Source organism: Danio rerio, chromosome 23 (assembly GCF_049306965.1).
Source record: "Danio rerio strain Tuebingen ecotype United States chromosome 23, GRCz12tu, whole genome shotgun sequence".
Taxonomy (NCBI): Eukaryota; Metazoa; Chordata; class Actinopteri; order Cypriniformes; family Danionidae; genus Danio; species Danio rerio.
This window is the reverse complement of record NC_133198.1, coordinates 21,332,912-21,459,642: the sequence shown is the minus strand read 5'-3', so window position 1 is coordinate 21,459,642 and position 126,731 is coordinate 21,332,912. Positions and strand designations below refer to the sequence as shown.

At 38.4% G+C, this 126,731-nt stretch overlaps 1 protein-coding gene and 1 long non-coding RNA gene across 5 annotated transcripts; one reads left to right on the top strand and one right to left on the bottom strand.

Moving 5' to 3' along the window:
* Positions 1-8,455: 8,455 nt before the first annotated feature.
* Positions 8,456-65,666, bottom strand: avpr2ab (arginine vasopressin receptor 2a, duplicate b). Of its 4 annotated transcripts, none has more exons than XM_001922007.8 (6): positions 65,317-65,666; positions 30,336-30,722; positions 24,959-25,204; positions 24,726-24,872; positions 19,964-20,612; positions 8,456-14,591 (listed from the first exon to the last, which is right to left on the bottom strand). In XM_001922007.8, the coding sequence occupies exons 2-6, from the start codon at positions 30,717-30,719 to the stop codon at positions 14,389-14,391; spliced, it is 1,629 nt and encodes a 542-aa protein (XP_001922042.4). In that variant the 5' UTR covers positions 30,720-30,722; positions 65,317-65,666; the 3' UTR covers positions 8,456-14,388. The 4 variants fall into 4 exon arrangements, with proteins under 4 accessions (XP_001922042.4, XP_068072988.1, XP_073794890.1 ...); XM_068216887.2 differs by having other exon boundaries at positions 20,067-20,612; XM_073938789.1 differs by having other exon boundaries at positions 13,842-14,591; positions 24,735-24,872.
* Positions 65,251-109,915, top strand: LOC141380480 (uncharacterized). The gene is made up of 3 exons (XR_012398454.1): positions 65,251-65,341; positions 80,106-80,191; positions 107,617-109,915. It is a non-coding gene; the product is annotated as an uncharacterized lncRNA (long non-coding RNA).
* The last annotated feature ends 16,816 nt before the right edge of the window (positions 109,916-126,731 follow it).

Genomic DNA, 126,731 nt, shown 5'->3' with positions numbered 1-126,731 from the left:
GCTTTCATGATCCCATTTTACATCACATAATTCGTTTAACATCAATGCATCATTGCCACGCTATCCACATTTCCGCCGGAGTTTCATGTAATTTTGGGCGTTTTATTCTTAGTTTGTCGACTTTAACTGTAGTTTGGCACTTACACTCTTTCATTCAGGAACATTTTATGCACATTTTATGAACATTTAATTCCACTCGTGACATACAATATATATGATGCGAGGGACTGCTGGAAGAGTGTTTTTTTAATAGAATTTTTGATACTGCACGCCATATGGGGAAAAAAAAAACCCTCTGCATTTCTTGGTAGATGCAGAGACTCGGTAGGTGCAGAGAATATTGTCAAACGGACGTGTGTGAATAGACAAAATGTGGCAAAAATCCTACAAGATGATAATAGTTTGATTAAGGTGTTTACATTCGGAGAGCAGCCAATACAGCTGGGGACTCATGTACGAAGACTTGAGTTGAAATCCTACTAAAAAATTGCTTGCGCGCAAAGCTGTAAATGTGCGTACGCAGAAAAAATGTAGATGTATGAAACACTGCGTACTACAAATCACACGCATATTCTCTTTGTACATCCGAATGAACATGAAACTGATCGCAACATGCATGAGCACAAAACCCCTCCCTGCCTCCTCCCCTGTATGAATATGCTAATGACTCTACTTTGGCAAAACCCAATGAAAAAGCAATGGCAAAAGCAAGCCAAAAGAGAAACTGAACAGAATGTGAATTGGAGGTGCTGCTTTCGGAGGTAGACCAGAGAAAAACAGTGCCAAGTTGCAAGTTTGTCCTCCGGAATTAACAACAAAAGGTGGGAGAGTTTAGCTGATGCTGTTAACACAGTTGGGTCTGAACATCGCACTGAGTAGATTAAAAAAGAAATAGTGTGATATAAAGCTGTAAAATTTTATCGCGTCTTTAACAGCTTGAGGGGCGTAGCTTGTAAAATGCATAGCAACATGTTTTGACACTTTCGAGCATGAACTCGGTTCGATTCCAGCGTCTGATGAACTCATTCTTTTTTTTTTCTTATTAAGTAGTAATCATTATTAAGTCTCTGCATCTTATTTTATTTGCACATTTATTGAATGGAAATGTTTCTGGTTCATGTATGCAAATTCATCTTCAGATGGTGCCTTTATAGCAATGTGTGTGCAGAAGATTGCTCTGATTACATTGGGCAAACCAGCGACTGCTGCAAATTGGGCTTTAATGTTTGGCTGGTCAACTGCATGGTATGGAAACCTTATATACCTGCTAGACATGCGGATGATCCCGTCTCATACAGCTGCCATTGCACGGCTCAGACACATTGAATTGCAATTTAACACAACGGTCTCTAGGAGTCGCCAATGGAAATAAAACAAACACCCACAAGAAATGCACGTACGCCAGGCATGAAGTTGGCGTGGAACAATGCACATTCTCACGTTCATTTCATCATTAGTAAATCCAAACGTGAGCATGAAACCTGGCGTACGCAAAGATTTTGTGTGTATGCAGCGTTAACACATGAGGCCCCAGATCTTTCAGTCCATAATATTGTAGTGATATTACTGTAAACATAGTAACTAAATCATTTTGACCAAGGTATGTCTTTAAAAACTGAACGAGTACTGCTGATGATACTAACTAAATTTGCCATCTGAATAAACATAAATAAAGCACATTGATCACTTACTTACCAAATCTGTAGAGCCAGGACAATCAACACTAACTGAAAACCAAGTTTTTTTTTAAAGGAGACAACTGGCAAATCCGGATTTCCCCATTTCCATTGTAAAAAAGCTCTCGGGTAAACAAATGTTGCTTACAAACATATTTTTGTTTCGTGTTGTCAGACCACTGTAATCCACATGCGAGCTGTGCTCTCATTGCGGGAAAATAGAAACAAAATCTTTGTTGCTGCACATTTGTAAGCACAAAACTGGCGACCCATGTTTCCAAACTATTTCTCTTTTTCCACTTGTTTTAACTACGGGTGTAACATAACGTGGCGTCTCTCTGCCACCTGAACACTGTAATGGGTAAAAACAGTCTTCGAAGATGTCATACATAATAATGAAGTTGCATCTTGTTCACAATAGTGCGCTGATTGGCTTGAACCAAGTTTTCTTGTGAATTAAGGGTGAAAGCTCAAAGACATCACGTTGTACCCGCTAGCACAGACATCCAGTAAACACGCTGAAATTTACACAAGGATTTCATGGCCGTAACGTTGCTTTAAAATTTCTTTTCAAACTGGAAAAACAAATTTGCTCAAAATAACTAAAAAATAACCAATTTTCACTTTTTTGTGAATTATTTGTGTCCTAATAGTGTTTTTTGCAATGTGGGACATTTATATGACTATCAACATCTCAAAAAAAAATAGTTTTGGTGTATTGTGACCCTTTAAAATGCTCTGTTTAAGGATCACAATGGAGCTAATTAATAATACAGATTTTAACAAATTTTCATTTGTCAGCGTGGAGTTAAAACAAAACTCTTCTATAAATCAAGTGTTTTTATATTTGTAAAAAAAATCCATTTATTCAGCAAGGATGCATCAAATTGATCAAAAGTGACAACAAATACATTTCTAATGCTACAATAGATTTTTTTTTTACTTCAAAATTAAATTAAATGTGGTTCTATTAAGCTTAATAGTTTTCTAAAAAATATCCATAATTAAATTATACCATTACTAATGTTGCTTGAGCAGCAAATCATTATGTTACAATGATTTCCCAAGAACCATTTGACACTAAAGACTGAAGTAATGAAATTCAGCTTTTTCATAATTCATTAAGTTCTGTTTAAAATAATCGATGACAGCCCGTCAATTTAATCTGCATTTTTTTTATTTAAGAGTTGAGGATTAAGCCATTGACAGGAGACTAATGTAGCTATAAATGCAGTTATTATTGTCAATATGAGAGAGAGAGAGAGAGAGAGAGAGAGAGAGAGAGATTATGAAATTAATTAGCTGCAGTTAGCACATATTTTTATCCAAAAGAGGAAATATTGTGGAAATACTGTGATTTTTCATCATTTTTTCCCACATTTACTTGCTTGGCCAGTGTTATTGTTTGTTTATATTGTTTCTTCTGCCATTATAGGATGTAAAGTTCATAGAATTAAGTCTTTTGTTGATGAACTGTGGTCAAGAAGACCTGTCAGGCACTATTCGAGCTGTGTGTTTATCTGAAAATAATTGGGCACTGTAGAATTTCTATCAGCCATTCAGAATCAAGCTTTCCACAGCAGCATAGTATAAAAGCTGACATTCCATTCCAAACATATCCATTTCTCTGGGCACTCTTAGTATCCCATGTGACCCTTTAAGAGTTGACCGCGTATGCTTGAACAACCAGTTAACAGGATTTAGCCTGCATGTAAGAATGTGGTGTCACATTACAGTTAATCTTTTCTTTCTAAATACGCTCTGATGGCAATGATCACATCAGTTTGTGATTGCAACAGATTTCATCCACGGTAAACGCATACTTTTATTCCAGTAAGCTAAGTCGGAATTAAACTGGTAAACGCAGATGTTTCCTCTTATACAGTCATCCTGAAAAGTTTGAGTTTCTGATCTGTGATGCAGAGGCAGAATACAACCGTCATGTAGTTGGCTTGATTTAAAGATGACAGGACGGTTTGCTCTCTTTTTATGCATAAAGGAAAGAGACAGGTACATACGGCTACCTTTTCTGACCCCAGACACGCCACGTGTCTGCCTGTCATCTCTTGTGAGACACAACGTGCCAGACAGACTGAAAGCAAATACACAAGCAGACAGACATATGCAAGCCCATAGCTAGTGCATTTTATAAGTCCATTCATAAACATAGAACTGCTCACATGCCGCAGAGTATCCGGTAGGCTAGAAGGAACGATAGAGGCTGACACGACAACCAGACTTAAACTGTCTAAAGATGATTGTTATTGCGTTTTTAAAATGTCTTTATTTGGGAAGAACATAAAATATTAGAATAAAACTAAAAATAAGCCATAATGTGCAGCAAGAGGCAAAGCCCAAAAGCTTATATAAAGCATCTACATAAATAATAGTAATAATTATAATAAAAACTAAACACAATTGCTGTACAACAAATGCTAAATTAAGCATGACAAACAGACTTATACTGTCTAGAATCAATTGTTATAGCAACTTTCTCAAGCCAAAAAATCTGATCTAATATTTTAATCAGTTTACTTCTTTTTCTCTGATACATTCTTAAACACAAATTTGTGCCTACATCTTTCATCACCAAACCAAGAACAGACCTTCACTGTAAAAAAATGCAGGGTTCCACATTATTCATTCATGTTGTCCCAACACATATTGATTAAGTTAACTATGTAAATATGAGTGGATTGAACATAAAGCGATTAAGTTTTCCCAAAGAAAATTCAATAATTGTGTTGTTTAAACTCATTTTAAATGAGTAGATTGAAGAAGCAGCACATTTGTTTTCCTGAGTGTTGAAACAGGATGCTCTGTTTCTGCAAGCTATATTTTTGATAACATATCTTGTGGTTTAATAACTTGTTGCAACAACTAAAATGCATGTTAAAACATGCATTTTAGTAAAACCCAACAGTCAACTTTATCAGGTGCAGAGTGTAGTTAAGTCAAAATTGACTGAAAATAAATTCTACTCATTTAAAAAGAATATTGAACTCAGTGTTGAAGGTAATGATATGACTTCAACTTAAATGGAGTAAGTTCACAGTAACTCAAATGGTTTGTTGTACTCAGTTGGTTTGAGTTCTCTTCATTTATTAGAGTTTTACTGTGCTCAAATTGCCTCTTTTCCTCAGATGGATTAAGTACACACTCACAGTAATCATTGGGATTAGTTTTTGAACTTAAATGGTCTGTTGCAATCGGTTTCCTCAAATGATTTGCGTTACCTTAACTTTTTGGGTTTTACAGTGTGCTTACACTGAAAAAATAAATGCTGGGTTTTTACAACATGAAGGAATTAAGTTAACTTATTAGGTTTTACAAAGTTTGGTGGATTGAACATAAAACAATTAATAATTAATAACCTTTATTTAACCAGGGAAGTCAACTGAGAACCAGTTCTTATTTACAATGATACCTGGCCAAGTGGCAACATAAAAACGCAGATATGAAGCAGCAGGAACAATTCAATAAAGGATACTGTTGACAGTGATGAGTAATGAATGGCACACCAGTAACAAAACTAATTGCTGCATAGTAAATAATATCTAGTTTGTGAAAGAGTTTTTGAAGCTGATCTGTATATCAAATCCCTCTATTCCAAAATTGGTAATACTGTTAATTTGACCAAATGCTGCTTTATAGAGTGCAAAAAAAAAAAAAAAGATTAGTTTTTTTTTTTTTTTTTTTTTTTAAAGAAAGCCATTACAGGCTTTAATTAAGTTATCCATTAAATGAATCTTAAGCATTGTGTTGTTTCAGCTTATTTTAATTAAGTAGTTTGAACAACGTCATTTTTTTGAGTGTATACGTTGAAAAGTGCTAAAAATATGTTAGAAACATGCTAATTCATGTTAACAACATGCTCATTAGTACTGAATCATTAAAAACACAAGCAATATTTTCATTAGTGCTAGCATTGTTAAAAAGGTGCTAGTAGTATGTTCAACAGTACACAATAAATGTTGGTGTAAATTATTAATAATTATTAGTAATTTACACACATTTAAATTGCGTTAGATCAACTTATTTATTTGAATTGCACATTTTTGTAACTTATTTTATACATATAAAGCATGAGGAAAATGAATTATTAACCCAATTATATCTAATAATGTTCTTTTGAATTATCTTATGAAAAGATCTTACTCTTGTGAAGCCAAAGTTCAGTCCTTTAATTTTGACAACCATACATTTCTGCAGTTCTGCTTTAACTGCTTTATTAATACCTCCAGAACTAGCTTTAGCACAGTTATGGCTCACTGAGTGAAGCAATAAACAATATTGTTGTTAATAATAAAGCTGCCAACACCCAAAGCATGAGCTCCATTCTGCAAGGTGGAAACCTCCAAACTCAAAACATTACATGAAACTGTTCAGAATCTTTAAACTAAGTGAAGACTTTATTCTAACTAAGTCTTTCTCTTAAATAAAAAATAAAGTTACCTTCATTGTCAATATTTCCCACTTAATTCATGAATTAGCAATTTGTAAACATCAGCGTTAACCAAATGCTAAAATACATTATAAACAAGAAGGCGATATATTAAATCATTTACTTTGAAATCTGTGCATCATTATAAAAATTTAAGCACAGAATGCTGTGTAAAATCACACAATCTGCGTTGTTTTTTCCTTTGATAATTCATTCGTTCAAGTAAAATAACTGTAAAGGAGAACATCTCAAGAATTTTAAGAATGAAATGCCCATGAAGAATATAACCATTCTTAATTTTTAGCACTCCAGGGCGACTAGACACATTCAATTTTCCAGCCATGACTTTGTTTCACATGACTATAAGCGGCGACACAACGGCCAAATTCTACTTATCCATCACAATCAGCAAAACCAAAAAACAGATTTCTGAAAAGGGCTTCAGAAAACATGAAAGAAAGAAAGAAAACGCCAGTTTCCATCATCAGAACTGTAATCAAGATGTTCCAATCAAAGGGAGATAATGCTGACTTTAAGAATAATTTGAGTGGCGAAACAACAGTGTACAGCATTTATTTATTTATTTAATTTATTTTTTTAGTTCTGAAGCAGCTAATCAGGGTCCAGCTAAATAAAGTTGAAGCTAAACTCTGCAGGACAGTGGCACTTTAGGACAGAGTACCCCTGTTATAAGCACTACACATTGCGCATTGCAAAAATGAGCTGGGTCTGGAAGTCAGAAAGCCTGAAAAAATATCAAACAGCACCTACATCATCACAACTTGAAGGCTTTCAAAGAAAATAAAATCTTTGCTCTCGGTCAAAACCAAGCTCCAACATATTCAATTGCCAGCTGCTACTGGAACTTCAAACAGGAGTGGATTTTGTGGTCAGAAAAAACTGAAAAAAGAGCCTTTTACCACACATAGGATGGGTTAAAAGATATAAACAAGGCTAAAACGTCCATGATAAAATATATCGCTCTGCTTGACTTCTAATGTTGTAAGCCTATTTTTCTTCCAGAGGTCTTGGACATCTTGTTTAGATATATGGCATCAGACACAAGGATTTTATCAGATTCCAGCAAAACCTGACTGCATCTGCTGGAGATCTTCTAACGGGCCATGGCTGAATATTCCAGAATCAAAATGATCCAAAACAAGCAAAAACAAACAAAATTATGGGTCATTGGGTACAAAACTAAAGATTTGAATTTCCAGTTCCCTGACCTGAACCCCGTAGAGGTCTGAAACTCGATTCCTGGAGGGCCACAACCACAGCTCTGCACAGTTTTGCTCTGACCCTAATCAAACACAGCTGATCCAACTAATGAAGCCTACTAGAGACTATTAAGCAGGTGTGAGTTGGAGGTGGTTGGAACTTTACTATGCAGAGCTGCGGCCCCTACAGGAATTGAGTTTGAGACCACAGCTGTAGAATATTAGTAAGCGAATTGAGGAGGAGAGGATCTCCTTTAAAAATCTGCAGAGACTGTGAATAAGGATCAGACAATACAGGAAAAGACTCAGAGCCAATGATTATGCCACTGTGCATTGGTGAGAAATATACAGTGGAGATCAAAATTAGAGAATTCTACAATTTTCTATACAAACTCTTTAGACGGCATCCAAACTTTACGGTTTTCAGACTTTGCAAGATGGTGAGCCATTCTGAAAAGACCGAATCTCTCTGACAAAGAAATTCAGATGAAATCCCATTCAGCCATATAGCAACAGAAGTTGATGTCCATATCTGCATGACCATTCCGTATCAGCATGTGGTTTCAAAAATATGACCTTTTATGTATAATATTATCTTTATGTTGTCATTAACTCATTTAAGTTCTCCAAAAGGTGGCACGGTGGCTCAGTGGCTAGCATTGTCGCCTCACATCAAGAATGTTGCTGGTTCCAAGTCCTGACTGGGCCAGAAGGCATTTTCTGTGAGGAGTTTGCATGTTCTCCCTGTGTTCGTGTGGGTTTTCTCCAGGTCCTCCGGTTTCCCCCACAGTCTAAAGACATGCTGTTAAGGTGAGTTGAATAAACTAAATTGGCCATATGTATGGGTGTGAGTAAATGAGTGTGTATGGGCGCTTAGTAAAAAAATGTAAGTGTTCCATTTGGGATGATACTACATACATATACTATGCAGTTGTGTTGAGTGTCTTAGTGCATAAGTATGTGGTACTGAATATAGTAGTGGATAAGAACATAGTGTGCCATTTGGGACGCAGCTACGGTTTGGGGGATGATTTGTTTGGAGTTATTTTGTAATACACTGTTCTGAGTCAATGTTAAACTTTTGAAGATAAATAAGCACACAAAACATCACAATGTAAATTAATATAAAAACAATTTATTATACACTGCCAGTCATATTTTCTATACTGTGCATCCTGTATATCAAATATGTGATTTCATGATTATTCTTCATTATGCACTGGGGATAACAAAGAAGTCACTAGCAGTTGGTTCTCTTTAAAATTTTCACTAGCAGTTAGTTCTCATCAAATTAAACCAGTATTTATTCACTATCTAATGCTTAGTAGTTTTGGCTATCAAGGTCAATGACACCGAGTAAATATCTGATTTCCTAATCAAAACTAATTGTTCATGGGCATTATATGGTATACTACTTCTGCTCTAGAGATAAATCAATAATGCATTTCTATTTTTAATAATTTTTCATCAGAATTACTATAAAGTACCAGCCTGATCTCACAAGGATACGTAACTATTTTATGTTTTGTCAGGCTAATTCATACAAGTTCAGTCATAGGAAAATGCACTATTTTTAAAAGGAGGTGTGGCACAAAACCCACCCCTAAACCCAACTGACACTGGGAGATGAGCAAATCATACTAATACTAAATCATACATACTACCAAACAAATGAGATTGTACAAATTTATATGAATTACCCACTAAATAAAAAAGCTACAAATTGCCATGTGATAATTTTAAATGTACCTAAAAGGGATTTTCTCTCTTAATTCTTAAGCTGTGTGAACTGAAAGTTTTTAAAGAGCAAATGTTGGACTTGAAGCATCAATTTATACTTAAATTGTGCATTTTTAGTAATATTTTGCATGTGTGGGATTAGCAAGCACAAATGTGAGTGTGAACACACCTCCTAAACTACCACAGACACCACTGAATTTCTCTAATTGCACTAACCAAGTACCTCTGGAATCTGTGCATTACAAACATACATGTATAGTATATGTGTATAATACTTTTATAAGGCGCTTCAATTGCAGTGTATTAGCTAATTTTTTCCTAATCCTTCAACACGTCTTTATTATATTTATGTTTATTATATTTTCTGTACAAATAAGTTACTCTGAAGCATTTAAATGGTCCCCTGATTGAGAAAATGAGAAAAACGTACATTAGTTTGAGCACAAAATAGCAAAAATCAGAGGTAGCGCTAAAAGTGTGGCAAACATGTGAGTGAAACTGAAATAGGTGGGATTAGTGTGTACACTACCTGACAAGTCTTGCCGCCTATCCAAGTTTTTTGGAACAACAGTTAATAACTTGACTTCTAGTTGATCATTTGGTATGAGAAGTGGCTTATATTAAGGGAGAGGTCTCTAGATTACACTTATTTTAACTAAATAAAATATGATCATGATTTGATTTTTATTTATTTATTTAGGACAGTAAGGTCTGGCTTTGCTGAGACAACACTTATCACTTAACAGAAATAATGTAAAGTATAGAATATAAAGTCATAGTGCAGTGAAAAAAATAATAATTTTGTGTTTGACTCCCATGAGCTTGGAGGACTGCATCCATACATCTCTGCAATGACTCAAGTAACTTATTAATAAAGTCATCTGGAATGACAAAGAAAGTGTTCCTGCAGGACTCCCAGAGTTCATCAAGATTCCTTGGACTCATCTTCAATGCCTCCTCCTTCATCTTACCCCAGACATGCTCAATATTGTTCATTTCTGGTGATTGGGCTGGCCAATCCTGGAGCACCTTGACCTTCTTTGCTTTCAGGAACTTTGATGTGGAGGCTGAAGTATAAGAAGGAGCGCTATCCTGCTGAAGAATTTGCCCTCTTCTGTGGTTTGTAATGTAATGGGCAGCACAAATGTTTTGACACCTCAGGCTGTTGATGTTTCATTCACTCTGCAGATCTCTCACACCCGCATCCTGAATGTAACCCCAAACCATAATTTTTCCTTCACCAAACTTGACTGATTTCTGTAAGAATTTTGGGTCCATGCAGGTTCCAGTATGTCTTCTGCAGTATTTGTGATGATTAATCAGAAAAATCGACCTTTTGCCACTTTTCCTAATGATCAACTAGAAGTCAAGTATTTATTTGTTGTTTTTCACAACTGGGACAGACGACAAGACCTTTGTCGGGTAGTGCACATATATCATGTAAAGATTTGTAGCAGTTGCTTTTGAAATGTTGCAGTAAAAAAGCAATTTTTCAAACAAAGCATACAAAAATAAAAAGATATTTCTTTCAATGAGTTTTTACAAGGATTTTTTAGGATTGCGACAAACAATATTAGGAGTGTAACGGTACACAAAAAATGGTTCCTGATCTTAAGACTCAACAATTGATATCGATCTGTAAAAAAGTATATAAATCTAAAAGTTTCAAATTGCAGATGCACTTAAGCACCCAAAATAAACAGTCTCAAATACCAACAGGATTTCACCCCCTATTTTAATATCGCCGTTATCATTCCTAGACATGCCCCTTACTATCGATTGGCTGCAAGTGTGTTTTGGCACTTGGCCTGACACTGACTGTGGTCAAAAAGGCTTTTCAAGTTGCTTAATGCACCTTTAAGTACTGCTCATGCTTTGGATAAAACAGCGTTTGTTTAGTGCTTATGCGTACCAAACTGTACCAAAGATTTCCAGTACAAATATGTTTACCGTTACACCCTTAATATGCGAATAGTGGTTTGTACTGAAATCCATTACACATGAATAGCTTCTATAGTTCTACTTGGATACATTAAACCACTAAATATAAGCAACACAGACAATGACGTTTCATTCTGCTCAGCTTTTGTGTCCCACTGTATTGCCTTCCACTTCTAGTCATTTCATACTCAAGTACTGTAGACCAAATCCAGTGACAGTGCCTTCTGAACACTTTACATTTGATTATATATGGTTTGAACAGGATTCAGAAAGTCACTAAGCTGCCACTCCATCTGATTCTTCAGGTCACAGGCTGATATTTCTGTAACATTATTGCTGGTGGTGAATAAGTTCCTCTAAATATCTTGAATTTGCAGCATCTTGTCGCTGGTCGTCTGTGTTTGTCCAGAGCAGAGCCTGATAACCTATTGTTCATCCTGCATACATTGTTCACAAGCCTTTTTTTTCTCCTCTCACAATCGCATTTTACACGCTTTAAAGTCTGATATAATTCCGTGACAGTAATCAATGAAAACATTCAGTTGAGACATGAAAGAACGATGGAGAACAATGCGAACCTCTGATCCTTTGCTTCCTAAGCCTTCCCTGTCCTCTTCCTCTTTATTCATCACACAGTCTGTTTTCATGTGACTTAATGGACAGCTATTTGTAAAATGCACAGAGCGTTACTTGTGATTTTGGTAACACTTTACAATACGCTGGCACCATGATGCATTAATCAATGCAGATAATCATGAGTTAAAGGGATGGTTCACCCAAAACTGAAATGTCTGTCATCATTTACTTATCTTTTGACTTATTCCAAACCTGTTTAACCTTCTTTCTTCTGTGGAACACAAAAGGAGGTATCTCGAAGAAGGCAGGAAACCTTTAACCATAGTATTTGTTTTTCCAACTATGAAAGTCAATGGTTACAGGTTTTACATTTACATTTAGTCTCATTTAGCAGACAATTTTGTCCAAAGTGACTTATCATATAGGAGGCATTTAGCGATTCAACAAGAGGTAATACACACAAGAAGGGCTAGTTATGCAAAGAAACTTGTTTGTGCTTAAACAATTTAGTGCTAGAGTTTCTTTTTTGAGAGAGAAAGTAATCCCAGCAAGCTTTTTTTTTTTGTTTTTAAAAGATCTAAATAGACACCTAGTCGTCTTGGCTAAAACAAGGCTAAATTAGGGTTGTCAGTGACAATCTAATAGACATCTAATAAACTAGACTAGTCATCAAATAAACAGAAATGAATGACTACACATATAAAGTCTGTCTAATCTGTCTATTTGATGACTACTCTAGTTTTGGACTATTCTTAGATGTCTATTAGATTTTCACTGACAGCCCAAGTTTAGCCTTGTTTTAGCCAAGCTGTCTACATTTAAATGTCTATTAGGCCCCGTTTACACTCAGGTCTTGATGCCCAATTCTGATTTGTTGCCTATATCTGATTTTTTTTGCCTGTCCATTTACACATTCTTTAAAATGTGACCCAAATCCAATTCATGTGTTTATACTTGCCATACAATTTACAAATTGTATGCATGCTTAAAGGCAGAATCCCATCTGCGCCACACTAGCCACGATGGAAGAAATTGTCTTGCTTTTAGCTCTTAAACGTTAAAATGATTTTGAGGCAGAGGTTGAGGGAAAGGGCTGACATCCCACTTTGCGCCTATGGTTTATATATGGTGTCCTCCACCATTCAGAGGAATTTGTGAGTACTAGAGAGACCTCAGGACTGGTGGGAGCAAATTGTGGCGACTGATCACTTTCCTCTTCCATGTTTTCTCTGTTGTTGTTGTTTACCGCGTAGGCCTCAATAAATTTGATCGGCCTGTTTACATAATAGTCGCATTGTCACATATGCGATTTATGAAGGAGGCCTGAAACCGATCTCTGAATATCCGAATGCATACATTGTTTTGTGTTTACACAGTTATAGAACAGATCCCATCTGTGTCACATCTAGGCCAAATCGGAATTGGGTCACATTTACCTGGTAGTGTAAATGCGGCTTTAGACGTCTATTAAACATAAAATTTTTGCTGGGATTCTACAGGTGGTTTGTGAAGTCCACTCACCTGTGCGAAGCACACTTCATAAATGCACAATGTTTGTGCTGGTTAATGTGTTAGTTAGATGAATGAGTTGGTTTTACACAGGTGGTTTGTTAAGCCCACTCACTTGTGCGAGACAAACCGAAATTTATAGCATTTTGGGGTTGGTGTAAGGTGAGAAGAAGGGCATTGTTTTTTTTCACAGGGATTCAGGTGCTTTTAGAACATATGGATTTCAAGTTGTTTGAAGGTTTTCAGCTTTCTTTTAGTGTTCAGCAGAAAAGAGAAACCCATAAAGGTTTATAACTAGGGTCGCACAATATTGGAAAAATTTGACATTGCAATATTTTTTTTTCTCTGTGATATAAATACAATTTCAGCAGATGACTTAAAAAGCTCTATTTAGAAAAGATTTCATTACTTTAGATTGATTGGGATGATTTTTTTTAGGGAAGTGAAATATAAATCTATTTTTATGTCATCTATTATATATACCTACTAAACAAACTACAATCATAAAAAATAAACACATTTGAGCAAATATATAAGCAAATTCAACAGTGGTCTAGTTTTCTGGGAAGAAACCTGTGGTTTTTTGGTCATCTATAATTCCAACTCAACTTTGCATATCTTGCGATGTGACTGAATATATATATATATATATATATATATATATATATATATATATATATATATATATATATATATATATATATATATATATATATATATATATATATATAACTCTTGAAGAACTAAACCATTTATTATTAATGATTTCTGCATGGACAACAACAGAACATTCCATATGATTCAAAGATTGATTAATCTACACATATGGACTCTATAATACAATAATTAGCCTAGCATTTATTTAGTGCAAGCACATTGTAAGGTGTTACCGTGATTTAGTCTTCTTCGACAGATCAGTATCTGCTGATCAGATTGTATAAACGGCATGTTCCTGAATTTAGTCCTGTGACCAATAGCCTTCAATGTAGGACATATAAAAATACAGTCCTGTAGCAAACAGTCGTTTCACCACACTTTACAGAGTGGGTGCTTGTCCATGAAGTTTCCAAGCTTCCTAATGTTGTCCAATGTATCAATTTATAATTAGAAAAGCTACTCCTAACCTCAAATGCACCCTTTAGATTATTGTATTTGTGTCACCAAAATTGGCCCAGAGGACAACTTTGAGAGTCATTTGGGACAAGGTCTAGTTTATCACTTCAGCGGTGTGTTTGTGGTGTGCTCTTATGTGTGTGTGTTTGTTGTAGAGTCAGACCAGGGGTCAATATATGGAGTCCTTGGTGTTGGTTGATGTGTGCGTTGCGGTGGAGTCGTCCGGCAGGGACCCTCGGCGTGGGGATCTTCTATGGCAGCGCAGCAGGGCGAGCAGTTCACGGGACACGCTGCTGGAGAAGGCTGTGTAGATCCACGGGTTAGTGCATGAGTTTAGACTGGCTAGTAGCATCAGAATAGTGAAAACAGCCCCTGTGTGAGAGATGAAAGCAGATGTAAAGCCAGAGAAGAGTTTTCATATTTATTACTGCACTGGCAGCTCTGATAAAATTGTAATATGCACTTGGAAGTATATAAATGAGATTTACCCTATTTGATTGGTTAGAAAAGTAGTAGTATTAACTCCTCTTACACAAATTGTAGTCACTAATGTACAGTCAGGGTTATTAGCCCCCTTGTTTATTTTTCCAATTTCTGTTAAACGGAGAGAAGCTTTTTTTTCAGCACATTTCTAAACATAATAGATTTAATAACTCATTTATAATCACTGATTTATTTTATCTTTGCCATGACGACAGTAAATAATATTTTACTATATATTTTACAAGACACTTCTATGCAGCTTAATGTGACATTTAAATAATAATAATAATTCCTTACATTTATATACAAAAACGACAGCAGCCATTATATACGACAGCAGCCATTTTGCGGCAGGCCGCACACCACACCAGCTGATTGGTGGAGAGGAGATAAAGATGAAGCCAATTGGAATGTGGGGATGGTTAGGAAGCCATGATGGACAGAGGCCAGTGGGCAGATTTGGCCAGGATGCCGGGGTTAAACCGCTACTCTTTTTCGAAGGACATCCTGGGATTTTTAACAACCACAGAGAGTCGGGACCTCAGTTTAATGTCTCATCCGAAAGACGGCTTAACTAGGTTAATTAGGTTAACTAGGCAGAATAGGGTAATTAGGCAAGTTATTGTTTATTGATGGTTTGTTCTGTAGACTATCAAAAATATATAGCTTAAAGGGGCTAATAATTTTTTTTAAAACTGCTTTTGTTCTAGCCAAAATAAAACAAATAAGACTTTCTCCAGAAGAAACAATATTATCAGAAATACTGTGAAAATTTCCTTGCTCTGTTGAACATCATTTGGGAAATATTTAAAAAAAATAAAATAAATGAAAAGAGGGCTAATAGTTCTGACTTCAACTGTACATTTAGCAAAAAACAAAACAAAAAACTCCCATAAACAGTATAAATTAGCAGTATAACAGTATAATTCATGCATATAGTACATTGAAAGTGCAGTAGGTGATCTGCCTAAATGCTATCCCTTAGCATAATATCTTTGAAACAAGGTCCCACCCCTGCCATCCAAAGCCGCGCCTCCTAAAATCACGAATGCGCACATTAGATTAGACAGCCCACTAGATCATGTCATTCACCAGTTAGTAAACTTTATAATATTACAATTCCAAATGAATAATGTATTATATCTAGCAAATTTTCAGTTGTGTAGGAAGCAAAACTTCCTAATGTGCAATATTTCATGCATGCAAGGATTGTTGATCTTGCTCTTTCATGGGCTTTATCCCAAAGCGACTACTGTATGCTTAGAGCTTGGCCAGCGGGGTATAATAATTAATTATACTTTTTACTAAGCCATACTTGCATGCTATTTCAGACTGAATATTCAAAGTAACATGGTAAAAAAAACAGGTGACGCATCACGGGTTGTCATTGTTGAAAATGAACCAATGTGAATATAAAAGCAACTTTAGCTCAGTAAAGCAGGCTAGGTGGTAGAGCGCTATTTTCTGATGTTTTGTTGTTAAACTAAATCAAAATCTGCTTTATGGATGCTGTTAAAGGTCCCTTATGAAACTAAAAATAATCACATCAATCTTTCATCTGAAGATTTCAGTGGCTGAACAACACTTCTGTGCGTATAACCCATCCGTAAAACAACACAATCTACATCAGATTTACATGACTAAAATAGTTTAAAACAAAGCATTACCTGTCTAAAAGAAATACTTCAGCCATGCTGTCATCCTTCCTCCAGCATGCAAAATTAACTCCAATATTGATCCAAGATTTTAAAATTTTGATTGAGCATTTGTTTTTACCGCTCTCTCTCTCTCTCTCCCATGGCGGATCAGTCTGCATGAACATATGCACAGATGTACAAATCTGCATTTGCTGACAGACAGTTTGGGTTACTTATCAGAATGATGGGAATTGTCTACCTGACAATATTTAATTGAATGAACATTTTTTAGTTTTATGCCTTAACCAGAATATAAAAATACATGTAAATACATTAATACTATTGGAATGTGAAGAGACTTTCAACCAGCACAACAAAAAATGTTTTAATAACCTACTGCACCTTTAACTATTCAAAAGTTTGGGGTCAGAAAGTTTTTTATTTTACCATAATTTGTTTATTCAACAAACAAAAAATCAAAATCAAACAAAGTTTTGATTTTGAAGTCGGTTTAAACTTTCTATTCATCAAAGAATACACCAAATATTAAACAGCTGTTCTCTGTTTTTAACTGTCTTCAGTATTGATTATAATAAGCCATGTTTCTTCAGCATATTAGAAGGATTTTTTAAGATTTTCGTTTTTTGTCATAACAGGAATAAATTACTGTCACAGTTGTGTTCAATTTCACAGGCTCTTAGTTTCTATAACCTTGTTTTGTTCTCATCTGTTTCCATAGTAGCTTATTATGTTCCGTACCTGTGTCTGATTTAGTTATTTGCTGTATTTATTGTTATTTGTGTAATTTGGTTTGTCTTTCTCCTTGTGCCAGAGTGTTTTGAAAAACAACAACACTGACAAACATTTTAATATGGTAATATTATTAATATTCTTTGATATGAATTTAGGGGTGACACAGTGGCTCAGTGGTTAGCACTGTCGCCTCACAGCAAGAAAGTCGCTGGTTCAAGCTCCGGCTGGGTCAGTTGGCATTTCTGTGTGGAGTTAGCATGTTCTCCTTGTGTTCTTGTGGGTTTCCCCCATAAGTCCAAAGACATGCAGTATAGGTGAATTGAATAAACTAAATTGGATGTTTCCCAGTACTGTGTTGCAGCTGGAAGGGCATTCACTGTGTAAAACATATGCTGGATAAATTGGTGGTTCATTCCACTGTGGTGACCCCTGATGAATAAAGGGACTAAGCTGAAGGAAAATGAATGAATGAATGACTTTTACTATACCTTTCAAATGGAGCAGAACCTCTTTCAAAGTTACTGATCCCAAACTTTTGAATCTCCCACCACTTTATGTATGTTTACTTGAACTTCTTTGCAAATTAGGTGCACCATGCTAGTTTGGCTTCAGAACTGCTTTAATTTTGAGAAAAAAAGACCAATAGCATAAACATTGCACTTTCACCATCAGAGCTGCTGCTCACTCAGTATTTTCAGAATATCATATTTCATATAACTTTTTCAAAAAACGTCTTATTTTATTCAGTTTAGATCCCTAAAACTATTTACTAGATTAAAGTGTACAATACAGCTGCATGGCTAAGCTTGTGGAGATGTTTCAAAGTGATTTGGTTACCAGGTGGCCGGTCAAACTGTGCAGAAAGTCCCGCCTAATACAGAGGTGTAAATACCAATGAGATTACCAACCGACACTCATGAGAGTGAGCAGGTGTTTGTCTGTTCATGTGTTAAAGGAAAAGAGGGCAGGGGACAGTTAAATAACGAAGTGAAGAAAACAGATTGATTATTTCTGCTCCTGGAACCCTCCTCTCTCACACACTGTAGTTTAAGCCAAGCTTTAAAGCACCTGCCCGCAATTTCCAAGCAGACCCGAGGACCATGATGAACTGATTTATGTGTCTTTGATTGTACTTGGAACAAATCTCTGCAGGAAGGTAGATTTCCAAGAACAGGCACCTCAGTTATTGAGATGTTCCTGGAGAATGTGTTGCTTGTTTGGTTATTTAACACAATCCTGCTGATGGCAAAGCTGAGTTTCAGACAAATTTCAGTGGTACATGTTCAGAAATCAATCTAATGTTCTGATTGGATGATTATTCTGAATTACTCTACTTGAATTTGAATAGTAGAATACATATTTAAACTATGCAATGAAATCCGACAAAAGAATAATTAAATACTTCTTTTCTTAAAATTGTCCTAACATTTTTTGTACTTACTTTACCTAATGTGCATGGAAAAAAAAGTGTCACCACAAGCTAGAGGTCTGCATTCCGACCAGATTTCTTGTAGCGTGGAAATAAATTTTCGATAAAGCGTGGGAGCGGTCGGTAACTGGTGTATTTTGAATGGGAGCACTCCCGACTCCCGAGCGAGCGAGCACGCATATGTATGTGTGGGAATGAGAGAGCATGATGCTGCGTTTAGCTTGTTTGTTGCTGTCTGTGTGTGTGTGTGTGTGTGTGTGTGTGTGTGTGTGTGTGTGTATTTATGTGTGTATGTGTGTGTATGTATGTGTGTGAATGGGAGAGAGATCTTGGTGCAGTTTGTGTGTGTTTGTGTGTGAATGAGAGAGAGTGTGATGCTGTCTGTGTCACTTGCTTGGTGCTGTGTGTCTGTGTGTGTGTGTGTGTGTGTGTGTTTATACAGACAGCTTGTTATAGGCTGTCCGGACTCTGTATAGCCGGCGCGGCGGGTAGAAAATCGGGCGGGGCGGGAAGCTGAACAACTAATTCAAAATTTTGTCCCGCACAGATCCTACCACAAGCTTTGTGATTTCATAAGTGCTTTATCTACATTATATTATATTTGGTTTGCTGATTTATATATTTTTTTGAGAGAAACTGAGATTGTAAAGAAATTTTGTATTTGAGAACTCCACCAATTATTGCTTCATTTTTAAAAAAGTGTATGGTTATTTAAACATAGGCTCATTTTGAAAACGTAGCCCTATATACGTTTCTGGAGATCGCAAATCATGTAGCTAGAAGTACGTATGGCTGCACTTCATTTTTAAAACAAACGCTACAGGGCGGTATGACCATTCCTTTTCGCAATTAGCAGCTGACTGCTAACCTCAGTATGGACTGCTTTCTCGCTGTTACCAGTTTGTCTAGTTAGCTCGCCATGTACGTTGGTGGACTTGAGATGCAGGGAGGAGTTGACCACAATGCTTGAGTATGGTGAGGAACTGTTCAATAAAGCGGGTAAGACAAAAACTAAAGCTAAAAAATAAAAAATAAAAACAAGTAAATAATGGTTAGAATGTGGTAAAATCACACGAGGGTTGTTCTTTTTCGGGATTGCTTTTTAAAATTGCCAGTTGGGTTTTGGGAAGTGCATGGGCGGGTCAATCTGTGCCTTTTGAAAACACTATTGGTTGGGTTTAGGGAACAATAAGGGTGGGTCAGTCAATCAGTCAGTCAGTCAACAGCAGGTGCGAATGGCACTCGTTAGAGAGCCTCTGGTGGATTTGGGAAAACAAAAACCGCAAATAAATGTGGCTCCTGAGACATATTTGATGGTCTCCAGAAATGTATATAGAGGTACATTTTCAAAATGAGCCTGGGTTTGTATTTAGCACCCACAAAGCCCTATTTTGTGACTGTACAGAACATGTATATTCATTTGTTATATCTGTGAATCTGACCTTGGATTGGTGGGTTGGGGTCCCAGGCGGCCCATAACTGAACAATAAAGAAAGGAGACCAGCAGATGGTGTAGACCAGCACAATGACAAGAGTCATCCTCACCGTCTTAGACATGGCTTTCGTCACACCCGGGACAGGCGGCGGGTGCGAATACTCGGTCGGAAGTGGAAAAGCATCTGGAAGCACATCTGGCCATAGTTCAGAAGCTCCAGAGCTCTCCGTGTGTCCAGCCAATGCACACACGCTATTGGCTGATAATGACTGAGAATGGGTGGGGTCTGAGAGATTGTTGGGGCTGTTTTGCAGGTGATTTGGGATGGAAGGGTCTGAAGAGGGGCATGGCCCAAAGCAGGGTTCACACATAGAGCTCCTACAGGGTAAAGTCTGCGAGTATTCGTCATATAGGTTTGAGGAGAACTCTTCCTGTCCAGCATGATGTGAGCGGCTGCAGTGAGCTTGACTGAGACTGATTTCGCCTTGCTGACTGTGTCTGCTCTGTCTGCTTCTCTCGTTTTTCTTTCTCGTCCTTCCCCTGCCACCCTCCCTCCGGGGAAAGTGAAAGAAGACTGAGTTCTTCTTAAATTCTGCTGTTACCACCCGTTCTGACTTCAAGTAAATGTTGTCATGGATTTCTCTGAAGATGCGAACCTGAGATCACAAAGAAAACCATCAGATTATTTACAATTATACAATAGAACTGAGCAGAGAACAGTCATTGGATTTATATGAAAACAACTGTGATGTAGAATTAAATTTAATGAAATTGCAAAGTTTTTTGATCATAGTTTTACATTTAATTCAGTAAATTGTGCCTAATCAATGTTCTAAAATGTTTTATATCAATGGTGGGGTTGGAACCCCACAGGGATAATGAGGGGGGAGGGAGGGGAGGGGGGAGGTGATTTCCAAAAATGTAACTCATTTTATTAAACTATAAGAATGACCATATTTAAATATTCTATCCATAACCCACAGATAAAAAAAAATATTTAATAGTTTTATATAAAAAAAAAACATGCAAATAAAAAGCCATCAGCCTTTTGATTTTCTTGCGACCCCTGGGGTGATAATTATGTTATATTAAAGAGGCAGCACATTCATTTTATGGTCCCGAGTAAAATTTTCTGACAACTTTACGACATTTATGAACATTAAAAATAAATACAATCCGCAACTGAACATGGAGGATGATCTCCGAGTGGCGTTCGTCAAAACTAAATGATGAATAGACTTGGGTATGTTGGTATGTGTGTGCAATTGTGTGCAAGGTTTTTATATTTTAACCACCTTAGAAAACATTTGGGGTCGCAATTCACTGGCATTGTAATTTTGAGGGTCGCGGCAAGGACGTAGGTTTGCACTTGACATTGGTGGGTTCAGGTGGTTTGAAAGACCAAAAGTTGGATTATTATTATTATTATGTTAGAACATTTATTATTATTGACATGGCCAAATTCTGACTTCGGAAAGTTGATTGTACTGGCCAGTTTGTTATTTGCCTGTAGGGTTCGGTTTTTAATATAAAACAAGTTAACGGATTTCTAAAAATGAAAATTAATGATAGATGATAATAAATTTGTATTTTAAAAAGAAGTCTTGCTCTTAAATTTTCATTATTTATAAAACTGTAATATGAAACAGTGTAAATGCACATGTGCCTGATTTAAATGTTAAAATAATGTTTACTAACTGATAAAGAAAGAGTTAATAAAGTTTATTTTAGCCATAGTGCAAATAGTTTCAACTGAAAATGGACATGCGACTCTGAGAGATAAGGAGAACTGGCAGGGATCATATACTTTTACATGTAGCTGTTTATTTTGCAATTAGTTTTCAGGGCATATTACTCCCAAACTTTATCAGTTTGTTATAACGAGAGACTTTGTATTAAAGCGGGGGGAAAACACAAGCATTAACAGCATTATCATGATGGACTCATCCAGTGCTGAACTTGAGTTTATGTGACACACTTTGTTGAAAAAAGCTTCTAATGTCATTTTTTTTGCTGCCGCCATTCTCACTTGTGTGTGTCACACACCTTATTCTTGAACTGCAAATTCCCCTGCGCAGTTTTGGCGCTCACTGCTTGTATCTGAGCACAGCTACAGCCTCTAATGTGTCAGCAGCCAATCACAATGTTCATATGTGTTTGCAGGGTCTTTGAAGATATCATAATGTCAAATTTAAGACCTTTTAAGACCTTTTTAAGACCATTAAGTATTAAATTTAAGACCTATATTTAAGACCTATATCGCAATATCAAAAAGAGGCGAGAGAAAATGTAAAAGCACAAAATTAGGGGTAAAATAAAGTTATTTAAATTGAACAGTACTAAAGTCAGGTTAAATGCACCATTGAACTACAGCAAAAACAAACATCTTAATGCAGATTTATACTTTCACCTGGCACCGCATCGCACAACTCACGCAACGGTTTAAGGCTTTTATACTTGACACGTTCACCATTGAGATATTTTTTTTAAATGACAGGGGGCGGTCCAAAAAAACAGAAAGTAAAATCAGACGAATAAAAAGATAATCATTATCATTGAAGATGTTTTTGGGGGCCTCTTTTTTGTTTTAACAAACTTATCTCTCAGAGTTTTTCCAAAGTTTTACAAAAACTTTCCTCCTTTCCCATGGCTGTTGCAATTTCTAGCCAATAATTATTGGTCATTCTGGCAAGCAGAAATGTAACTGTGATAGAAAATAGGTAAAAACTTGATTAGGTATTATAGCTTACTGTACTATTCACTCTTCAAATAAATCCCACTATCAATCCCATTTTATCACTAAAATAAAGTGAACTAGTGTCTGCTGTACAGTGTTTTGTAAAGTACAGTAAAGTACTTCAATTACTCTGTTGTGGTAATACTATAGTTGCTATGGTAACACAACAAGTGTATTAAAAACAAACTACCCAGTGCTTTAGTTTTTTTTTTTTACAATATAGGGTATATTTTTCTACAATTCACCACAATTCACCAAAGCACGAAAGGAGTCAGACGGAGCGAGAGCAGATCATTCGCACGTGAGCAGCCAGTGTTTTGAGAGCTCGCAAGCAGTTTTGTCCATGAACAAAGGAAACCGGCGCGCGAACAGAGATTCGCTCTCTCGTATTACAGCGCTCCCGACTTATAAAACTGCACTTGCGACATTTGTCAGTGAAATAACGGCATACTCTGCCAGCCGAAATCATGTCACGCGCACTCAAAGCGAACTTCCGCAAACACAGCGATGATGTCACATTCGCCGCATGCACTGAGTTTAATATCAGAAAGCTAATTGGCTATTGCAAGTTGACTTTTTTGTAGTTGTAATAAAGCAAATTACAATTGGACTAGTGAAATAAAGAACTACAACACCCCAAAAACCTAGCAACAACAACAAAAAGAATTTAAATGAGCATTAGATGTAGCGTTACATGGACATCGCAAAAATAAGACCTGTGCAAAAATATTTAAGACCTAGAACAGCCAATTTAAGATTTTTTAAAGCCATAAATTAAGATTTTTTAATTTAAGACTTTTTAATACTTTTTAAGACCCCGCGGGGACCCTGGTTTGGGGGCAGTGCGACTTGAAGAGAAAAAATGATTTAACCCTTTTTGCATATCAACTTGACTTTTCTAGGTTAATGCTGACAGCGCGTTTTTTTAAAGTGAATTAAATTATTGGTGGGGACATTTCAATAGTTGATGGATATCAGTGAGGCCGCGCCCTCTCCATCCATGCTAAATCTACACCCCTGGGTCGCAGGCTGAAATGTTTGGGAACCCCTGTTCTATATAAAAATACTTTCACTATTTACCATTTATTTGACTTGCATTAGGGAGCAAAAGCTTGTTGTATGGCAACAGTCATTTAGGTAGAACTTGTCAGTGACATTTTAAATGTAAGGCTTAGCAAAATAAAATAAATTAGCATGTATATTTATGCATTTAGAAAAGTATCCAAAAATAACTTGCATTACATTTACTAGTTCAAGAAAATTGGGGTTTAAACTATAGACTATTAAAAAATACGGACGTGAGGAAAGAGGTGGGGCATGAGCGGAGCTACGGATGCCCTTAATTATGCAGACTTAATATAACTCAAAATAAATGAGATGGATGAATTATAAAAAATTCACCCCCTCACAGTTTTCATGAAGGGTAATATAAGCTTTATGCACCAAAACCATATTTTGTACCAGACTGTAAACATGTTTTTATCAGCAGTCAAATTGGCCAATTTAGCATTGCAGTCAGTGAGCATCTGTAATTCCTGGAGCCAGCCCCCAAAGGCCAGTTGATGAACTGCAGTTTCAGTTACTTCCGTATTAGATCAAGAGGGAGAGCAGGATGATGCCGCTTGGTTTAAATCCATAACAGCGCCATACAGTTTATCTAAATGAATGCCAAAAGGAAAGCCAAAGATGTCTACCTTATTAGCTAAACCTGTTTGAAATTCCTCTGGTATTACAGTGAATTTCTTTGAATTGCCATTAAGTTAATCTCTCTTCCTGTCATTCAAATTCAACATCCAGCTCATGAATGGAAAAGGAGGCAATTTCAGAATTTTCTGAACAGTTTAATTTCTGGATTTCACCCAAGCCCGCTGCAGTTATTAAATCTGTGAAGTCTGCAGTACATTTAATTCTCACTAAACTTTCCAACTCTTTGACATTTGCATAAAAGACACCATGTTCTTATTCGAAATTGAGCATTGTTAGAAAAGAAAAATGCAAAAGAGTAAGCATGAAAGAGAATAAATGGAGATACCTGACAGACCGTAATGATTAGGGCCGGCAATACAAACACAGCCACAGTCATCCAGGTGACATATGCTTTCAGACCCCACGGCTCCGCAAAGTGGCCCCAGCATTCAAACACCCCGGGGGAAACTTCTGACTGCGAGAAGATAAACACCTGCTTGCAGACGGGAAGAGAGTTATGAGCTTGAAAGAACAAATATTCGTGAACAACTGAAACAAATGATGATCTTATTTCCTCGCCTGTGGTAAACTGAGCACAAATGCCAGGCCCCATGCAACCATGATAGGGGTGTTCCAGCGAGAGGTTGCGCCCCCACGATATGCCTGTAGGGGACAACAGATGGCGTAGTGCCGATCCACAGTCATGGCTACAATCATGTAGGAGGATGCAAACATCCCGACAATCTGCAAATATTTCACAGAGCGACACAGAGCATCGGGACCATGGAAGCGCTCGGTGATGTCCCACACCAGCTGCGGCAGCACCTGGAAACAAAACATATAGTTCAAGGACAGATGTCTAGTTCAATCAGCTATAGATTGCACAGGGGTATAGATTCTTTAAATGCAATTAACATTTCAATTGTTTGGGTCAATGCTTGCTGTATGCTAGTCCGAAGGATAACCTGTCTAGATCTGCCTTGAGACTTAAGTAATCTCAGCAGCACGTTTTCCATGATCACAACTGAATGCAGTGCTACTTTCCCATTGTTTTTCTATATAAACAGGGGCCATGTTTCTTTCCAGCATCTTGTGCATGACAGTAGGGCGGCACAATATATTATTTTAGCATCATACAGGAATCAGTGAGTGAAATTCAATACCCTTTAAGACCTTTTTTAACACTCTTTCCAAACATTTTAAGACCTTCTAACCACTTTTCAAGCAAAAACACTGGCGAGATTTTAACTTACAGTACATTTACTGATTATTAATGTAAGAAACTAAAACAAAACTAAAACATGATTCATATACTAAATGAAAATCTATCAAATCTAGCTAATTCAGCAGGTTGGCGCCTATAGAGTAGGCATGGGACGATAACTGTTTTCAAGGTATACCATGGTTTGAAAAGTCAAGGTTTTAAAACCGACACATTTTTTCTGTAAAACCGTTCATGTGGTATGTGTAAAATCTTTTTTTACATTTCTTTTTAGTTTTTTAGTACAGTATCTCTAGCAGATAAAAATATCCAAAGATGCCGTGTTAAATGGTAAAGAAATCTGTGTTTTTGAAACAAATGAAGACAGCAGAAGTCAGATTCATTTGAATAACTTAGCCTGACATGTTTACTGCTCCAAAATTTAATTCATATTGTTTTAGTTTTTTTACCCAGACATTTAAAAAATATGTATTTTAGTAATCACAATACCATGATATTTTTATCAAAGGTTATCTTATACCGGCCCATGCCTACTTTAGAGCTGCTGAAATCATGGGATTGCCTTACTGCAGTAAACAAAGCAGCAGGATGTCAAATCTAGTAGGATTTTATTGATTTCATAAACTAGACAGCATCCTGATATTCGCAGATTTAATTCAAGCAAACTTTAGCATACAAACATACCTTGCATAATCAAAATGATATAAAATGTAATACGTTGCAAAATAGCATTTAAGACCTTTTAGCACTTTTTAAGGGCCTTAAATTTCTCTGCATTGATTTATCAACTTATACTTTTTAAGAAAGTCCACCCCGTGCATTCTCTGAGCATTGATATCGCAATGTGTGTGTCCACAATGGCCACATCACAGGACACGTAATATTGAGTTGGGATTATAGTTGATCAATAATTGAGAATACATGAGATTTGTGGAGTCATTGCAAAGTTTGGCATAGAATGTTTATCAACAGTGTTTTTTGAGTGCATGAATGAACATTTAAAATCACTCATTAGCTATGTTACCATCCAAAGATGCGAATTAACTTTATGCGCATAACTGGAATATCGCATGTAAGACATGCAAAAAAAAAGCAGCATTTCCATCCAAGTAGTCAAAGAAAACAAAATCGTCACTTCCTGATTAACTGGCGCTAAATATCAACATGCATGAATCTTTTCTTTATTAAATAAAAGACTTGCGCCTCAGAAGACACGCAATGAACACATGGTGGCTTTTGAAGGCATGAGAAGAGGAGCACAGATGCTCTTGACAATTTTGGAGGTAATTAATAATATAACAACACTAATAGCGAAATGGTTACGGAATTTTAGAAAGACCAAAACAGCATTTCAGATGTTTTACAATGTGCTCAGCCTGCTGGTTTGTCCATTCACACATTTTTACCATCACATAATCTCTTATAATAAAATAAAAAACTTTTGTTCCATAAAAGGGTTTCCATCGTAGTTTATGCGCATCTTTTCTTATTAAATAAAACGTTTTTCCTACTTACTTGTGTGCATATATGTTTTGTCATGTCAATGCAAAGGGAGCCATTGTTTTTTACAGAGTTAGCTTAGCAAAGCAGCATCCTGTGCAGCAACAATGTGTGGCCAGAGGCTGTCTAAACGCTGCTATTTCCACAGAACTTCTTCTGTTTCTGTGTTTGAGCTTTTTTTAAAAAAAATTAAACAAAGAGAGAAGTTCTTATAGTTTAATTTTAGTTATGTTCCAGAGGGATATAAAGAAAAAGATATGTAGCTAACATATGACAAAAATTTGACAGCTTCCAGAATCAATCTCAGTTCAGTGCTGGACTCAGCTAAAAACTCCTCATAAAAGGAGCAGCTCTAACCGTAACAGCAGAAGCTGTGGATTGTGAGCAACAACCTGTAGGTATTTTTATTTGTTAAATCTAGATTTGCTGATCTATTACATGCATAGTGTCCAGCATTACTGGGGTGTTGTAGCAAGAATGTAAACAAGGATGCAAACAATGGGAAATGCTGTTTGGCACCATTAGTTACAAATTCATATTTATCCGTCAAACCACTGTAAACAGCCACAATCTTCACCAGCGCTACAGTGTTTCTCTCTACGACCATTTCCCTGCGTTCTACATCTCAAATAGCGAACTCACAAAAGATATGTCAACGTTTCTTATTACTTAAAAATGCTTATTTCAAATATATGATAGACACTTGTCTGATTTTATTTTAGAGAGCAGGCGTGAGGTTCAGCTGTATCCTCTGTGTCATTTTCTATCTGATTCAGGCTCAAACGGATACGGCTAACAGCTACTCTGGGGTACATTTCTCAAACAACGACGTAACTCACAGCTGAACTATCATGGTACGATGCATCGTTTGGGAAAAGAACGATGTATTGACAAGTGTTTCCCTAAACGCATAGTTTCTCTGTCACAAATCCATTGCTTGAACTATGTTAGTTATAACGTATATGCCCATATTGACGCTTTAAACGTGGCTAAGGAACTACTTCTTTAGAGAAGAACGCCATCATATCTTTGTGCAAATTATATTGTTTTACAAAAACATGCATTTACAATAAAAACACTTCCATATTAACCGAATTATATGTAAATGCCACATATAGAGCCTATGTTTACTTTACAAATATTATTGAGAAGGACATACCCTATTCTAAAACAAATCACTTATAAAAGCTAACTCTATTCTAATATCATATATAAACCATATGAATAAATAAATAATGAGGCTATTTATTATAAAATAAAATGTTATATTTATTATATATTAGGAAATTAAAAAATCTAAATTTAATAATAATATAAATAACACTAATGATGATCATGAGGATGATGATGATGATGATAATCATTATTATTTTTATTATTATGTATTAAAAATGATAAAATCATAATTTAATAATAATATTAATAACATTAATGATGATGATGATGATGATTATTGTTATTGTTATTATTAAGTAGGGTATTGTTTATGTATTTTTTATTTTTTAGAAAAGTCTAATTTTACAATTTGACACTTGTAAACCACAGCAGAAAGTTCTAACCAGCAGGCCCATGTCATATACAGTATAGATTCTTAATCAATAACCTACTATAAATTAAAAGAATTGACATATGCTTTTTGTTTTCACAAGCTTTGGAGACGTAACATAAATTCTGCTTTAAAATAATAGGTCACCTACCTATAGCTTTCGCCATGAGGCTGTGTTCAAAATGACATCAATGTTTTCAAAGTGCACTGAGAAGGGAGCACAATTGTAAACATGAAGATCGCTAAAACTGAACTGTAAAATTACACCAAAGAGAGATGCTTTTTTATTTTAAATCATTCCAAGTTTAAATGTTAGAAGGTTCTAAATGAATAGGGCATAAGGGGGATAAGTGGAAAGAGAACACAGCCAGGAACTATGTTTCAAACTACAGCTCCAGAGCTGTAGTTGCTAGAGCTCAAGTTTGAGATGCAGTTTGTGAATGTTCATTAGAGCAACGGATTTGGGAAACTGTAAATCAAAAAACTATGTTAGTAACCATGGAACTTGCGACCTTAGTTGGCTAACGATGGTTTTGGGAAATGCACCCCTGACTGACAGTATTTACACAGCCGTGGCACAGTGCATGCGATAAGAAGCGTGAAGCTCTTCCTGGTGACATGGAGCCGATCCGCAAATCACAGCACGTTATGATAGGCAGGCCTTTTGGAGGAACTAGGACTCCAAAATATCCTAGTTAACATATTTTCATGTTAGCTGAGTAGCAGTACATAATCAAAGTAAGATATATGAAAATTATTGTGAATGTTTTTTTTTTTTTTTTACAAATGAAGCATGAGCACACATTGCTTTGCATCTTATGAACACAACCAAGCCTTAAAAATACACTCTGGACCACCTGTTTAAGCAAATGACATATAGAGCTACAGATGATGCATTATCTTCTAAAAATGCAGCCAATGAGATCGCTAGTTTAGCATTTAAAGGTGCAGTAGGTATTTGTCTTCAGAAACATTTTTGTTGTGCTGGTTGAAATTCTCTTCACATACCAATAGTAATGATTAAAGTAAATGATCTAAAGGGATTTATAAGTATTTTTAAATTCTAGATAAGGTATATAACTAAAATATGTTCAATCCAATTAAATATTATTGAGGTGAAGTTGAAATGACACATTTGTTTCACACCCTCTGGCCTGTAAACAACTGCGCTTTATAAAGTGTGTGTCTCCATAGAGTTTTCTAACTGGTGAATGGCATGATCTAGTGTTATATCTAATCAGTGAGCGTTCGTGTGTTCATGACTTAAGGAAGCGTGGCTTTGGATGGCAGGGGAGGGTCGTAAAATTTCTAAGCTATTATGCCAATGCTAGTATTCTGGCAAATCACTGGCGACAACACCTTTAAATAATCTGATTCAGTGTTTGCTGTAGACTAGTCCTGTGGTCCACAACAGGGTTTCCTCCGACACACTCTACCTTTCCAACTTCACCTTTTTAGATCTGTTATAGGATATATGTATACCTTTTCATGCAGCAGCACATTTTACATGCTCAAAGTAGGGTGTCTATGTTTCTGTTAGCATTAGCAAGTCTAAATGCTTCACTAAAAACCACCAACAACATTATGAGGGAGTAAATGAACAGCAATTATTTTTGGTGAACTATCCCTTTAGCATACCTGCTTCTATCACCACACTAAGCATGTTAATAGTCTGAAGTGAATGTTACCTGAAAGAAGGCCACTACCAGGTCAGCCACGCACAGATTGACCATGAAGAGGTGCATAGGAGCGTGATTTTTCTTACGACGTAGTAGCACCCACAGCACAAATCCATTGCCCAGAGCAGTGAGGGCTAGAACCAGTCCCAGTACCCCGATCTCCGCCTGGGCTAAGGCTTGGTCCCTCACTCTTGGAGGGGTCACTGGCTGCATCGTGGGCCTCATTGTGGTCCATGTGACATTTTCTGACGGATATAGCCAAAGAAAAGCCCCTGTACCACCATAGCTGCTGCTGAGATTGAAGAGGGAGCTGGACAGATCTGGTGGCCCCTCCATCTCCAGCACAGAGTGATTGGGCTGACCCAAATTATCTTCCCAAGAGGCTATCCTCATGACCTACAATGAGAAGGACAGGCGTGAGAGGTGAAACCAACACTCCGAACACTCATGCTTTGCTGGCCTAAATTGGTAAACAATTTACAGTCATTTGAACAAAATAAGAACACATTAATTTTCTTCTGTTAGCTATTTCTGTATCTCTTTTACGAGAGTAAACCAATGGTGGCATATAAATCAGATGAGATCAGTCAGAGGATGTCTCTTATACAGTCTCAAATTAAATTCTCTATCTTAGCTTCTGTTTTAGGGGACGCTTAAGAGCAAGCTTTTAAAACATTACAGCAAATCATTGTGTTTAAGCCAAAACAGCATGAAATGTACTATTCAACAAATGTTTGAGGGTAGGTTAGAAGTTTATGAAAAGGATCGCAAAGTAGGTTGTAAAGTTTGTTCAGACTAACTTTTATGTTGGTTTGAGAAAACCATGCCTGAATGTTTGAAACAATATGAGTTTTTTAGCATGTTGCTAGAATTAATTAGCATGCTGCTAACAAGTGTTTCTGACATGTTGTAAAACGAAGTAGCATGTTTCTAAAATGTTTAGAACTTTGTGGCTAGCATGAATTAGCAAGCATTTCTTCTGTTAGCATGGAAACAAATTGTTAGCATGAATTTGCATGATTTGCTAAAATGTCTTGTGTTTAGCGTGCTGCAATAGCCAGAATTAGAATATTGTTGTCTTGTTTAAACTGTTGTTAGCATAAATTTGTTTCTAGCATGGTGTACATACATTATGCTGAGACAATTTTAGCATGTTTTAGTATATTTCAGAGCATTTTGCTTTCATGTTTACATTACAAGCACCGAATAACATGTCAATAGCAGGTTTTACCACACTGCAAGCATTTTCGATGGGCTTTAGACAGGTTTTGACCAGACTTTACTTTTTAGACTAGTCTTAGGCCCCGTTTACACTAATGCGTTTTCGTTTTAAAACGCATAAGTTTTGCTATGGTTTCGCCATCCGTCCACACTACGCCGGAGTTCTCGAGCGCCGAAAACGCTGGAGAGGCCGTTTTCATTCTAAAACGCTGCTGCTCCGTCTTAGTGTGGATGAGGGAAAAGGGGAGACATCTGAAAACGGAGGCGGGACTGCTGAGATTCGCTACCTGATTGGGGCTTTTGTGTTGTTGCGTATCCTTCCCTTATTCGTCAAGTCCCTATCACATGACTACAACACATGGCTTTAACGCTACCGGAAGACAGTACTGTAAACAACAACATGGGCTCAGAAATGGGAGCGTTGTTTGCACTATTGTCTGTTTTAGGTGCCATTGTGCAGTTTAGTAACAACTTGACCTTGTCGTCTGTCCACAAAAATACCTCTCTTGCTTTCTTTGCCATCGCGTTTAATGTTCTACCGGTGTTTGTTGACTAACAATAACCAAATGCCGAGCGAGACGCATGCTTTCTGTATATAATAGATCGCGCATGCCCAGAGTGCGCGAATGGTCATGTGATATACGTTTTTGGTGGCGTAGTGTGGACGGACATATGTTCAGAGACGCTAGGTGAAACGCAAGTGTGGATGCGGATCGTTTTTGATCTAAAACGCCGTTTTAAAACTAAAACGCACTAGTGTAAACGGGGCCTTAGGCTACGTCCGAAATGCATATACTATGGTACGCTAAAATCGGTATGTGAGCAGAGTGGTATGTCTGAAATCATATAATTCGAAAAACAGTATGCCAAAAGTACCCGGGTGACTTTCCACCTCCAGCGAGATTCTAAACTGTGCATGCGATCCATGCTACACTAACTCATATGCACTGCGAGAGAATTCATGAATGAGAGTTAAGCAAATGACGCGGGTAGGTCACGAGGTCATGACAAAATGGCGGATGTATTACACCCGAGTTACATTCATACTGCTCGCTTTCATACTGTATAGAACATACTTTTTTAACGGCCAAGTAGTAGGTTTAAATTAAAACGCAGTACCTACTGAGTAGTAGGCGGTTTAGGACGTAGCCTTAGACTCTCCAGCTGAAACCCATCTTGGATGGCCTGGAACACCAGTTTCATCAGGTTTAGCCGTTTTTTTCCCCTCCAGCAGGGTTCTAGCAGACTACCACATTTTACTAGGTTGCTTTCATGATTTAGCATGTTAGTTTGTCATACAGTAGTCTTGCCAGACTTAGGAAGTCACAGATTAGCTAGCTGGACAGTAGAAGGTCCGAAGGTCCCTGAGCTGTTAGATGTAGGTTAATATTTGATTATTGTGATCACTTAAGTGAAAGTTAATGGGATTTTTCACAGTTTTCATCATCCATCTATTGAAAACAGTTTGACCTGACTTTGGTGGTCATAGACTGAAAGGTCTAGGAGTACAAGTGTTTAGAAATGTAATATTAGTAGAAGAAGCAGCACTAACGCTTAAATATTCCAGTATGTTATTTTTAAGCCAACATGATAAAACCTAAATAAAACTGTCAGTGGATTTATTAAACAGCACTGAATCATTTTCAGCACTATAATATCACAGAAATCCCTCCAATCTCTTTGTATCCACCTCATTAGGATGCTACGTGGATTATTATGACCAGCTGCTTAAACACATTTAAGCTCATTTATTTAGGTGAAATCTGAACAGCAAATCTGAGACTCTTTTGGGATCTACGCATCCTTTGTCTCCAGACACAGGAAAACATATTTGCGGTGAGACTGAGGGAAAAAACAAAAAGATATGGGAACAATTATGGTTTAAATCCCTCTTTTGGAGATGCAATGCTGGATTGAGTCATGAATGGGGGAGGTGGGCAGGAGGAACGACTTTCAGAGCTTAAATGGAGAAGAGTGCAGATTTTAAATGTGTCTGTAATTATTATGTGCTCACATACTGTATATGCCTTCAATAGAGAAAAGTATTGCGCTTTTACTCTCATTAAACTTAATTTTTGCCTAATTTACAGATCAGTTCACAAATTGTTACACATTTAAAGTACTTGCAGTTGACTTGCCTTGAATACTGGTATTAACAAAAATATGAAATCAAATAAGAGAGAAAGACTAAAGGTGCAAAAACATTCAAGAAATCAGCATTGGATAATAAAGGCAGAAGATTGTTGGTTATTATGAAGAGTGCTGCCATTAAAAATGAAATTCACTCAAAGAAATTCATTCAGCAAGGATGCAAAGGCAAAAACAATTCCACAAAAATAAAAAATTAATCAATAAAAGAATCACTTAGATATTTTCTTTTACTTAGATCAACAAATAAATTTTCAGAACTGATGATAATAAACATGTTAGAGTCATTTCTGATGGACCATGTGACACTGAAGGCTAAGGTAGCCAGTTGCTAAAAATTTTTGCTTTCCTATTACGGGAATACATTGGAAATAAAGACTAAATTAACTAACATGTTGCTTTAATTATTTTTTGTCATCACTTGATTCTCTAATACAGGAGTTCTCTACCACAGTCCTGGAGGTTCGGTGCCCTGCAGATTTTAGCTTCAACCCCAATCAGACACACCTGGGCTTGCTAATCAAGGTCTAAAGCTGTGGTCACACTGGACTTTTCCTCCCATAGACTTCCATTCATATACATGCGAATGCGTCAGACCGGAAACGCAGGGTCATGCGTCAAGTTTCGGAGGTTACTCCAGTGCAAAGTTCAAGCTTGGTGAACTCTGGACCTGTAAAATCACATCACTTGACTGCTTGAGACCAATTGAGGTTCAAAACATAACCTCTCTGGACAGAAATTTAGAACATGAAGCAATTCCTTGGTTTTTAAATGTCTAATCATCTTGTTTAATCCCGCCCCTTTTCGCAGCGCCGTACAACAGAATTTCTCACACACAAACTCTAGTGTGACCGCAGCTTTATGCTAAATTTCTGTCCAGAGAGGTCATGTTTAGATTCTTGATTGGTCTCGCAGTCAACTGATGCGATTTCGTAGGTATAGTTCACCAAGCTTAAACTTTGCAATGTAGCGAAACTGAAGCATTCGTGTGCGTATGAATGGACGTCTTTGGGGACAAAAAAGGGCAGTGTGGCCGCAGCTTTACTAGGTGTTCTAGAAACATCCTTGCATCCTTGACTGAGTTTGAGAACCCCTCCCCTAACATTTATTTACTCTTTTATTATTTTTTCACCTTTTTTAATAAGATCACTAAATAAGACTAACATGGTTAACATGTTTTAACATTGCTAGCATAAATTAGCATTTTAAAGGGATAGGTCGTTCAACAATAAAAATTTACTCTGTATTTACTTTTCCAATTATATGTAAATAAGATCTAATTAAATATTAATCCGCACATTTGTGCAGAAAATAATTACATTGAATGAGTTCTGAAGGACTAAGTGACATCAAACACTGTAACTGTGCAGAAAATACAGTTTGACGTTTAAAAATATATACACTCACCACTTTATGAGGTACCAGAGGTGGGAGTACGTCACACATGTGAAAGTAACAAGCAAGGCTCAAGTCATAACCTTCAAGTCTCAAGCAAGTCAAGTCACTGCTTATTTCAAGTTACATCAAGTCATCGCTTGGTCTAGCAAGTCACTTTCAAGTCACTTTCAAGTTTACAGAAAATGATTCAAAAAATAGAAAACATCCAGTGAGTGGCAGTTCTTTGGGCACAAATGCCTTGTTGACGCCAGAGGTCAGAACAGACTGGTTCCAGCTGATAGAAAGGCAACAGTAACTCAAATAACCACTCATTACAATCGAGGTATGCAGAAGAGCATCTCTCAATGCACAACACATCAAACCTTGAGGCGGATGGGCTACCACAGCAGAAGACCACAGTGGGTCCCACTCCTGTCAGCTAAGAACAGGAAACTGAGGCTTCAATTCACACAGGCTCACCGAAATGGGACAATAGAAGATTAGAAAAATGTTGCCTGGTCTGATAAGTCTCGATTTCTGCTGCATCAGAAATTTGGCATCAACAACGTGAAAGCATGGATCCATCCTGCCTTGTATCAACGGTTCAGGCTGCTGGTGGTGGTGTAATGATGTGTGGGATATTTTTTTGACACACTTTGGGCCCATTTGAACCAAATGAGCACAGCCATAGCCTACTTGAGTATTGTCCATCCCTTTATGACCAGTGTACTTATCTTCTGATGGCTACTTCTAGCAGGATAACAGACCATGTCATAAAGTGTGAATCATCTCAGACTGGTTTCTTGAACATGACAATGAGTTCACTGAACTCAAATGGCCTCCACAGTCACCAGAACTCAATCCAATAGAGCACCTTTGGGATGTGGTGGAACAGGAAATTCGCATCATTATGTTAAATAGAACAAAATCTCTAAGGAACATTTCCTGTACCTTGTTGAATCTAAAGGATTAAGACAGTTCTGAAGACAAAAGTGGATCCAACCCGGTACTAGTAAGGTGTACCCAATAAAGTGGCCAGTGAGTGTGTATTGAATGAGAAAATACTAATTTTAAATTGTAGTGATATTTTAAGTTATTGCACTTTTACTATACTTTTATAATGCTAAATGAATGCAAACCTTGTGGGTGTTTTTCAAAAACATGTATGGTAGCAGCCTATAAATCATTTGAATATTGGAAAACAAGTCATTGTGTGTTTGTATTGCGTGATTTCTTTCAGGCGTTTGTTCACTCATGTGTGCTGTTTAAGTGTTTGCCCATCCGCAAGTGTCTTCCTGTCGATGTCTTTGATTTATGTGAGGATTAAAGAGAATGGAACCAGAAAGCTTTCGAATGCAATTTGCTTTAAAATTAGCTCTTGATTCCGGTCCAAGTCTGTAAGACCTGCTATATTTCATTCACTTCATTCATACTCACTCCCTCACTCACTCTTACTCTCTCCGTCTGGAGTGGTGCTTTTCATCTCGCTTTTGCATAATCAATTCACAACAAAAATAGCCACTTCAGAGCTGTGCTGGTTTACTGAGTCCTAATAAAATCAATCCAGTTGTAACGCAAAACGCGGCCAGGTCTTGCTTTGACAACAACCGATGATGAAAACCGGACAGTTTTTGCTATCCGGTTTGTGGTCTGTTCACACTCTCTGCATGTCCTGGCTGCTTTCCGTTACCTACTTTGATTTCTCCAGGGAAATTACAGAAAGAGCGTTCTTGTGCGCCCTGGGTGCTTAAAAGCATCTGCGGGTGCTGCCTATTCATCAGGAGACTGAGAGCGGCTCTGTGATCTGCTGCTGCTGGGCATGTGTTCAGGAGACACCCAGACGCACAGATAAATCACAACAATTATATCTCCTTCATATGATCTTATTTGTTTCTGTGGGTAGTTTAGTTACGATACCAAACATCTAAGATATTAATAGCTTAATAAACATATGACTTTTCATAAGCCCTTTTTTCTTGTATTAAAGGGGTCACCGTGGACTGAATTTTCTTAAGATTTTAACAGATTAGTGTGTGTGGAACATCAACTAAGACAACATTAGCATCTGCTTTAATTTGTAAGCTTTAATTATATTAACTGACTAATTCTCCTTATTTTCATCTTCCACCAGGTTTAAAATCTAAATCGAGCAGCATCCCTTGTGGTGATGTAGCTTAGGACTGTGAATTATTTGACAATCACTTCAGTCAGTGTTTAATTAATATTTATGAGACTGAGTTTTCTTATCCTATAAGCAGAGCTCATCTGAATTATTTGGTCTAGCTCTGAGACTGGACACTGGCATGCTGTAGTAAGGCTTTCATGATGGGTTATGATGTGGGTAGTTTTGTCAAAAGTACTAACTTCTTTGAGTCTGTACTGAGATTTCTAAAACTGTGGCATCATTTTGTTAGATTTTGCTGTATTTGGTTCAACCGTTCTTGGTTGGCTCGCCAATGTATTAGATGAATCTAATACATAAAATAAGTAAGCTGACCAAATTTGTTACGGGGAGAAGACTTTATTGAAGACAATGAATAGTACATTTTCTCAGCATCAGTTGGCCTGTTTCCATTGAGTGGTACGGTACGGTTCGGTTCGGTTCACTACGCTTTTATGGCCATTTCCACAGTCAAAAGGTACCTAAAAGCGAACCGTACAATACCACTTTTTGGGTACCCTTGGCAAAGGGTACCTAGCACAACAAAGGGTACCAAAAGGCCGAGCAAGACGCGCAACTGAATGCTTTTGATTTACAGAGATACATCACTCGCTCGTGCACAAGCCAGGAGAATGAAAACAACCACCATTTTTGAATACACAGCCGAGACATTACATCATAATAATAAATACATATAATAACAAGTAATGGTCAACCCAGGCTCAAACAAACCCTGTCGTCGTCTTGATGAACAGTCGCAAAACCAAGAAGAGCAGAATCTACCCTGTGCCCTGTAGTTTTTTAACAAGGTTGGCTAAAGTGCGAGAGGTTTCGCTTTCTAGTGATCGTTCATAGCGTATCTATATTTGAAATAACAAACTTCTTGAGCTGATAATAATAACAACGTGCGCATGATTATTAAAGTGCTTCTGACATCTGATCCTTTCAGAAATGGACAAACGTGAGACTGACGCACAAAAAAACAAAGGAGAAGCTGTTTAACTATTATTTACATTTACATTTTACATTTAGTCATTTAGCAGACGCTTTTATCCAAAGCGACTTACAAATGAGGACAAGGAAGCAATTTACACAACTAAGAGCAACAATGAATAAGTACTAAAGGCAAGTTTCAGGTCTGTAAAGTCTAAGAAGGGAAGTGTTAGTAGTTTTTTTTTTTTTTTTTTTTTTTTTTTTTTTTTTTTTTTTTTTTTTTCTACAGTTAGTTAGTGTGATATTCAAAGAGGCAATTGCAGATTAGGAAGTGAAGTGGAGACTAAATAGTTGAGTTTTTAGTCGTTTCTTGAAAATAGCGAGTGACTCTGCAGTTCTGATGCAGTTAGGGAGTTCATTCCACCAACTGGGCAGATTGAGCGTGAGCGTTCGCGAAAGTGATTTTTTCCCTCTTTGGGATGGAACCACGAGGCGACGTTCATTCACAGAACGCAAGTTTCTGGAGGGCACATAGATCTGCAGAAGTGAGTGCAGATAAGAAGGTGCTAGGCCAGAAGTCACTTTGTAGGCAAACATCAGAGTTTTGAATTTGATGCGAGCAGCAACTGGCAGCCAGTGCAAACGGACTAGCAGCGGAGTGACATGTGCTCGTTTAGGTTCATTGAAGACAACCCGTGCTGCTGCATTCTGGAGCAGTTGAAGAGGCTTGATAGAGTTAGCTGGAAGCCCAGCTAGTAGTGAGTTGCAGTAATCCAGTTTGGAGAGAACAAGAGCTTGAACAAGGAGTTGAGCTGCATGTTCAGATAAGAAGGGTCGGATCTTTCTGATGTTATAGAGTGCAAATCTGCACGATCGAGCAGTTCTAGAAATGTGGTCAGAGAAGTTTAGTTGGTCATCAATCGTTACTCCAAGGCTTTTCACCATTTTGGATGCAGTAATGGTTGCCCCATCCATCTGGATTGAAAAGTTATGGTGTAGAGTCGGGTTGGCAGAAACTACAAGCATTTCCGTTTTTGCGAGGTTCAGCTGAAGATGATGATCTTTCATCCAGTGTGAAATATCCAACAGGCAGGCTGAGATACGAGCTGGAACGGAGGGATCATCAGGATGAAAAGAGAGGTATAGCTGGGTGTCATCAGCATAGCAGTGGTAGGAGAATCCATGTCTCTGGATGACTGGTCCTAGAGATGATGTGTAGATGGAGAAGAGAAGTGGCCCAAGAACAGAGCCTTGAGGTACCCCAGTGTTTAGATGCTGTAGGTTGGACACCTCTCCCCTCCAAGACACCCTGAATGACCTGTCAGAGAGGTAAGATCTGAACCATTGTATAACAGTGCCCGCAACTCCCAGTGACTCGAGCGTAGATAGCAGGATCTGGTGGTTGACAGTGTCAAAAGCAGCTGACAAGTCCAGCAAAATAAGGACTGATGATTTAGAGTCTGCTTTAGCCAGTCTGAGATCCTCCACGACCGAGAGCAGGGCAGTCTCAGTTGAGTGGCCTTTCTTAAAGCCGGATTGCTTGTTGTCCATGAGATTGTTTTGAGTAAGAAAGTCCAGGACTTGATTGAACACTACTTTCTCCAGAATCTTGGCCATGAATGGAAGCAGGGATACTGGTCTGTAGTTTTCAAGTAGCGTATGGTCCAGGTTGGGTTTCTTTAGCAGTGGGGTTACCCTAGCCTGCTTAAATGTAGTGGGGAATAAACCAGAGTCAAGAGATGTGTTAATTATGTGAGTCAGTGTTGGTATGACTGCAGGAGAGATGGCTTGCAAGAGATGAGAGGGAATGGGATCGAGTGGACAGGTGGTTGCATGGCTAGATAGCACAAGTTTGGACACCTCAGACTCAGAGAGCTGAGAAAAAGAGGTGAGTGTGTGTGGTGTTGGTGTTGTATCTTGCGTGTTTGTTGTAGGTGCAGCAAATTGAGCACTGATTTTTGCAGTTTTGGTGCAGAAGAATGTAGCAAAGTCATCAGTAGTAAGTGTGGAGGATGCGGGTGGAGGAGGAGGATAGAGGAGGGAGGAAAATGTTTTAAAAAGTAGGCGAGGATTAGTGGCATTGTTGATTTTCAGACGGTAATACGTCTGCTTTGCAGAAGTAACCTCAGCTGAGAAAGAGGACAGAAGAGTTTGGTATGTTAAGAGATGTGCAGGATTTTTAGTTTTCCGCCAAATTCTCTCTGCAGCCCGAAGTTTTGAGCGATGCTCACGGAGAGCATCATCGCCTTTTGGACTATTATGAATTTGTAATGATGGAATTACTTTCTAACAGGAGGTTACATGTGCTGATGAAGATTAAAGATACAGATGAGAGGTTTGCACTGACTGTGGGCTTAATGTTGCGTGTTGTTTTTGAATTCAAATAAGGACTAAATGTATGCTGCGTGTAGTTTTTCTGTAACTGGTTACATATTGGAGACTGTAAGGGTCATGCGAGACACTTTTTTATAACAAAGGATATGACCCCCTGGAAATTACCCAATTGGTTTGGTTGGGTCACAACTTTTGAGTTCCTGTAGACCGGGGATCATCAAACTTGTTCCTTGGGGGCTGGTGTCCTGCAGATTTTAGCTCCAACCCTAATCAAACACACCTGAACAAGCTAATCAATGTCTTACTAGGTATACTTGAAACACCTAGGCAGGTGTGTTGAGGCAAGTTGTAGCCAAACCCTGCAGGGCACGGGACCTCCAGGAACGAGATTGGTGACCCCTGCTGTAGACCATTTGGTTCACATTTTTTCAGATACAGATGCTTGTTTGCAGATGAAACAAGCCATACAATCTATCAATTTCCTGCTTGCATTTGAAGCCCTGTTGAGTGGATTACTAAACACTGCTGATTGGCCATTGTGTTCATATGCTCAACAGATATGATTGCGATTGGCTTTAATGATCATCCTTTTTTAAGGAACGGTACAAGGGCACTGAAAGCTGTCTAAAAGCTACGTCAATCAGCTGATCTGTCAGTCCACAGACATGATGGATGCTTGCTCTCCTCTTTCTCTCTTGCTTTGCTTTATTACACCCACTTCCCTACTTTCTGCTTTTCACAGTTGCATAAAAAACTATTCTGAAGTATACTTGTTACGAAAAAGGGAATTAACTATGTTAATATACACTAATAGTACACACTAAGAACCATTTTGATGCTATGGACTGAAGGTGATTTTGTTGTATATAAAGTTCAGTTTCTTGCACAGTTTGCTTATTTCGCTTCCTTACACTAATGCATTTTGGTTTCAAAATGGCGTTTTACAATTGATGTGTTCAAGAAAAAAAAATGTAGAAATGACCAATAATAAATAAACACTGAAGAAGGTCCCTGGTTTGAGTTTCGGCTGTGCCTGGGGAGTTTGAATGTTCTCTTTGTGTCTGTCTGTGTTTCTTCCGGGTACACAGGTTTACCCCACAATTTGGTGTACACTGTCAAAAATAAAGATACCAGAGCTGTCACTGGGACAGTACCTTTTTAAAAATGTACGCATTTGTAATTAAAGGGTCCTATTAATACTTTTTAGTACCTTTTAGTACCTACATTTTAGTACCTAAAAAGTACAAAAGTGGACCTCTTGAAAATTTTAACTACTAATATATACCTTTGAGGTACCAATATGGACCCTTTAAGTACAAATGTGTACCTTTTGAAAAGGTGCCACCCCACTGACAGCTCTCGTACCTTTATTTCTGAGAGTGTAGAATGTGAGTGTAAATAAAAGAGCGTGTGAGTTTTCCAACACTAGGATTTACGTAAGTTTCGGTTGTGGCAGAAAGGGCATCTGTTTACATTATATTGTATTTGGTGGTTCATTCTGCTATGGCAACCCTAGATAAAGCTGGGACTATGCCAAAGAGAGTGAGTGAGTAAACAAACATTAAAAAAAAGATTAATGAAAGATTTTATTTAATTTCTCTTTAAAAGATTTTAGTTGAAACATATCAGATGAATCTTCTGAGCTACGAAATCAAAGAATTCCATCACAAGCACACCAAAGCTGAGAGAGATGTGTTCTGCGTCCCTCAAACTCTCTCTGCTGCTTATCAGACGGACACTAAAAATACTCCCCATTTCCCCTTGTGCTCGGCTTGGAGGTCAAAAGGGCAGATGGAGAAAGAGGAGATGAGAGAGAAAGATGTGGAGAGCAGCAGTGCACTCATCCGTCTGTTCTTCACACCGGCTGACTTTAATGTAAAGATCATCTTTTCACCACATCAGGCTGTCCTTGATCGCTCTTAACCTATTCCAGTTCAACAACACTCAACCTGCTTCTTAAAGGGATAGTTCACCCAAAAAATTAAAATTCTGTCATCATTTAGTCACCCTCTGCTTGTTCCAGTCATAAACTTAAAAAATATTTTTGCTGCTGCAGTAGTTCATTCATTCATTCGTTCATTTTCCTTCAGCTTAGTCCCCTTATTCATTAGCGCTCTCCACAGCACAATGAACCACCAACTTATCCAGCATATGTTTTACACAGTGGAAGCCCCTCCCAAGCGAACATGCAAACTCCACACAGAAATGCCAACTGACCCAGCCGGTACTTGAACCAGCAACCTTCTTGCTGTGAGGCAACAGTGCTAACCACTGAGCCACCATGTCGCCCACTGCGACAATCTAACAATCTAACAATAAAATGAGCTGAAACAACACCATTTTTGAGATTTTTTGGGACAACCTAATTGTTTTATGCTCAATCCACTTAAATTTGTTGACTTATTCGATTTGTGTTACAACATGAAGGAATTGTGTGGAGCCCAGCATTTTTTAGTGTAGTTGAGTTTCTTTTTGGTATTATTGGAGCCATAGACTTTGTTGGTATTTTTTTTCCAACTATGGATATCAATGGCTACTAATTTCGAACATTCTTCAAAATATCTTCTTTTCTGTTTAACAGATGGTTTGGAAGCCCTTGAGGGTGAGTAAATAGTGAGTACATTTTATATTTGTGTGAACTTCCCCTTTAATGTTAATAGTCAGGTGTGCACATTGTATTTTAACTTGATTTGCTGACTGAGGCTCATGGAGAAACGAGTGTTTTAAAAGCATGTGTGGTATAGAGAGGACAGGGCGGTCATCACAGCACAACAGCGTGTGCTGCGGGACCTGAGCCTGTGACCCTTCACAACACTCTCTGAAGGTGCCCTTTACCATCACATAAATAAACAGAGGTGAAAAATGACAGAGGAGATGCTAGAAGACACGAAAAAAAAAAAAACAGAAGAAAAGATGCTACTGTATGAACCGTAGGTGGAGGATTTCAATATTTATGTTGCAATTTTTTTTAAAAATGTATAACCTTTATTATTAATACATTCTGAATAAATATATATATTTAAAGTCAGAAGGTTATATTGGTATTTTATTGCAACTGTATTTTTGAACAAGTTAATTATGTTTATGTAAATTATAATTGTTTATATATGTTAATATAAAGAAAAATATCTTTAAACATTTATTATTTATCATTATATCATTTAAAAACATTTAATTTTTAAGATATAATATGCAGTTTCCAAACAAAACATTTATTTTTATGTTTTTATATTGTAGAAATTAGAAGTAGATAAGCCTGTCACCATTCTTCTTTATTCAATCCTTCATTTTCCTTCAGCTAAGTCTCTGATTTATTAGAAGTTGCCACAGCAGAAAGAACCGCCAACTATTCCAGCATATTTTTACACCGCTTCCAGCCGCAAACCAATACTGGGAAACATACATACACACTCATTGACACACACACTCATACTCTAGGGCCAATTTAGTTAATTCACTTCACCCCTATAGACTATTGCTGCGTCCCAATTCACAAACTATTTCATCCTAAATAGTATTTGAAAATAGAACTAGTATGTTCCAAATCGTAGTATGTTGAAAAGAGTATGCCAAAGATTCCCGAATGGTTTACTATTTCCAGTAAAAATTTTAAGTGTAGAACCGTCCATACTCTATAGCCGCCTTTCCACTGCACACAACATTCGGACATGACTGTCGGAATATGGCCACTTGTGGCAGTCGCACAGAATTTTCAGTTTTGTCACGCACAATGAGAGAAAAGCTGGATTCTTGCGGTGTCTGAACTAAAGGAGTGCTAAAGCAAGAGCCTTTGTTCTCTGTGCCTCACCATGGGTGAAAAAATGAATGAATAAATACTAGGAACTCATCGACCGCAAAAAAAAATTGTGGAATGTGGAGAGAACATTAAAAAAAACTATATTTTTTTTAGTACTCATTTATGAATAGAAATTTATTTTTAATGTAAGCAAAAAAGTTAATTAAAACTTTTTTATCCTATATGGTCTAGTAATCACAGGAGGTAAAATCCGCAGGATCCGCAGCTCAAATCAGATCCAAATTTCCTGCATACGGACATGACCGGAACTCCACGCAGCTCCTGGACTACTCTCCATTGGAAATGAATGACTTCTGGTCTGTTGCATGTTTGTCGTGTGCTGTGGAAAGGCAGCCTAACCAAGAATATTACCCACAGTTCATCGCTCAATAAATGTGAATTCGATTAGAACTACAAACGTGGATAAAAAGTGTAAATAAACAACAAACATAATGGATGAGCGAGACCAACCGTTCAGTAGAGAGGCTTTGGTAAAGATGTTTGTATGACTGTTAATGAATATCAAGGCCACTAGAAAATATTTTAATCACGCTTTCTGTGTTATATTTCTTATGCAACAACAATACTGAACTTATATAAAGATGTGTTAAGACATTAATTTCTAAATGCATAATTATCCAAAAACCTGAGGAGATTTCTCTGCATGAAAGACCCGCGAATGGGAGATTAACCTGCTGCTGCTTCTACAATAAGGTAGGAAATTAAATATGAAAGAAATGTGCATGATGTGTGGATGATTGACAGGAAACGTAACTAAGCAACACAACGATCTGTTAACGAGGAAGTAGTATGTCACAAAGCTTGCATACTCATGTTACACACTCAAAAGTACATATTTTTCCTTCACAAAAAAGTACATACTTGTAGGGAGTAGTAAAAGTATTGTTACAACCCTATGGTCGTCTTGTCTCATCTGATTCTCTGCTTTGCCTAGAAAACATCTGATTGGCCACTTCCAGCTAATTGCTTTTTCCTGATTGGCCTACAGTGTTTTAAAAGCCATGACACATCTTGCTTGGTGGCCATCTTGTTTTGATCACTTGCTTTGTGTTTGTTGAAACGTTTGTATAGTGCATAGAGCAGAGTTTTTGAATGTGTTAACGTTGTGACCACTGACATTTGTGAGTAGTTTGTTTTGTGTTTGCTTGGTTTATGGTAGTGATGGTGAAATGAAGCTTTCTGAACCAGTGAAGCACTTAACTCGGAAAAACGTTTGTTACTCGAAGCTTTCTAAATCAGAGCTCGATGAGGACCTCTGCTGATTAAAGTGTGGGAAAGCACTGTGATGCAATAATGTCTAATTATCACAACTAACCAACTCTTTCATGTAGTTATACAACAACAATAATATAAACAAATTACTCAATTACTTTAGTTTTTACACATAAGGTATGTTAAATTAAACCACTGATGACTGTAGTCAATCCAAGGTATTCAAAATAATTTACAATTATCATGTCCTAACTAGTCCTGTTCCAAGCGGGGATTGAACCATGCGATTCCTGCATGAAAGGCGAATGCTCTAAGGAGGAGGCTATATATGCGGTGCTTTCAGGCTGCACTCGCTAACTTGTCTCTGTTAAACACTTTACTACGATATGAAATGGTTTTCTTTAAAGATAGTTGTAAAAAATACGCTAATAAACTTTAGGATGGTTCAAAATCTTTTTATTATAAATTACTATTGTATTTTAGTTGAATTTAGTCTGAAACAGACCTGAAACTTGCCTATAGCACTTTTTCATTGTTGCTCTTATAGTTGTGTAAATTGCTTCCTTGTCCTCATTTGTAAGTCGCTTTGGATGACTAAATGTAAATGTAAATGAATTACTGGTGTGTGGGACCTGTTCAGTGCTTTGAAACAGTAGAAATGTATGTAATCGATGCCTAATCTCTCACTATACACTTTACTAACTCATGAGAGTGTTTAAAACTTTGAATCAAAATTCGAAGCAGTCACGTGGGTATAAGTGAAAATGAAGCTTCAGACGTCACTGATCACATGATGATGGCTCCGGTACACTGCTTCAATGCGAGATGTATTGTTTTTTTGATACATGCTTTGAAGCCTAGGCGCACAACGTCACATGAATAGTTTGTGGTACTTCGTTCCACTGGCGTGTTTGACCTTTTTTGCCTGCTGACCATGGGTGTCATGGCTAAATCATATCTCTCTGTCCCAGAAACCTCAGTCTCAAATGAGAGGGTTTTTTTTCTGTTGCAGGGGACATGCCCAGAAATCCCAGCTTTTAACAGATTATAGTTATATGATAATTTTCCTTAAAAAAGCCATCTCTATCTAAGTGAGTGATTAAATGTTGAATGTGATGAGTTTTCAACAATACTAAATTGAAACTTAATTTTTTTTTTTTTACATGGTTTAATAGTTTTTTGTTATTTAAATTAAAAAAGTTCTTGTTTCGAAACTTACAGATAGATGGCTAATTTGTATGTCACTGATATGTTCAGTGCTAAGGTAAATAAACACATTTGGCACTTTTTTCGAGTCTTTTCATTAGTTTTGTTTTTCCTGTAAATTATTCAATAAATACCGTACCGTGCCATTCATACCGAGGTATTACCGTACCGTGAAATTCTGATACCGTTACATCCCTAGTGGTTAGGATAGTGAATTGTATCTTATTTTCTTTCATTTTTGCTCAGTCTTTCATATTGTGCACTATCCCTAGATGGTGCGTAACAGTATGTCAAATGGGATATAGCACATATCTTTGCACTGTAGGGGGAAACCAGAGCACCTTGAGGAAACACGCGAACACAGAAAGAACATGCAAACTCCACACAGAAATGCCAACTGGCCAAGCCAGGACTCAAACCAGCGACCTTCTTGCTATAGGGAAACAGTGCTAACCACTGAGCTACTGTGACGCACTGTTCTTCTTTATATTTTTAGAAAACTGGTTTTTGATTTTCTAGTTTTGTGGTCAGCAATATCTTTTGCATTGTAGCAGTATTTCAATTGTCAAACTACAGGCAAAAACACTAGTAAAACAAACAAATTCTCCATAGAGGCTTACATACGCAAATGTAAAGAAATCCTGACCAAGAAAACAGCAGATGTATTTAAAGCAGGGCTTAGTGAAGGCTGTTGGTTCCAGTGTCTAATCACATTTTTATACTGAATATCGACTCCACAATAACAATTAAGCAGTGAACAATAAAGCAGTCATTCATGCCCCAGTGAATGCTGGGAATCAACATCTTGTCTCCAAAACAGCAGACATCACTTTGACCTAATAAGGTAAGTTTACCATTTTTACTTTGATTTCTTTAATTATTGTACAGTACACATAATTGTTTTGTGAAATCAAATGAGAAAATAGCATGCTGTAGGAAAAGACTGCATTTTATAACATTCATCATGATCAAAATCAGACTCAGACGGTCCGTCATGAAGGTTTCTTTTATCTTCGTGTCCTGGTCTCACCGTGAGTAAGTGCTGATAAGGAATTCATCAGTGTACGTCAGCAGCACATCAGAGTAGTGTGTTTTGGGGAGACACTGGAATCCGTGTGCGTGTCTGATGGACCATGCGAAATAGACTTGCATGGAAAGTAATCCCTAATTTATGAACGCCTATCAGGAATGCATCACAGCAGGAGAAGCTACTGTATGAAGCAGCATCTCTCTCTGGAAAGAGGAAGCAGGGTAGGCAGAGGAGAGGCAATGAAGGGAAAGTGGCAATCAAGCATTTCATATCACTTGTGTGTCTCCTTTCTAAAAGATGAAACTGTCTGCCAGTCACGTAATGTGGGCTCTAAAAGTCTGAGACATTACTGGGTGTTGCAGGGTGAATCAGCTTTCAGCCACTACGCCCCCCGCTGCTTGAATCAGCTTCCAGAAATGATCAGATGTGCTCCAAGATTAGGCATGTTCAAATCAAGACTGAAAACACATCTGTTTAGCTGTGCCTTTACTGAATGAGCACTGTGCTATGTCCGACAGATTTCACTATTATGTTTTTCTCTTCTTCTTCATTCTTTTATATCACATTTTACCTGTTTTTATGTTTTTTTTACTCATTTTTATTATTTGTTTTTATTTTTATTTTACTTGTTTCTTTTATTCTTGTTTATGTAAAGCACTTTGAATTGCTGCTGTGGATGAAATGTGCTATATGAATAAACTTGCCTTGCCTTGCCTATACAGTTAAGGACTATTTTTTGTTCTATTTTTTATTTTTACATTTTAAAGTATGTAGTGATAAATACGTACATATGTGATCATATTTCTCACTTTACTTAGAACTTCAGTGTAAATGCTTGAAAAAAAATTGCTGAAATATGAAATAAGGGTGCAAATTATACATTGTCGATCAGGGGGGTTGACTTTTTTGCTAAGTTTTCAGTTAATTAAATGTATTTATTTATTTAAATGCATCCATACACACTCATTCACACACATACACTACGGGCAGTTTTAGTTCATCCAGTTCACCTATAGCGAATGTCTGGACTGTGGAGGTGTTGTGATGAGTCAGAAGGCATTGAATCCATTTGCAAGCTTTATTAAGAGCACACATACAAACAAACACAAAGGGGCAATCCAGGAGACAGAACGTGGGACAGGCAAAAGTTCAAAGGCAGGCAGATATCTTACTGGTCAGAATAACAGGCTGGAGATCAGGGGCAGGCAGATGTCTTTCGTAATCGTAGAACAAGCACAGGGTCAGAAACACAGATCAGTCCGAAGTAGGGAGTATGGAACGCTCAGAAATGACAGCCAGGCAAATCAAGACTTCGCAACGAACCGGAGCGTGAGTGTGGTATATATACACGAGAGCTGATGAGTTGCACCTGGACCGTAATCAGTGCCAGGTAGCAGGGCTTATGGGATTTTGAGTCCGTGAGTCGAATCAGAATTCTGGCGATGGTTCCCTCTGGTGGTGCACAAGAGGGTTGGCATCGCCCTCATTTACAACAGAACCCCCCTCCTGCGAGCGGCTCCTGAAGCGAGAAGGCACCTGACGCCGGGGTCTACCGCGCTGTCGGGGGGCTGGTTTCTCTGGGAACCTTTGATGAAACTCTTCCGTGAGAGTTGGGTCTAGAATATCTCTAGCATTCACCCAGGACCGTTCCTCTGGACCGTACCCTTCCCAGTCCACCAGATATTGGAGGGCGCCACCCCGACGTCGAGAGTCCAGCACTTCTCGAACGAGGTAAGCTTCCTCGCCCTCGATCATGACAGGTGGAGGGGTCCTGGTTTCCGATTCCTCCTCAACCGCCTCCTCTCGTGGACCACCAGCGGGTTTGAGTAATGACATGTGGAAAGTAGGAGAAATACGATAATGATTAGGCAAGGCTAAGCGAAAAGACACTGGAGTAATCTGGCGTACAATTTTGAATGGCCCTACATACCTGGGACTGAGTTTGCGGCAGGGCAATCTCAGACGAAGGTCTCGTGTCGACAACCACACCCACTGCCCCGGTTGATACGTGGGTCCCTGGCGTCGGTGACGGTTCGCCTGAATCTCTCTCCTCCTGACTGCCCTCATGAGATGTCTGTGAGCCTGGTTCCAAACATCCTCACTCCGCTGCAGCCAATCCGTGACAGCAGGTAACTCAGTGGGTTCTCCGGACCATGGAAACAGGGGTGGTTGGTAGCCAAGAATACATTTGAATGGCGTAATACCCGTGGCTGGCTTTATTAATGAATTTTGTGCATATTCTGCCCACATCAGATAGCGACTCCAGTCGTGCTGTTGCTGATGACAGTAGGAACGTAGAAATCGAATGACTTCTTGATTCATACGTTCAGTTTGGCCGTTGGATTGAGGATGGTACCCTGAGGTGAGACTAACATTAATATTTAGATTTTTACAGAGAGCGGACCATACCCGGGAAGTGAATTGGGATCCCCTGTCTGAGACGATATCATCAGGTAAGCCAAACATTCGAAATACATGATTGCACAGGGCTTCTGCGGTTTCAAAGGCAGAGAGCAATTTGGGCAACGGTATTAGGCGACAAGCCTTGGAGAAACGATCAACCACCGTGAGAATGACTGTGTTGTTCTGGGAAACAGGGAGATCCGTAATGAAGTCCACAGCTATATGGGACCAGGGCCGCTGCGGAACCGGTAGCGGTTGTAACAGGCCAGCAGGGGTTTGGTGAGATGCCTTCGTGCTTTGGCAAATTTTACATTTCTGAACATAATTAATTACATCCTTCGTGAGGGACGGCCACCAGAAACGGCCTTTGACTAACTCCAAAGTTGCAGTGATGCCTGGATGCCCCGAACTGGGAGTGTCATGAATATGGGTCAGTAATCTGGTACGTATGTTATTGGGTACAAAAATCAGGTGATTCGGACAGTCTACTGGAGGGTTGTTTTCTCGGTTGGCCTCTTGAAATCGGTAAGTATGTCCCACTGTACTGGAGCCACTAGTAAGTTCGTAGGAATAATGGTTTCATCACTAATTGGGGTTTTATCCTCTGATAGCCTGGATAATGCATCTGCCTTACTGTTTTTACTCCCTGGTCTATAGGTGACAATGAAGTCGAATCTGGTGAAGAACAAAGCCCAACGAGCTTGTCTGGGATTTAGACGTTTGGCTGAGCGAAGATATTCCAGATTCTTGTGGTCAGTTAATATGGTGAATTGCTGACTAGCCCCCTCCAGCCAGTGTCTCCATTCTTCCAGGGCTAATTTCATTGCCAGTAATTCGCGATTTCCCACATCATAGTTTCGTTCTGCGCTGGTCAATTTACGGGAGAAGAAGGCACATGGATACATTTTGGATGGTTGACCCTGACGTTGAGATAACACAGCACCGACTCCTGTGTTGGATGCATCCACTTCCACAATGAAAGGTAGGTCTGGGTTGGGATGACGGAGAATAGGAGCTGTGGTGAATTGAGTCTTTAGATCGCTAAATGCTTGGCGTGCTTCAGAGGACCAGGATAGTTTGTGGGAATTTCGTTTGGTCATGGCTGTTAATGGTGCGGCTATTGAACTAAAGCCTCTGATAAACCGTCTATAGAAGTTGGCAAAACCTAGAAATCGCTGCAACTCCTTGAGATTCTGGGGTAACGGCCATCGTTGAACTGCCTGTACCTTCGTATCATCCATGGTAATCCCTTCTGCACTGATGACGTATCCCAAAAAGGCGATCTGTGTCTGGTGAAATTCACACTTCTCTAATTTGGCGTACAGACGATGTTGAATCATGCGTTGCAACACCATACGTACATGTTCAACATGTTCCTTCATCGTGTTTGAATATATGAGGATGTCGTCGATGTAAATGATGACCCAGCGATCCAGCATATCCCGAAAGACATCGTTCATAAAAGATTGGAACACGGATGGACAGTTTGACAGGCCGAAGGGCATTACCGTGTACTCATAGTGCCCCCTAGTGGTGGAAAACGCGGTCTTCCACTCGTCACCAGCACGGATTCTGACAAGGTTATATGCACTGCGAAGATCAAGCTTGGTATAATATCTAGCCTTTCTTAATTGTTCCAGGGCAGGAGGTACGAGGGGTAATGGATAGCGGAATTTTACAGTGATTTCATTGAGCCCTCGGTAATCAATACAGGGACGTAAACTGCCATCTTTCTTCTTTACAAAGAAGAATCCAGCTGAAGCAGGAGATGTAGAAGGTCGGATGAAACCCTTGGCCAATTCCTCGTCGATATATTCAGACATTGCCTTGTGCTCAGGTTGTGACAGAGGGAATATTCGACCCGTTGGAGGACTTGAACCTGGAATTAACTCAATAGCACAATCACTTGGTCGATGTGGGGGAAGTTGAGTAGCTTTTTGTTTGCTAAAAGCTTCATGTAAGTCATGGTACTCAATGGGGATTAGTTCATCAACGAGTTCAGGTAACACATTGGTGGTTCGTAATGGAATTTTGTGAATGGGCTGGATGCACTGTTTCATGCATGACTCACTCCACTGCAATATCTGTCCTTCCCTCCAGGAGATATGAGGATCATGTCGCCTTAACCAGGGCAGTCCCAACACCAGTGGATGATTAACTGAATCAATAATGTAGAATTGCATTTCTTCAATGTGTAGAACACCAACTTGTAACTGTAGCTTATTCGTAATCATACGGATGCGTCCTTCACCCACAGGACGACCGTCTAGTGCTTCTACTGCAAGACAGGAATCATATGAGCTGAGAGATAGTTCGTGACATAAAGCAAATTTCTTAGATATAAAGTTTCCGGCAGATCCAGAGTCGACAAGAGCCGTAGTATTAATCATTCTTTTATCAAATTTAATAATCACAGGAATCAGTACACTGAAAAGTGCAGGAACATGGGAAGGACTCACCAATTGAACTGGTGTCTGAGGTCGTACGCTGCAGGTGGATTTCCTGTGCCCTGATTGACCGCAGTACAGGCATAGATGATTTTGCAATCGATGCATTCTTTCTTCATGGGTGAGACGGGTGAAACCCAGTTGCATGGGTTCATCAGGGGGCGTGTCACTTGAAACATGGAGCTGTGTGCGAGGATTTCTACGGCTGCGAATCAGATGATCAAGACGGATGGTAAGTTCAATGAGTTCGTTCAATTTCTTTCCTTCGTCACGGCAAGCCAATTCAGATTGTAGATTGGTATTCAGACCCCGTCTGAATAGTGTCTTCAGTGTATCCTCAACCCAGTTAGTTTGAGCGGCGAGAGTGCGAAATGACAGGGCGTATTCTGCAGCTGTGTTACGCCCCTGTGTAAGAGAAAGTAACTGCTCACCGGGGCTTCTCCCATCTGCTGGGTGCTCGAACACTTCCCGAAATTGCTTGAGAAAAGTTTCAAATGTGGGATAGTTACATTCCTCCTCCTTCCATATCGCTGTAGCCCATTCCAGCGCTTTCCCCGTTAACAGGTTGCATACAAAAGCCACCCGACTAGAATCAGTGGGATATAATGCAGGTTGTTGGTTAACAAATAGTTTGCATTGCAATAAGAAGCCTTTGCAGCGAGAAGGTGACCCATCAAACTTTTCAGGAAAAGCTAATCGGGGACTTACGGTAGCCGGAGCATTGGAGACCTGCGTTGGTTGAGAAGCTGTCATGGTAGCAGGCGGGGTAACTGCAGGATTCGGATGACGGAGTTGCTGCATAGCTCTCACCAGTTCCTCCGTGAGAGAAGTTAGATGGGTGAGTTGTTGATGATGGGTGGCTAACTGAGTGGCTTGAGCGGAAAGTTCAGTCGAGACTTGTGCTAAAGCTGCTGGATTCTGTAGTGGCGAAGTCTTCTGTTGTGATGAGTCAGAAGGCATTGAATCCATTTGCAAGCTTTATTAAGAGCACACATACAAACAAACACAAAGGGGCAATCCAGGAGACAGAACGTGGGACAGGCAAAAGTTCAAAGGCAGGCAGATATCTTACTGGTCAGAATAACAGGCTGGAGATCAGGGGCAGGCAGATGTCTTTCGTAATCGTAGAACAAGCACAGGGTCAGAAACACAGATCAGTCCGAAGTAGGGAGTATGGAACGCTCAGAAATGACAGCCAGGCAAATCAAGACTTCGCAACGAACCGGAGCGTGAGTGTGGTATATATACACGAGAGCTGATGAGTTGCACCTGGACCGTAATCAGTGCCAGGTAGCAGGGCTTATGGGATTTTGAGTCCGTGAGTCGAATCAGAATTCTGGCGATGGTTCCCTCTGGTGGTGCACAAGAGGGTTGGCATCGCCCTCATTTACAACAGGAGGAAACTGGAACACCCGGAGGAAATCCACGCCAATGCGGGGAGAACATGCAAACTCCACAAAGAAATGCCAAGTGACCCAGACAGGACTCAAACCAGCAACCTTCTTGCTGTGAGGCAACAGTTCTAACCACTGAGCCACCTAAATAAGAAATTTTCAAAGTCAAATTCAGTTTGCTCCACTGAAAAATGTTCAGAAAAAAATTCATGAAACAGTTCTAATGGTCTCACGGCAAAAAGTGTTCATGACAGATTCATGACAAGTAATGTGTGTTGTCTTGGTAATATCAAGTTGTCATTACGAAGACAAAGACTTTAGAGATCTCAAATAATAAGCATTTAAAAATGACATAACTGAGCGAATGACATATAATAACAGTTGTCATACGCATGCATAAAATCTTATTCATAACATGTGTCAGCCATGATTAAAGGTGTCATGACAGCCTTAACACCCCCTCAAGTGAAGTGTTACATGAAAATGGAATCTTCAAACCTTGTGTTCATTTTTAAAATCTGTTTTCTCATTTACATTTGCAATGCTGATGATACAATTACAGGCCACTTTATTAAGTACACCTTACTAGTACCGGGATGGACCCCCTTTTGCCTTCAGAACTGCCTTATTCTTCGTGGCATGGATTTTACAAGGTACTGGAAATATTCCCTAGAGATTTTGGTCCATATTGATAGCATCATGCAGTTACTCATCATTTTAGGTCAGCAACAATACTCAGGTAGGCTGTGGCGTTGACACGATGCTTATTTGGTTCTAATGGGCCCAAATTATGCCAAGAAAATATCCCCCGCACCATTACACCACCACCACCAGCCTGAATCGTTGATGTAAAGCAGGATTGATCCATGCTTTCATGTTGATTATGCCAAATTCTGACTCTAATTTTGCAGCTGAAATCGAGACTCATCAGACCAGCCAACGTTTTTCCAATCAGTGAGCCTTTGTGAATTGTGGCCTCAGTTTCCTGTTCTTAGCTGACAGGAGTGGCACCCGGTGTGGTCTTCTGCTGCTGTAGCCCATCCACTTCAAGGTGTTGTGCATTCAGAGATCCTCTTCTGCAGACCTCAGTTGTAATGAGGGCTTATGTGAGTTACTGCTGCCTTTCTATCAGCTCGAACCAGTCTGGCTATTATCTTCTGACCTCTGGCATCAACAAAGCATTTGCGTCCACAGAACTGCCACTCACTGGATATTTTCTCTTCTTCAGACCATTCTCTGTAAACCCTAGTCATGGTTGTGTGTAAAAATCCCAGTAGATCGCCATTTTCTGAAATACTCAGACAAGCACGTCTGGCACCAACACGCCACATTCAAACTCACTTAAATTACCTTTCTTCCCCATTCTGATGCTTGGTTGAACTGCAGCAAATCGTCTTGATCATGTCTACATGACTAAATGGATTGAGTTGCTGCCATGTGATTGGCTATTTAGTAATTTAAGTTAAGGAGCAGTTGGACCTAATAAAGCGGCCGATGAAGGTATAATGTAAAGCAGGTCACTGGTAGGCTTGGGCGGTGTCCAAATTTTGAGACCGTCAAACCGCCTCCATATTTTACCCCGGTATCCGGTATTACCGGCGTAATAAAAAAAAATATGACGTAAGGCTCAGACAGCGTCACCAAACTGTTGGCTTGAGCCTAAACCATTCAGAAGAGAGAGAGAGAGAGAAAGAGAGAGACTTTCTCTGTCTTACACAAACACACACACATCTCTCCCGCGATTTATTCAGAAATTTACTCCCACACCGTAAGAAATCTGGCCGGCTCCCGCGGGAATGCAGAGAGCTGTAATCGGGCCATAAAAATTATACCCGATAGGTCCCGAGTCCGACACGTACATTTTGATTGACAGCTTTATAAAGCCCGAGCCCTTACAGCTCTAATGCATTTTTTTCAAGAATGAGTCATTTATATGTTTTAACAGCATTTATTCGTAACAAACGTAGACTATATCCCACTTGAAAGTTGGAACAAAGAAATAAAATAAGTCCTCTGTAACATCGTAACATCTCAGCACTCTATAGGTCTACATGCACTTAGCCTTTAAATTGGCCAACACACCAATGAAAAGAAATCTTGCTTAACAAATCAAATAATCTCTAAATGATGACGGGTATTTTGGCAGTAACTAAATTGAAGCTGAATATTAAAAGAATAATGCCACCATTAGTCTGTATACTCTGTCTACATTATGATTATATGGTTTAATTAATATTTATTTATAATTTAAAACCCTTTACTCACCAAGATTAGGCTACGTGTGTTTGTGGAGGAACATTATTAAATCCACTGGCTTTAGCGCAGTCTTGCGCTCATGTGCGTCCAGCAGCACTGAACACCGTTTCACTGCTACTGCTACAGGCCGAGATGCAGAGTTCTGATCTGGCTGATTTTGCAAGTTTTGGGTAGGATTGTTTATTCATCTTATACTAGTCAGGAACATGCATTTAATTTTCCATGACCGTAGTTTCAGGGTAGCGAGTGGCCTCGACATTTTACCTGTCAGCTTGCGGTTTAGGGCTCTACCGTAATACGCAGTGTATGAGCGACCGATAAATACCTGCGGCTGGAATAACCGCTCTTTCTGACTGGCTTGACCGCCGTCAAAATTCTCTTTTTTTACTACTTCGTCATAATTTGCTTCACCTTTGCAGGGATGGATTTTAATGCAGGGATTTGGATTTTTTCGGGTCTCGCCGGGTTCGGGCAAAGATCTTCAGCTCTAATGCAGACCTCTCGTTCATATTAACCACGTCTCCCTTCTGTTCAGTCTAAACTGCCAAACTGCAGGACACTTTGAAGCGCGACTCGTCACGTCACGTCTCCCTGTCCCTCTCTCCCTCTCCCTCTCACCCTCTCCCCCTCCCTCTTCCTCTATCTCTCTCCTCCACACTGTCCCGTGATGACAACCACACACACGTTTTTTAGGCATTAAATAAAGGATATTTAATACTTTATGACGGTATAACGGTATTGAAACTGACACCGTTGCTATTTTTAGATCCCGCGGTATACCATAATACCGTAATATCGCCCAAGCCTAGTCACTGGTTCCGTTGCTTCTTTCATCCTCTAAATCTTGAACAATTAAGCATGCAACGCACTGAAAAGTTTCAGTAATTACTCTTCAAATTACAGTATTGTTCTTCAAAATATACAAAAAATGATTGTCTACTATTAATTATGCTGTTTTCACATGACAAGTAAGAATGAATTATGGGACAAAATATTATTTTATCAACCAATTAGACAGGACTGTATAATAGGGATGAAATATGGGACTATTTTTGAAAGAATGGGACGTCTGGTCACCTCAAGGATATTACTTTTTGAGAAAAATGTTTTGCTAACATTGTATGAGCAGCACATTTGAGAATGTGATAAAAATAAAACAAAATGCAGTTCATGACCCCTTGAAGTACTGTAGGCCTGACTGCTTCCAAGAAAAAAAGCACATTTCGCTCCTCCTCGATTATTATTCAATGTCTTTGTCAATCAAAGGAAATCAGCCACACCGCAGGAAGGATGACTGAGTGATCCACCTATTTTCATCTGTTAGTGCCTCTGTTTATCTAACCCATTTCCACTGTCTGTTTCTCCTTTCATGTTTCAGCTCTGTTCCGTGCTTGTGTCAGAACCCCAGAGTCCTTCCCCAAAACACACCCGCATTCCTCCAACACTGACGACTGCTTCACTGCTCCTTTACTGTGGTATAGGACAGGGCTGCACAATATATCCTTTCAGCATTGACACAGGAATGTGTGCATCTGCAATAGTCCCATATAGCGGCATGTGCAGTATCAAGTAGAACGCTATACTTTGCAGTACATGTGATTTATGGAATAACGGCAAGGTTTAACAATAACAGAGTGGAAGTTTATGATTTGCATCTGTTCTGTTACTGTGTAAACATTATAAGCAGGTTTAAATTATTCAGGTTGCAGGAAATGGTAACTTTTATATCTTTAGCAATGATTCACTGTATTGCATTTATACAGTGAAGACTAATTTCTGCATCTGACTTCTGGGGTCCGTGCTTCGTACCTCGCTTAAATGATCTAAGATTATTTGGCAGATCCTGGATCTTTTCATCTCGATAACTGATCTCTCGCTAATTTGGTTCTTCAAACAAGTTCGCGAATCCGATTAGAATGTCTGGATAAACTGATCTGAGATCGCTGCGTGTGTTGTGAAGGACAGATCTATCGATCCTCGAAATCATGATCAGCAATGCAACGATTGGCTGACGGCACAGCAGCGTAATGACATCATCTGATTAATATTCAATTATCCATATGAGCAAAATTACATCAAATTAGCAGTAAACCGTTTGTCAAATATGACACGCAATAACCTTCCACATTTGTTGTGAGCTGCAGGCTTTACACTTTCATGTGTCAAGTGTATTCATCATGTATTTCAGTGCATATCAGTGTATTTAGTTCTACATTTAGAAAATATTGTCTATATTATAGTAGCCGTTTTTTAAACGGTGTAAAGAATAACTGGTCTTTTACAAAAGCATTTTGATATTGGTAAAGGCGTCTGCAACTTTTCTGAAGCATCAAATCACTATTAACTATCAAAATATGTTTATGACTGCATAAATGTATTATTGCTTTAAAAAAAAGTCCCATATTCTGCATTTCTATCATACACAATCTGTACTAAAGTGATCTAAAACGTTCATATCAATAAGTTTTCTCTGTGCACCACCAGGTGGCAGTCTTTGTACTTTAATTTCGAGGGTGCAGATTGCATAAGTTTTATTAATATGTATAACTTTATTTTATTAATGAGTATAACTATATATATATATATATATATATATATATATATATATATATATATATATATATATATATAAATATATATATATAAATATATATATATAGTTAAAAAATATGTACCATTTTCCCAAGTGTATATAACTACTACTGTAAGATAATATCAGAATTCAGAACATACTTTCTGTATTATCTTTGCTTGAACTGAGCCGATCTAATCCTGTTTATATGAATTGAACCTGCTCCCGATCAGGTTTGACCTAGCAGAACAGTTGCTATGACAACAACTCTCGGATCAGCTTTGAAGAACGAAACGATCCTGGATCGTGTCAAATCGTCAACATCCAAATCCAGCTAATTGAGTAATCCACGTACGAAGAACGGACCCCTGTTAGAGAAGCATAAAGCACTCTTCATTTTGTGCAGGCTCTGTTTTAAAATTGAATTATTCTTAATTTAAATGATCAGTGTTTATAATACTGTAAGGTTAACTCTGGTTTAGCCTAGCTTAAATGTTTAAAAATTATAGTTAAAATATTTGAAAAAAAAAATTTTTATCAAAGTAATCCAAAAGTAATCCAATGAAATCAGTTACATTCTTTATTACACTTTAATCAAAAGATTTTTGAAAATGACTTGATTAAAATAAACTAAAACAACACAATTCTTGGGATTTTTATTATTTTTTTTGGAACAACCTAAATGTTTTATGCTCAATTCGATTAATCATTAATAGTAAACTTAATCGATTTGTGTCGGGGCAACATAAATCAATTGTGTGGAACCCTGCACACAGTCTATAAAGTGTTATTTGTAATCTGTAACCTAACTACAGATGAATCCCTCTAGTGCATGTGTGTCAATCTCCTATGTTTGTGCACAATATCAGATGGATTACTCTTGACTGTGTGTACACTGTGTACACTAACACGTGTAAAAACAAAGTACACTCAGTTTAGGATGCTAGTGGAAGAGCTTTTGACTTTTTTTTTATTATACTATACTAGGCTTACACAATATGGAAAAAATTGGCCCTGCGATCATTTGTCTTCTGTATAATTCAATACAAAAAAAAATTTTACCAGACGATTCGAATAGCTTTTTTTGGGGCAGACATTATTAAATTAGAATTATTGGTGTGATTTTAAAATATAATCAATATAACCAACAAATTTTAGGCATAGATAAATACAATGGAACACAGCTTAAAATTAAATCATGCTTAAGCAACTCTATTTTTCTTCAAGATTAGGTCTGCACAATATATCGTTTCAGCATCGATATCCCAATGTGGACCTTCGCAATATCACTTCGTAATCACATGTTGAGTCAGGACTTGAAGCATACAGGTCTAAGAAATTGAACAGTTTTTAAATTTGACAAATTAATAACGATCAATTCTATTGAATCATTTACAAAACAAGGACTATGCAGTAATAATTTACATTTGATTATTCAATTACTGTACATGAATACAGTTCGACTCCTCAAAAAACAATAAAATGATGTTTATGTAATTTGTATCTTTTTCTTTATTGAATTTATCTGTGCTTGTTGATTGTTTATTATATTTTATGCACATGCACTCCCCTACAGAATCATCCCAATCAATCTAAAATTATATTTGCCCTAGTCTGAGGTTAAAGATTTAAAATCATAACAAATAATAGTTTAATCAAAACTTTTCTGATGGCTTTGTATTATTAAATCACCTTTAAACAGCAGCAGGGATTGTGCACGTCAAGAACAGGCAAGACAACAACTGAATATTATTCATCATATACTACCCTCTTAACATTTTAAAAATTAGCTGGAATTTAAGTACTAAATTTCTCTGTAATTTGAATGAATGCAAAGTCCTGTTTTAAAACTCTATTAGGCTGGTTGGCTAAAAAGTTCCATTCAGTCTGCTTCAACTAGATGTGTATGTGATTGATTGTTATTATCTGAGCAACCAGTGAGCTTGCTCCTTAGCCTTTTAATGCTTCAGTGTTCTTTGCGTTAGCAATCTATATCTTTTATCATATTTGGATATCATCCTTCGTGTCAAATCCACCTCAGTATAAATCTGCTATGGGGTTTCATGTATGGTATGCTTTCAGCAGCAGTGTGATATATACTCAGACAGCATGTTTGTGACTACTTTGACAGTAGACAGTAGCAAGCCTCTGTACTTGCTCTGCACCAATAATAAAAACAGCAGCAGCGTAGCAGATATATGCCACCAAGACCAAACATGTCAACATTGCCATATACAAATGGAAAGCTCAATTATTAGCCCTCCTATGAAATGTGACAACTTTTTCCAACCCAGGCTCATTCTGATTACGTGCCCCTAGTATACATTTCCGGAGAGTGCCAAATACATTCTAGGAGGTACATTTTTACAGTTTTTGTTTTCACAAATCCACCAGAGGCCGCTGTGTACACTTTTTCACATCTCAATTTTCACCTGCGAGTGCCATTCATGCTTGCTCTTCTCACGTAAATCTACCAGAGGCTGTTGTCGACTGACTGACCGACCAACCAATAGAAACCCCCACCCACCCCATTACCTAAACCCAACCGATAGTGCTTTATAAAGCACCAATTGACCAGCAACTACCCACTTCCCTACACCCAACTGACAGTGTTTTAAAAACCAATCCAGAAAAAGAAAAGCCCTCGCGGCAGCCTGATATTTACCACGTTTTCAGATTTTACCACATTCTCAATGTTATTTACTGAATTATTTTATTTTTTAGCTTTTGTTTTTGTCTTACCTGCTTTTTGGAGCTATTCTTCACCAGACTTAAACCCTGTTGTCACGGTCAACTTTGCTCTTTGTCTCAAATCCTCCGACGTACCCAACGAGCCACTGAACAAACTGCTAACAGCGAAAAAGCTGTCCACATGGAGGTAAACGGTATGGTAAGCACAAAAGGAATGGCATCATACTGCCCCATAGCCTTCGCTTTAAAGAAGAAATGCAGCTAAACGTAGCTCTGGTAATTCACAATCTCCAGAAATCTAAATAGGGCTATGTTTTCAAAACGAGCCTATATATACTTTTTCAAATAGTCCCCAATTGCTGTCTAATGAAGAAAGGACATTTTCACAGTATTTCCTTTAATGTTGTTTCTTGGAAAAGTCTTACTTTTTATATTAAGCTACTTAATATATATATATATATATATATATATATATATATATATATATATATATATATATATATATATATATATATATATATATWTTTTTTTTTTTTTTTTTTTTAATAAAAAAAAAAAGTTAAATTTTTTACATTTTTTTTTCCTGTCGGCTTAGTCCCTTTATCAAAAAGGGGTCGCCACAGCAGAATGAACTGCCAACTTATCCAGCACATTTTTACGCAGCTAATGCCCTTCCAGCCGCAACCCATCTCTGGGAAACATCCACACACACTCATACACTATGGACAATTTAGCTGACCCAATTCACCTTTGTGTCTTTGGACTGTGCGAATAACCGGAGCTCCCGGAGGAAACCCACGCGAACACAGGAAGAACATGTAAACTCCACACAGAAACAGCAACTAAGCAGATGATCGAACCAGCAACCCAGTGACCTTCTTGCTGTAAGGCGACAGCACTACCTACTGCGCCACTGTGTCACCCTGAATGCTAGTATCTTGCAAAATAACTAGTAAAGTATTATGCACTGTTATTATGTCAGACAAACGTTAACTAAAATTATTAGGTTTAAAAATGTGTTTTAAAACCTTTCCCTCTTTAAAACATCACTTTAAAAATATCTGAAAAAAAATTTTACAGAAGGGCTAATAATTTTGCCTTCAACTGTACATATTTATTACCATTCTAGATCTGTACCAGACTTGTCATGACGGAATTACATTTATTTTGTAATTACATTACGTAACACCAATACATTCCCAAGTAGCTACTCCCAACTCTGTGCACAAACGTTGTTATTGTTAATTTTTTTTACATTTCCTTTAGGCATTTTTCTCCATCTATTGCTTGCCCATAGTTGTCAGAAGTACCTTACATTATGAAATACAAGCAGTCTCCTGGACAAATTGCTCCTCTTTTGTATGTCACATCGGATAAATGCATCTGCTACATGCACAGGCGTTTTGTATAGTGAGGTATAGTAATGCTAAACAGGGCTATTTAATTGACAGTTTTTCAGGTAGGCACAAATATAAGAAGTGTGAATGGATATGCGTGAGAATGAGGACAAAGGGATTTTAGAAACAGGTTCATAGACGGCTGACTACTCCACATATACTCATTAACTTGTCCCATTTATCCCTGTTTAAACAGATCGCTGTGTGTCATCTTTAAATACACACTGAAAAAATGTAAACGACACAATTGAATACTTAGAAATACAAGCAAAGAGTCCTTGTTTTTATGCTTTACTGTGCATATTCTGGGCCAGGTGAAAACATCAGTGGACTTTGAAATCTCGTATACACTAGGTTCATTGAGAGACTCTGTATTTGTTTGCTTATAGTGGGATTCTCTACATGATTTCAGTTATTAGAGAGGAAAAAAATTACCTTTTGAGGAAAGAACCCAGCATACGTTAGGTTAAAATCTGGTAAACGTCACTGAAATGTGGAACATCTGTGAAGCATTTGCAGGCTCTTGACCTAGTCATTTTTTTTCTCAGTCCAAAGATCTATAAAGCTTGGTAAGGTTTCAATAAAAGCAGGTCAATCATGTTGACTCGAGATGACTACATTTCCAGTTTTACACAGTTAACAGGTTCCATTGCTAGTATTTTCGGTAATATGTGAAAAACCAATCATGTAAACCAACTACGATTTAAATTAATCATTGCATTGTTTTTTCCTCCTTATGGATTTTTGTAATATCAGTAAGACTACATACATACTGTAAACCAAAAACACCTTAACATAAGCCAAAACTCCAGTTCACGAAATCATTTGGAAGTCAGTCAATCATAAATGCGATTGCCCCACATTACCACAATAACCAAGCATCAGCAGTCGCTCATGGGTAAAGCTTTTCATGAAGCATTTTACAGTTTTAATTAAGAGGAAAATGAAAAGCATCAAGAGCAATTAGAGGCGCTGTGAAACACTGGGGTTCCTATAGTGTATGAGGATGATGGGTACAGTGACCCTCACAGCTGACCTCAGCCATCAAAATCTACACTTCTGCATGAGAGTTTACATCAAAACGCGATGAAGCGCGATCATTTTATGAACACTTGATTTATCACATTGTGCTGTACAAGTTAATTACTTTAGTATTGAATAGATGACTCTGAATTGACAGCTGAACTGTGATTTAACCTCAGTCTAGGAAGCTGCGTTCATTCACATGCGTTAACTACTTCATCTGTGAATATAATAAAAACTGATCTGCTAATATTCCAAACTGTAAAAAAATTATGCTGGATGCATTTTCAGAAACTCGCTGCTAGATAAGAGTCAAATATGAGCCCAGGTATTTCAGTTTTTGTTTTAGGTATTTTAAGGTGGCGGTATATTTACAGGGTTGTAAATATATATATATATATATATATATATATATATATATATATATATATATATATATATATATATATATATATATATATATTTAATTAACTAACATACTGTGAATAATGTCATGCTTGAAGTGTTAATACATGTTGAAACAAAGCTCTTCAATAGCTCATTTGCAAAATATGTGTTTGCAATATTTCCCACACACACAAAAAACCTTCAGGGTAAAACTTATCATATTAAAATATCACTATAAATATTGACTAAGCCAAAAAAAAAGTTGTCTACAGGGAATATTGGTAACATACACGTTTAACGGATTAATAAATATATATTCTTTTTCCTATAAAATATACCGAACATATCTTTTAATATTACAAATTTTTTAAGTTGCTTTGAGATAAATATGTTTGCATCGCATATTATGAAGCAAGCCACATTCCAAAGATCATTTGACAGTATTTTAAGCTGACTGAAGTGTTTTATATGTAGTATTTTACTTCACATTGCTGATAAAATGAAGAAGTAGGCTAATATTCATATAGGTGCTCCAGATAGATTACACTTAATAACAATTAATAACCACAAATTTGCTGTGTTTTCCTGCACTAACCATTGTTTAACCATCATTGCTATTTGTAGTAAGTTATTATAGTCTGTAAAACAGTTTACAGGTACAGATATATAGAAAAACTGATTTAAATTGGTATTTAAGGGATAACCAATTATAAATGCATTTGAGAACAATTGTTGGCCATATTCTCAGTTAAAATGTACTATTTTTTTTTTCAATTTGAAGCTCATTATTTTAGACATCATAAGCAGCAGTATCGTTATTTATGGAAGACACTAAATAATCATAAGCTTATCCAAATATTAGCACGCGTCCAGCAACAAAATTATGTTTGACATTGTCGAGATCACGTGTGCGGCACGGTTTAGTGTTGCGCGCGAACGGGAAAGAGCTGTTTTGACCGTTGATTGATTTGCAGCACTTACCGTCAGTCAGCTCCGGTTCTTCACTGTAAGTACTTCACTTTGCGATATAATCCACAGTTTTCTTCACAAACTAAGCCATATAATGCTCTGTCCACGCCACGTCCACGCGTGCTACATTGACACTCAATCTGTTTCAGATAACCTCGGTCTATCATTGTATATATGTTTGGGAATTACGTAGAATATAAGTAAGCAATGCTGCTAAACTCTTCTGTTGGTTGTCAGCTCAAGCTCATTTTATCTAGTTCAGTTTTCTTCTGTCCGTTCAGCTTAGAGAGAGAAAGGCAAAGTGCGCCTGTGTGTCACTCTCTCAGTAGGTATACTGTATACTGTGGTCTGGTGAGCGCACTAAACATAATTTGCTTGGGCTACTTGTGTTCCACCTACGGTCTCCCTCCCTCCTCATGAACTCCTCCCCTCATTATCCCAACTCCAAAAACCAAAATCCAGCTGCTGTAGTCAAATACAGATGATCTAGAACGGGGATTTTTTTACACCCCAGGGATGGACTCCCATGCTAAAATGCATCTGTAATTGTTGTACAAAGATTCATGTTTCATATATAAATATAGGTCACACTTCATGTTAAGGTACATTTCTCGCTATCATCCCAGATAAATAAGGACTAAGCCGAAGGAAAATGAACAAATTTTAAATTTAATTCTTTTAACAAGCCTTCAACTAAGACTTTTAGCTGAATAAAGTACTAATATGCTGCTTATTAATATTTAGTAAATTGGTAGGTACAAGATTATGGATGTAACATAAGATCATACCTTATAAATAGGGCCAGACAGAATCTGCAGACATTTTTGCTATTTCTGCACAGAATTTTGTAAAAAAAAAAACAAATCTGCAGAATTTTGTGAAAAATTTTAATTCTAACTTAAATTGTCTCAAAACACATTTTTTGAGCTGTTGACAGCCGTTTATGTGTCCCATGCTGCTAAAAACACTATTAGGACACGTATATTTCACTAAAAAGTGAAAATTGGTTGTTTTTGCATTATTTCGAGCAAATTCGTACTTCTGGTTTGAAATGAATTTTTGCAGTTGCATCACGGCCATGAGATCTTAGCGTGTAGACTGGACGTCTGTACCTGAGAGTGCCTTATTACATCTCTGAGTGTGCTGCATTAATGCATGGGTAAGACTTGGTTCAAACCAATCAGCGCGCTCTATTGTGCAACTTCATTAATATTCATTAATGTTACAGTGTTCAGACGGCAGAGAGACGCCATGTGTTGGCAAAACAAGCGTGCAGTGTTGCTTTTATATATCTCGTTTGTCAAGAGGGGCATGAAGGAATTCCCTGAATGAAAGAGCCAAACTGCAGTTAAAGTCCACTATTTAATAATTTGTCAAATATTTGGATTATGATGTCCATGTAAACACAGTCAGTCTTTCTCCCGTTTGTGTGTGTGTGTGTGTGTGTGTGCGTGCGTGCGTGCGTGCGTGCGTGCGTGCGTGTGTGTGTGTGTTTTGACTGAAAATCAGTGCGTGCTCAAATCGACACTCCCATTTTTATGCAAATTTTTTACAGACCATCAATCTTTTGCTCCTCCGACACTCCCCCCTAAACAGAGCTGGACACACCCACTTTTCTTACTTTTGCCAAAGTAGAGGTGTGAAAACACAAATTTTTTTTACTATGAGTAAAAAGTAGCCCTTTTAATAGTACTCAAGAGTAGTGAATAGTGAGTATTACGCTGTAAAATGCGAATGCGTTTACATGCAATTTGTGGATGTGTGTAAACGTAACATTCTGTAGTGTATTTAGTTATTGCCCTGCAGGCACACAAACACCATAAGACATTAATATTAGGTTAGATTTATGTTGTGAGGTCAGGTGACTAAAATTCAATGTCTTGCCAGCATCTAAGGACAAAATTTTTTTGAAGTGACCAAAATCCAATGACGAGCCAACATCTTTAACTAACGTCATTTTGATGTCAAATATTGACATTTTTTTGTCAGGTATGGCAACTAATTTTAATTACAGTAATTTTAATATTTGTAATTTCTTTACACTGCTTTTATTTAATGCTGACAATGCAAATCCAATTAGATCCACTAAACAAAGCAAGTTTCTTATATTATATATTTACTAAAAGACAGAAAATATTACTTTACAATTTGTGTTGTAAATAAAGCAAATGAACATTTTCATATTAGTCAAAAATACTAATGAAATTAATTAAAAAACTTATTAAATATAAATGTACACACATTTACACAAGTAAATAAAAAAAAAAAACGATGGGCTAAAAATCTGCAGATATCGGCACATGCAGATTTTGTATGGGCTTACTTATAAGTACTAATTAACAGACAGTATTGCATTAATAGTCAGGTAATAAACCAGTTGTAATAGTGGGAATCAGAACTATCATAAATAGATTTATTTTTTATTATTTCCATTAAGGTAAGTTTCCCCCCTTATAAATAGTGCTGTATTTAAATAATTTATTAGTTTTGTTAGTCGATTATGAAATATTACAAAATGTATTGTCTTTTTATTTTTTGTTTGGTTTAATAAACAAGAAAAACTGGACTTAAATGTTCAATTGTTTATTTTCTTTAAGTTGCATATAATATTTTTTATTTATTACAAATTCATTTGTTTAATTCTGTTTACGATGTATTTAAATGTTATCTTAATAACATCTGATTATTTTTTATTTATTGCTTTATTAATAATTATTGTGTATTACTTATTTACAGATACTACTAACTACTTACCACCTCCCCCCTCCCCCTTTGTTTGTAATATTAATCAGAAAACAATACAGTGGAGGCTGTACACTCAATAAAATGACTGAAACCGATCACAAGTAGGGTTAGGCGATTTAGCATAAAATCAAAATCCTGATAATTGAACTTTTTAACTCAATTACGATTAATGAACGATTATTTTATTTATGTATTTAATTATTTTTGCCCTCATAGTTCACTGACAAGCTTTGTACAAGTTAAGAGATTTCTGAATGAAGGGTGCATTATTTGATTTTAAAATAATTGAAGGAAACACACACTATCTACTACATGGTTTGTTCCAGCAGGTTATAATCGCACCAAAACATAATAAAAGGTAAGTGAATTATAACACAGCAAACTTTTCTGTAAGTGTAGTAGTGCTGTGAGCTGTTTGTTTAACTCTTTAAGGTTACGTGCCGCCTGACTGACTGGCTGACTGACAGGTGCGGGATCCGTGAGGCCAGCAAACAAAACACATAGCCGTTTCACTTTGCTTCAGGATGCATTAATGTCGCTCTGTAGGTCTAATAGACACATTCACAAATATTCCTAGCAAATCTAATAACTGTTGGAGACATACACACTACAGGGCGACGCAGTGGTGCAGTAGGTAGTGCTGTCGCCTCACAGCAAAAAGGTCGCTGGTTCGAGCGCCGCTCAGTTGGCGTTTCTGTGTGGAGTTTGCATGTTCTCCCAGCATTCGCGTGGGTTTCCTCCGGTTGCTCCGGTTTCCCCCACAGTCCAAAGACATGCGGTACAGGTGAATTGGGTAGGCTAAATTGTCCGTAGTGTATAAGTGCGTTTGTGAATGTGTGTATGGATGTTTCCCAGAGATGGGTTGCGGCTGGAAGGGCATCCGCTGCGTAAAAACGTGCTGGATAAGTTGGCGGTCCATTCCGCTGTTGCGACCCCGGATTAATAAAGGGACTAAGCCGACAAGAAAATGAATGAATGAATACTTACTACATAAACGCACTAAATGGCACTTCAGCAGGGGCGTGCAAGAAGTTTTGTGCATGAGCAGAGGAAATCGGCGCGCAAGCACAGAGATTTGCATGCTCGTTGGCTATTACATAAATACGATCTCGAATTGTAATATTGCGCTCACGACATTTGCCATTGAAATACACAACAGGAAGTTGGTAGATCTAAGTAAAAAGGCCTGCCGCCACAGCTGGAAAAAATCCTAGAGGAAACACTGTACTGTCCATAATTATTTACTGAACATCAACGTTAAACAACTGAAAATAAATCACACATTGCTTAAAACCAAAAGTCATTTTTTTCCTTATAAAAAGTGAAAATAGATATCTTGCACTTTTGGAAACAAAGTTTATTATTTTCAATGTTTTTCATATTAAAAGTAGTAAATAAGCAGTATCTCTTAAAGTAAAATAATAACTTTTGTGTATATTCTGTAAATAATATTTGAAACAGTGCATTTCTTGCGTCTTCTGTAAACAAATGTTTTATGTAAATTATTACTGAAAATATGCTGTCGCGGGTGAAGCAGTGGCGCAGTAGGTAGTGCTGTTGCCTCACAGCAAGAAGGTCGCTGGATCGCTGGTTCGAGCCTCGGCTCAGTTGGCATTTCCGTGTGGAGTTTGCATGTTCTCTCTGCGTTCGCGTGGGTTTCCTCCGGGTGCTCCGGTTTCCCCCACAGTCCAAAGACATGCGGTACAGGTGAATTGGGTAGGCTAAATTGTCCGTAGTGTGTGAATGTGTGTGTGGATGTTACCCAGAGATGGGTTGCGGCTGGAAGGGTATCTACTGCGTAAAAACTTGCTGGATTAGTTGGCGGTTCATTCCGACAAGCCGACAAGAAAATGAATGAATGAATGAATATGCCGTCGCAAGGCATGCCTGGCACAACTTCCAATCATCGTCAGTGTGGTGCAAAGTAACAAAGCAGGGTCACATGACTCCACACAATGTTGATTTGGATTACTTTTCCATTAATCCCACAGCCCTAATTACAACAAGCCACATTAATTGAAAACATCTGTTTAGAGATCTTAAAAAATACATTTTATTCTCAGCTGAATTAATTAATACACATTTTATTACCCCAACATTTAATCGTAACTCTTTGGAAATTCAAGAAAAAGCTATATAAGGTATAAATGTGAATGGCCAAACACACAACCATATTAACTATTCATGTTCACTTTCATAAAGTCTTCATTCATAAGTCTATATAGCCTATATAAAATGCAAAAGGGTGACTAATATTGAGGGCAACTTGGTTCATGAGCAGATATTTCATCCTTAGGCGTTATATTTAAGCATAATTGAATACTTTGTTTGTGTGGTCGGCTGCTGTTTGATTCTCTTTATTAATGGACCTGAAGTTGCACCACACGTGAGATACTCATGACGTCTTCTGCACATTCGTCCCACTCTAATCACTGCTTCTTTTGTACGTTCTGCCTCTTGGAAACTGCGACGTCTATTCTAGAATCCCAGGAGTGAAGGATGACTTTGAAACTGAACACTCTTCATCCATCTTCATAATACATGTGTGTGCAAACAGCACCAAACAAGACATCCCATGTTTTTATTTTCCCTGAAGGAGGACGAAATTAGACCTGACAGGCTCATTATACAATGAGATTAATCACATTAAAGGGCTGATTAAAACATGGGGGAGATTACACACCCGCGCTGAATACATAAACACGGACGTGTTCAGCCTCTGAGCGTTTCCAACACCTGCTCCTCTGAATGGGATTAAATAAAAGTTTGAGCAAATGACCGGCTTGTTTTTTTCTCTGCAATATAAATGAGAGCAGAACTCCATCCTCAGCAGGTCCCAGTGCTTGAGTCAGCCGAAAAATAAAAATGACATAAATCCCTTCCCTCCATTTCAAGCTCTCCCTCGGTTCTGGCTAATCATTTTTTCCTGATGACAGAACAATGGATTGAAAGATTAAATAGATGGATGGATAGAGAAGAAGTAAGAGTGGGACTGATTTGAATGTTTTAAAGTAATTAATTGGGTTAATGGAATAGATCTACAGAGGTGATTGGTGGTTCGGGAAGCAGTGACCCTCGGTGTGATTGTTTTGCTCTCTTAGAAGCAGAGGCGGTGTGAAAGTGGCAGAGCGAGTGCCTGCGCATACACTCACAGCAACGAAAGCGGGAAAATGCTGCATGCCCATTACTTAAAGTGTTTGACGTTGCAGGAGAATTCATTTTTTGTGAAACTTTGCTTCCACAGACAGAATCAATTTTCAACCAAGCAGGTCGGTAATAAGCAAAATAAAAGCCATCTGTGTTCTCATTGTCATTCAGTGTGATTGTGGTGGCACGGGAAACTCCCAAATGTATGTGAATTGAAGGCTGCCATAATTGGTCATGTGAGTTCAGCTGAGGCCAATCACAAGCTGGAGTAAAATGGCATTATGAAAATGCTGATTGAAGTGTGTTTGTTCACACATGGAAGGTTTGGTTTGATTAAAACCAACCCTGGAGCGTTTGCTCAGCTCTTTTAGCGTGTTCAATTGAATACATCCGGACGTGGCCATATGAATCTTGGTGTGCACCAAACAAGCTGACCAAGATGACTGAGGGTGCTTTCACACCTGCCTCATTTACAGTAATTCAGTTGAATTGCACTTGAATTGCTTTTTTTTTTTGATGTGGTTCATTTAACACAATCTCACGGCAATTCGTAACTTTTTTATTTAGTGGCTAATGAATTCGAATGGTATGAATCCGTACAATCTAATTCAAACAACTTAGTACGATTTGCTCATCCCCCAATGATGGTTGGGTTTAGGGGTGGGTTTAGGTGTCACGCCTCCTTTTTAAAATCGTACAAATTTGTACAACTGAACTCGTACAAATTTGTACGAATTAGCCACTAAACTGGCAAAACGTAAAATACTTACGTTTTACTTGTGAGATCAGGCTGGGTTCATTTGAGCATGAATCAATGGTGTGAATACAGAGAGCACCTCTTCAAGCTTTCAAATGAACACTGGAGTGTAGGGCTGGGTGATATAACAAAAACAATGATCATGGTATCATGTTTCATATCATTCAATATCAGAAATTATTGATTATTTTTTTAACAATCCATTCAGGTATATTAGGATTTTTTTTGTTTTTTTACAACTTTATTTTAATTTACCAACATTACTAAGGCAAAACGATTTAATAGTCAAAAATATATATATAAAAAAAAACTCATAAAGAAACTCAAACTTGATAAATGAAATGTTACAATGTGTGTGTAATGGTAAAGGTAGATCAACATCTGTAAGGTGTCAAATGATAATGAGACAGTAAACCTCAAACTCTTTAAACAAAACAAATCATGATAGTCAAATCTGAGCTTTAAAGTAAAGGAACCAACCATCATTATTCAAATACATGTAACATTACAAATTGTGAAGCTGAATGACTACATTACCCTCTATGCTACAAAATCCTTCAGATGAGAAGCTAGTGGCTGGGATGCATAAGAAAAGTAACCAAAAAGCCACTCTGGCGACATCCTTACAGTCTTTTTTTATTTACAGTCTTGTCACTGCTGCTGTAGTATTGACCTTATTCTAAAATGCGGAAGTGCGCCTGTTTTCGCGATTGTCTTAGAATTTCCGTTTCAGTCGCCTATAGGAGAAATGACAAGGAATAATAAACGGCAAAAAACGGTCAAACTACTTGTTTACATGACTATACAGACCAAGTAGAATAATATAACAAGGAAATATCAGTTTACAACATCAAACAGCAAAGCGAGCAGTTTTTAATGACTAAAAATGAATGGAAGTGGTTGAGACTGGAAGTCTCGTGCCAAAAAGATTCAAATGGCAGCGCCCGCTCGTCTGCGGAGAATAAGGTCAATACGGTCCTCATTTTCGCATGTTGTTATTCTGATCTGAAGTGACAAGCGCGAGCGCGTGTTTTCCTTCACCATTTTCTATGGCATCTCTCGTAACTAGGCGACCATCAATTGTTTTCTCAGAGGATGACAGACAGACAAACCATTGCTGCCGCTCCGATGCAAGTTTATGAAGAAAAGTAAAGTAATTATTCTGCCATACTGTAATGTCTATATTCCATAAAAAGTGTAAAGCAGATTAGTTCTTATCAGTTGATCACAGATCAGTTGGCATTTCTGTGTGGAGTTTGCATGTTCTCTCCGTGTTCCGAGTTTTTTTTTTCTGAGGGTTCCCCGGTTTCCCCCACAAGTCCAAAGACATGTGGTACAGATAAATTGGGTAGGCTAAATTGTCCGTTGTGTATGTGTATGAATGAGTGTGTATGAATGTTTCCCAGTGATGTGGGACTTAGCCAAAAAGAATGAATAAATGACTGCCCATTTCAAAATGTAGCTTTCACCATCATATAAACTGGTTTGTGAGTATTTGCTACAAGTTTGCTCACAATAGCTTTGGTCATAATTATTTTCAATATAAAATCATTAGAGTAAATTTATGTCCTTTTTTATAGCTGCATATTGAAAAAATTGGAATTAAAATCCAGCAGATGAATTGAGAATTGAAAGACAGACAACATTTTTACCATTCATCAACTGTAGAAAAAAACTGTCCTAAAAGCTGATTCCAGTGATAACGATTCTCTGTGCTGTTATCAGCATAGTTATAGCGCAGAGTCTGCAATATTCTCTAGTATTCAGATCGATTCTTAGAACTTTATCGTTATAGTTCCAGAACTGACCCTAATCATTCTTTTGTGTTAGACTCTAATATAGTTACTGTTATTTGTACATTTATCAATCTTAACGTGCATAGCCCTTGGCACAGATGATCCCGCAGTCGCATTTTTGCTAGTCGTAAAGTATTTATGTACACTCTCTGTCATTTCTGCTTCATATTGGCTTGTGAACTGATATCCAGCTTCTAGCTGCAGTCTCACCATGTGATGAGAATTATAAGCAAGTGTGGTCAGAGGTGAGACTGAGGTATAACAGCTTCATGACTTGGCTCATAAACTACGGCTCTATGCAAAGAAAAAGACAGTACATATTATGACACGTTGAGTGCTGTGTTCACTATTACAGAGGATTTGGTGCACACATGGACTAAGAATGTATGTTTTGATCACGCAACACATCCTTTTCTAAGGGAACTTGTCTGTCTTTACAATGGACTTGGATCAAATCCTCAAAACTTCCTCTCATTCTAGGATTTATCCCACATTCCCTTGCGTCCTTGTAGACGCTGTGCTGGAGACCAATATTTCCGAAGATTCAGATTTCTATTCTGGCAGCCAAAGATGTGTTAACACTGTGCTGTATATGAGACATTTTTTTTCTAGTAGAACTGCTGTGAAAATGTTTTACGTTGAAGTGATCTTTTGAGTGTTGATATTTAGGGATTTGGGTGTTCTAAGTTTTCATGGTTTGAGAACCTATAGAGTTAAAAGAACGACTCAAACAGATAGCCAAGTATTAGAGCTGAGGTGAGAGTCAGGTGTGGAAAACCTGCTTATTTTTTTTACTTATAAGGTATAAGTTTACTCTCTCCGTCTTTCTCTCTCTCCCCCTTTATATTTTCCACTAAGCAATGCCTTTCAGCTGTTATATTTTGACATCCATTTTTCATCACCTCAGTCCTACATTTTTCACCACTGACCAAAATAAGAAACAACAGAATGTAAACACTATCGAGCTTGCCAATGAAAGCAGCATTAGAAGTTCATTTAGATTTTTCGCCTAATTGAATTCCAAGGAATAGACAAACCAAACATAAGACTTTTCATTTATTCCTCACAGACAGAAATTAGATGAAATGGAAAGCAAATGAAGTCTCTTCAGATTCAGTCAAATTGAGCAGAATTGCACATAATATCAGCCACTCATAAGCTAAAACATGGAAATAATTATGGGCCATGCCCGAAGGTGAATAGGCACCTATTATGTGCATTAGTTGTCGCCGTCTCCTTCTTATGCTCAAGTCTATGGCAGCCCATAAAACTATGGTAAAAAGCTGTGAAATGTGGCTCTTGGCTTAAAAACATTCTGTTGCACCCTATGATGTCATTTTCCTTTTTCCTCAGAGGGGTTGCATTAACATTAAACCATCTTCAGACATGCCAAAGTAAATCTAATAAATAAATAAAAATCAAAACAAAATTTTAATAGAAAAGCCTGGAATCCAAGTTGATTCATCTAACTATTCTCAAAAAAGGGGCTCCCAAATTGGGAGGCTAAAGCTATGTTTTCATCCAAAAAAATGCAAAATAAATGTATGCGCAAAACACAAATATCGCATAAAAGGCGTGTGAATAAAGCAGTGTTTCCATCCAACGAGTCAAAGAGAACAAAATCAACACTTCCTGATTAACTGGCACCAAATATCAACAGTAAAACCGGAATTTGCTGCGGTAGAAGAAGCTGCATGAATTATTTCTTTATTTAATAAAAGACTTTTACCTCAGAGGAGGATGCCGACATGCAATGAACGCCTGGTGGCGTTTGAAGGCATAAGATGCGAAGCACAGACGCTCTTGACAGTTTTGGAATTCATTTATAATTTAATAATACTAATTACTGACATGGTTAAGGCATTTTAAAATGAACAAAACAACAGTTTTGATGTTTTAGAATGTGCTCAGCCTGCTGGTTTGTCCATTAACGCATTTTTATTACATGATCTCTTATAACAAAATCACATAACCTTGTGGGCATACTAGATTTTGTTCGGTAAAAGTGTTTCCATCATAGTTTATGCGTATCTTAATTGCATTTTCAAAATTTTTGCACATATTGGCGTTTCCATCAACCGATTTTTTATGCGCATATGCAAAATTCACATAAAAATAGGTGGATGGAAATGTAAAAAATAGCATGTGAGCCAGGTAGTATGTCTAAATTTATTGTATTTGTAAAACAGTAAGTGAGAAGTACCCAGATGACTTGCTTGTGGTAAGATGTTGAAGTGCTCATCCGATTTTGACATTACTTTTCCCCATAAATTCACAGGAGAAAATATATGAATAGGATTGGAGTAAAGTGATGCAACTGACACGGGTAGGTCATGTGATAATGACAAATACAGATAAAGTACATCCGAATTCCATTTCATTAAATTATTATTATTATTTTTTATTAGTACCTACAAGGAGTAGAATGCAATTTTGCAAAGCAGTTTTGGTGTAATGAAAGGTTACTATCACAGTTTTGGTACAGTGCCACTTAGTGGTCAGGAGGTATAAAAAACTTCTGATTTTGTGTTTGGCTTGTTTTATAAGAGTTAGTGGAGCATACTGGGTTGAGCAATAAAACAATTTAGATCTCAGTTATTTAGAATTTTGTGGTCAGGCTTTATGAAAGCATTAGCATGTTGATACAAAACTAGCTATGATTATTTGGCACTGTTACAACCCTGGTCTATGGTGTCAATGAATTACAGTACCTTAAAAAATAAAACACAATGAATAAAATGTGTTTTTTGGAAGCCCTTGGAGTTGGGTCCATCTTTTCTTTTCTCTTTTTTTCCCAAAAACAATTATGTGAAACCTGTACCTCAGAGAGGACCCACAGAAAATATAAATAAAATTTCACCTAAGTAAACCCCCAATGAAACTAAATAAACCCAACAAAACTTCTACTTAACTCCCTGACTATATCAAAAACCCAGAGAAATCATTCTAGTTGTTGGATCAACAAATAATAACTTGACTTCTAGTTGATCATTTGGAAAAGTGGCAGAAGGTAGATTTTTCTGATGAATCATCTGTTGAACTGCATCCCAGACATAACAAATACTGCAGAAGACCTATTGGAACCCGCATGGATCCAAGATTCTCACAGAAGTCAAAGTTTGGTGAAGGAAAAATCATGATTTGGGGTTACAGTCAGTATGGGGGTGTGCGAGAGATCTGCAGAGTGGATGACAACATCAACAGCCTGAGGTATCAAGACATTTGTGCTGCCCATTACATTACAAACCACAGGAGAGGGCAAATTTTTCAGCAGGATAGCGCTCCTCATACTTCAAAGTTCCTGAAAGCAAAGAAGGTCAAGGTGCTCCAGGGTTGGCTAGCCCAGTCACCAGACAGAAACAATATTGAGCATATCTGGGGTAGGATAAAAAAGGAGGCAATAATTAAAAATCAAGACATGATCATATTTCATTTTGGCAAATAAATATAATTTGCCTTTCATATAAGCCACTTCGGATACCAAATGATCAACTAGAAGTCAAGTTATTAATTGTTGTTCCTAAAACTTGAATTGGTGACAACTTTTATCAGGGAGTGTATACAATGTGTAGAGTATTAATTTCAAAACAACAAACTAAACAATAAGAAAAAAACACGGGATGGATAAATGACAAAGAAAATCTAATTTGCACACAAAAAGGGTAGGATAACAGGATCAGACAACCAGAATTTTCAATTTTCACAACAGCTTTCACAATATACTACACCAAATGCCCACAATCTCGCCTTCATGCTTCACACCCATTACATTTTTTCAAAAGACGAAAGCCCCAGGTCTCTGCAGCCAATCCCAGCCTCCACCGCATTTATGGTGGCGCCTAAAGAAAGGGAAAGTGCAGGAGAGAGTAAGAGAACCTTTAAGATTTAGGGCTGAACTCCATTGGGATCAAACTAGGAATGCTCATTTCGGTTAATTTTGCTAACCGGCCCTGCGCCGCTCGTTAATCGGATATTAACGGTAAAGTGGTCAGATTAATATTAAATAACTATTAATTTTTTTTTTTAAATTGACGTCAATTTTGTGTCTGACACATTAAATATAGCACTCTAAAATACTGATCTATTTTAACATGCGAACATATTAATAACAGAACATAACAACAGAGCATCTTCACGAACCTGCAGTGTTTACAATAACGTAGAGAACCAGAATAAACTAAAGAAAATGAATGTGTTTTAAGCAGTGTGTAAGCGAGGCGCATAACTAATGCGCTCTGCGTTGGACTTTGGACAGGCTTTGTTTTGGTCTATTGAAAAATCTATTACAGTTTCTCAACATAGCAACGCGCCAGCAATGCGCCTTAGAACGCCTTCCTTTTTAGAGCGCAAATGCATTTGCTATTTAAACAGCGTGGCGCAAAATGTCGAAATGACTCTTGCACCAAGCTGAAACTAGCAAACAACAATTGCGTCGCACCTTGCGCCACATTGCACTGGGTGTATGATAGGGCCCATTTACATTAAACTTCATTTTCGTCATTGTCATTTCACACTGACCACAACACTTTAGTAATAGCGCAACCTATTGATTAGTGATTAACCATTTAATGAAATGTATTGTGATTTTATTTAATTTTAATAATATTAATTTAATAACTCCTTACATTTATCTACCACTTTTCTAAACATTCAAAGCATTTTACACATTTTAGGGGGGATGGGGTGGGGGGATCCACCACCAGTGTGCAGTATCCACCTAGATAACGTAATGGCAGCCATATTGGACCAGACCGCACACCAGGGGCCTCATGTATGAAGACTTACGTGGAAATCTTACTAAAACATTGCGTACAAAAGCTGTAAAGCCGAATCTCACGCATATTCTTTTGTACATCCGAATGAACGTGAAACTGAGCGCAACATGCACGAGTGCAAAACCCCTCCCTGCCTCCTCCCCCGTATGAATATGCTAATGACTATGCTAATGGAAAAACCCAACGAAAAAGCAATGGCAAAAGCAAGCAAAAAGAGAAACTTTGAACAGAATGTGAATTGGAGGTGCTGCTTTCGGAGGTAGACTGGAGAAAAGCGGTGTTATTTGCAAGTTTGTTCTCCGGAATTAACAACAAAAGAAAAAAAATAGAGTGGGAGAGTTTAGCTGATGCGGTTAACACAGTTGGGTCTGAACATCGCACTGAGTGAATTAAAAAAAGAAATAGTGTGGTTTATAGGTGTAAAATGTTGCAGCACTTTTAACAGTCTCAGTGACGCGCTCGTAAGACACATGTGATCATGTTTTGACACGTTCGAGCATAAACTCAGCTCGAATCCAGCGTCTGATGAACTCTTTCTTCTTTTTTTCCCCCGCTACATATCAGATTTTGCCTACTATTTATCACAAGAAAGACAAGTAGGAATCATCAATAAGTTTGTGCATCATATTTTATTTGCACATTTATTGAATGGAAATGTTTCTGATTCACGAATGCAAATTCATCTTCAGATAGTGTCTTTATAACAATGTGCGTGCGGTAGATAACTCAGATTACATTGGGAAAACAGGCGACCGCTGCAAATTGTGCTTTAATGTTTAGCTGGTCAACTGTATGGTATGGAAACCTTACATACCTGCTAGATGAACCCGTCCCACACAGCTGCCATTGCAAGGCTCAGACACTTTGTAGAGAGGAATTTAACACAACTGCCTCTAGGAGTCGCCAATGGAAATAAAACAGACACGCACAAAAAATGTGCGTACGCCAGCCAGAAAGCTGCGTAGAAGCTGCGCACATTCCCACGTTCAGTTCATTGTTAGTAAATCCAAACGTGAGCGATTCTGAGCGTGAAACCTGGCGTACGCAAAGTTTTTGTGCGTACGCAGCGTTGATACATGAGGCCCCAGGTGATTGATGGTAATGAAGCCAATTATGATAAGGGGATGGTTAGGAGGCCGATGGGCGAATTTGGCCAGGATGCCAGAGTTAAACCTCTACTTTTTTTCATGCAGGACATCCTGGGTTTTTTAACGACCACAGATTTTCTGTATATCAAAGCATCAATATACTAGGGCGTTAGAACCCACACATATCACAGGTTGAGCACCCCCTGCCGGTCTCACTAACACCACTAGCAATCTAGCTTTCCCATGTGGTCTCACAACCAGGTACTGACGGGGTGCAGCCCTGCTTTAATTTAGGGGGCGACTAAGTGAGAGTTGCAGAGAGCTAGCTTCTGGCATACTTTGTGTGTGTATTGTGTTAATTTAATTTTACAACAATACTCTTAATTTAATTGGCACATTATTGCTAATTTATGTGCACAATTTTAATTAAAATCATAACTCAATTCGCTGACTTAATAGTTGCCTCAATTTTCTGTTTTCCCCTTTTTATTAGAAACATCTTCGACCATACACTTCTCAAAGCATCAAATCTCCTGAGCTCGAAAGAGAAACCGTTGAGCAAGAGCAGATTCCTCAGGGGTGAGTACAGATCCAAAAACCTCACTCCTAACGCTGTAGTGATTGTGTGTTTTATCATACGGCACCAAACATGACAGAGAGCCATTTCATAATCATCAATTACTAAAACTGACCATGGGGATCCTCACACACAATATGCTATCATTAAGCCTCATTGTTATGACCACAGGGTCCTCGAACAGACATGAACCACCATCTTAATCAGAAGGGGCCCTTAAACGCACATGAACAGTCTATCTAATCATGAGAACAATGATGGTTATGAGCAGTGGTCCTGTAATATATACAGACTACATAGGTTAGGGTGAAAGGGTCAGTCTGTGAACTGCATAAATCGTTTGATGCAAATTTAGGGCTTAAAGGTTATTGGACAAATCAAGGTCACACATGTAACTACATAAACACGAAGGCCTGATTGACGGAGAGAAGGAATGACTGCATCTGGATCTGGATTGCTGCAAGTGCATCTGATTAACTTCTGAATCCTTTGAGGGAGGTATGAGGGGGAGAAAAACACTTGGACGAGGATCCTGGAGTTGGGTGCCAAACTTAAACATCTATCAGAAAGCCAGCTGCAGGCTACAGTTATTCAACCTTTTACTGGACATCACATTTGAAACAAACTCTATTACAGACATTAATGCACATAAAATGCTGGACTTGGCAGATTTATCAAATTATAAATTCATGACAGATTTATGGGGCTTGAGAAGAAGGAGCAGGAGACCAAAGCATAAGCATATTATGATTTGTTTTTGTTTTCTATTTTTGGAATGAATATGTTATTTAGCAAGGGTGCATTGATCAAAAGTGACGAAAGACAGTGGAGATTAAAATATAAATACACAACAATTATAGAGGAAAAACAAATTATAGTTTCAACATAGGCTCATTCTGAAAATGCAGCCCTATACACATTTCTGGAGATCGCGAATTATGTAGCCAGAGCTATACGTATGGTTGGATTTCATCTTTAAAACAAACGCTATGGGGTGGTATGACGCCATTACTTTTTTTGCTTACCAGTAGGCTGCTTACCTCCATATGCAGTGCTTTTTTGCTGTTGCCAGTTTGTCTGGTAGCTCAACTTGTACATCGGTGGACTTGAGAAGCAGAGAGAAGTTGACCACGACAACCGGTTCAAGTTCGGTGAAAAACAGTTCCAGAAAGCAGGTAAGAGAAACTATAAACAAGGAAATAACAGGGTGACAATGTGGTAAAATCTAAATATTTGGTAAAAATCTGAGGGCTTTTCTTTTTCTGGATTGCTTTTTAAAACACTGTTGTTGGGTTTAGGGAAGTGGGTAGGCGGGTCAATTGGTGCTTTTAAAAACACAACTGGTTGGGTCTAGGAAAGAGGGTGGGTGAGGGGATTGGTCGGTTGGTAAGTCAGTCAGTCTACAGCGCCCCCTGGTGGATTTACACGAGAAAAGCAGGAGCAGATGGCATTTACAAGAGAAATTTGAGATCTGAAAAATCGTACACAGCGGCCTCTGGATTCGTGAAAACGAAAACTGCAAGAAAAAAAAAAAAGTTACTTCTGGGATGTATTTTGCTCTCTCCAGAAATGAATATAGGGGTACAAAATCAGAACGAGTCTGGGTTGTATTGTTTCCACTTAAATATATTACAGCTAAAAACTGTAAAAAAAAAAAAAAATTAGTGGCAGTAGAGTGAGGATAAATTCACTTTTACCATTATTAAAATATATTCAAATAAAAAAAATATTATTCAAATAATTCAGTTATTCATGGGATTAAAATAAAAAATACCACAAATGTCTGAATGGCAAAATACATGACTAAAAATACTGACATGCCCAACTGTAATTTAAGGGTCATATATTAACTGAACTTCTACTGTTGTGTTTGGGATGCTGTGCATACTAAGTGACGTTTATTCATAAACTACTTTCGAGAGGATCACGTGCTTATGATTTATCACGGCCAATCTCGCATTTGCTAATCACTATCTTCCAATCATATGAGCCCTAAGCTACTATAAATAGCCACAGTTTTCAGTTCACTTTATCTTCGTTTGGAAGAAACGTCACTCCTCCCCTATTCTCCTCCTTTACCTGTGATTGGGCGGCACGGCGGCCCAGTGGTTAGCACTGCGAGCCCCACAGCAAGAACACTGCTGGCCCTGGTTCCACAGGACCGGTGAGTGTTTCTGTGAGGAGTTTGTATGTCCTCCCCGTGTCCGCGTGGGTTTTCCCCGGGTTCTCCGGTTTCTTCCCACCATCCAAAGACATTAAACATGTATAACAATCAAGCTTGTCTAATCCATTGTGTTCTCTTAGCTACCGCAGCAGGGGAGTTCTGAGATCCACCGAGCTGCAGGCTCTCCTCTTGCTCTGCCAACGGGAGGAAGCCCAGGGCTCGAGGAGCCCTTGAGCTCGGGGCTCTCTCCCAGGACAGCATGCCAAACAAGCTTTTGTAAATCATCAGCTAAGTGTGAACTCTTGAATTAGCATTGTAGCAGAAGTAGATAAATGCTGGTCCAAAATTAAATTCAGCTCTGCAGAAATTTCCCATCTGAAGAAAGGTGTTAAAACTGAACACAGAAAGTCTAATGCTTTTAATGTTGTGCAGAGAACTCTTAGAAAAAGGGACTTATGTCTGGAGTGCGGCCAATGTAAGACTGGACAATGATTGACAAATGACGAATTTCACTAAGCTCCACCTGTTAATATCAGCTGCCTGTATAAGATGGTTGCGCACCTCCTAAATGTAACTTTTGCATTGCATTGAGGATAACAGAATTCTGTGAATCGAATTATTTATTTGTATCCAATAAATTGTTACGATGTATGACATTGAAGAAAAGCCTCTCCTGACCTTTTTTTCTTGAACAAGCATGGAATTGATTGAATATTCAATGATAGTTTTTTTGCTTTGAGCAGGCTATTCAATTCGTCAGATCTCTTCAAACTTTTATGAAGTTTGTAAAATAAAATCAGTTGTTTGTTGTATAAAAATATAACATTTTGAAATAGTTATATTAACCGCCTGTAGTATATCGGCTGTCAGCCTCCAAATCTGAAGAGTTAACGGTTATCAATATTGGCCAAAAAATCCATATCAGTGGATCCCTACACTGCTGTCTGGACATCCATTATGTTAATATACAAATTAAACCTGATGTAAGTCCACAAACTGGGATTGAAGCCTCTTCTTTTAAATTTGTATATAGGGATAATGGGAGAAATTTGGATCCTATTTTAACGTGAGAACATTTTTAAAACGAGACTTGTTGTCTTTATCTCACCCTAATATGACTGTGGACACACTATACCTACACACAGTTCTGTCCAAACAGCTTACAAAAGATGTTTTTCATCATATGTGCCCTTTAAAATGTCTTCTGCTCTGAGTTTTTAAAAATATTCTTTCTCTTTTATATTGCGGAGCTCTTATTTGTCATTGAACCTGCTTTATCTTTCGCAAACTCACTCAATCATATATCCTGCGGTGACAAAATCCACAGGAAACATCACAGTCTTTAGCACATGAGCTGATGTCCTCTCTGTCCTTCCTCCGTCCCTCCTATCATCTCCCTTTCCAATCGCACCCAGCACTTTCCTTTTTCTTTAATGAAAGGCGGATGTAGGTATACTCAGAACAGCTCTTGGTGAGGTGCATTAGTCATGCTTTGATTAATCGTTATTATACGGCTTAATTAAAAGGAGCAGAGTGTAAGTGAGCAATTACATCAGAACGCTCCTCCTCAGACTGTCATCTACTATTCTCTCAGCACCTCACAATAGGCTCATTACGAGGTTCCACGTTTTGCCCATTTTTCTTCCCTCCCCAGATAACACTCTGTGTACCGCAGACAGTGCTGTGGGAATTGCAGAAGCTGCTTTTCCCCAGGCCAGTCTGAGAGTATATGACCGCACACTGTAGGGTCAAAGATGAAGAAGGGCCAGGACATTCGCCCAGATCCCCAGCATGAGAGAGGGGCTTAGAATAGTTGGCAGCGATCCTGCTATAGCTTAGACTTTTGACATGGCAGGCATAGACAAACAGTAAAATGAACATGAAGTGAAGAAGGACTATTTGCTTCTTCAGTTTTTAGATGTATAGAACACTGGTTTTGGGACCAGAGCTGTTCTCAGAAGACATTTATGAGTACTGTTCAGTCGTTACACGCTTTAAAGCAAATCTTGTCTGACCATCTCAAATTAGACATACATATAAACGTTACGACCAGGATTTTCAATGATATTATAGTAGTATCTGATACCACTCAGAAACTGTGCTGCATGACTTTAGACTTAACAAGCAGATTATTAACAATTTTACAGGTTTTCCTCAATGGATTTGTCTCAATTCTTTTTTCTCCCCTATAAAAAGTGAAGATTTTTTAAACAGTTATTTTCTTGTTCAAACTAGGGGTGCATTTCCGAAAAGATATCATTAGCCATCTAAGATTGCAAGTTCTGTTGTTTTGGCAAAAGGGTACCAAAAGGCTGAATGCTATTGGAATGAAAACAAAGGAAGCGCCATTTTTAAATACAAAGCCGTGACATTACATCGCAAAACTGTATACATATGTAGCGCCACCTAGGTGTATTAAGTTTAAGATAGCGCTCCAGGTTCAATACACTAAACGCCTACAGATATGTTGAAGTAGGCCCCTCTGATATATTTCAATGACGTAATGTAAATAAGGCAGATGAAAATATAAATATTTGTTGTGTTTGAATAAATTACCAGAAATAAACTCTGTGAATAATAAAACTCTTAGATAAATCAGAAAATATAAATAATTTAATTAGAATAGAAATGTAAATATTGGGAAAAACCCCAGATGTAAAACAAAATACAAAAAATAGAATTTATGCACAGCTAAAAGACAGTAAAATGACCCAAAGTCAAACCCAGCAATTTACAGTACAATGAAGAATATTAATTAAACCAATATAGAAAAATACCACCTTTCTACACTCTAACAATTAAACTTATAAATCAACAAGTGACTAAGAGTGACTGAATATGTTTCTCTTTGAAAGTGGCTACAATTGTGTCACTAAATTACACACTGAATTAACCCTATATAAACTATTAGTATAAATCTATACTGTAAAACACGCAGCAGTATTTTATGCTCACTGCATCTCCATAAACAACTCAATACTCTGTGGGCCCACACACTCACACATTCATACACCCCCCGTTGCAGGCCTGTATCGCTGCTAGTGTACGTTGTGGCCGGGAAAATGAAAATGGCCTCTTCACTCTCCTGAGCACAAATAAAATTAAACAAGATACCTCAGATGAAGATGACCTTGATCCAGATGACAGCAAACCAGATGCCAGCGATCCAGATGACAGCGATCCAGTTGACAGCGATCCAGATGACAGCGATCCAGATGACAGAGATCCAGTTGACAGCGATCCAGATGACAGCAATATATGACAGTTCTCCAAACTGACAACACTTGTGAACAACGGGCCAACGAGCCGCGATCGATCGGCGAACTTCTGCCGCGGGTCTTTCAAATCCTCACTTTCACTTTTTCTCACCAGCTGATGAGAGGCAAATCTCATGTAGTATTCAGGCTATTTGTGGTGCTATTTGCTCCTCTTTGACTCTTTCAACGTTGTTTCATGCTAATCTAACAGTCTCTCTTTTTTCTCCTCCTTATTTTCGGTTTAACCGTCTCTCTCTCAGTTCAGCTTTAGTCCTCTGTAACTGTCAGTTGACAATCTCGGCATTTAAAAAAATGCTCACTCACTCTGAACTGACTAATAACTGACACTGGAAACTTATATGATGAAGACACACCGCGAACTTAAAACAAACACAAAACAAACTCAAAGTAATCAAAAACGTGTTGTTCACACGCAATATATATTCACTTGTTTTTATACTCCGTGAATGTTACGCAATCAAAACAGCCGCGACGCGAGTCTCCCCTTCAGTTTCCAAAACTGCCGGCTGTGTCTCCCCTCTCCTCTCTCTCTTCCCAACAGCCAATCACATTTCACACTCCACCCCAGAGGGCGGGACTACACGCATATAAACCAATCATGTAGGAACACCTACCAAACTTGTTAACCCCATGTATTTCAGTGAAGGTTGATCAAACTTGCTATCTTATCATATTCTCAGAGATAGACGCTCATATCATTACACATCAACATTAGGATGTATATTCACAAATGAATGCAAAACACATTTAAGATTTAATTCTGTTCTAGAACCAATATGAATAAATAAATAAATAGATAGACAATAAATAAATAAATAACCTTAAGATTACTTTAAAACTTAAAAACTTGTAGAACTTCATTCTACTGGGTTACATGCTCCCCCTTCTAAACATCTCATGTCCTCATGAGATTACCTCATTAAACTTTAATAGTGATCTCAGGCTCAGCACAATTGCTTACTTGAACACAATGAGTACACCGTGCCATAGGGTGGCACCACACTGTATTACAAAACTTTGGTGAACTATCCCCACCTTGTACTTTTACAACCATTCCTCTGTGAACTAAGGTTAAAGACTTGTTAGTGGGTCTCCCCAGACAATCATAGTTCAATCGGTCTATAGGTCTTGTGTTTCTCTTAGGTCGCACATGAACATGCTCTACTACCTCTCTAGTAGTATTGGCTGTTCCAGGATCTCCCCCTTCTAGAGCAGCATCTTCAATTTCCTCAGGAGTCTGCTCCAATACTGCTTCGTGGCCCTGGTCAGTGACTGATGTGTCATCCATCTCTGCAGCGGGTCTTTCCAATTCATCCTGATTGTAAACTGCTCCCTCATTTATTGAAGATTCCTCCTGTGTTACATACTTTTGAGTTTCATCGACCCTATTCGGGTAGTAATACCACAAGTCATCCTCTTCACTGTCTGAGTCATTTCTCAATCCACTTCCTGTCATGTTCTGATTTATTTCCTTTAATCCTCTTCCATATTTTCTCCCCACAGATTCTGTCCTGATCTCTGTTGGAGCAGCTGTATTTTGAATTTTTCCTGAATCAGACAATCTCACATCATCCCCAACAGGTAAGAGATGGTCTCTGTGAAGAGTCCTCACACTTCCCATTCCAGATTCAGGTTTTAAACGATATACAGGTAAGTTATTCAGCTTTTCAACTATCAGGTAAGGAACAGAATTCCACTTGTCACCAAGTTTGTTCTTTCCAGTCATACCCAGATTTCTTGTCAGCACACGATCTCCTACAGCCAGTGTCTGATGTTTTATATGCTTGTCATACAATCGTTTGTTTCTCTTTTGACTTTTCTGTGCAGTTTCAGTTGCCAACTGATATGCTTGTTGTAACTCTGACTTCATTCTTTCTACATATTGTCGATGGCTACCAGCTCCTTTTCCATCAGGTGAAGTTCCAAAACACACATCCACTGGCAGACGAGCCTCTCTTCCAAATAGAAGATAGTACGGGGAATATCCAGTTGCATCATTCTTAGTACAGTTGTAAGCGTGCACTAATCGGTTGATGTGCTGACTCCATCTGTGTTTCTCCGTAGGATTCAGAGTACCGAGCATGGACAGCAGTGTTCGGTTGAATCTTTCTGGCTGAGGATCTCCTTGTGGATGATAGGGTGACGTTCTGGATTTTCTTATACCAAGCATGTTAAGCATTTCTTTTATGAGACCACTCTCAAAGTCTCTTCCCTGATCTGAGTGGATTCGGGTGGGTAAGCCATAGTGAACAAAAAATTTGTCGCACAGTACTTTGGCCACAGTTAGTGCTTTCTGATCTTTGGTTACAAATGCTTGTGCGTAGCGAGTGAAGTGGTCAGTTACAACCAGAACATTGCTTAGACCTCTGGAGTCAGGCTCAATAGATAAAAAGTCAATACATACCAAGTCAAATGGCCCATTGCTGGTTAGGTGGTTCAGTGGAGCAGCCTTCTTAGGTACTGTTTTTCTTGTTACACATCGCCCACAATTCTTAACATACTGCTCCACATAGCTAGACATTCGGGGCCAATAGAATCGATCTCTCAGTAGTTCAGTTGTTCTCTCTACCCCCAAATGACCAGAGTCATCATGCAAGGAGCGCAGTACATGGGACCAATACCTTGAGGGTAAGACAAGCTGTATATTTTCCTTTCTGCAGGAACTGTTGGTGACTCTGTACAGAAGTTTATTTTCAATTTTCAACTTGGGTCCCTGCCGCCGTAACAGAGCAATTGAATCATCTGAACTCCTAGTATCAGTAAGTATTTGTCCAGACTCCAATTCTCGCTTCACTATACCAATTACAGGATCTTCATCTTGAGCCTTACTTAACTCCTCATGGCTCAACTGTTCCATAGGACTGAAACTCAATGAAGTGGGACAAGCAAATGCTTCTGGGATACTGTGAGGAGAGACACATAGATGATCCACTAGCCTGGAGGATGACTCATCACTTTCATTAATTCTTGCCAGCTGGCAAATAGCTTTTACTCCTGACTTTGAAATTTCCTTCCATTCTGTTGAGATAGCTGATTCAAAGGGGTAGCGTGACAATACATCAGCATCCGTGTTGTGACTCCCAGGCTTGTATTGTAAGCTAAAGTTGTATGTGGCTAAAGCAGCTAACCATCGGTGACCTGTTGCACTCAACTTGGCGCTGGACAGCACATAGGTAAGTGGATTGTTGTCTGTTTTCACCACAAACTGAGCACCATAAAGATAATCATGGAACTTGTCCACAACTGCCCATTTAAGCGCCAAGAACTCAAGCTGATGAATGGGGTAACGCTGCTCAGATGCACTCAGCTTTCGGCTTGCATAGGCTACTGGCCTAAGTCCACCAGGATGCTCCTGATTCAAAACAGCTCCCAGACCATTAAGGCTAGCATCCACATGAAGAACATAGGATTTGTTAGGGTCGGCGAAAGCAAGTACTGGGGCATGTGTGAGACAATAAATGATCTTGTGAAATGCTGCTGTACAGTTATCATCCCAACGCTCTCCAAAAGGCTCAGACGTTTTGTGATATTTTCTGACATCTGCGGTCTTTTTGTTTTGGCCAGATGTTGGTGGGTACCCTTTAGTGAGTTCTGTTAATGGCCTTACAATGGCTGAGTAGTCTTTTATGAATCGTCGGTAAAATCCACAGAAACCAAGAAAGGATCTCAGTGATTTCAGATCAGTGGGCATTTTCCAGCGGGTTACCGCCTCAACTTTAGCTGGGTCTGGTGATACTCCAGCAGCTGACACAATGTGCCCCACATAACGTACTTGGGACTGACAAAACTGGCATTTATCAATTGAAACTTTGAGGCCACACTCTCTGAGTCGATCTAAAACTTTTAATAGTCTCTCTTCATGTTCTTCAAGAGTGCGCCCAAACACAATGATATCATCCAGATAGACTATTACTTGAAGGAGATGCATGTCACCAACAGCTTTTTCCATTAGCCGTTGAAATGTGGCTGGAGCTCCAGTAATCCCTTGAGGCATACGTTCAAACTGGAAAAATCCTAAAGGACAGATAAATGCTGTCTTTTCTTTGTCCTCCTCAGCCATAGCTATTTGATAATATCCACTGCGAAGATCTAGCACAGAAAACCACTTACTGCCAGCCAAACAGTCCAGAGCATCATCAATCCTGGGAGTAGTGTACTGATCGGGGATGGTGCGAGCATTTAGAGTTCTGTAGTCAATGCACATCCTAACTGCTCCACTCTTTTTCCTTGCAATTACAATGGGCGATGCATACTGGCTTCTTGATTCTGTAATTATTCCAGCCTCTAAAAGTTCTTTGATATGGCGTCGCACATCCTCGATGTCTGCAGGAGCGATGCGTCTGGAGCGCTCTCTGAAAGGTTTGGTGTCTGTCAGTCTAATGTTATGTTCAACTCCTTGGGCTAATCCCACATCCCACTCATTGGTAGAAAAGACATCACTTCTGACTGCCAACTTCTGACGGAGTCTCATTTCCCATAACTCAGGAATGGATGAGTCTTCAAATTTAAACAGGCTTGGGTCAATTACTTGAGAGCTTTTTTCCCCAGAACCAACAGTAAGTGTGTCAGTAAGGTACACATTGGCCATTATTGTACCTGATGGAATTGAAATGTCCTTTGAGGTTTCATTATGGACTAACACTTGCACACTGTTATCTTGAATGGTGGAAAAGGGAAGCACAAATGGAGTTATGAATGTACCAGCTGGAAGATTGTCCTCTTCAGGTGAGTCTACCACAAAAATTTCTTTTCTCAAGGGTTTTTCAGTCTCTATTTTACAGACAGCCAGTACTTCTCCTCTAGATGGAACTACACACTTTTCAGGTCCCATCCACCGTACTTTCCCCTCAGGCTGGTCGATTAAGGTATTTTTACATGTCTGCTGATTGAGATGGATTTCAGGAAGGTTAGTATGAATTCTTAAAGCTTGTGCAGTGCTGGATGATTTTACATCATGACTGAGAGTAGCAAGGCGCTGGAAGAAACTGGCGTTTGTTCCAATAATGACTGGTAACTGGGAGGGCCCTTGAGGTTCAGGACATACGAGAGCCAAGATGGACAGCGGCTCCTTTACTCCACTGACTGAGAACGGGAAAGTGACATCCACTACTATATATCCCTTATAAGGATAACTGGACGAACTGAGGCCCCATATGGATAATCCAGTCAAGGGGTGAATCGGTACATAATCTAAATTCTTAGAGTACCAACTCTCAAACACTATTGTCACTTGTGATCCACTGTCTAACAGGGCTTGACATAAATGTCCATTAATTGTCACTTCTACTGTTGATGCTGGTCCAACTAGGCCTTTTGGAATACTGCTGGCTTTGTTTATGTCTGTCTGACTCTTTTTAGAGAAACAAACTTGGTTCTGGGTTTTTCTGCTTTCATTAGCCTCGGACTTAAAACTCTTAGCTTGCCGCAAAGAACGAATTAGCTTCTGGATTACTTGGTCTGAATTTTGTGGGGCTTGACATTTTGTCGCAATATGACCGTCTTGTCCACATTTGTAACAGAAATAATCATCTTTTGTTCTGGTTGACTTTCGGCTAAATGATGATGAAGTGGACTGTGATGGTTTTGGCCGTTGTTCTGTAACCTCTAGTGAGCCCTGAGAAGGACTGACACTCATAACTGCCAACTGTTGTTGTAAGTACTGAACTTGTTTCTTTAACTCTTGAACTTCTACATCTTCTGTTTTTTCCATCTGGTTAGGTTTCTCTCTGGATTTAACCACCAAAGAAGAAGTAGAAACAGTTTTGGGCATGACTCCACATAAGTGTGCACGCAGCTCTTGAATCTCTCCTTTGAGTTCTTGAATGACAGATGTGCTTGTGGTTTCATCACAATACTGTATGTATTTGGCTTTAGCTGACATTCTGTGGCGAGAAGCTTCACTCTCTTCTGCCTCACGTATTTCCTTCAGCAGACTCAGGAAAGAAGGTGGGCATGCTGTACGTTCTCGAAGCCTCAACTGTAGCAACATGAGATCAGAATTCACTGCCCCTCGAATGAGTTGTTCTACTCGCACTTTATCGGCCATTCTGAAAGACAGGCCATTTCTTTCCACCACTTTTTTTAGAGCTTTGTCAATTCTCCTCAGAAACTCTGATAATGCCTCCCCTGCATTTTGACGCATAAGTCGAAACTTAAAATACAGATCTTCACCATACTCTGAAGATCCAAAGGAACTCTCTAATGCTTCCACATACTCTAAAGCACCTGCTTCTGGATTTGAGAAACGAACAGCTCTCACTATTTCCATTGCTGGTCCTTTAAGGCTTTCCATGATTCTGCGTCGTTTTTCTTTTTCAGTACAGTCACACTCAGTTATCATGAGCCTTGCTTGATCTATCCAGTTATCCATGTTTTCCTCTCCAATTGGGGTTGGAACAATGGCTGAAAATGTCCGAAGTCGTCGGTATGCATTTCCATCACTTGTTGGCTTTATGGTCTTTTCCAGTACTTCACCCATTGCACGTATAATTGATTCAGGAGAACTATCACCAGCACTGTGGGGTGTAATTAAAGCTTTTACGTCACTAAAAGTTTTCCCTTCCTCCATCAGGAACTTTGTCAGCTTTTCAGAGAATCCTTCAGCATCTGTATTAGAGGCACTTTCACTTGGTTGAATCACGATAACTGACCAGGGCTCACTCTTTTCCCCCCTTGTCACTTCAGGAGGAATACGGGTGGAGTCAGTGGCTTGTCGGCACTCACATAGAACCATCATAGACTGGGCAGTAGGTCCTTCTCTTGTGTCCCTCACTCGAACCCTTCCCAGAGCTTTGACAGTTTCCATTACATCTTCAATCTCTGCCACTTCTGTGTAAACAGGTACATTTAACAGGATTAAAGCATGAGTAGAATCAATACTGGCTGCTTCACACCATTTTGTTAACTCTGCTTGAAGACTGGGGTCCTTTCTCAAAGCCATAGCGACAGTTTATGAACTTTTGAATAGAAGACAGTAGGTGCTTGGATACAGATAATTTAACTTGTCTCTTCTTTCTTTATGAACTTATCATTGATGTATCAGAGGGAGATCCCGGACGAGCCCCCACTTTATGTAGCGCCACCTAGGTGTATTAAGTTTAAGATAGCGCTCCAGGTTCAATACACTAAACGCCTACAGATATGTTGAAGTAGGCCCCTCTGATATATTTCAATGACGTAATGTAAATAAGGCAGATGAAAATATAAATATTTGTTGTGTTTGAATAAATTACCTGAAATAAACTCTGTGAATAATAAAACTCTTAGATAAATCAGAAAATATAAATAATTTAATTAGAATAGAAATGTAAATATTGGGAAAAACCCCAGATGTAAAACAAAATACAAAAAATAGAATTTATGCACAGCTAAAAGACAGTAAAATGACCCAAAGTCAAACCCAGCAATTTACAGTACAATGAAGAATATTAATTAAACCAATATAGAAAAATACCACCTTTCTACACTCTAACAATTAAACTTATAAATCAACAAGTGACTAAGAGTGACTGAATATGTTTCTCTTTGAAAGTGGCTACAATTGTGTCACTAAATTACACACTGAATTAACCCTATATAAACTATTAGTATAAATCTATACTGTAAAACACGCAGCAGTATTTTATGCTCACTGCATCTCCATAAACAACTCAATACTCTGTGGGCCCACACACTCACACATTCATACACCCCCCGTTGCAGGCCTGTATCGCTGCTAGTGTACGTTGTGGCCGGGAAAATGAAAATGGCCTCTTCACTCTCCTGAGCACAAATAAAATTAAACAAGATACCTCAGATGAAGATGACCTTGATCCAGATGACAGCAAACCAGATGCCAGCGATCCAGATGACAGCGATCCAGTTGACAGCGATCCAGATGACAGCGATCCAGATGACAGAGATCCAGTTGACAGCGATCCAGATGACAGCAATATATGACAGTTCTCCAAACTGACAACACTTGTGAACAACGGGCCAACGAGCCGCGATCGATCGGCGAACTTCTGCCGCGGGTCTTTCAAATCCTCACTTTCACTTTTTCTCACCAGCTGATGAGAGGCAAATCTCATGTAGTATTCAGGCTATTTGTGGTGCTATTTGCTCCTCTTTGACTCTTTCAACGTTGTTTCATGCTAATCTAACAGTCTCTCTTTTTTCTCCTCCTTATTTTCGGTTTAACCGTCTCTCTCTCAGTTCAGCTTTAGTCCTCTGTAACTGTCAGTTGACAATCTCGGCATTTAAAAAATGCTCACTCACTCTGAACTGACTAATAACTGACACTGGAAACTTATATGATGAAGACACACCGCGAACTTAAAACAAACACAAAACAAACTCAAAGTAATCAAAAACGTGTTGTTCACACGCAATATATATTCACTTGTTTTTATACTCCGTGAATGTTACGCAATCAAAACAGCCGCGACGCGAGTCTCCCCTTCAGTTTCCAAAACTGCCGGCTGTGTCTCCCCTCTCCTCTCTCTCTTCCCAACAGCCAATCACATTTCACACTCCACCCCAGAGGGCGGGACTACACGCATATAAACCAATCATGTAGGAACACCTACCAAACTTGTTAACCCCATGTATTTCAGTGAAGGTTGATCAAACTTGCTATCTTATCATATTCTCAGAGATAGACGCTCATATCATTACACATCAACATTAGGATGTATATTCACAAATGAATGCAAAACACATTTAAGATTTAATTCTGTTCTTGAACCAATATGAATAAATAAATAAATAGATAGACAATAAATAAATAAATAACCTTAAGATTACTTTAAAACTTAAAAACTTGTAGAACTTCATTCTACTGGGTTACACATATAATAACGAACCATGGTCAACCCGAGCTCAAACAAACCTTGTCGTCGTCTTAATGAACAGCCACAAAGCCAAGAAAAACAAAACCTGCCATGTCCGGATGTTGTTTTATGAGGCCGTCTAAAAGCGTGAGCGGTTTCCCTTTCTTTTGAGGGCTCACAGCGCGTCTATGTTTGGAATAACAAAATTCTTAAGCTGATGATAATAATGTTTATATAATTATTGAAGTGCTTCTGACATTCTTTCAGAAATGGACAATCGCGAGTACCATTGGTAGCCTTTTGGCAGTGAAAACGCAAGCCTGATAAAGGTGATCCATAATACTTCGTTTGTAGTGCACTTTGAAAACATTTATGCTATTTTGAACGCAGCCATGGCTCATGATGAAAGCTATAGGTGACCTATTATTTAAAAGCGGAATTTACGTTATTTCTCCAAAGCTTGTGAAAAACAAAAATATATAGCATACATTAATGCTTTTAATTTATAGTAGGTTAATTATTAAGAAATGTATCTGTATAAGGACTGTATATGACATTGGTTTAAACTGCAGTGGTTTAAATGTGTCAAATTGTAAAAGTAGACTTTTCGATTAGAATAAATGTTAGCTAAGTGATTTTATGTTTTAGAATATAATATGGAATATTCTCAATAATATTTGTAAAGGAAACACAGGCCCTATATGTGTTGTTTACATATATGTTTTAGTAATATGGAAAGCGAGTGCATATTTTTATCAAAACTAATCACTAATGTGTTACTAGTGCACTTAAAAAATGGCTTTTCTTAGAGTTTTTGTCTTTTTTAGTCCAAATATCTAAAAAATCTTAAACCAAGAAGCTAGACAATTAAAAATATTGTATTGTTTTTAGAAATTATGAGTAAAAAATAAAATAAGTGTTTTTCCTTAAAAAAAAGGTAATTAATCTACCAATGGGATATGTAAAATAATCTTGTTTTCTCTTTGACATAAGATTATTTTACTTACACCATTGGCAGATTATTTTGCTTGTTTTAAGGAAAAACTCATTTAATGTTGACATTATTTCTGAAAACTACAATATTTTTAATTTTAAAAATGTTTCTTAATTTCAGAATGTTTAGATATTTGGCTTTGCATATACTGATATAAAGTACTGGTATCAAGGACAATATTTAAAACATTGAATTTCAATATTATGATAATTAAGGGCTGTCACAATGTAGCCTACATGTATAGGCAATAACCATGGTTTTGAAAAAATAATAGTTGATTTACATGATGATCTTGAGACTACGCCATTATCAAGCTCTAAATTCCCACTTATCATTTATGATTCATTCATATTCAGTGAAGGAAGCTGCCCCAGCACAGAAAGTCCACGCGTCACAGAAGTAAATAAACTAACTTTCCTGGAAATCATTTTTTATGGACAAATGCATCCAGCTATCAGTGTAGCTAATTAAAATGCAGATAGAAATGTTTTGACTGAAACATGAGGAGAATTATTACATGACTGCAACAGTATATGGCTTATCTGTACTCTTCTCAAGCTATCTTTTATTTTCTTGAGGAAAATATATAATGCAATGCTAATCGACTTAACCTTTAGCACTGTAGAATGCTACAAAATATATCCATCTCTGCCTCACCCTGGGATAAAAAGCCACATCAGTTCATAGACAGTCAAACAGCTGATCAACACCTACAACACATAAAATGATTTGATTCTCAGTGAAACTTTAATAGTCATTACAAATTCTACATTTCTCTGTATGAGTCAAGACGTAACATGCTCCATTTAATTACCAAATTACCTCCAATTTGCAATTTGGAAGTTCTTTTCTGCGAAAATGTTAATTCTTCCTGTTAATTTGCCTAAATCCCAGCTCATACTGTGTAATTTTAAATAATCCTTTAAAATTGTAACTTATCAGACTGCACGAACAGGATTCCCATGTCAGACTGTAAGATCTCAGTTGTCATGATTTTAGACTGAAAGACTTTCAAGACGCACAAAAACAGACACAAAAAACTTGCTGTCATCCATTTGTGACACATTCAGTAACCCACTTTCTGAAATACCTCACAGTAAACAATCTGTAGCATTAATTTTGCTCACAACATGCCTAAGAACCAAAATAAAAGCTGTTTTGATATGTCTCCATGATGGTTTCAAGTTGTCACATCAGATTCAGCACATCTATTTGTTCTTAGTTGCTGAAGTCACACTGCAGGAAAGTGTCTGAAACCTTCTGACACAGCCAGAACTTCATCAGAGGGACAAATTGATGAAAAATAATCATGTAGGTGAGCATGTCACACCACCAATCAAAGACAACAGATTTTAGCCTAGGATTACAGGAATCCTTTAGGATTATCCAAATTTGTTTTAGACGACCAGATCGTGGCTTAAATCACACAGTGTGATTAAAGGCTTAACAGTAAACGACTAAGAATAACAAACGGTCAAACTTACTAACCAGTATGTGTGATAATGCATATAAAGTAAAATACTATGAAAAGAAAAGACCAGTTTGCAACATCAAGCAGCACTGTATGATGGTAAATGAGATCAGAAGTCTCAACATATTTACTGTAAGTTGCAATGGCTGTGTCCACTCTTACAATAAGCTGAATAGGAAGAAATAAGCTGGATAGCAAGCCCAAAGATGCTTATATTGAGAGGACATAGCAACACCTCAGGAGGGCATTCTGTGAAGAAGCCTTCCAAGTGTCAACAAAAAACAACACCTTTGTTACCCTTGGTCTTGTTCCAAGTGCAGAACATAACGCCGGTCTAGTGCTGTGACTGAGGCCCCGTTTACACTAGTGCGTTTTAGTTTTAAAACGGCGTTGTAGAATGAAAACGATCCGCGTCCACACTTGCGTTTTACCCAGCGTTTCTGAACAGCTCTCCGTCCACACCAAAACGCTGAAAACGCACATCACATGACCACACACACTCTCGGGCAAGCGCTCCAGCATTTCTACCCAGATGAGAGCTCTGCTTGTCGGACTGCTCATCACGCATCTACCGCTGAATCTAATCTCACTATATTTGCTAAACGTGATATTTCATTCATGTTGTTGTCTTTATCTAACGACATAGGTCAATTCCCTGACTTTGGTCATTGGAATCTATTAAGTTACTTGTTCACGGGTGACATGTTTGGTTAAGCGCAAATAAGTTAATGATTAATCCAGGTACATTGACTGATCGCTCGTCTTTATTTCCTACAATGTATAAACTTATTGTATGTTATACTTTTATAATTATCGATTATTAAAACTGATATTCAGCAAAAGAGAGGGTGCGTTTCGTATTTTCACTGAAATTGAAAGGAAGCCGTTGTTATCGGCTCCGTTTTGTTATAAATATCCACACAGTGAAGATGACGCTCATGCAGCACGACGCCTCAACATTTCTGCTGTCTGTTAAGTTTTCTAATATTAAAAAGAAAATAGGCAGTTCCTTAAATCATGTTTACATTTTATTGTTGAGAAAGGGAAACAACGTAGCCAAGGTGATGTGAATGAAGTTATAAAGTACACTGTTCCCTTTGAAGATTTACCCGTGTCCTCGGTATGTTTTCCATGTCAAACTGAGAAGGGGGAGACTGCAGCCTTAATCAAACTTGCGAAGTCTTAACTTACAAGAAGAGGATGCGAGACTGAACTGTGTGTGTGGGCTACTTAATATTGAGGAAAAGCCCCAATCAGATAGGTGAACGTTTGCAGCCCCGCCTCCGTTTTCAGATGTCTCCGTCTTTCCCCATCCACACTGAGACGGAGCAGCAGCGTTTTAGAATGAAAACGGCCTTTCCAGCGTTTTCAAAAAGCTCCGTTTTCGGCGCTCGAGAACTCCGGCGTAGTGTGGACGGATGGCGTAACCGTAGCAAAACTTATGCGTTTTCAAACTAAAACGCACTAGTGTAAACGGGGCCTGAGAGACATCAAATGTGCTGCAAATTACTAAAACATATGCAAATTAAAATGACAAATTAAGAAAACATCATCAGTTTCACAACACACATGCAAGCAAATTATCACAACTCATACAAATACAGAAATGCACTGCAAATAGCCAGACCACAATAGAAATGTGTCAGGGGACCCAAAAAAATGAGTGGTGATAGGTTTGGTTGTGAAATTTGTCAGATTATTAAGGCTAAAATTATACAAACAACAATGAAATTTATGACCAGAATGTTCAAATAAAAACTCACCAATCAGATCTCTGTCAACTCTGGCTGCATTCCTGTCCAATTTTTTATGCTTATGGATATTCAGTTGGATGTTTGTCATAACTAAAGTGTCCACTACTGGTGGAACATCTGAATGGGTTTTAATGGAATGCCGTAAATCCTTGAGCACTTTTCAACTACACTGTTGTGAGGTCACAATCACATTACATTCTGGGATATATCGATGCTAAGGTGGACATACAGTATGAAGGCAACTCTGTCGAAACTGAAGGATCAAGGGTATGTCCATCTAAACACACCTCGTTGAACTTTATGAAGGAGAATGCACTTTAAAATGGCAGTGAACAAGGGAAGGGAAGTTCACAAGTGTATAAGGGAGTTAGCAAGTAGTATTAGGGACTGGAAGCGAGTGTGTGTCTGAAAGTGTACTGGAATGGAGCCACTGCTTCCTCTAAACAGGAAGTAGTTGTGTTCACCACTTTTTGGGGTCCCCCAACACCTTACTGAGTACAATATGCACGAGACACCTTAAAGTAGCTATACGGTTAAAAAATGTATTGAGGTTTTAAGGAATATTAGGCATGACAACGTAATTTAAGCCTGGTTACATAACCAAAACACTGACAACTGATTTTGTTTAAATGTAAAAACAAAGAAACCGCAAGGAAACATTTATTTTTTTCCAAAATTATTTACAAATTGTAATTCTGAAGTCCTCTTTTTGTCATGGTGAAAAACACCCACATTGCTGACATCTTGCCGTCCCTTGAGAAAAGAAACTCTTCTAAACTGTGCGTCTGCTTTTTACAATATGTCACATCTTGGAGAAAGCCCAGTCAAACCCTTATGGCCTGCAGCTCACATCTGAACTTTATTAACCATTATAAAGAATCCATAATTTATTGGCCAATAATTTATTTTGTAATGGAGCTGATAACGATAAAATGAAAAATAATCCTTTCTCATGTCTGTATGGTCACAGAAAGTTTGTAACATACTAGTAAAAAAATATTTCTGTGGCACCCAGCCACCACTCAGGACACTGTTCATATTTATGCCACGCATCGGAATGCCATCGAAATAGTTTAATTTTAAATATCATGCGAATGTGCGCGTCTGGTGTGAGGTACTTTCAACTGTCATGTGTGAGCTGTGTCCTGCGCTGAGTGTGGCACCAATTTGGGCTTATTTAGCTCAAACAACCAATATGCCATTCACTGATGACCATTAAACTTACTAGCCATACTTTAGCAACCACTTACAGCACCTTAGCAATTGTCCCATAGACTTTCATTGTAAAAAAAAAAAAACTGGCATTGACTTTACATTGAACAAACTAACAACAAACCAATACATATAGCAATATACCAATCCATACTAGAAACATACTAATCCTTACTAATCCATATGAGCACTAATCCATAATAGCAATATACTAATCCATAGTAGGAACATCCTAAATCAAATCAAATCTCTTTTATTGTCAAATTATCAGCAGCACGTGTGCCATGAGTAAAAAGCTTAGGTGGTGGCTCCAGACAGTACAAAATATTGACAGTGCAAAATACAGACAGTGCAAAATACAACAGCACCCCCCCCCCCCCCCCAAAATAAAAAAAAAAACAGGACAATGTAAAAATGACAGTGATATGTACAATGAATAGGTGTACCCATAGTTGTAGGCAGTATTGATTTAAAGGGTCACGAAACACCAAAACACATTTTTTGAGTTGTGTTGGCAAAACAAGCGTGAAGTGTTGCTTTTATACTGTAGTTTGCTGCCATAAGTTTCGTTTTCATTTTCTCTCTGTGAGAGCTCATCTGGATCACGTGTGGATTAAAAGTGTACGCGACGCTCGACAACAATAGCTTACGTGTCTAAGGAGGAACATTGTTTACCTGAGAGCTGTTCTCATCTGCAAACGTTGAAATTCGGATTCGCTTGTAGTATTCTCTTCATAAAGACGCGGCTCTAGTTGCTGGGGATTGTCCTGTCTCTACAGATTTGGTAAGTGAGCGACCAGTGCTCTTTGTTTATTCAGTTTGTTCGTTAACAATTAGTTAACTATTCAAGTAAGCAAGTTAACTATTGCACTGAGTGCAAACATGTTAGCACCGCATTTTGTGACCGGAATAACACACGCGGCTCTCTGACGCTACCTGCCGTGTGCATCTAAGTTTCTGGGAAATGCTGAGGTTTTTTTTCTCTCATTTGCCGTGCGGTATCAAACATTGCATGAAAAATACACGCTTAGAGCAGATCCTCGAATCAAATATCTCGTTTGTCGCGAGGGGCATGAATGAATTCCCTGAATGAAAGAACCAAACTGCAGTTAAAGTCCAACATTTAATAATTTGGCAAATAATTCGACTACAGATGTCCATGTAGGTTAAACACCATCACTTTCTCCTGTGTGTATTTTGACTGAAACTCGCGCGTGCCCAAATAGACACTCCCACACCATCCCACTTTAGTTCCTCCGACACTCCCCCCTAAACAGAGCTGGACACGCCCACTTTTCTGACTTTTTCCAAAGTAGAGGTGTGAAAACACCCTGCTGAAACGAGGGGGTTTCATGGCCCTTTAAGTATGGGTTGGTTAAAGTGCAGTGCATGCTACATATTGATGGTGTGCAGTGAGGGGTATGGAAGAGTCTGTTTGTGGTGTGTTAAGTGTTCATCAGCATGATAGTCTGAGGGAAGAAGCTTTCCTTCAGTCGGCTGGTGCGTGACCGGATGCTGCAGAACTGTCTGCCTGAGGGTAGGTAGTCTATGGCTTGAGTGGCTGGAGTCGCTGATGATTCTCTTGGCTTTCCTCATGTATCGCCTAGTGTAGATGTCCTGGAGGGAGAGAAGCTCACCTCCTACTATGCGTCCAGCGGTTCGCACAATCCTATGTAGGCCTTTGCGATTGCTGCTGGTGCTATTTCCATACCAAGTGGTGATACAGCCAGACAGGATGCTCTCCACAGTCCAGGTGTAGAACGAGCGGAGGATGTGGGGGCTCATTCCAAACCTCCTGAGATGCCTGAGGAAGAAGAGTTGTTGTTGTGCTTTCCTTAGCACTGCGTCTGTGTGTGCAGTCCATGTTAAATCCTCAGCGATGTGGACTCCAACAAACTTGAAGGTGCTGACTCTTTCCACTGGTGTCCCGTTGAAGGTGATATATATTTGTATAAACACAATAGCAGCTGTCTTCAAGCATGTGGGAACCACAGACCGAGAGAGCGAGAGGTTAAAGATCAAAACATTCTTGAAGTATGGAATCCGATTGGTCTGACCAGCTCTGAAACGTCCTGAGGGTGGGTGGTTCCCGTTTCAGTTTCTGCCTGTAAGCAGGCTAGAACAGAACAGAAGAGTGATTTGATTTGCCAAACGGTGGGTGGGGGAAGGATTTGTAAGCATCCCAGAACGGAGAATAGCAGTGGTCCAGGATGCGAACACCACACGTGTTTGCGGTGATGTGCTGATAGTATTTTGGAGCGATTTTCCTGAGATTGGCGTTGTTAAAGTCCCCTGTAACAATAAATGCTGCCTAACACTAATCCATAATAGCAATATAATAATCTATTTACAGGGTCGGAGTGGGACATCATTTCAGCCCTGGAGTTTCAAGCCTCAGACCGGCCCACCTTAGTTCCCGACTGACTATATTAAAATAAGGTCTTTTCCAATTCAGTTTCTAATTACACTATCACGTCTTTTTTTGAGAAAACAGCTGCTTTAGAACTTCAAATGTTCAACAACCTTAACAGTATTATATGTCTTAACAATAAAAATGAAAAAAATTAATTACTCAGACGAGGATCAAACCCAGGTTGGCGTTGTCATAACCTTACGTGCAAACCACTGGACCACAACGGCTGTACAGTGAAAAGTGACTCATCTGAGTAATATCATCATTAACCTGCAGGCTGCATCTGCAAGAGCAAAGCTGCAGTAAAATAATGAATAAGAAGACTGTGGTCAAGTTAAAATATTAATTAATTTAAAGAGTGTGACTGCTGAGAGCAACAGATTCTGGAGCTAGGGACACCGGCCCTCACGGCCAAAAAACGGGCCGGCCCACCGGGAATTCTCCCGGTCCTCCCGATTAGCCAATCCGGGCCTGTCTATTGACTAACCTATTCATTGTACATATCGTGTGCGGTTTCCTGCTCGCTTATGCTCCCATACAGTTCCCTGAGTGCCTGCTCTGTGTTAGCTTGAGGGTGGATGTAGACAGCCGTAATGATAACTGCTGTGAACTCCCTTGGTAGCCAGTATGGTTGACACCAAAGCATAAGGTATTCCAGATCAGGAGAACAAAATGATCTAACCGGGTGTTTGTTCCTCTTATCACACCATGAGTTGTTAATAAAGAAACACACACCTCCTCCTTTGCTTTTCCCTGAGTTATATCGTTCTATCTGCGCAGTGCACGGAGAACCCTGAAAGTTCAGCAGCTGTGTCTGGTACCTCCGCAGATAGCCAGGTTTCTTCATACTAACAAACATACTAATTATACTAGCAACTGCCTACTACTCAGTAGGTACTGCATTTGAATTTAACATACTACTCGACCGCTGGAAAAGTACATTCTATACAGTATGAATGGAAGCAGTATGAATGGAATTCGGTTGGACTACATCCGTCATTTCGTCATGGTCACGTGACCTACCCGAGTCAGTTGCGTCACTTTACTCCAATTTATGAATTTTCTCGCAGGGCATCATGGGATAGCACAGCATGCATTGGACGCACACTTCAGAATCTGGCCAGAAGTAAGTCATCTGGGTACTTCTGGCATACTGTTTTTTTATTTTATGAATTTGGACATACTTCTTGGATGCCTATACTAGAAACATGCTAGCAACATGCTAATTTATATTAGAGCCATGTTAATAACATGCTTATTTATGCTAGAAACATGCTAGCAACATGCTAATTTATATTTGACCCATGTTAATAACATGCTTATTTATGCTAGAAACATGCTAGCAACATGCTAATTTAAATTTGAACCATGTTAATAACATGCTTATTTATGCTAGAAACATGCTAGCAACATGCTAATTTATATTTGAGCCATGTTAACAGCATGCTTATTTATGCTAGAAACATGCCAGCAACATGCTTATTCATATTAGAAACATACTAATTTGTTATCAACTGCCTAGCAACTACTCGGAACACCTTAGCAACCACCTAGCAACTCCTTTGCAACTGCCCAGCAATCACCTAGCAACACCTTAGCAACCATCTAGCCATGTCTTAGCAACTGCCTAGCAACCACTTAGAACACCCTAGCAACCACCTAGCAACACTTTACCAACCACCTAGCAATGCATTAGCAACCACTTAGAGCATCCCAACTGCCTAGCAACAACTTAGAAACCCCCTAGCTATGCCTTAGCAACCGCCAAGCAACCACTCAGAAATCCCTAGCAACCACCTAGCAACACCTTAGCAACCACCTAGCAACACCTTAACAACCGCCTAGCAACCAATCAGAACATTCTAATAACCACCTAGCAACACCTTAGCAACGACCAAGAGCATCTTAGCAACTGCCTAACAACACCTTGGTAACCACCTAGCAACGCCTTGGCAACCACCTAGCAACACCTTAGCAACAACATAACAACCACTGGCCATTTCCACTACCACCACCACCACACACACAGCTGAGCGGGAATCTGCAAAACAAACCGTGTGAGAGTTTACTCACACGTGACATTTTAACTCTTTTGGTCCATTTAGAAACTTTTCTGTGTGAAAGCAAACCGCACCAAGAACAAAGTGCCACAATGTAACGATTGTAATCCCTAACAATGTAAACAAATGAATCGATTCACATGTGTGAAAGCACCCTCAAACAATAAAAAATAACAGACCCTAAACTTTTAAAAAGATGGTTCTACCAAAAATAAAATCTGTTATCTTTTTCTCAAAATGCTGTTTGTTGGTACCCATGTTGCATTCTAATTCACATAACATTTGTCCAAAATAGGATTCAAAACCTAGAATTAGCATGTCCCACATCATAGTATGTTGAAATGAGCATTTCACAGTCACCCAGATGGTCAACTTTGCCATTTCATTGTGTGTTTGGACGTAAATTTGATTGGAATGACGCACAAGATTGTCCGCTAAGTGGAGAGGCTTTGATAAAGATGTTTGAATGACTGTAATGTCTAACCTACTGGGAAATATTGAAATCATGTTTTCCCACAATTCATCTGCAACAACACTGTGAACTTTTGTGAAGAGGTGTTTGGCCATTAACTTGTGAATGCATAATTATGCGAACACCTGAGGAGATTTCTCTGCATGAAAGACTCACAAATGACAGATTAACCTGCTGCTGCTTCTCCAGTGTGGTGGGAAATTAAACATGGATGATGAATGTGGATGATGTGACAAGATGATTGACAGAGCTTGTAACTATGCAACATAACAGTCCGTTAGTGAGGAAGTAGTATGTCCTTTCTGTTACATAATCAACAGAGTTCTATTTCTTCACATAAAAGTATTATTTTAGGTTGTAGTTTAAGTAGGCAAATTGGGATGCTGCAACAGTCTTTGGTTGTAGCAACCCACCCAGCAAACAATTTTGTGTTTAATAGACAGATAATAGACATCTAAACGTAGACAGCTTGACAGCTTAAAATTAAGCATAAACTTTGGCTGTCAGCGAAAATCTAATAGACATCTAAGAATAGCCTAAATCTAGCTTAGTCATTAAATAGACAGATTACAGACGTTAATCATAAATGTGGAAAGAGTACTGAAAAATCCTATTTAAGTAAAATTACCATTACTTGCCTAAAAATGTAGTGCAAGTATAAAAAGTATCTGTTGTAAATATTACTCAGAGTATGAGTAAAAAGTAGACCTTTAATAGTACTCAAGATAATCTGCTAATGGGATAAGCAAAATGATCTTGTTTTTCCTTTTGACATGAGATGAGATTATTTTGCTCACCCCATTGGCAGATTATTTAGCTTGTTCTAAGGAAAAACTCACTTAATTTTGCTATATTATATCTTAAAACAAGACCGTATGTTTTGCTTGTCTAGAAATTTCTTCTTGATTTAAGAGTTTTTAGAGATTTGTACTAGAAACAAGACAAAAAAATCTCAATAAGAAAAGTGTTTTTTTGCAGTGTGGCTACAGATGGAAAAATGAATGAACCAAAAAAGGTGAGTGAATAAAAATGTCTTGCAATGCAAAGTGCAAAGTAAGTATACCACCGTTACTTTACTACTGTTATTAACTCTTCTACTGGTGAGTTTAATATATTCTGTCTGGAACCGGGAGTGAGTTTTGTTGGCGATTATTATTTTTGATCGCCATGTTTGCCTTATTCATGAAATTAAAACACGCAGGATTCAGCATGTAAATTCATCAGTTACTCCCAAAATGCATTCAAGCAAGTGGCTGGCCAGCTGGGAGAAGAATAGAGTGAACTTTATTGTTACTATCACTATGGGTATCTTTTTACTTTATTTATAGAAGTTTTTATAAAAACATAACACCCAATAGTGTACATCATGTATATATGTAAACAAAATTATCTCTGTGTTACTATATGTATCTGATGTGAATGACACACATCGGCAAATTATATTGAATGGATTGTTAGACTTTCTTAGACTTTCTTGTGTGTTTTACAATCTCTAAATGTATTGTTTTACTAGTACTTGTGTGTATTTAGATGTCTAAAACATAAAATAAGCATTGGGTGGTTAAAAACACTGCATAATTTTGATAATATGACCTGTCTTTCTCTGGCTCTGTGCCATTTTACACGCCAAAGGTCAGTTTGAATTTTTTCACGTTATGCTTGTCAAGCTGGATAACAAGTAAGCTCCAGCATCAGGGACATTGGGTTCCTCACTTCAAAACGGAACAAAAGTAGAATTCTGTTGTGATTTAACCTGCTGTCGATCCCTTCCTCCTCATTGAAGACTCCAACATGTTTGCGTTTCAGGTGCTGGATCATTGCCATGTGGGGCTCCCGTCATCACTTTTGCATATTTGGCCATTAACACACTTTTTTTGTTTATTTAGTGTGAAATACTACCACACCTTGGATGACTAATGACTAGGGTGCCACAGATTTCTCTGCCTTCACCATGTATCTTTCCTCTAACATTACTTCTGGTCGTATTTTTGCTCCATCCTGTTTATAAGTGATGAATTCTGCTAGCATCAGTGCGCGAGAAAGGCAGAGTGTGTTCACTCCGCTCTGTGCTCAACTAAAGTTTTTTTAATAATCAAATGTCTCCACATTTGATTATTATTATTCTGCGTGACACAATGAATCAATTATAAAATTTGTTGCCAACACCTTTAGTAATCAATTTTAATTGATTTGAACCAATTTTAATCGATTTGATGTTGCAGCCCTAGTAAAATGATCCGAACTTACCATCACTAATGTTTTCACAATGAGCCTGTTGACTTTTTTTTCCTTTATTATAGAATTCAATGGGTACAATCAACCAGCATTTTCCAAATGATCTTATTTTGTGTTCAATGTAAGAAATCAAACCCACAAAGGCTTAAAACCAAAAGAGAGAGAGTAAATGGTGAGATAATTTTCACGTTTGTGAACTGTGTGTACCTTGTGAATAAAATACAATCAACTAAATTACATGGATCTGTTTTATGAGAATATACAAAAACAAATACAAGGTGGGAATGATGAGAGTAAACTAACAAGGTCGTTTTAAGTTTCAAAGTTGGTACATCATAAAACAAGTACTAAGCTGCCGGATCCAGTGTGGATCAATATAAAAATAATTAAAAAGACACAGCGGAGGTTCATGACAGGTGTTTCATTAGCACAGAAGATAGTATAGATTGTGGAATGTGTTGTCACATTACATTAGGAGAATCTATATCGCTATTGAAAATAAATGTACAGTTAAAAGCCTTGTGAATACTACTTGATGAAGTTGCGCTGTGTTGTGTCTTGTAGAGTGAGAAGTAATGACGAGGGGAATACAGTTGTCCACAAGGACTTAGCGCAGATGAGTGGAATGGTATGAGAAGCAGATGGCTCACACTGCAGGTGCAAGAACCGTGGAAAACATAAAGGGTAGCGTGGCAAAAAGAGGAGGAGAGGAGAGAGAAAGAGGTGATCATGATGAATGGAGCAGGCAGTAAAGGAGGACAGTCCTGAACCCAGGAGAATCCATTCGGATGCACCTCAGGTCTGCGAACCGCTTTTCTCACCAACACCTCTGAATTAAAAAATGCTGAGGAGGAGCGAAAGCAACATTTATAAACACAGTGCACAGCCTCAGACTTCTGATAAGGCTTTTTTTTTTTTGGAGAGGGTGTGATAAAGACCCTTTCGCTTTCTGGATAGGCAGTGCGGAGTTAATTTCAGCAGATAGGGCTAATTAATTGCTATTCGGTTAGCATCATTAGCATACGTGTGGGTGAGGGCCCATGCTAATCATTCAGTTCCTTGCATATCTCGGTGGATTTAACCAAATGACTCTCTCCATGAGCAGTTTTGTTTTTATCGAGTTATTTGCCACCGGGTCGTCACGAGCATTAAAAGTGCCTCATTAAGGCAGTTCGGTGTTTCTGTCTCCAATTTCCCTTGCTTTATCTCCGTCTGTCGCATCCTATTTATTGTCTGAAGTGCATATTTTTTGTATTTCCCTCTATCCAGGGTTGACATCAGTGTGTGAGTAGAGGAGCAAGGCCATGATGTGCACATAGTAAATAGCTTTATGAAGGACCCCGCTCTGCATTTATTCTCATAATCTGCAATTATGTTGTCTGGGCAACGGCTATTGTAAAGTGGCACGTCAAAGGCTATGTGCAGCGCTCCTGTTGTGGACTATTAAGTGGGAAGGTCGCTTGAGGGCACATGGGGTGAAGTATCCATGCAAAAGAGACTAATGGAAATGCAAAAATTCATCTAATGGCGAGATTGTTTTTTTTTTTTAGAGGCCCAAAACTTTTTCCTGTATGGATGATGTGTACCCGGATAGGATTCTGAAGGAGGAATGGGATAGAAATGGACATATGGTGCAAAATATTTTTTAGAAATAGTGAGAAATACAGGACACAAAAGATAGATTTATATAGCACTTTTCACAGAAGATTTCACATTGAAGTTTATTTGTATAGTGCTTTTTACAAAAATGTATTGTTTTAAAGCAGCTTTACTAAAGGTGCATATTAAAAATCAGATTAAGTTAAAGTTACAATTAAATATAAGTTATTTTATACTATGTGTCTGTGTACATGTTTAATGAAGTGTATTTGTGCATTTAAGTAGCCATGTAACGATTCACTGTTAGTCGGTTGAAAATCGCTTCAAAACGGTAGAAAAGATGAATGAATAGCGATACATGTTTTAAACAGAGGGGGCGCTGTGTTTACAGGTGCAAATTTGCTTTACCTGCGCATCAGCAGCAGAATAAAATGACAGCGAAGTCCGCCAGACAAACACAAACTGTGAAAATACTGCAAAAAGATGCTTACCTACACCAACAGAACAGCGAATATAATGCAGCACAGTAAAAAAACTACTGTCACAGACGACTATATGCAAAAAGCTATTAATAGGCCAAACCATGCGTACCGGATTGGCATCTTTGATCGCTCCGATGAGTGTTGATGTCACAGAGATCACACAGTGCATCAGCTTTTTTTTATAGAGTGTGAAGATAATTTTTAGACTGAATGAGAAAGTTGTTCTGTTACAGAACCAGGTATTAGGTTGTTCCCTTTTTACCCTCTTCTTTTCAATTTAGTTTATGCATCTTTTAATAATTTGCTTATTATATTATATATTATATATTCTACTCATTATTTTATGCCTATGGCCAGTCCTCTGGAGCAGAGGGGACTATTGATCATCTCTGTACACCCTGCTCTCTGGTTTAGGAAAGGCTTTCCAAGTCACACCAGCGGTCTCAGGCCCCAGTGAAAAAATGTTTTCATAAGCATGGGACATTGTAAATGAGCAAAGACCTCAGCTTATACCAGAAAACATAGATATTCTGATATTTCATTAAAAAAATGTCAAATCCACAGTCAAAGTTTTAATTTGTTTGAATTAAAGAGTCTTCTTTAATTTGTTTTATTTACTTTTTATATTTGGATATGGTTTTAAAATTCCAATTTAGTTATTGCAGAATACATTTTATTTTGTAAAAATTTTTTGCTGCATTTAAGAAAAAAATGGGGCCCATGTTAACCTTATTTTTTCTCAAATAATTTTGTTAAAAAATCATGAATAAATTGTGATTTATGACGTTAGTATCATGAATTGTACCACATTGTGAGTCAGGTGAATCATTACATTCCTAGTATTCATTGTATGTGTTGTCCTGGAAGTCCTCGATGTTTGGGATCATCTCTTTGTATGAGTTGTTCTCGAAGTCCTCTATGGTTGGCATCATCTCTTTTTAAATGTTGTCCTTAAGGTTCTCAATGCTTGGCATAATCTCTTTAAAGGTCTTGGATCACATCAATGGTGCTGCACAATCTCTAGAGGCATCGAAAGGAGTATCCCCAGGTCGAAATAGAGAACAAAGAAAACAATTAGCATAGCTGCTGTTCATAATGTATTTGAACAAGAGATATTAAACATCAATGCAAAAATGAAGTGCTATAAATGAAAATATAACCAAACATAGAAACAAATCTGTAGAGCATATGAGTATTTCTAACAAAGTGTCTGGTGCATTACAACAGGAGGAGTGTGTTCTCTAGGTAGTTGTCAAGCCCACACATGCAGCACACTCATACATCATACCGTTATGTTATAGATTGTGTATATGTTTCACTAAAAATAATCTAGTTTTGAATTGAGTGAGGGTGTCTGAACCTTAGATATTATCCGGAAGGCTATTCCAGAGTCTAGGAGCCATAAATGAGAAGGCCTGGCCTCCTTTAGTGGACTTTGCTATTCTGGGTACTACCAGAAGCTCTGAGTTTTTTAGTCATACAGTGCTTAACAGTAAAAGTACTACCTGGTAAATGTATTTACAGCCAAACATAGTTAATTAAAAGTTCATATGGATGGATGGATGAATGGATGGATGGATGGGCGGGCGGATGGATGGATGGATAGATAGAAAGATATTAATAGAGTGAGTGATTGATTTATATTTTAATGCATAATGTCTTTCTTTCCTTTTAATATTTCCCAATAAGAAATACTGAAAGTAAGCCAAGAAAGACATATTCCATTATGCTCAGTCTTCAGAAACCAGTTTATGATATTTCTTGTTTTACCAAGAAGTCAAAACCACAAAAAAAAACACAAACATGTTGTGCTAAACAGAAAGGGATAAAAGACAAAAAATGAGAAATTGCAGATGGATTTTAGCTTGATCCATGTATGATTTGACCACATTTATTCATTTTAACCAACTTTTCCCTTCAAAAAACAAACAAAAAAAGGTAATTATATTGAACAGTGCTTTTTTCTTTGAGCATTCAGACTCTTAATTACTTATTAGCTTTCAGCAAATAATAAAAGTTCTTGTTTATTACTCTGTCTGGTTTGGGTCATGCTTTTAGTGCCAAAAAGAGATTCAGGCAGGCGACTGGAGCCTTCGATATCCTGTCTGCAAACACATGAATGGAGAGGCAGCGCAGGGTAAAGCAGGTCTTCTGAGGTCAAGAGATGGCCTGAGAGAGAGAGAAGATGCCTTTGCGTGACACTCAGGGAATGCACAGGATGGAAGAATAAAACAGAACTGTCTACAGATGAGTGCAGACGAATGAATCAATGTGAGGAAATGTCATATGGTGAGGAGGAAGATGAACGGAGCGAATATTGTAATACTCAAGAGGGTGTAAATTAGTACATTCCTGTTTATCAGTGGGGAAATGAAGAAAAAGGGCAAACCATGTAAGACTTGAGAGCGCGCGCGTGTGTGTTTGTGTCTGTGTACTTTTATATAGTAGATAAACAGACAAGAAGTTAATGACTGGCAGTGTTGTGCTAGTTACTAGTTACTTCATTCAGAAAGTAACTAAATTACTTTATTGATTACTTAAACCAAAAATGTACGCATTGCTTTTAAAAGTAAATTTTAAAGTACAAAGAACATTTTTAATCCTCCCATTAATGCCCTGTATGAATACACTGTTGATCAACTTCAGTTTTAATTAATTTGCATTGTCAAAAATAAAACACTAAGACAAACTTGAATATGAGGTCCTTATGTAAACAATAATTCATATAAGTCAAACCAGCTAAACAATATATTCAGAAACAAAAGCGAAATTTGCTACAGCATCATACATGTTGTTGTATTTAACCCTCAAACATGTTCCGTCACAGATTGTGTGTGAAAATAGCGACAATATACAACAAAAACAAAACCTTTATGAAATAAACAAACAAACAAATAAATAAATGCAAATTATCATTCAGAATCAATTTGGTAAAACTCGACACCAAAAAAAAAAAAAAACTGCCATTATAGACAACCATAAAATTTCTGCGTTTAAGCAAAATAAAATCATAACAGCTGCTCAAAAATGAAATCGATGAGCAATTTTCGAACTAACCACAAATTAAATGTTGTATATCAGCAACTTATAGAAAGTAAACTATATATATTCAAAGTGCAAAATCTGCTGTTGTATAACAGCTATAAAAATATTTCAAACATCAAAAAAAAAAAATGCATTTTTTTCTGAGCAATACAAACACGATACAATTTAAATAACATTCAGAAAAATGTTAGTGTGTCACTGCGTATACTAATCAATTTTGTTATGGAGATTTATTAAAATTTATTTAAAACAACAAACATAGTAGTATTTGTAATAGTAATTAATTATAGTAATGTTTATAGTCTCTCTCCCGAGCATACCTCTTTTGTAATGTAATGTGTGTTTATATAGTGCATTTATCATGTATGGCCATACATACAATTTATCATGTATGGCCATACAAGGGATTCAAAGTCATGAAGGGGTTGAGGTGTCTCTCCACACTACCACCAGTGTGCAGCATCCACTAGGATGATGTGACGGCAGCCACAGGACAACGGCGCCAGTGCGCTTGTAACAGAGGCCAGCTTGTAAGTGCTGTGCAGGTAAACCTCATTCCTCTGACCTTTAAACATGCTCTAGTGACAGCCGCTAGAGGCCAGGGTTTTTAGCCTCCTTGGAAGCGCAACCGACTCCCATGCGGATGGTCGCTGGTTCGATACCAGCTCGGAGCGGATTGGATTGCGTAGGACTGGCGGGGTTACACGCTCACAACACACCAGCTGTTGGTGGAGTGGAGAGACAGTGATGAAGCCAATTTGGCAGATGGAGGTGATTGGGAGGCCATGATGGGTAATGCCTGATGGAAGGAATTTGGCCAGGACACCGGGGTTACACCCCTATACTTTACAAGAAGTGCCATGGGATTTTTAATGAACAAAAAGATTCAGGAACTCGGTTTAACTTCTCATCTGAAAGACGGCGCTTACTTAGAGTATAGTGACCCCTTGACTTCACTGTACTACTTTTGCTTGACTTTTGCCCAGTCTGGCACCTCATACACGATGCGTCTTCTTTACAGTGGTTGGTTGGCATCCACCAATCCCACAGTGCATTGCCGCTATAAACAGGAAGACGTGTGTTAGCCAAAATTAAATAACTTACTAAGTAACGGACTAACGCATCATATTGTAATAACAGAGTTGCCATATTTAAAAAGTAATGCATTACAGTATTAGTTACTGTCAAAAGTAATGCCATTACAGTAACATCACAAGTAATGCGTTAATGCCCAACACTGATGGCTAATACATGTAGCTTGTTTGTTTTGTTACATGTCAGCTCAAGCACCCAACAAAATGAAGGGAACCCAAACCAAGTTGAAGGAAAATATGCAAAAAGATATTTATTTAAATGTTACAAAAAGACAAAATGATAAAAAAAATGCAAAGGGGTATCAGAGTAACCAAATTAAATGTCTAACGTAACGTTCAAAATAACATTACATAGGAGCAAAGTTCAAATAACTAAAAATAATAGAAGTGGTGGGTAAGCCAAAGGAAGTCAAACGAAAAAACAATCCTCCAAAGCATTTTCCCAAACAGAGCTTGGAAGCTCCTTAAATAAGCCAGAAGATTAGCCACACCTGCTACACCATAACAAGTCACCTATTAAGAAAAAGAAAGCAAAAAAACAGGAAACGGAATGAACCAAGAACAAACCCATAACAGTTTTCAGTGACGAAAGAGTTCCTAAAAGCACAAAACACAATTTGTATGAATAATTATTGAAGAGAAAAGTGTCCATTATTGGTACCGTTTGAATCCTTCTTTGCAAAAGGGTCATTTAAAGTGGCCAGTTTTGAGCACTTTAGGTTGTAACAACCCTTCAGATTGACAGCTAATTGTTTTCACACTCATGTGCGTGAATTTGGGTGACTTTTTTAGATCACAGTAAAAAAAAATTATAATTTAGTCAGAAAGGCTGTCACATGTAGCTTTAAAAGGCTAATTATTTTTATTATTTGTTAAATTTCCCTTTTATTGTACTTTATTAACGTCTACCCCAACCCTAAACCCAACCGTCACCGGAAAGTAAAAACAGATCTGGAGTCTTCTCTATTAGTGTAGCCAGGTGGATGGATGATAACCGCCTTCTGAGCCTACCAGTAGGCGCAGAAGGCCCCTACTGGCCCATATCTATCAGATGATAACCACTGATAACCTCCATTCAGTTGAGTGATAACATTGGAAGCGGGTGCTTTCCCTTTGTAAAGCTGTTAAGTACAGAGCCTTGCACCTTTTCACAAACTTTTTTACAAATCAAACTGATTTTTTTTTATTCCTCTCATAGCATGTTGCTTTAGTTCAGAGCTCATAAACTATTTAATAAATAGTTTTTAAAAATTCCTCCTATATGAGAAAAGTTCATGAATCCTTCCGGAAGCAGCACTTCTAAAATAGAGGACGGGCGCTCATACACTTTATACTGGAGCACTGTGTTATAAAAATAATAGCAGATTAACCTGTAGGGGTCACGAACTCTGTTGTAAAGGCCATTGCACCCTGTTTACATAAGACACCCTGGTAACTCTAAACACATGCATAGCCCACATACAGTACATGCACCCTGTGAGCACAGCATTCACAGTTGCATGACAGAGAGGTGTGTGCCAAACATGCGCTTGGAGATAAGCGCAGATTCCAGCGGCTTTTTTATGCTCATGCTTGGCTTTCTTTAAACCTACTTTCTCTGTTCCTTTTAATTTCTGATATATTCTGTCATTGTTTCTGCCCTGATGTGGTTCAACAGGTGTTGGCGAACAGCTGCCAGTCTGAAAACACAGTGCTTGATATTTGACCCAACTAATGATCCACAGCATCTTTCGTTACATTAAACACTCACACGCACATTCTGCCTTCCCTTTTTTAAAATAATATGCATGATTGTGATTAAAGGAGCACTCTACTTTAAATTTTTTTTTAAATTTATTAATCCCTTACAGTTAAACGCTTGTTTTTTCCATTTTTGAATCCATTTAGCTTATCTCTGAGTCTGGTAAGAGCACTATTAGCTTAGCATAGCATACAGTCACCGGCCAATTTATTAGGTACACCTTATTAGTATCGAGTTGGACCCGGTTGGACAAAAGGTTGCTCTCAAAACTGCCTTAATCCTTCGTGGCATAGATTCAACAAGGTACTGGAAATATCCCTAAGAGATTTTGGTCCATATTGACATGATAGCATCACACAGTTGCTGCAGATTTGTCAGCTGCACATTCATGATGCAAATCTCCAATTCTACCACATCCCAAAAGTGCTCTATTGGATTGAGATCTGGTGACTGTGGAGGCCATATGAGGCTCAAATAAGTCTGGCCATTCTCCTTTGACCTCTGGCATCAACAAGGCATTTGCACCCACAGAACTGCTGCTCACTGGATATTTTCACTTTTTCAGACCATTTTCCAGATAATTTATCCTACCCATCAGATTATGCTACCAACACTGTATTTGAATGGTTCTAGGGTTGGGGTTAGAAATTGAGGTATAGGGCGATATTACAGCTAAAATTTATGTTTGTAGCAAAATCTAATGCGTAGCATATTGCGTCATCAAAATGTGCTATCTAATTTTTGAAAGGGAGGTAGGACAATCTGACAAGTTAGAACACTGTACCATGGCTGCAGTAGGCACAATAAAATTGCACGGCACCTGAAATTAATCGAATAAAATTCAATGATCTGGGCTAAGCTAAGCTAAATGTGCTCCCGCTAAACACAGAGATTTGCTAGATGTATTTACAGTAAATACAGTAGTAAGTCTCAAAAGGTTTTGTATAATGAGCCTATTTAAAAAATAAAAAAGTGAAGTGGATTTTAAGGCCCAATTCCATCTCCTAGCCCTTCCCCTTACCCCTACCTCCTGTTTTCCGCGTTCATGTAAAGGGGTAGGGGTGTCCTAGTTCTCTTTAGCTTGAAGGCAAAGGGCTAAGGAGAAGGGGTAGATACCCCTTCGAACAGAGATTTTTAGGACCACACTCGAAACCATTATTGACATGTCATTATTGTCATACATGTCATACAAGTCATTATTGTGATAATGACATGTGTCATTATCACAAGTTTTTGCAATAAATAAGCACATGTTTTAATTCATTTATAATGGACTTTGTGTTTTACCGTCATGCTTAAAAAAAGCTAAAATAAAAACGATAAATTTCGTAATCTATAATCCATAATAATAACTCCTGTATTGCAGTCCCACAAGCAGATCGCGAAGACATACTGCATGAGGACATGAGCAAGTGCAGTGCTGTCACCATTGTTAGGGGGATATTTTCAGTGGACAAGGGGAACGGGGTAGGGGTACAAAAATAGAATTGTGATTGGGCCTAAAACTCTGCATTAATGCACAAACTTCAATCAGTAAAATAAATGCTAAAGAGAAAGAGGGGTAGCACTTTATTTTGATTATTTGGTTGAGTATTAGTATACTGTCTGCTTAATATCTGTTGATATACTCCTTTAACTGACTATAAGGCCGTACTCACACTATGTACAGTTGCCTCGAACCGGGCCAAAGCATGCTTGTCCCCTCTCCCGTTTTCCCTGACGGCCCGCACTCGCACTACTCGGGCCTGGGCACGCTTATGTCATCGATGATGCGATGGTCAGAAGCGCTCTCGCTCAGCACAGTAGGAACTTCTTCAGTTATATCGCTTTGGGATGCAGTGACACGCAGTCAGATATTTCGCCGAACAGATCAGCCACTTTTGACACTCATAAACAATCATAAAGCCCTCGTGCTGCAGGAATGAGGAGGTTTGATGAAGGTGTGCAGCTGTGGTGCAGTGAGGGGTTTGCGTCTTTACGTTCACTGAACAGTAAGAATGATTAGTAAATCCACATGAAACAGCCCCTTAAAAGTCACGTCTCGCTTTCAGTTTCGGGCTTTGGAGCGTTTTGCACTCACACTACAAGCATACCCAAGTGAACCGCGCTCAAGCCCACCTCTTCCAACCGGGCCAAGGCCGGCCAAGTGAACCGTGCTTGAGCCTGATTCAGCGCACTCACACTTCTCAAACGATCCGGGAAACGGGCCTGGGCACGGTACGGTTAGCATAGTGCATGTACATGTCAACTTAAACACCCTTACCCCAACCCCAACCTTTACCCCAACCTCACAGTCTACTTATAATCTAATGAGAATTAATTGGCATGTATATGCAATGTAACTTAAATTCAACAAACGGACCATCAAAATAAAGTGTGACTGAATAAGGATGCCGTCATCTGTGAACGAGGCACAGTGCGCACCTCTGCAGGTTCAGATGGGTTTGTAGCCATAAGATTATAAGAGCAGTGCACCTGGTGTGGCTGATGAAGGGGAGAGAGGAGTGCTGTGGAAAAACGGACAGATGGTGGCAGACATTCTTAGAGAGAGTGGGAAAGGCAGGAAGCCGTGGAAGGAGGGGTGGGGATTGGAAAAACAGCAGCTGTTTGGCAGCGAGGAACAGGACAACATAAGATGCTAAAACGAAAGCACACAGCCGATGCTCTTTTCTGACATGGCAGATCTCGGTGTTAGGCCTGTTTCACACTGCACTCAAAGTTAATATGTTTACACTAATATTAGCAGGTTATTCACACTCTCCACATGACAGACGAATAATAAGGTGAGAAACTGAAGTGAATGGAAGACGCTAAATATGGTAACATATTTAGTTTCATTTTAAAGGGTACTTATTTTACCCCTTTTTCAAGATGAAAGATAAACATTTGGTGTCTCCAGAATGTGTCTGTAAAGTTTCAGCTCAAAATACTCATCAGATTATTTATAATAGCCCCCAGAATCTGGCCATTTTGGTGTCTGAATAGATTGTAGCTGTTTTTGTAGCCTGTGGCTTTGCAGATGAGCTGCTTTTTTCCTGCCCACCGTTCCCACCTGCGTGTCTGCTTCTCATCATGTGTTATGTCAGTGGTTCCCAACCTTTTTCCTTGGGGGCCCCCCCCATGTACATATACAAACATTTGAACCCCCCCCCCCCACCCCACCATATAAACACACACACATACATATATATATATATATATATATATATATATATATATATATATATATATACACACACACACACAGACTGTATGTGTGTGTTTGTGTATTATTAATATATATGTTTAGAAAATATTCATTAATTAGTTTTACACTTATTACAATTAAGTTTAATTAATTTTTTATATGAATACACAGAAATGTTCATTTTTAAACAAATAAATGTTTTTTATTCCATCTGTGTATGAACATACACTTTATGTATAACACTGAATGTTATAATAAACATGAACATTACAATAACTGTGCTTTTACTTTCAAGTTAGAACAGATGTACTGTCAATTTTATTATGGTTTTTACAAGGCTAACACAAAGCTAATGTCCACCTTGGGCTTGCATGCCTTTGACTAGTGATGGAATGTCAGGTGTAATGCCAGTGATAGCCAGTCTAAAATCGCTGTGCACCTCCAGTCTGTTGCGGGACTTTGTTTTTATAGCCACAAGAGTACTGAAGGCTGTCTCAGAGAGGTAGGTGGTACTGAAAGGAAGAATGATTTTTGTAATTGCATAGTTTGCAAGTTTAGGTGCGACAACAGGTCCCCTTACTATCCAAAGTCTTTTGAATCCATTCTGCTGGAAGTACTTTTTTGATAGTGAATCAGCTTGAAGTTCAGCGAGCTCATCTTCACAGCCAAGGTATTCCACATCTTCAAGTCTGGATGTAAAGGGATCCATAAGCCACAGATCCTTGGATAATTTCTCAACATCCGCGAAACGGGACTTTAATTCCGCCTGTAGTGACGTCATGTGATGGCAAAACTCCGTGCGCAAAGATGCGCCCATGGTATCACCAGAGTATTGAAGCAGCAGTGGGAAGTGTTGTAAATGCCCCTGTGACATTTTTCCAGCTCTGTACACTAGTTTGCGCATAAAAGCATCGATTGCTTCTTTGCATTCTAAGATAGTTGACTCCGAGCCCTGCAGTCTTTTGTTGGTCTCATTATAAAGAGTGAATATGTCAGCAAGGTATGCCGTTTTAATCCAGAACACATCTGACAGCTGTTCCAACTGTGTGTAGTTTTGACTTTGCAGAAATTCCAAAATTTTATCTCGCAGTTCTAGAAAGCGCACAAGCACTCTGCCGCGCGAGAGCCAGCGCACCTCCGTGTGTAGCAGAAGAGTTTGGTGCGCTTCATCCTCACACAGTTGCGCAAATAATCTCTGGTTGGTAGGACGAGCTTTAATGAAGTTTACGACTTTTACAACTATTGCCAGTGTGTCACTAATGTCTCTGGACAGTTTTTTACTGGCGAGTGCTTGGCGATGGATCATACAGTGGAAGATGACACAGTGCGGGCTCTTTTCCATCAAACGGCTGTTAAACCCCTTATTTCTACCCATCATCGCGGCAGCACCATCCGTGCAGCAAGCGACGAGATTTGCATAGGGCAGATTGTAGGATGTGAGGTAAGAATCGACAGCCATAAAAATATCTTGACCTGTAGTTGTTGTGGGTAAATTGGTAGACATGAGTATGTCCCGTTTCAACTCCTCTCCGTCAACATACTGTACATACACAATAAGCACAGACTCTCCCGCCACTGTGGTCGTTTCATCCAGCTGTATAGCAAACTGGACTTCTCTAAGTTTTTCGTGCAACTGATTTTTGCAGTTTTCTGCCATTTTATCAATCCTGTCTTTCACAGTGTTGTTAGAAAGAGGGACAGTTTTAACTTTTTCAGCAGCTTGCGGACCACACATTTCCTCCACTATTTTAATGCAGGCGGGTTTGATTAGCTCCTCTCCAATATTATGCGGCTTTTTTGCCTTGGCAATCAACAGCGAATAGTCAAACGAAGCTTTAGTGGCCTTCTGTAAATCACTACCTGCTCTTTCGAATGCTTTTCTGATGTCTGTCGATCTTTTTGACAGAGCCATCTCTTTTTTTCTCTCGAAGAATTCCTGATCTTTACTTATTGTCTCTGGATGCTTCGTTTCCTGGTGTCTTTTCATTTTGCTTGGTTTCATGCTGTCGTTTGCCAGTTTTTCACCACAAATGACACATTTTGGACGAAACGTGTCTTGGTCTTCAATGAAACCAAAATTTAGGTAGGTTTTGTCATACTGTCTAATCTTTTTCTTCACCTCTGAAGAATCACTGCATTTACGTTTCTCTGCCATTTTTGTTTTGATTTTGCCTTTATGACACGTTGACAAGCATGTTGCGCGTGTAAGCACAATTTAAATAATTATTTATATAAGATATTTTTTTTACTATTATGTTGGAATTTTAAGCATATGTTTTTATTTTTTTAGTTTTTTTGGTACTTAAAAATACATATATATATTAGTGGAGCATTTTTAAGCCTTTTTCTACCTCAACACTTATCCTTTCCCGCGCCCCCCTTGTGAACTCTGGCGCCCCCCTCAGGGGAACCACTGTGTTATGTCAGATAAAAAGCACAGTGACAGACACGGGTGAAGCTGAAATGCAGCTCTTTAGTCAAAAATACCAAGAAAGTTTATTTAATTTATTTGTGGTGGAGTTTATTCAAGCCTTTCTGAAATGATGAGTCTGACACAAATGCCATTCGCAACACACACACACACACACACACACACACACACACACACATAAGTGCACGTTTACTGACACCGCCGTGGTGATTACAGCAGTTGAAAATTACATACCAATTTTGCTCTCTTTATTACAAACATGCTCTGGTTTAAAAAAATGTTTTAAACTTGACAGTTGTTACAAATATTTTAATCTCAGTTTATTTGCAAAAAGAATGTTCTGTGGACATGTGTATACTTTTTATTATAGAAACATGTCAATGAAACTGTCAATCAAATTGGTGGGCGGGGAAAACCGCACTCCTATGTCACGTTGCTGTGGGCCTCAAAATCACTGAGATTTGGGTTCTATTTTAACGTCAGGAAATTTAAAAAGAGAGACTTGTTGTGTTTTAATCACTCCAATTTGCCTGTGGTCACACTATACCTACCCACAGTTCTGTCCAAACGGTTAACAAAAGTTGATTTTCATCATAGATAAAAAGATAAAAATTTGATTAAATAGAATTATTGGAGAGAATAGGAAAAATAATGTTTTAGAGATTGTGGCTTTTACGGCAGTGCAATTTGCTTTGTGATATTTGATTGGAGTTTTTAGAATTGCATTGTTATATCTGAGTTGTATTTTATGTCAAATAATTACTATTCAAGAAACTAGTTACATTTAAGCAAGCTCCTTCCCCTAGGGATTGGTGTTTGGTTTCATAATGCAAATTGTTCTGTTTTTAATCAAGCTTTTTTTCTAATCCTGACAAATCACAAATCATCGGATAGTCACGGTTTTGTATTTAGTGTCTGTTTTGTGACAGCTGAATGGATCAAATTAATGAGCGTCACCTATTTTTGGTATAACATTCTAACTATAATCTCATTGGAGCCTCACGTTTTGTGATATCAACTTCAAATTTGGAACATAACTTGGTTAGGCATATGGGTTTGATTTTCTTGCATTTGTAGTCTTTGAAATATTGTATTGGATAGTAGCTTCAATCATTTTAAATGCTTTTATAAAAGGAGAATATGCAAAGTAAGTGCAGAATTTAATCACCATTGTTAGATTTTACACTACTTTTATTGTTGTCAAAAACATTAAAATGTCCTTACTAAAGTATTTAAAATGACACAATCTTGCTTTCAGTTAGTATCGATACCAGCTTTGCTCTCTTGCGCTCTCTCTTCTCACAAGCAGGGAGTTAAATAAGCGTTGGGCTATTTACTTATTTTATCATTTAGAAATGTGCAGATATGATCAGAATTTAACAGATTAACACACAGAAGGAAATCAGCACTCACCCATTTACCTCCAGGCTTTGGTATGACTGTCACAAGGTTCAAAGTTGAGGGAAGGAGAAAGCTGGAAATGGTAAATGATTAGCATTAATTGATTTAATGACAGTTGACAATACACAAAATGAAAATAAAACCCATGCTTCAAAGTTATCTTTACTCTTTCTTTTTCTCAAAAGAGCCTTTAATATATATATTTTTAAAATTAATATCTAAACTTTATTAGATGCTAGTTTACTAGAAGGCTTACACCATGTACTGCAGCACATGAAGATGGTCTTTTCTCCATGTTAATAAGGGTTTGGTATTGAATGGTATTGATGTTTTTTAAGGAACTCTGTAAAGTTGGAACCCATAAAAAAAAATAATCCCCAAAACTATGCCATTCATTTGTGCTACGTTTGTGCTGATTTGTGACATCACAGCTCCCGATTTATTTTCGTTTTATTTAAACAAGAAGTGAAGTTTATTCATAAACTAATTTCGAGAGGATCACGTGCTTATGATTTATCACGGCCAGTCTTGTATTTGCTAATCACTAATCTTCCAATCATATGAGCCCTAAGGCACCATAAATAGCCTCAGTTTTCAGTTCACTTTATCTTCGTTTGGAAGAAACCCCCATCCTCCCCTATTCTCCTCCTTTACCTGTGATTGGGCGGCACGGCGGTCCAGTGGTTAGCACTGCGAACCACACAGCAAGAATACTGCCGGTCCTAGTTCTATAGGACCGGTGGGTGTTTCTGTGGGGAGTTTGTATGTCCTTCCCTTGTCCGCGTGGGTTTTCCCCGGGTTCTCCGGTTTCCTCCCACCATCCAAAGACATTCAACATACATAACAATCAAGCTTGTCTAATTCCTTACGTTCCCTTAGCTACAGCAGCAGGGGAGTTCTGAGATCCACCGAGCTCGGGCTCCCTTCTTGCTCTGCCAACGGGAGGAAGCCCCGGGCTCGAGGAGCCCTTGAGCTCGGGGCTCTCTCCCGGGACAGCATGCCAAATAAGCTTTGTAAATCATAAGCTAAGTGTGAACTCTTGAAAAATAGATGAAGCATTTCTTTTAACTGCACAAACCAGCACATATTGAGCTCAAAGGACCTGTGCTTATTTGAAGCAATTTGAGCAACATGGAGTGGAAAGTGACGTCTCTCGGTTTTTCAAGGTATCATTTTAAAGCTGAAAATTCCAGTATCATGGCAAAACAATGTGTACATGTGCTCAACAAAACTCCAGCATTTGACTGCAGAAGTTCTTCTGATTGGCCTCCACATTCATCAACTCAACAGAAATGTGCGGTTTATTGAACTTTTTCAGCTTCATTTTCTAAGTTTACTTCATTCATGTCATCTGTGATCATTTAGCTCAACTGTGGCCTTTTTTATTTTCATTTTAAAAATCTTATCTTGAATCTGGGGAGTACTCTTCTTCATTGTGATGACATGTTTGTTAAAAGCTGCTGGTGTGGGATTTGAGCTTGTCAGTTGAGGAACCATTTTTATAAATTAGATTTTTCTTATAATCGTTTAACCTGTTTTAGGTTTTTAGCACATTCCTTTCAGTTAGTTTGGAGCTATGGGGGCACCCCTCGGAGCTGAGAGAAGGAAAGATTAGGAAAATTACTGGGTCCCCGATCAGAAAAGGGAGAAACAATGCAATCTAACAGTGACCCAACACAGGATTTGAACAAAGGGGAGCTCTCACCCACTAAGCTGCCTTTGGCATTACAAATTTGGCTGACTTAAAAGGATAGATGACATGAAAATCCAGTCATTATATATTCCCTCTCATGTCATTCTGGTGCCCATTAACTTCCCTGGTTTGAAAAAAAAACAGCTGTTTGGTTACCCAGTTTCTTCAAAATATGTTCTTCTTTGTTCAACAGAAGAAATAAATTCATTGTTTTGGATTGACATGAAGGAAAGGGAATCATGGCAGAATGTTCATTTTGGACGAACTATGCCTTTTTCAAGTATTTGAAAAGGGCCAGTGTGGTGTACTGTTAACAGTCTTGGAAATTCTAAATTTTGATCACATGGTGCTGTTTTTTGCCGCTTATAAACAAACAAGCTAATAGCAGTACTAAAGAGAAATGAAGGGACTGGGTATTTTCAATATTTACAAATTTTGAAATATGACAAGGATCCCATCCGGTAGGTTTCGGAGTTATGCATTATATAACATTATATTGTTTTATATTATGTAATGAAATAAAGTTTTATTCAAATGAATAGCAGAATTTTCAAGAGCTGAAAGTTATTTAGCATTTACACAAGTTAAATGATTTCACAGGAGTTTTCAGGGTGTATGTGTGGAAGTTGAATTCAAGTTGTTTAATTGATTTTTTTTTTATTATTTAGGATGCAAATTAGAGATGTGGCAACCTGTTGAGAACCTCTGATCTAGTTTAGTGATTCCCAAAGAGCAGATCGCTTGGTGATTTACAAAAATCTCATTATGTTATTAAACTATGAAAATGACTATATTTTATCCATAATCTATAGAAGATAAAAGTAGACTTATAGTGACATAAAAACAACATGCAACTAAAAAACCATTAGCCTTTAATTTTTTTTCCCATGGATTGTGACTCCTTGGGTTATTATTAAATGGAGTTAACTTGTCAACAAAGGTTTGCCAGCAGAACCATGCCTCACTTTGTCTCCTTAACCCAGGGGTGTCCAAACTTGGTCCTGGATGGCCGGTGTTCTGCAGATTTTAGCTCCAACTTGCTTTAACACACCTGCAAGGATGTTTCTAGAAAGCCTGTTAGAGCTTGATTAGCTAGTCCAGGTGTGTCTGATTGGGGTTGGAAATAAACTTTGCAGGACACCAGCCCTTCAGGACCGAGTTTGTACATGCCTGCCTTAACCAATTACCTACTCCCTAAAATCTTATTTAAGAAAAAGTTCTCTTGAACCCACCCTGCCTCCCTCTATTTCCTCACTTCCCATTAACAATACTATAACTCTCTCTTCACTCCTAGGTTGAATCAGGGGGTCCAATCACTGTACCAAAATATTACAGAGACGATACCCCCACTCTGAGTCTCTTGGCATCATCGTAGGACGCCCAATCAACCTACCTACCTGTTCACTGTTTATTCCTCTTACTTCCCTTGCCCTTCATCCCACTGTACCCTTACCATACCTTTCATCCCTCCCTAAAATAAAGTCTAGTTAGTGTGGTCGTGGTCCATGCTGGTGAACAACACAGCAATAGGATTAGATGCAGCAGATTAATTTGATGACACAATGTTCAACTTTGACTCCAATGACTCCTTTGCGGCACTCGTACCTTAAAAATAAGGACCCTGACCATAGGACCATATAGTTCCTATTTGTGTGTGTGTGAGTCTTTGTGTGCAATGTTTGTTTATAACTTTTTGAGGATAGTGGGGCTCATGAGACTGTTATTTTAGGGGTCATGGGCTGAAAAGAACCCCTGATCTTGATGATTTAGGCAGTGTTTTTTTTTTTGTTGTATTTTATGCAGTATGAATTAATTGCCATCTAGATGTAAATATATCTGCACTGACATCTTTATCTTGATAACCATAACATCTTGAACGTGACATTTCATAATACAGATTGAATAGTGCAGGGGATTTTCTGAGTATTAGGAGTTGCACAACCTGACCTTCATAGATTTTCTTTTTACTACTCAAAATCCTGTTTGTAGTAATTAGGATATGACATGGATTCACCTAATGGCTCCTGCTGAGATCTAAATTAAATCCCAAGATCAAATTTGCAATAATTCTCAATGGACTACTCGTGATAAAATTGTACTTATTAAAATAAATGTTGAATGTAGCTACCTGAAATCCCCCAAATCCTCTAGTAGTGCTACAGCAGAATCACTGGTACAGTACTGGGCAAAAGTTTTAAGTCACCATTACATTTGTTGTTTTAGGGATGGTATAAATGTAACCCCGCCGGCTCTACGCCACCCAACCCGCTCTGAGCTGGTTTCGAACCGGCGACCTTCCGCATGGGAGTCAGGCACTCTACCAAGGAGGCTAAAGACCATGGCCTCTAGCGTCAGTCGCTAGAGCACCTTTTAGAGGTCAGAGGAGTGAGGTTTACCTGCACAGCACACACTAGCTGGCCTCCGTTACACTCACCCCCCTAAACCTCACTCCCATCCGGGTCACGGCACCAATGTAACCCCGCCGGCTCTACGCCACCCAACCCGCTCTGAGCTGGTTTCGAACCGGCGACCTTCCGCATGGGAGTCAGGCACTCTACCAAGGAGGCTAAAGACCATGGCCTCTAGCGTCAGTCGCTAGAGCACCTTTTAGAGGTCAGAGGAGTGAGGTTTACCTGCACAGCACACACTAGTTGGCCTCCGTTACATAAAGAGCAGTTATAATTTAGATAACTATTAGAATACTACAACCAGAAAGTACACCACAGTTGGAATATCTTTTTGATCTAGTTGTACATGTGACAGACAGAGTTGGAGAGAGATGGAAGAATGAGATGGAAGAATGAGAGCTTATGGCCTCCGGTGAACAAGCATGCGGCTCTGGTTTGTCTTGGTTTGGGGTTGTGTCTCTTCCAGTGCTGTTGGCAATATTGTGTAAATTAATGAAATTGTGAATGCTCAAAAATACTGATAGTTTTAATCTATGATGCCATTCATTCTGGAAAGCATTCATTGGTAATGGTTTTATTTTTCCAGCATGCTAATGAT

Coding starts and splice junctions, on each gene's coding strand:
- avpr2ab (XM_001922007.8), bottom strand. CDS start 30,719: ATGAGGATAGCCTCTTGGGAAGATAATTTGGGTCAGCCCAATCACTCT. Junction 25,205..30,335: donor TGGTAGTGGCCTTCTTTCAG/GTAACATTCACT, acceptor TTTTGTTTCCAG/GTGCTGCCGCAGCTGGTGTG. Junction 24,873..24,958: donor TTGTGCTCAGTTTACCACAG/GCGAGGAAATAA, acceptor GTCTGCAAGCAG/GTGTTTATCTTCTCGCAGTC.